General features: G+C 40.8%; 2 protein-coding genes across 3 annotated transcripts in view; one reads left to right on the top strand and one right to left on the bottom strand.

The window, feature by feature from the left end:
* LOC135199319 (microtubule-associated protein futsch-like) overlaps positions 1 to 58,846 on the top strand; it is a 66,976-nt gene extending 8,130 nt beyond the window's left edge. Inside the window, 9 exon segments of the mRNA XM_064227232.1 lie at positions 41,657 to 45,323; positions 45,326 to 48,760; positions 49,023 to 49,259; positions 52,134 to 52,550; positions 54,054 to 54,296; positions 54,878 to 55,047; positions 55,763 to 55,949; positions 56,358 to 56,517; positions 57,131 to 58,846. Of these exon segments, the coding sequence (XP_064083302.1) occupies positions 41,657 to 45,323; positions 45,326 to 48,760; positions 49,023 to 49,259; positions 52,134 to 52,550; positions 54,054 to 54,296; positions 54,878 to 55,047; positions 55,763 to 55,949; positions 56,358 to 56,517; positions 57,131 to 57,378 (8,764 nt within the window). The 3' untranslated portion in view covers positions 57,379 to 58,846.
* Positions 58,847 to 71,075: 12,229 nt separating this feature from the next.
* On the bottom strand, positions 71,076 to 142,094 carry LOC135199318 (N-alpha-acetyltransferase 25, NatB auxiliary subunit-like). 2 transcript variants are annotated; one of them, XM_064227231.1, is made up of 18 exons: positions 141,937 to 142,086; positions 138,466 to 138,623; positions 137,971 to 138,195; positions 122,254 to 122,447; positions 114,919 to 115,056; positions 111,449 to 111,609; positions 110,996 to 111,216; positions 110,571 to 110,740; positions 109,869 to 110,032; positions 89,908 to 90,101; positions 80,628 to 80,797; positions 80,313 to 80,456; positions 79,290 to 79,423; positions 78,771 to 78,923; positions 77,932 to 78,052; positions 77,264 to 77,387; positions 74,461 to 74,732; positions 71,076 to 71,508 (listed from the first exon to the last, which is right to left on the bottom strand). In XM_064227231.1, exons 3-18 carry the CDS (start codon positions 137,978 to 137,980, stop codon positions 71,227 to 71,229), a joined length of 2,652 nt encoding a protein of 883 aa, XP_064083301.1. In that variant the 5' UTR covers positions 137,981 to 138,195; positions 138,466 to 138,623; positions 141,937 to 142,086; the 3' UTR covers positions 71,076 to 71,226. The 2 variants fall into 2 exon arrangements, with proteins under 2 accessions (XP_064083301.1, XP_064083300.1); XM_064227230.1 differs by lacking the exon at positions 138,466 to 138,623 and having other exon boundaries at positions 141,937 to 142,094.
* Positions 142,095 to 144,179: the final 2,085 nt, after the last annotated feature.

Raw genomic sequence — 144,179 nt, 5'->3', positions numbered from 1 at the left:
TCTGGTTGGGGGGGTGGGTGGGTTGAAGGAGTAGCTTTCATGCCAGTCAGTCATGTGGCTGAAATAGGAGCCAGAGCCATGATCTGTCAGTGTCCTTCCAGGGCCTTGCAATACCGTAGTACTGCCTTTTAGGGACTGACACCCTCCCATTCCATGTGAACCAGTCTTATTCCCAGTTTATTCCTCTTACTTGGTGCTGAGGTGCAAACAGTACTAGAGAATGATGTGCAGGAGAGCATGTAAGACCTCTCTGCAGTTTTTACAGTTGGCTATTCCTGGTGGAAAAGGCAAGTGTCTAGGAGACCGGTCATCAGTCTCATTTTCTTTATCAGACTCTCGTCAGGATGGAAACACGAGTTCAGTGTCACCTTCCATCAGAAAAGACAACATATGCTTTTGATTTACTTGAAGGATATGTACTTCCAGATACTCATCTTTCAAGATTCAGGAATATTTCTGGTTCATCTACAACAGAAGATTTTTATTTTAAGTTATAAACTGTGTTTTGGATTGTCTGTTATTCTACAGGTGTTCAAGTGAGTGTTCAGTCTGGTGTCTGCTTGTACCCAGTTGTTTGCAGTCCGTCTGCATCGGTATCTTGATGGTTGATTAATCTTAGTATCCTGCAAAGAGCAAATGTTCCAGGATAGGATGAGTGGAGAGGTTGAAAGGACTCTTGGAAAATAGAAATTGCAAGTCTCAGGATCCTTCAGAATATCATCATCAAACCTTTGTTGAATTGTGATTCCCTTCATTCCAGCAACTTCTGGTTTTATCTTTTCTTTGACTTGGACACACTTACTTTACCATGGATAGAATAGCCAACATTGCTTAATTAATACATGTGGAGTGAAGTCTGAAACTAACATTTGAATGCATTTTAGATAAATATATAAATTTCAGCTAATAGTGAATGTCAAGTTTGGTAAATAAATCTGTGTAGGAGATTTTGACAAAATAAGATTAAATATTTTAAGAGTTGTAATATGTTAGATAAGGTCTAAACTCTTTGTAGGAACACATCTTTTTCTACAACCCTGAGCGACTTTAGGAATTGACTTTGTTGGGTTGGTTAAGCTACTTAGAAAAATAGTCTTGATTTATGAATGTGTCTTGTAGTTGACTAGTAATAATTATCTGTGGCACAGAGTGAACTTCTGTTGTGGATATTTACAAATTCATTTTTTAAAACTTTGGGTTTGGTGATTATATTTTTCTTATGGTTATAGAGTTAAGCAAGATTTCCAAATAAAATCCATCCCCTTTAGAAAATTCTTTCAATTGACTTTGCCCAGTCAGTGTTAATAGACCATCCTTCTGCAAAGGGACATTGTAAAGAATCCGGGAATACCGAAGAGGAAATCATTCGAAAAGTAAACTATACCTGGTTATGAGTATTGATCAGACCTGTTTCCCCTTAGGCTTGTAACATCCAAACAAGGTTGAGCAAGCTGTGGCATATATGAATCGTTCTTTATTCTTAAAGAAGTATACCTCAGAAACAGTTCAAGATAATTCTGGTATACTGTACAGTTTTCTGTTGTACAGATGAAGAAATGGTTTTTGATAGGGTGTGTACATGTAACTAAGCTTATTGTAGTGTATTTTGGTGAGAGCTTGCATGCTTAGCCACTGGAGAAGAGTAAAATCAACTATTGCACCAAACAGATGTCAGATTGCCAACAGACTACTGGTTTCAGTTGTTTGAGCCTCGGTCCTGCTATATGCAGAGTTGATGAAATCCATTTTCTCTAGACGTGTACATTTAACTAATTTTTAACATTTTCTCATTAAATGATATAGCCTTAAAGCACTGGTTGGGAAAAAAACTGGTTTCTTGAAGTAGGGGATTGTATCTTTTGAGATAATTGTTTGCTATTGTTGTTAGAATGGAAGTCCTCTCAACTAAAAGTAGTTAGCATGGTTATGTTAGAATTCTCTTAGGAAAGTATAGAGCCATTACTTTCCTTTTCTGTTGGACATTGACAACCTTTTACAGACATTCCCTTCCTTGAGCATAGTACTGTAGGCATTACTACAGGTTCTGAAGTCCAGTGTTGCATTGCTTATGTCTATTTATCTTTATAGTCTCAATTCTATCTGGTTTCTCTGTCCATTGCTCAGTTTTAAAAATTCCTCAGTGATCACCATATAAGAGTGTAAAATTTCTAGTCAATGGTCTGATTAAATTGTTGAATTCCTGCATATGGAAATTTGTGTGACATACAAACAAGAATTGTCCCTCTAATAATTTATAGGCTTCAGCGTCTTGGGTACTGTATTAATTGTTTTTGTTGGTGACCTCATATGAATTCGAAGAAATTGTTTATTGTGTTATGTCTTTATACAGGTGAGACTGTAGGTAATGTTAAGAGGCCATTCATTGCTTGTATAATAAGCCAGGATGTGAATGATTGTTGTATATATGGATATTCCACCATTCAAAAGTGTTGCTTTTTGTCAGAAAAGGGATGCAGCTTATCAGAGGTAGTTATGCCCTTTCTTGAAATAGATTTGCTAGAGCATGTTGTGAGATTTCTAGGTCGAATTGGGGAAAAGTATTACTGTAATTAATGAACAACACCCAGTGGTATCATTCCACACTTGAATAATTAATCTACCATTGTAGATGGAATGTATCTGATGACATTCACTTAAGAATAATTGAGGAGCTGAAAAAATTTGTTTATAGTTGAATAGTCCATAGTCTGCAATGGGATGGAAACCATGTTAAGTCAGAAACATACAATACAGTAGAGATGAATCATGCTGTGTTGTTTCCCACCAGCAATCATTTTTCAGAATGTGCAAATAAGCTTCCAGAACATCTTGAAAGAGTTCTTACTGAGAATTGAAATGTGAGAAGAATTGAAATGTGAGAGCAAATTGAAAGAATTTTACCGAGAATGGGAATGTGAGAACAAATTGATTGAGGATGACAGAGAGGAAATGTCACTGAAACAAGTACGAAGATGTTTCTATAATTACAGATACTTTTCATTCATTCATATAGGTCCCTCTCACTATACTGTTTACATTTTACTTTCTTGAATGTCATTGTTTCAGTTTTCATCCCTCATTCAAAAAGAAATCTCTTTCAGTTTAAAGAATAGTCCTGAGCTTTTCATGTACTAGACTGCCCCAATACCCCAGACTGTAAATCAGTAGAAGTGATAAAAACAAAGTTAATACTGTATTTCTCTTTAGATTGGTGAATATGGGTTTAAAATTTCTTAGCCTATGATTGTAAAATCAATGAAAGTTTAATACTCTGAATTCAGGTATTGCCTCCTTATCTGGAAAAAATGTTTGACACTTCTGTTTGCAAGTGAATGATCTATTTAGAAAAGATTTTTTTAATATACCATCCAAAATTTCATTGGATGTGTGGCCTATGGGAAAGTCTGCAAGGGTGGTTCTTTTTATACTCATCAGATGGGGTTGGGGGTGAAAAGCAGCTGATGATGGAAGTAGAAAGTTGTAGTATTGTATAGTGTGTGAATAGTTTAATGCATTTTTATACAAGGCTGTGACAATAGGCTGTTATCATAAAGCATTAAAAGAAGCAACAGAAAACTATTCACTGCATTTTACTTACAATGACTGCTATAGAAAACAAATGAGTGTTTTCACATACCTAAAGATAGTGAATTTCTGTGGGAGAAAGTAGACTAGCTTTTGAAACTTTAGACTCCAAATATCAAGGCAGCGAGCAATCGTGAACTGTTATTCCCTATTGGGGGTTCGTTCTGTCAGTGCACTGTATGCAGCGCACTTTAGGGATTACATAGGAATCTTTTCAGCAACCCTTTTCATTCTGTTTACTGTACCTCCATTTATATTCCCTTTCTTCTATCTTAGTTTCCTCCCTGTCTTAAATTATTTTATAGAGCAACTGTGAACTTTTCCTCCTGTTACACTTTGAAAACCCTGTACACTTTGAAAACCCCTGTACACAAAAAGTCCCTTTCGGCAGTGAATGACCGCGAAGGTCCCAGTACTTGTCCCGTGGCCTAAGTTTTAATTTTATGTAACTTACCAAGTAATTACATAGCTATTTGTTTCCAACCACAGGTGCTTAAGAATTTAAAATTCTCGGTAACATGTCAACTGTTCTGTGTAGGTGACGAAGACCCTGCCCACTGTCAGGGAAGAAGAGGAGGATTGGTGTGGCAGAGAGCTCAATTAGTTTTCTGTCGGAGTTCAACTGACCTCGTTCGTTCTTACAACTTTCCCTCGTTTCTATTTTGGATGTTATTCAAGATTTGGTGAAGTATTCAGAACTTGTCGCAGCTTTCATGGTTTATTGTGTTGCTAGTTGTCGGAATTGTCTTAGTTCTTATGATTTGTTGCTTTTTTTAGCTTTGTAGTAAGTTAACTTAATTATTTCAGGTACTAGTTCTTCCAGTGCTTGCTTTTATAGCGAGGGATGTAAAACTAGGTTAGTAAGGGCCCACTTTGAATCTGCTAGGCCAGTAGAGGATAGTACAGTCCCTTCATCACCAGTTCTTGTTTCTCTAATTTCTAGCCCTCTAACTTTACCACATTCTCCTATTCTGGGCTCTTATGCTTCCAAACCCAACCCCATTGCCAGTTTCGAATCAAGGTTCGATCAGAAGTTGGGAGAAAAAATACTGGAGGTCCAAGGGAGTCCATCTGGGTTTGTCCACAGTGTCAACCTTCAACCAGTGGAAAGGTGTCAAAGCGAGTCTGCAATAACTTTCCTCTGGCTCTGAAGCCTCCAGCCCTGATGAGAGGCACATCTGACGCCATCTGCCTCCTCTCTCCCTCTCAAGAGGCACTCCGATAATGCTGACCACTCCCCTTCTCCAGTTGAGATGCAGAGAGATCAGTCACTGCCCCCAACCCTCCTGCAGCTTCGCTGAGCCCCCTGCCTCCTCTCTGGCTCGATCCCGTGGAACACCCTGTCTGTCCCCAAGCAGCAGTTTTCTTCATCTAGACAACTTTTTGCCTCCTGTCTGCAAGCATCAAACACCACCTGAATTGATGGTGCCAGCTCCGTGCACCTGTCACCAGCTTTTAGCTGCCTGGCTCCACCTGTGCCACCTCAAGCTCACTCTTTGACTCAGGAGGACCCTAGGACCCTTCGTTGGAGCCTATCAAGTGCCAGCTAGAGGCTTTAATGGGTTTCATACAGAAAGACCCCTTCGCTCACACAGTCTCTCAGGATCCCATCTTTTTACCCATATCTTTAGATGAAGAGGTGTTTGAACAGGAAATCGCTTCTCAGTCAGCTTATGCTGTTTTGCTTTGTATCTTTAGGCCAGTTTTCCTTACTTCTTCTTTCCTGCCTCTCCAGCTTCTCCAGCCTTCCTTATGAGGAACCAGGCAGATGACTCCGCTTGGCTTCCCAGTGTGGTGCTTTCCTCCTCATCAAGGAAAGCTCTCAAGGAGGTGGATGACTGGTTTGTTTCAAAAAGGGAACAGGTCAAAGGCACTGGGATGGCTTCCTTCCAGATTTATTTGCAGGATATGCCTCCTATTCTACTGGAGAAGCTGCCTCCTCCCAGGGGGACTTCTCTGGCCTTATTAACTTTGCAGCGCTTGACCTTCACTTCAGCGAAGATCATGTTTTTGTCTGTTGAATTCAGGCGCCTTGTTAAAAAAACATTTTTAAGATGTATGAGGTGTTGTGTTTCCTTGACTGGACCATCAAGGCTCTTGCCAGGAAGATAGAGGATTGCCCACACTTGGTGGAAGACCTTGGCCTCTGACTGGCTAGCTGTAATATCATGTGTAGACAAGGCCACCAGAGATGGTTCTTGAGAGCTCACCTCCCTCTCCATGGTCGTGTTGAAGAAAAAGGAATTGTGGTGCTCACTCACCATGAAAAGAGTTACCTTCACTCAGAAGTCTGCTCTCCTTTTCGCCCCTCTAGACCAGCAGTGTTACTTCCAGCAGTCAGCCATTCTGGAGATCTCGTCAGACTTCCAGAAGACTCCTACTCAAGGCCTAAGTGATTCAGTCCACTAAATGTCCAAAGGCATCCTCTTCCTCTGCCAAGTCTGCTTCTCCCCTTAAACATCAGCCTTTTCATGGAGGTAGGCAGAAAGCCCGGTCGATACCACAAACCAAACCATGGGTTTTCGTCAAAAGTCAGTCAAACTGTTGTTCAGATCTTCTGCCAAGAAATGAAAGACCAGTCCTTTGTGCTCCCGTAGGAACCAGACTCCTCCATTTTTGGGAGCAGGTGAGTCGCAGTGGTGTGGAGCCATAGTTCAAGTCCTGAAGGAGGGATACTCCATACCTCCTTCAAGATACTCCATCCCTTCCAAGAAGAGACCTCTGCCAGTCAAGTCTCCCATTGCATTGACTGCTTACTTGAAGGCTCTAAGAGATTTTCGGGTCTTTCGCAGGAAGTCGACTTTCTCCTTGAGGCCTGTGGAGGGAGTTAAGCGTCTCTAGTCAAAGGCCTTTTACAACTGTCTTTTCATGGTCCCCAAATCATTGGGGGCGGGGGGGGTGGTTGGCGCCGGTTGGAGGCACGAACCTAATGTCAGCACTCTGAATCTCTTCATTCTGAAAACAAAGTTCCATATGGAAACAAGCCAGTATGTCATGTCTTCCATTTGTTTGGTTGGTGTCATGATCTCCCCGGACATGCTTGATGCTTGCTTCCATGTCCCCATACATCCAGACTCAAGGAAGTACCTCACTTTCATTTTTCAGAGCAGAGTTTTTCAGTTTAGGGCCTTATGTATCAGCCTCTCAACAACCCCTCTGATATTCACACATGCTCTTGCCACTCAGCAAATGGCTCTAATCTTCAGGATCAACATCTCCCTTTATTTGGACGACTAGCTTCTCTGTCCCGAGTCGAAGGAAAGGTGTACGGAGGACTTGAGACAACTCTTCACCTGACTCAATGGAAAGAAGTCTCAACTGTCTCTGATACAGGAGATTATTTATGTAGGGATGATCTTGAATTCTCATACTTCTCGACTTTTCCATCCCCCAAAAGAGTCTTGCCTTCATACAGTCCACCAGTTTCTCTCTCCAGGTCTGCTCGGCCAAGCCTTCCCACAGTCCTCCAGTTCCTCTCTCCAAGTCTGCTCGACCAACCAGTGCACGAGTCTCCTCGGCACCTTGGCCTCCATTGAGCAGTTCATGAAGTTGGGCCGACTGCATATGAGACTTCTGCAGTTTTTTCTCAAGACCAGCTGGGACAGGAAAAGACAACCGTACTTTTGTTTTTCCCATCTCAGAGGAGATCATGTCAGACCTGCAATGTGGCTGTGCGAAGGAAGACTTCTTCAGGAAAAATCTCCTCTATCTCTGAACCCCGCCCCAGACTTGTATTCAGACGTGTTGGACCTGGGTTTGGGAACCCATCTAGGAGACCAAGAAGTGTCCGGGACATGGTCCACGGTTCAGAGACTCCTCCATATAAATGTCAAGGAGCTGAAGACCATTCATCTGGGGCTCCAGTCCTTTTTCCAGATCTTTGGCAAGATGGTGACCATTCATGCAGACAACACCATCCTAACTTATATCCACAAGCAGGGTAGCACTCACTCCTTTTACATCTACAAGGTCTCGAAAGATCTCGCGGCAGAGTGGAACAACCAAATCACCCTTGTCACCCGTTACATTCAAATGAAACTAAACATCTTAGTGGATGGGTCGAATCATTACAAGCAGGTCCTTCCCACAGAATGGACCTTAGACCCTCTGGTCTGCAACAGTCTGTGGAAGCTTTGGGAAACTCCTTTGATAAGCCTGTTTGCAACATCCAGGAATCATAGTCTTCCCCTCTTCTGCTCTTCAGCTCTGGACCCTCTGGCATGGGTGACAGGTGTCACGCTCCAGGACTATTCGGGACTGGACGTCTAAGCGGTTTCTCCATTTGGCATGGTCATAGATGTGATCAAGAGGTCATCCATCACAACATCTCAATGACTGATTGCTGCTTTCTGTCTGTCAATGAAAGAATGTTTCCCAGACCTGCTTTATCTTCTGGTGGATTTTCTAAGGCTCCTCCATCAAAAACACTCTTCTCAAACAACTCCACTTCCACAGATTCCATCAAGGGTTTTCTGCTCTGGTCCGGACAGGCTTCAGACTGCCCGGAATCTCGTCGGGTTAAAGGGGTATTCAAGAGCAGCTGCAGAGGCTATTGCTAGATGCAGATGCCAGTCATTAGCAATCTCTGTCAGTCCAAGTGGACAGTCTTTGGGAGATGGTGCAGTTGAAATAACGTTTCGTCTTCAGAGAATCTTTAAGCCTGATTGCTGACTTCCTACTCTTCTTGAGGTCTTCCAAGAAATTATTGTCCTCTACCATGAAGAGGTATGTTGTATGTTGAGTTCTGTTTTCAGGCACAGAGGGTTGGCCCTTTCTTCCAACCAAGACCTCAATGACCTCATCAAATCCTTTGATACAACAAGACAAAGGAAATCTGAGGTCTCATGGAATCTTGACGTGGTCTTGAAGTGGCTGTCAGGTCCAGCCTTCGAACACCTCTGCTCTGCCTCTCTAAGGGACCTTACGGGAAAGACAGTTCCTCTTTGCCTTAGCCATACTAAATGTGTCCGCAAGCTTCAAGCCAATGACGAGAATATGTTTCACACAAGGAGCTGCAGTATGCTCATTCTCTCTTGGGTTCCTTGCTAAGAATGAAGACCCTTTCAAGCCCTGGCCCCATTCCTTCTCTATTAAAAGTTTCACTGATATCCTTGGACTGGAGGAAGAAGAAAGGCTTCTTTGTTTGGTAAGTGCTTTGAGATACTATTTTTAAAGGAGCAAGAAGATTAGAGGCCCTTCTAGTCAACTGTGGTGCTCCGTTCGGAACCCTTCTCATCAGTGTCAAAAAATGCTGTGTCCTATTTTTGAGGGACTTGATTTCCGAGGCACATCCTACCTTCAATGAAGGTTGAAGTTCATGAGGATCTGAGCAGTTGCTACTTCTCTTGCTTCATCTTACAATTGACATAGGGAGCCTGCAGGTACATTGTACATACCTGGAGTACACTAATGTACATACCTGGAGTACACTAATGTACATACCTGGAGTACCTACCAGTTCTTTTAGTGGTTTGGATGTTTTTTTTTTTTTTTTTTTTTTTTTTTTTTTTTTTTTTTTTTTTTTTTTTTTTTTTTTTTTAATAGTGTAGGTGACAGCGTTGTATGATTTTCATTCTGATTCTATGCCCAGGTCAAAGACACCTAGTATTAACTTTGCTAGCCATAGGAGGCGATCCTTAGCTGTACCACCACGTCACTGTGGGTCAAGATGAGCATCGACCTGATGTGGTACCCAACTGTCGTGGCTCCTACCAGGTAAGGAAAAGACACGCACTTTACCAGCGATGGCAACTTTTTTGCTGGTATCACACCACCTGTCAATGTGAATTCAGCTTTGTAACTCAAACAAATTGAGCTCTCTGCCACGTCGATCCTCTTCTTCCCTGATAGTGGGTGTGGTCTTGGCATCCACACAGAACAGTTGAATTGTTGCTGCAAATTTTGAATTTTTAGGCTCCCGCGGTTGAAAACGAATAGCTGTGTAATTACTTGGTAAGTTCATATAAAACTATTTTATTTTAGAAATCTCACATTTCATCCCATTCATTAAATTGCTGCTAGGATACTAGGTCAATTACTTCATGAATTAAACAGCAAAAGTTGTATATTTTGGTGGCATTTATTATCTAATAAAAATCTGTAACCAAGCAAATGTTTATGTAGTTCAGAACTTCAGTCACAAGAAAGGTTGTTGTGGACATAACTCACAGGATTGAGCATCCAATTTGGGGAGGTGGTATTTTCATTTTGGAGGACAATAGTGTGGGTCAAGTTCCAAGAATGTTGTTGTTTCATAACACTACTATTTGTGAATAATTGTCCCAAGTTACTGCCTGATTTGTGACTGAACTGCCTAGGATAGCCTGCTCGTCTCACAAACATCCTGCAATTTAGGTAAATGAAATGAAGCAAACTTAGTTGTGTTCTTATATTGTTTATGCCAAGTGATAGCTTGTTTTCATATCGGACTACTGTATTCAATAACAATACTGTCTCCAGCTCTGTCTCATCTAGCTAGGGTAGTGAAGAGCAGTATTTCTCCGCATTGTTCAGTCTTTGTACTTTATGTTGAGTCATCCATACAGTTTGGAGTTTTGTTGTTAAATGCATATATAAGAGGGGGATACTTGTACTTAATGAATAAGATGATTACATACCTGTTTAATTTGCTTGAAAAGCACCCTTTTGATATGACTTCATCCAAGCAGTATGAGAATATGAGGTATGGAAGTGTAGAAATTGGCCTGAAGTACCTGGTGTCACTAGATTTGTTTTTGTGTGTTTGTGTGTGTGTATGGAAGTGAAGGAAATTGTATTCATTAGGTCAGTGTGTTACTATTAAGCTGTCATGTTAGGAAACTTGCCTATTTTTGGCTAAATATCAAATAGCGTAGGAGTCCAATGATAGCCCGTATACAATGTTGTGGATTCTTTCAGATGTCTAATGAATATGACTAGACTTCTGCTGTCAAGTGCAGTCACCATCAAAAGTGGGTGATTAAACGGAGGCCACGTAAGAGGTCCCTTTTGAGACATAATGGAACTCTGCCACCACACACCCCAGATACAGGATATGAGTGGAAAGCTCTACATGTAGAGGATGGGGGAAATAAACCTCAGGTTGTGAGCTTGATGCCGCACGGAAGACAACCCCACGGGCAGGATATTTGCCATAGAATGAGTGTGATCCGTCTCACCTTGTTTGCTCCAGTATGTTACGTATGGCTTCATCAGTATTTCATTCTGGACAAGAGGTCATCTGTGATGATGATATTTTAATGGCTTTCATTTTTGCTTTTTCAGATTTCACTGCCTGTGTGTTTATTGTTTGACATTATATATAGTACATATCTATATTTATATAGCAGCTCTCATACTAATTCAGATGCCTTACTTTCAGGTTTATTTATACAGACATTTCAGCGAGCAATTTCAAATTATGTAGTAACTGATGTTGGGATTCTAGATTTAAAATTCTAGGCTTTTAATACATGATTTTTTCTTTGATCTCACAGATACATATTTATCTTCAATTTCATTTGTTGGGTGTGTTTTCACGCATTGTAGTGATGACCTCATTGTTTTCACAGAGAAGGACATTTTGGAAGAAATGCATTTTCTGTGTTGCCATCTTTGCCTGTTAAGTTTCCATGGTCATTGAATACAGTACTGGCAAGTCTTGTATGATATACTTAGTCTTTCATATGATGTCTGGCAGTTAGGGGGTCAGTTACACGTATTGTATTGATAAGGCAGCCTCTACTTCCCTCAAGATGATTTGGAGAACAAGGAAAACTGTATATTCTTTCTTTGCTTGTGTTCATACAAGTGGAGGATACCAATTTGGATCAGCATCTGATTGCAGACATACGTAGCTATTGTAGATGAGTGAATGTTGATAACTATCATTACTTCTTTTCCCTTCGGTTTCTCCATAACATTTACAATCTGATTCTTTTGAGTATTAATTTAGCTTTGAGAAGATCAGGGTTTTATGGACCATTTGCGAGGTGAACAGTGTCTATAGGTCCACCTCAGACCTTAAGAACTATGAGAGATGCACAGTAGTACCTAATGATCACATTTTAAAATAAATTTAAAGTTATTTTTGGAACATTCTAAACATTCCTTGCAAAAAATTGTCATTCTCATAGAGAGCTGTGTTACCTAGATAAACTGAAGTTTTCTTTTAAAGTTAAGAGTTGTAAACCCTAATGGTTTGTAGATATAATAATGTTATGCATTGTGAGAACATATATTCATCATTGAGAATTTTTCATGTACGTGTATTTTGTTGAAAAATACTCCTCCCTCAGCTTTGTCATAGTTGTAACGAATGTTGGAATTTCATCAAATATCCTTGAGATATTGAGATTATTAGGATAAAGTAAAGAACAGTCATCAGAGACAAAGAAATTTCAGGAGGTTCCTAATCTTATTCTTGAGATTTCAAATGCCAGGAAACTTTGGTGTTTGAGTCTCTGATGACAGTGTTCATGCACTGAACAAATCTCTGTAGTTATTTAGTTTTGTGTAGCTGCTTGCAGTTTGTCTGGGAATGGTGGGTGCCATCTTTCTTGAAAGAAGAGGTTACTATAACATTTCTCCCTGGCCAGTATCCTTTTAAATAGTCCATTGCCATTCAGAAGTTAAAAGGAAGGAAAATTTGGTGTTTCTTTCCATAGTACCCTACAGACAGCTTCAGATTTTGTGGTGCGTCCTTTTTTTTCTGGATACGTTGTTCTTTCCCTTTAAAGTTTACGCCGCTCCCCTTCGTCTCCTGCCACTAAGCAGTCCAGCTTCATAAACTGACCTCTGCCAATGGTCATGTATTGTTTATGGTTAGGGCCTTCGTATTATTTCTGAGGTAATCAAGAATGAAGAGATTACCCCAGCTGAAGTGCATCGAAATAAGAATGCCTACTGGGCAATGTCCCTTGGCAAGCAGTTTTGTGTAGTGTTTGTGTTTACTTGCACTTTTCATTGTGTTTATGCTAATCAACTTGGCTTCTTATCCAGTTTGTTTTATTTTTGTCTTTTATGTTGATAGGAAGGCTAAGTTCTCCGCTATTGTGGTGAACCTGCTTTCACTTTACTCCCTGTGTACAAGGAGTATGCATTTATAACTCTAGAGTGACAGTGAAGAAACCACAAACAAAGTAGTCATTTAATAGCTGTTGAGCAGTAGTTTGCACAGCCATGGCTTTTATTTATGCTGGATCACATGCTTTGCCTCTCAACTCCAGCACTGAACCTGAAGCAACCTTAAAACTTCAGCCAATTGCACGAAATGGCAATGCTTGGTAGCATGACCATAGGCATTCATAGACACAGTGGGTGGGCTAGTGTCTTAAAATAGAAACGTGATTCTTTACCTCCTAGAGGCAGGCCATTAAAACTTAGAATGGCTAAGGTTGCACAGTCAGATAGTATTCTCAAGAGTCACTGTCTGGTGTCACGCCAATAAAATAATGCTGTCTGGTTGTGAACGGCAAATGCTCATTTATCTTTCCAGTATACAGGTGTTTCAGATTAGGATTTCCTCATTACCAAGGTCACAACATGATAAGTACTCTTGAAGCACAGCATGTCAGTTGCTAAGGCTCTTAATGCCAGGTGCCTGAGAAAAGGGTTATTTTGTCCCTGTTAGCTCATTTATACCCAGTATTTTGAGCATGTGAGCTCATTTATTCCATTGTATATAATTCCAGTGGTGGGTAGTGCTGTCAGTGCATCACATTATTCAAGTTCTTTGCAGCATCCCTGTGGTCCCCAGTTGCAACCCCTTTCATTCCTTTTACTGTACCTCCATTTGTGTTGTCTTTCCTCTATCCTACTTTCCACTGTCTCCAAACAGTAGTGTCATAGATTTTCCTCCTGTTACATCTTTTACAAATATTCTATCCTCAGTTTCCCTGTCAGCACTGAATGGCCTTTTAGTGCCCAGTGCTTGGCCTTTGGCCTGAATTATGTATTTCATTCCGTTTATGTTGGATATTTGATAAATGGCTTAGTTCCTTATATGTAGGGGAGATGCAAATGGGGAGTTTTGGACAGATTAGTCTTGTCGGAATCTTCAACATTTATTTTTCATCTAATTTGATTTTAGATAGATTAAAGCTTTGAAGTTACGTATTCAAGTTAGTGGTCTGATGAAATGATCTAATAATAATAATAGTAATAATAATAATTATAATAATAATAATAACCAACTTCTGGATCTCGGTTCATTTTTAGAATGATGTAGGGACAATGCATCAAGGTATGGCTTTCCTTAGAAAAAAAAAAAAAAAAAAGTAGGAATTTGTCCTTCGAATACAAATTTGTTAAGGAATTTCTAGAATGTCATCATGGTTTTAGTATCCCAAGGCTCAAAAGAATTTAAGCGATGTTGAGTAGGCAGTGAGAAGGGAGCCTTCATTGGTGACAGGTGCTGTGGGAAATTTACACTACTTCCTTCAGTCAGGAAGCGTTTATTTCTCTCGGAGACCTGGCTGTTCTGGGAGTTAAATGGGCAAGCGTTTTGTATTTATGAAGCATGATTTTGAAATTTTTTAATTGGTTTGTCACAAACTCATTAATATGTGATATCCATGTCAGGAATTTTACCAGGATCAGCAGTTTTTTTTTTTTTTTTTTTTTTTTTTTTTTTTTTTTTTTTTCTTCCTCCCAAACAGCAAGTACCCCACAAGTGTATCTTGATCAGTAACCTCACTTTTTTTTTTTTTTTTTTTTCTGAACTTGTCTGGTTTGTATCACAGCTCTTCTTGTGCATCCCAGGTCTTGACTTCTGCAACGCTTGCCACACCAGTACTAGTTTCCAATCAGTTTCTCATTCTTTTAAGGAATGATGATGATTTATTTCCTTTCCACCTTCTTTTAAGTGCACTTAGTAAGTGATAAATCAGTGAGTTCAGCATAGCCACTTTCTAGTTTATGGATTTTATTTTGAGCCATTTGCTTTGTTCCAGTTTGATATTGTATGGTTTTTGCATAATTTTATAATTATTTTTGATGGTTATCAAATATTGGGTTTTGTCATTAACTTGCTAATTAGCTAGTTACTTTGCACTCAAAAGTTCTTGCTCACACAAATTGCATTCATTTCCCATTTTGTATTATTTCTGCATTTGACAAAGCGTTAAATTCTGTTTTTAAGGGGGATGTTAATTACCTGCTTCATTTTTCCAGCCTATAAGCTATAGACCTTATTCTTAACTTGGTACACTTCCCCAAATACTCGATTGAATCATAAAGCTTAACTGGGTGAACACCCCTCGATACTCTATTGAATCCTAGAGACCTGCAGAAACACTGGCAGTTGACATCACAGGCTCCCACCACTAGGTATGTGCTTCTGGCATATATGTATGATTTGTTGGGTTGTGATAAAAAAAAAAAAGTTTATTAATTGTATTTGTATAATGAATGTCATCATCCTTCTAAGTTGACGACAAATTTTGTTAATTTACATAAACACAAAAAAAAGTGAGGTTATTCGGTAAGATATGGGTGGTATAATCTTGGAGAGACTACTCCCTTGTCTGACAGACAAAAGACTTGTAAAACTGAACATTTGTCTCTCAAAATGTAGGCATATGTTTTGGATGACTTATGGGTTTGCATGAAAACATCTGTTTTTCCTGTGTTGTAAGAACAACAGTATTTTAAGACAGTCAACATGATGGTTATAGAATTTGTTGTATTTAGAACGAATTTCAATGCTTGTTTAGAATAAAAAAATATTTTGGGAGAAAGGCCTGTAGGATTCATGGTCAGAATTAAGACTTATGAGGCCTGTTATTATATTACTAATAAAAATTAAACTATTGTGTAATATAACCAAATTGATAGGAAACTGGAGATGTTTATGAACTGAAGTGTTTCTGGATTTTTCTCTGTTGACAATTGCACATTGGCATTATTTAAGGATGGTGCTGTCAGCTGTTATTACATTTGATGTTTGCTTAACACACTTAATGCGATATCTTAGCATATAAAGGATTTGTATGAAAGTTTCACCAGAGTTTAATCTGATGGTTCTCTGGCAAACTATTAAAAATATGGTTTGTATTCCCTAAGTCACAAAAGGGAAACTCACAAAGAGTTTGCCAGAAGCAAGATTTTAGGGTGTACTTTTTACAACTTTTTCTTTGACTCATTGCTTTTCTGCCAGATGGCAGCAGTCATCTCCACTTTATTGCTTTGGTCCGTCTACTTTGATTTCATTCTCTTTTGTCTCGTCTCACCTTACTACCTGAATATTCAATAATATCTTGCTTTGATGTTTGTCCATTATTTAAGAACACTTTCTTCAGCCACAGTATATATAGGAGTCTAAAGATGACTCTGTGCCTTGCTATCCCAGCAAATACTTACCCTGAGTAAAATATCTGTATCGACCTTTGTTATCTGTGTAACGTACTCCATTACTATATGTTACTGAAAGATAATGTAGACGTTGTGTACTGATGACAGACATCAACTGAAGTAGATATTAATTGAGCAGGAATGGACATGGACACGTTTTATGGTGGTTTAAGTGTTTTATAATACTGGAAGTCAAGATTTTGGTAAGACAAAAGTGATTGCAAAGGTCCTAATTCATAGCTGTTAAGGAGACATAGTACCCTATCACAGACCCAAACCACCAGCCGGACCACTACTATCTGATCCCTTTCTGTCCTTATTCATCCTTACCCTTTCACATTATAAAACAAAGAATCATCCAGTTGAAGACTAGAGGCTGTAGCACATCATGTCAGGTTTAATTAGACTGGGGACATCATCCTCTTGACAACTCATGCCTCACTCTACTTGCATTTTAAGTATACTAACAATTGTCTCCTTTTTGAAGTTGTTTCAGATCTCTGACTCATTGTTTTGGCCTCTCCAAATTGTTACTATTGGAATTTATTTACTTTGGCTTATGTGAAAGTTTAAACTTTCGCTTACCGATTTCCTTCTTTCCAATACTACCTAAGATTGCTGTAAAGTAGATTTTGAAGTGTGTATACATACCTAAGAGTACTGTAAAGTAAATTCCAAAGTTTGTATACATGATAGTTACATTGAAAGCCTGACACTCTTCTTCCTGGATGCTTGTAGAAAACAATTAGGCTCTTGATGCCTCTCGACATCTAAAAAGCCACATTCAAGACGATACGTTACACTGGATGTGGGTTCCAAGCTTTCTCTTATTTAGCCACATATGTTCTTTTATCCCTAAACTTGGACTTGCAGTCAGTGTCTGTGCGCCAAATATCAGATGTGTAATTTAGCAAATGACTAGCTACAGACTATTTTTCATTTAGTCTAGTAGACCTGCCTTGTCTGGTATTAGTGTTGTGTTTTGCAGCAGCATTTGAATTTTCAGTTGTGACTAGTGACTTGGTAGTTGGTCTGAAGAATGAGATAGCACTGCTTTGTGCAGACCTTCATTATATTTTGAGCAGAGATCTGTAAGGTATGGTGGAGCATATGGAATTGGAAGCTGGACTCTATTGAAATTAGGAATGTTAATTTACTAATGCTGTACGTAGTGACTCGGTACAGACAGTCTCCGAGTTACAGTGAACTCGATTTGCATCGACCCGATCTTATGTGCTAAGAGTTCTTCTTTCTTTGCTCACAGTAGACTGGTGAGTATTACAGTCTCCTTTTTCATCTCCTTTATCTCCTTTTATTTTATTTATTCCCCTGTAGACTGCTACTCTCCTGCTTTCCAGGGAAGTATCTTGATTTGTGCTGAATTATTTGTAAGTCAAGGTAGCCCAACTTTGGGTAAGACCACATCAGGATAGCATTGTTCTTGTCAACATCACCACACAAGTATGTTCTCTACCTCCCTCCCCTCGGATTGTTTGCAGAGGTGTTGTTCCATAGCTTAAGCTTCACAGAGTATTTGTTGGGGATTGGGGAGTGTACTCTTATGAAATCTTCAACTTTATTAGGTTATGAGCCTAATGAATTCTATTTAAGCATACCTCTATAAAGAAGTGGTATGCTTCAGCATATTAGTGGTTTGTATTTACAAAACAAATGTATAGTTGTTCATATATGGAACAAACCTTCGGTCTTAACATTAGCAAAACAAATGTATATTTCATTTGTATATTTAGAAAATTTTAACTATGTATATAATATATTTTTTGCTGTCCTTGGTGTATGTTCAAAATGCCCTTAAGGATTTATTTAAAACTTTCTATGCTGTAGATACTTCCCTCAGTAAAGGGTGGCAGCCTTAGTTTTGCAAGTGTTACCAAAGTCACAGGAATAAGTGTTCCATTCAGGGAAAGTGTATTTCTTTTGCTATCACCTCCCATTCGATGCAGAAAGAGTGATTTAGTGCTGGAAAGCCTTTGGCTTTTTTGTATTCAACTCTTGAGAACATAATACTTTACTACAGAGTATTTACATATTTCCCATATTCTTAGAACTAAGTATAAGTAGTTTAATGTTGTGGTTTTATTTAAGATGGTTGTCATTCAGGTTTGCTAAATATTTTCTTCATTTGTCTGTAATTAGAAAAAAGTAAGGTGAACCTATGCTCTGAAATGGTTTGTGGTATTAGAAGAAATGGATGCAATTGTAGACATATTATTTTTACCTGTTATCATGTGTTTTTGTCATATTAGCACTTTATAGTTCTGATTAGTGTGCAAAAGGAGATGATTACTTTGGTTTTAGCCTGGTATCAGTGGGCTTTGTGTTAAGGTTGAACTTTTTGGGAAACTTTCGTATGGGCTGCTGTATGAGAAGAGCCTGTGCTGGTGGCATAAAGCCAACTTAATCATAAACAATAACAAGCTTTCCCTTAAATGTTTTTATTTTAAGCAATATATATGTATCTTACAGTGTGTTTGGCAGTAAAAACTTTTTTCCAAATTTGTCATATTGGAATGCCTTGTGCATACATCTGCTATTATGTACAAAGCAAATTGCCTGAGTCTTACCTCAGACATTATTTTTTCTACTGCCAAGTAGGTTTAATTTCAGTAAATTTAAGATCATTTATGTGGGAAATGTTAGCTTATCGCTGTTGAAAGCCTTTGCTGTAATATTTTTTAAATTAATTATGTTTTCTATTAGAATATGTTATACCCTTAAGTAATTTTTGTACCTTACAATGTTAGCAATTTCAATTCAAGAGCTCATCATCATCATCGTTATTAACATTGATATGAAAGTGTTTTTTCTTTATGTTTTGTCTGAGTTCTCATTTGTCCAGATTTTATTCTGTTACCTTTTTTTCTTTGTTTTCTGGACCTTCATTCCTTCACATCTCTTGCTTTTCTGGCTAACTGTGTCCTGGTCTTTTGCCCACTTGCTTGAACCATATCAGTATTTAAAAAAATCTTGAAGTAAGAAGTAATTGGTACATGAATGACATTCAAGAGATTCCATGTTAAGGAGATGAAGTTATAGTACAGTAAAAAGTATTGGAAAGATTATGGAGACATGATATTGTTATGAACAACTAATAACCTCCTCACACTCTCCTCAAGCTCCACTATTAGAGTCTGATGTGAATGACTCTTAAGAAGATCCAAAGAACCAACAGGATAAGTGAACAAAGGTACCTGTAGCAAAGGCCTTCCATATCTCCCCTTTATTGGTCTTGATCAGCTGTATTTGGAGTCCCTTTTCAGAGGACATTATGCTTCTTTACTCTATTCGCTCTGGATGGGTTTTTTTTTTTCTGTTGGTATCAGCCACTGTCTTCAAAAGATTATGATGTTGGTACAGCATTTATTTCAACTATTGGACTCAATAGTATTTTGTGAATACTTTACTTAATTCTTGAGAATATTTAATGCAATTCAGTGTTAACATAATTTGGTTTTGTGCTACTGTCCTAATGTCATCCAGTAATTAACAGCAAGTATTTTTTAATTATTTTTTTTATCTAATTCCTCGTAGAAAATTTGTAGATTATTCATCATATTATATCTGTTCCTGTATTTACTTTAAAAAATTTGCAAGGTAGATGATTTAAAAGGACAAGCACTTCAGTACAGTCATGTGAGTTTAGAACTGTAACCCAGTTGGTTGGCTAAATCGTTTTATTTATAGCACTGACCCCCTGTTTTTATGATTTAATGCAGTACATAGCATTAATGATAAACTGGGGATTTGTGTTTTATGTTCATGAGGGTGTGTTTTTCAGTACAGTTGTTCATTGTACTGGATGTTATCATTATTTTAGTAGTACGCAGATATGTTATTCATTAAAAAACCCATGCTTGAGTGACTGTGTTTCTCGTAAACTGGCTTTGCAGTAGTAATTGTGTGCATACAAACAAATTCTAAGATATCTTTATAATTTAAATGATTCTTGTGAAAGTAGAAGATAGCTGCAGTAAGGTTCAAATCAGTGGCAGTTAAACATTCATTGCACTGTTATTGGTCTTGTGATCAGTTACATTAATATGTACTTGTGATCAGTTACATTAATACGTACTTTGTTTAATCAGTTAAGTTGATGTTGTGTTTAGTCACTACTTTAAATTTATGCCTTGCAGTAAAGTGGGTAGCCACCAGCAAATTCCAGTTGCCTTGGGAATATGATATTCCCTGACCATTAATGAGACCCATGTCAGAGATTAGAGTGTTGTGGGAGCAGCATTAGGTAACAGTTAGCCATGAAAAGTGAACAGTTTTGTACTTTCTCATGTTAGCACGTTCACTCAAGGAAGCTTGGTAACACAAGTCAAGTTTTGTTTGAAAAAGAGTGGTCGAACTACCTGTCTCAGAAAGCTTATCTATTGCACGGCTGACCCAATGCCTGGTTTTTTATTGTAATCTTTGTACAAACTCATTCTTAAGGTGCCGTATTCCATGTAAAGCTCTAGTGCAGACACTAACTGGTTGGTTGTCTCCCAATACTTCACTTTCACACTCATTCCATTGTACCTTACTGGTGCTTATGAAAAAATGTATTTTTTAAATATATCTTTTTCATTAGAACCCATTTATCCTAAGATGGTTAGATCTATATTCAGGCAGGAGGGGAGCGAAGCTCTTCCCCAAGGCAAGTCTGTATTCCAAGAGGTGCACAGATTCCAAGTAGGCACAAGACTATTCTGATTTGAAACATCCTCCAAGGAGCGGTGGTTTGTACCCAGCTGAAGGAGGTGATCCATGAGGCTAGATACTTCAGCAGTGAGGTTGATTTGGTTTTCTGGTCTCATGAGGGTGCCACAGAAGCGGGAAAGCTGAGAGGAATGAGTAGTAGTGAGCTCCTTTTATATTCCCACTTGACCCCACCATCAGAAAGGTTGTAAGTTTCATAATGTTTTTGAAACCCCCTTAGGTAGAGGTGGACCTTATAAACCTTTGAATATTCAGACATTATAGGCCTTTAAGGAAACTGCTACAAGAGAGAAGGGTTTTTGTTTATTCCCATGTTCAGAAACAGCCTGTACGTGATAGAGCTTGTCCCACCTGTCTTCACAAGGTGAGCATCATGACTCACTCGGGGCTTTGTTGAGGCTCATTCTCTGATGTCAAAGCTGCTACTGTTATCACGAAGGGGAGAGTTGGGACATCGTTTGGGTGAATAAAGGAAAGGCAGATGAAAGACCAACTTCCTGACAGAGCATGCTGCCATTTAATACTCTTTAATGGGGCCAAGATTATTGATTATTGATAAATGCCCAGCAGTAGGGGTCACAAAGCATCCTGATCAAGCTCCTTATGATGAGGACCAAGTCCCAGCTGAAATGGCAGATCAGGGTTGACAAGTCCCCTTTTGCTCACACATCTATGCCCCAACTTAGTACTGCCCACAAAAGGGCTGACACATATACCATAGGGATTTCAGGAACAACTTTTCACTTGTTCTGAGGAAGATGAAAAAGTCCCATAGCACTGATACAGATTGCTGAAGCATTTATTTTTGCTATATCAAGAGATAAGTCTGGCACGTGTCCACTGTTGAGGCGTTGTTGACCTCTTGTAGTCAGTAGTTGGTTGTGACGTTGCTGCCCCAAAAATTCGTCTCTGAAGGTATGGTGGATAATTTCCGTACTTTAGGTTGGAGGGTGTCTTAACATGTCCTGGAACCTATGAAAGTGAGGTTTCAGCAGCCTCTGCTTGGGAAAGTGATCTTAATTGAATTCCATCCTTAGCCTAGGCCCTTGGTGGGACTGTGGGGAGCAGTATAAAGGCAGTTTGTGGTTATGGGGACACCACAAGCAAGGTTAATGGTGGGGTACCCCACAGTCTTTGTATCTTCTTGCAGATGTCGGGAACTTGGTGAGGTGAGCCAAGTCTGTCACCAATCTCCAACTTCCTTAGGCTTTTGGAACCACAAAGAGTGGCTGGAGAAGCTTAGATTGGACCTAGTTGTGAAGGTTCCTGAATTTCTCCAATTCCGTAGAGTAGGACCGAAACCTATGGCAGCAGAGAGAGGAAGGATTTTTATCCTGAGATCGATTCCAGCAAGCTGTTATCCCTCCCACTTACCCTGATGGTAGTCATTCACCAGGAGGATTGGCAGGAGAGGAGGGTGACCAGCCTAATCTCCCGTTTCCTTCTCCAAGGGATTTTAAATGGTTCTTGCGCCCCTGCTTGTTATAGAAGTATTGCAAAAAGTGCCACCTTGGTTTGGTATGTTAGGAATAGCAATCTTACCCTCACCTGCTAAACAGATTTTGTCTGAAAGGGAAACTCCCTTTGCTCCAGGTTGCCATTTTAATAGTAAGAGGGTCATCTGCCAAAGAGGACTACCCATTTGGTCACATTTGTAAGCTTATCTCTCTCCTCTTGTATTTGCTCTTCAGGGAGGGGATTAGTTGAGAGGGTTCAAAATATTTAGTTTGAAAAGGTTTGCTGGGGAGACCTGGTTAGACTAGACTGGTCCTCTAAATCCAAGTTGTTGTTCATTGTTTTTTCCAGGAGGTAGAGGAATATCATTATAAAATAAAATGAATAGAATCTCTCTATTGAATGGTCACCGGGCATCATGATATCATCTGACAATGAGGAATTGTCTATTAAATCCACTCCAACCAATTCAGGAGAGAAATTGACTACAGAAATATTCAAATTCCTTGGTTGGGATGGGTGACTGCTCTTTGTGAGAAGGTATGTTTACTTATAGTGACATCAAGAGCTTTCTAGATTTGGCTGTGTAATTCTGTATTTTATAAAATCTCAGTCTTTGGGATAATCACATGAATAAGTAATGGTTACCTTTCATAGTTCCCAGGTTCTTTGCAACATGATCTCCGTTGTTGGAGTGATTGAAACTGATTTTGACAAACTTACTTACTTTACTTTATCTTCCCGCCACTGGCCAGTGGCATAAGGCTGATACAGTTCCTCTCCATCTGTCTCTATCCCGAGCCATTTCCCTTGCTTCCTCTAGGTTTTGGATTTCATCCTCAAGATCCCTGACAATTATGTCTTATCCACCTCGTTCTTGGTCTGCCTAGCGGTCTTCTTCCTACTTGTACTGCTCTCAGTGCTCTCCTGGGGTCTCTATTCCCATCCATCCTCTCAACATGTCCAAACCATTTCAGCCTTCCCCTCTTCAACCTGGTACTGACTGGCCTTTGCCTCAATCTCACCCTGATGTCTTCATTTCTAACATAATCATCCCATTTAATGCCAAGTATCCTTCTCAGCAGTTTCATCTCAAAAGCATCCAACCTTTTCTCCTCTGTTCTGGTCAGTGCCCAGGTGGACGAGCCATACATCAGGACTGGTAGTACTACTGCATTGAATATTCTCATCTTAGTTCTCAAGCTGATTTCATGCCTTGACCAAACGTTTTTTCTCAGAACCTCAAAAGCTCTTGCTGCTCCTAGTTTTCTTCTTTGTATATCTTCAATTTGCCTCCCGTCTGCTGTTACCACACTTCCCAAGTAAACAAACTTCTCAACTTGCTTGAGTTCCTGTCCTCTGATTGTCATATCCTCCATGTGCACCCAATCATCATCCTTACTCACAACCATGATCTCGCTCTTCTTTGTGCTGATGTTCAATCCAAAATTCTGTGTCTCTGTCTCCATCCTCATTACCATACCTACCAGCACCAGCCACGTATCAGCAACCAACGCAACATCATCAGCAAAGCCCAAATCCATAAAAACTTCTCCACCAATACTAGCCCCTCTGTTTTCGTTCTCCATCACTCTTCTCATTATATGGTCAATATATACATTAAACAAGGTGGGTGACATAACACATCCCTGTCTTAGCCCACTTCCAACTGGGAACCAGTCACTTTGCTGTCCATCCAGCTGTACAAAGCTGCACACTCCTTCGTACCAGTTCTTTAATATCCTTATCACTTTCAGTGGTATACCATAGTGTTCTGCCACTCTCCACATTCCATCTCTCCATACTGAATCATACGCTTTCTCCAAGTCTATAAAAGCACAGAATATTGGCTTTGCATACTCCCATCTCTTCTCAATTATCTGCCTTAAGGTGAAAATTTGATCCACTGTTGACCTTCCACTTCTAAAACCACACTGCTGTTCTCTAAGTTTCTCTTCTACTATAGGTCTTATTCTGTTAAGTATTACTCTCATGAATATCTTCCCTGGGACTGACAGTAAACTTATGCCCCGATAGTTACCACACTCCCTTTTGCTTCCCTTATTTTTATATATTGGTATCATAATTGCCTTTTTTCAATCACTTGGTACCACCTCTGTTTTCCAAACTATGCTAAAAACAACTCTTAATGCCTCTATCATCCTTCGTCCTCCTGCTTTTAGCATCTCTGCAGTTATCCCGCACACGCCAGCAGTTTTTCCATTTTTTACAGATTTTAAGGCCTCTTTCACCTCTTCTGCACTAATATCTTCTTCTTGTACCTCCAGAGCCTCGTTTAAATCCGCAATGCACTCATCCCTACCGGTAGTATCAACATTTAGGAGTCTTTCAAAATACCTTGCAAACAGATTCCTTTTCTCCATTTCGTCTGTGACCAAGTTTTGACAAAAGCAAATGAAAAACCTATTGATGTAGTTTCATCATGGACACTTCCCTAGATGGTTGGTTGGGCAGTTGAAAATGTAATTGATAGATAATCAAGGGCTTCCCTGAATGGGAAATAACCTGCAGGGCATTCAGATCCTTTGGTGGGTCCTGTCTATCTGGGGAAGAGGGATGATCCTGGAACCCAACAGTGCCATGTTACTCATGAAGGTGCTGTTTGCAGATGAAAATGACTGTAGGGATCTGGAGGGGAGTTTAGAGCAGCAATTAAGGGTTGTGGGGAGAGGCCCTCTCTCAACTGGGTTTGTTACAGGGTGGACCAGTGCTTGGTCTGAATCCCTGAAACAATCTTTGTTGAATCCGTTGCATAAAGACAGTATCCACAGACTGATGAGGAAACAGCATGTATATGTGGTGAGGGAAGGGTGAGTTGAAAGCAGCAAGGTTGCAGGCCTTAAGGCTAAAGCTGGCTTGCTCAGACACGTCAATGAGAAGGGGGTTGGTTCTCAGTCTGGGTTTAGCAATGGAGATGGGGAAGATTGTCCTTTCTGTGTAGTTTTCAAGGAAGGCTCAGTCCCTGGTGAGACCATAACCCTTGAATCATCATCTGATGAAATTTCCCAAATGGCACATTTGCACACCATGTACTCTGCAAAGAGGATGCTGTTTATGATAAAACTGGCATTAATGTTTTGTCCAGGGAGTACACGAAGGACCTACATGCCTCACCTTGCATTGTTCAAGTTCTGTACTAGGGAAGGAATTGATCACACATATCCAGAGAACTTTTGCTAACTTAACAATACTTATGTTGAAATTCAGAATAAAAACTTAATAATGAAGAATTAAAATTGAAATCCAGGACACACAGAAATGGCAAAACTTTGTGGGGCTCACTTTAGGAACCCCCTGCACTTGCACTGGATTCAAAAGTGGTTGATCCAAGTTAACAAGGATCAGAAAATGGTGAGGAAAAAGTTATTAGCTAAACAAACCCTTCCCTAAATAAAACAAAATTGGGCACATAATTGCCAGCCCAAGAAGAGCCGTTGTTAGGCTCAGATGTCTGGATGAACTGATCGTTTATATTAATAACTTAATTGAAATCTGCCAAGGAAGACAGTCAGAAGTCATTTTGTTTTGCACATGCATGGTGTTGAGATAGTTACATTACTGAATTACACAGTAGAATGTTTATACGTAACTGAAGCGGATGTTTTCTTTAGTGGGTAATGGTGTGACTGGTACAGGTTCTACACATCATAAGGTATCTTGTGATTCCTTAGTGCTCAGATGTTTTAATGTTGTTGTATTGCAGTATCTACTGAAAAGGAATGGAGTCAAGGGGTTTCAACTTCCTGTATATTGGAGCTCAAATGCAGCAGCCCAACTAGTACATTTTTAAAATATTTGTTTTGGTGTCTTTGGTTATCATTTGTTTCATCATTCCACAAAACATGTAATGAACCAAAAGTGATTTCACACAATCTCTGTAGGCAATTTTTATCTTTATGTAGTCATTATTTGTTGCAAACATGACTGCTTTAGCACCTACATGACCCTGGGGTCTTAGTATCTTTACCAGCTGTATGTAATTTACCACTCATCATTAAATGAGTTACGTGTAATTTAGCGGAATAGAGCTATTATGCTTTGTTAAGGTTTTGCCAATAACCTAGACTGAGGGTACTGGCCAGAACCCAGTTTACATGAAAGGTCAGAATCATGTATGTTTTAGTTAGCAAGACAGCTTTTGGCTTGCTCTTGTGTAAAAATCTATCAGTAAGGTAAGGTCATGTTTTTCAATGATGGTGACAATCTCCAGTTTTAACTAAGAATGGGTCTCGAAAGTTGTGTTAATACCAGAGTTTCTTGAAGCCCAAATATGACCTTTTCTATTGAGTTCTTTAACATGAGGATGAAATAACTCCAGTCACTAGTAATACTGTACTAGAGTTGCTTTGGAGTATGTTTTATATTCCAGACAATTTTGATTGTTCATTATAAAGTCATAGTTTCTCGTTGGACGAGTGGTTTTCACACTCGGCTGCCAATCCGGTGGTCCGAAGTTTGATTCTCGGCTCGGCCAACGTGGAATCGGAGGAATTTATTTTTGGTGATAGAAATACATTTCTCGATATCGTGGTTCGGATCCCACAATAAGCTGTAGGTCCCGTTGCTAAGTGACCAATTGGTTCTTAGCCACGTAACAACATCTAATCCTTCGGGCCAGCCCTAGGAGAGCCGTTAATCAGCTCAGTGGTCTGGTAAAACTGAGATATACTTAACTTATGGTCATTCATTGAACTACATTTTGAAAAGGCATGCATTGATTTCCACCTCATCATCTCGGAAAGCAGTGTAGGAACTGTCGGTGAAGCGATTGCGAAGAACTTGGAGTAGTGCCAAGATACCCAGCTCTTAAATTGAGGAGGTTGCAGATTTATATTTTGCAGAGGGAACAGCCCATCACGTTTCGATATAGACCTCTCTGAAGACAGAAAAGGCAGCTTGATTTTTCAAGAATACCTGCCACCTTGAATGGAATATATGTGGAGGTGTCGGTGGGTTACAGGCTAGTATAACATCGAGTGGAGTGTGTGGAGATGAGAGTATGGTCGAACCTTATCCTTTTAAGGATCTAGAGGAGGACGGCTGAACCAGTCCTCACCATGAAGGAATATCTGGTTCTTAGCAAGCTGAAATTTTCCTTTGGTTCTTTACAAGTTGAAATTTTCCTTCTGCTAAGGTGAAGAACAATCACAGGTCCTTGATTGGTGGTTGTCAAGATGATCCCAGTCATCACCGCTGACCCTGCAGTGACTGTTTTTCCTGCTTCTGCTTGAAAAGTGGTGATGGTTTTGTTCCCAGTGTCTGTTGTAGTCACTGTTCATTTCCCTGTCATGAGGATATATCATTAAGAAGAGTGAAATTTGTTAGAGGTGGTAATGGTGGAGGCATTTGTGAAGTAATAATAGTTTGTTTATTGTATAAAAATGTTCTTTTGATTTATGCATATAGTAACAGATGCACAATTGTAAGGAATGCTCCTTAGACATACTTGAAAATTCCAAGTCTTAACTACAGAGAAACTACAGAGATTTAGGGAGACCAGCAATAATGAGTTGTTAATGTTTGTAATGTTCCTAAACTTGAAAACTTTTGTGTTTTAGTAACCATTGTTTGTAATCATTATATTCATAAATATGTATTGATTTGCCACCTTATGATTAAATACATTTGGATGTGTACACATTTAATGGTCAATTAGAAGTCATTAATTGTCTTGTCATGTTTGGAAAGAAGTTAAGATGCCTTTCTGCTGTAGTCACCATTTGTTTCCATCTTGAATAGAGGCTGTTTAAATTGAATTAGTTTGCTAGCCATATTTTCAAGAATTCCTTGACTAATGTAATTTGTGTGCTTGACGATGATAGATGTAATATTCTCCTTTTGTACACAGCTGCACTTCCAAATTAGGAAGTACACACTCCAGTGTATGGTATGACTGGAATCACGTGTTATTAAATTGAACAGATTACTTCCATTGTTGAATTGGGGCATTCTTCCAAATAAAATGAGTGCCACGTTGAAGTCATTAATCGCATCTTTGAACTTGTCACCTTTATCTTAACCTTGGATACTGTAAGAATAGTCCAAAAGCCAATTCCTTTATGTAAAAGAATGCATGTCGGCCGTGACAGTTAAAACGTTTCATGGTGATTGTTCAAACTTTGGAAATACTATGTAAATGTTGTCAGTCTCTTGTCATTTACAGCTTAACTGATTATCAGATTTGAAAAGAACTGATAAGCTGTATGTGTTGAGAGCTTAGGCTTTGATCTAGTTGAAATACTTAATAATAATGATCGAGGGGTCAAATCTGTAGCACAGTGTTTTTGTTAAAGGAGCAGTAATCCTGACAGCTTTGCTTTGTACTAATGGACTATGACTACCTACTGTGTTAAGAGACTTTAATGTCATTGAAGGTTTTGAAGTTCAAGGGACATGATTGCATCATTCAAACCAGTGGGGAATCTCTATCTGGTTCTTGCAAGTCATTGAACCTCTTGAGTCTGTTAGTTGCAGCTAATAAAGTTTTACCTCTGGCAGAGATGCATTGGACTTTTCATCATCACTTAATCTATCCTTGAGTCATAATCAGGATTGGGATGTTCTCTGTAGTTTTTTTTTTATTGAGCTTTGACTGCTTAGTGTACCTCACTGAATTTCTACGAGGTCTAAGAGTGATCTTGAATTCTTAAGAGGACAGATTATCAGATTCTTGACCATGAACCTGTCTCCTAATTTGTGATATGGGGTTGATATGTTTGGTAAGTTTTAATGAAGCAAATTTTATTTTTAAAACATAAAACTGGTTTTGTCATACAAACCCATTACTCATATTTCCAGTTCATTTCTCACAGCTTTACTTATAGCCTACCAGAACAATTAGGAGGGTACCCAGTACCTACCATACCTAAGAGTTCATACATATCTATTTACTGGGAGACAAGCGATGGTGTTGCTGAAGATATGTAAATAGTGTAGGGAACATAATAAGATTGTTTGTAAAAAAAAAAAATTTTGTTGTTGGCATTTATAGTAAATAGAAGTTGGTACATATGTTGACTTTCCAGCTTTTTGTAGCCTCTTACTCTTGCTCCTTTCATTTTTCTAAAAATTTTTGTAATCTCCTTTATGACAAGCATGTCATTGTAACATATTTCTTAAGTTTGTAGTTAAATGTTATTGTGGGGAGTTTTCAATAATAATAATGATAATATAATGACAACAACAACAGCAACAATGATGATATTGTGCCTTAAGATTACTTAAGTTTGTCGTGCCAAATTCATATTATAAGAGAAGGAAACTTATTGTACCAGTTTCTGGAAGTTGCTTACAATTGGCTCCTCCTATGTGCTTTGTGTGGCACATTGCAAGTGGAACTTTACTTTTTTTTTATTTACTTTTTTTTTATTTACTTTTCATCTGTTTCATTTGTTCCCTTCCTTATCAACACACTTAACGTTAGTCCATTTTTCACGGCATAAAAGAGCAAGTCCCTCGGACCAGCCCTGCCTTTGGGTCTTGTATGTGACGTTGGCCAGGGTATAGATTTCAAACCTTTGGCTCACATAATAATGACGTTGGCTTTGGTGTGGGTCACGTCCCCAATTGTTGGTAATTATAAAGATATCTTTTTCCCATTATGGAGCACCTGTGAATTTCTCTCTCTAATTTTTTTAAATATATTGTGAGATTGTAAATTAACTCTTCTTCCACACAGTATATGCAAGATGACGAATGTATTGTTCTTATTTTCATACACTCTTTACCGTTGTAGGGTTCTGTCACTCTGAGAACATTCTATGCAGCACTGTAGACAGTACTAAGGTTTTTTTTCCAGGTGCTGTGTATTGTGTTCGTTTTCATCTGCTCATTTTACTCTTCGCACTGACCTGTCCAACTTCTTGACCATTGTATTGTTTCAGTGTTAACCTCTCATTTAAGACTTATACATTGGGAGTCAAGATTTTTTTATTCATTAATGCATTCAAAATGATCCATAGTATTAATAATCAAACATACAAGTAAAGAAAAATTTTAAGTGTCAGTTTTGGCTCTCAATTATTTACACTTTGCTTAAGGTATACAGTCTTCTCAGCCAAGTTTAGAATGACTGTTCACAGTATGTTAAACGTAAGGATTTGATAGTACTTACGTTATCAATCTGGAAAGCTTGGTCACATGTCACAGAAATAAAGAAATATATACATTATGAAGAATTATGTTGCAAGCCAGGTAAAATTGATATATGGATGTATATAGTACATATAAATGTTCACTCTGAGAAACCGTATGAAATGTTGATTTGTGTAGAGAACCACAACATATCACATGAGCATTTGTGATTCACATGTTCCTCATATTTTAAATGTGTCTGCAGCAAGACAAGGGGGTATAAATAAATCCTTAAGAATTTTCATAAACCCTGCTATTAGCATAGAAACAAAGAGTAAAGTTCAGAATGCTATTTGATGGGTTATGGCAAAGATGCAAGAGATGTTTCATTAAGACATATAATATGTAGCTTATAAAATAGCATATGAATAAGGTATTAAACAGACTAAAACTTCATGAGTGCATGTAGACATAGGGACAAGAAAGTAAAAGTTGCTTGTGAATATTAAGAACTTTACTTATTTTATATATATATATATATATATATATATATATATATATATATATATATATATATATATATATATATATAAATGAAATATTCAGTGAATGAGTAATAAATCTGAAATTGTAACTATCTCATTCTGTTATGTATAATGGCTAATTGTTAATACAAATTAGCATTATTAATATGATAATTTTCACCTTTAGATATACTTATTACTTGTCAGTTGTTAGGAAAGTCAATGAATTACTGGACTGTGTGACATTTGCAAAGGTAACTAGGCCAGGAAGTATTTTCCATTGTTTAAGTATGCTTGCATTCAGATGTTCCATTTAATGCTTCAAATAACCTGAAGACATGGTGACGCTTGACAAGCATTTCAGAAGTCAGATGTAACTTACACATATTTACAAGACTTGAAAGAATTTTACCATGTATAGCATTAGATTTTGATAATTTTTCATGGGGTCTTTGTAATGTCTAACCATATACAATCCTATTCAGTTTTGTCTAAGTAAGGAATGTTCTAAATGACTTGAGGAAAACAATAATCTGATCTTTATATGGTTTTATGAGACATAGGGTGGGTGTATTATGTTGGTAGTAGTACATTATACTGTAGTGTGAAGGCACAATTTCACATAATTACTTTATATTTATTGTGTGACATATTGTATTTTAGTAGTATGTATGTGCAATTTGTTTCATTACTCTTTTTCATCTTTCCCATTTTGAATGCATATACGTATATCTGTTATTAGTTAGCACTTGACATTTTATTTGATATGAATGGCACAACGGTACATGTGACGCCTATTTTGCTCCACTATAACAATTTCATTTACTCTTCTACTCAGTATCATTCTGTTTTCTATGTATCCTGGATATTTCAAATATTGATGCGGTGTGCACTTGTGTGAGTACTAGCCAAAACCTTTGCAGAAAAAGTTCACATAAATTAGTCCTTATTGGATTTGCTGTAGGATTCTATGCAAGATCATTTTGTTGTTTGGTTTTTAATTTAGTGTTTACCATCAGTTTTTAGCGATGGTTTTTGCAGACGTGATAAACATTAATTGTTTCCAGGGTTGGTTAGCAGGATTTTCTGTATTTTTCAGGTAGTCCACACTTACAGCTGTAATATTTATATATATATTGATTTATTTTTTTAAAACTACACCTGGCATTGTATTTCAGTGCTGGTGGAAGTGTTTAATAAAAACATTAAAAAGTATTTGGCTTTTTTGCCCTTTTTGATATTAGCAGCACCTGTTGTTTGTATGGCCTAGTTTTTTTGACAACAATCTTTTGGTGAAGTGAAGTCATTCTAACAGTACATTCTGCAGACATGTATACCACTTCTGCTTTCTTTTGAATGAAATGTAAATGGAACTGTGCCCTGGCTTTTGGCAGCAGCATTTTAACCGTGAAACCTAGTGCAGTACTAAAGGAGGTTCTTTGCAGCCTTCTGTTGAAAGCCTTCCCTCCTTGCTTACTGCATTTTACCTCATCCGTTCTCTTTGGTTTCTTTCTCACCTTCCTGTTCAACTTTGCCATGTTTGTTCCAGTTTATACTCTTATTTAAAATAATATACCAGTCAGTATTTTAGACTTAATTTTTACCATATGAAAAGCAGTTACATATATTATCTGTTAAAGTTAGACAATGAGCAAAATTCAACCTTGATGTCTTTCAATACCCATTTTATTAAAGGGAGCTGTTTAGGTTCTTTGATACTGAAAACAAGAATTATTCTTGTCAGATCAAGAAAATAAATTATCAAGATAGCCATCAAAGAAAATTTCCTTTAGAACCTTTGAAATAGTAAATATAGAGACTACATAAATAATGAAATTGTTAGACATTAAAGGCATAAAAAGCTCAACATCCTGAAGTCAATTAAAAGAATTTAAATACTTCCCAATACGAAATGAATATGGTTAGGCTATGACCCTTCAAAGCACCTGCTCTAACATACCTACTGTAAGTAGTCATTAGAGAACTTTCATCTGAGAGGATCCAAACCTGGAACTTGATTTTCAAATTTACATAAATATTGTCTTCATGATAAACATTTAGTTCCTTATTACATACACATGGCTTTTTCATGATAAAAGTTTAGTTCACAATTACAGTAGTATATTGACCCGAGAGATACGGCTACATTATAAACTACCTACCATATATTTTTGTGTATAGAAGAATCGGACTTATAGGTGAGGTTAAAAAGAAAAAAAAGGGGGGGGGGAATTAACATTTCAATGAATTGTTTATCTATCTGTAGCTTATGGAGCGGTGACTACTTAAATTAATAAAAAAATCCATCTGTTGTATTAGCGGTTAGTTTTTTTGGTTGCTTGTATGTACTTGCGTATCGTGCAACTTTTGAAGCTAATTTTAAGGGGGTGGTCAATGACCAACATCTGTCTCTTATACACGATTTTCCAGCTTGGCGCTAGAAGATTATCCTATTGTTAGATGATTATTGACTTATAGGTGAGGTAAAAAAAAAAGGGGGGGGAATTATCATGAATTTATCTATCTGTAGTATGAGGTGACTACTAAATAATAAAACCATCTGTGTATAGGTTAGTTTTTTGGTTGCTGTATGTACTTGCGTATCGTGCAACTTTTGAAGCTAATTTTAAGGGGGTGGTCAATGACCAACATCTGTCTCTTATACACGATTTTCCAGCTTGGCGCTAGAAGATTATCCTATTGTTAAGACCGAAGGTTTGTTAGCTATGAAAAATACAAGTTGATAAAAAATTTCTCGTATTAATATAGTAATATAAAATACAACCTTAGCGAATATGCATCTTTTCCATGGCTCATTTTAAAAATTTATGCTTTACTCCATTGTATCCAATAATATTGTATATACAGTAATCTCTTGTTATTGTTTTATAGAATATAAAATCCAAACATTGCGATCATGTGCCGTTTGCATAATGTGAACGTGGAATTTTTGTTTAGGCATCAATTTCTGTGTAAAGAAAACCAGGGGGAAATTTTGTGTCATCTGCCATACATGTTAAAACAAGAGTTAAATTTATTCTTTCATGTCCATTAGTTCTGATTAAAATATTTTTCTCGGATTTTATTTACAGTCGAGTTTGATGGCGCAACAAAGTTTAGGGTCTAGGGAAGTTTCATCCATGTTACCAAGACAATAATTTATAGTCATTAGAAGCTTGAACATTATTTTGTCAGCTTCAGCTACATTTTGCAGCTTAAATGTTGCATTATATTTCCTTGCTGATCTTTACTTTGTAGTGACTAATGGTATATAGTACCGTAATATAAAAATATATTGGTTCTTTTCTACCTAATGTCATTTATAACAAAACTACAGTAGTTATTTACTATCGTACGATGTTGAAATGCAAGTAAATAGCTGTTTTTATCGATTCGGTTGTTCATAGCAAAACCACTGTTTTTGGTTCAGTTTATGGCTGTAGTATATGCGTTTACACACCGAGTATAGCATTACTGACGATAATTTTATTTTTTAAACTTATTTTACTAGAAGATGGGAGAAAGAGATGAAGGCGAAGAGGTTATTCTAATGTAAAATATCGTACATGATTATCGTTCATGACTGAATTGTTTTAAACAGTTGTATTTAATCCAAAATTATTGTTTTCACCAAAATGATAATGAATTTTTAATGGAAAGCTAGCAGCTGTAACTTGGTTACAATTTCTCAGCTGGGCTCAAACACTTGAAACTCATATCATCAGTTTATATCATAATGTTCATCTTTTCAGAAAATTTGTCATTTTTAAGGTCTTACGCACGGAGATATATGGTAGTCATATATTGTTGGTCCGACATGTCATGAAACCTGTGCTACAGTCCATCCTGCATCAGTCATGTTAAAAAGTTCCAACTTTTATAACTGACAGACACATTAGGCTTTGAACTCATGATGATTATTGCTTGTATAATTATAACCACAATTTATCATTTAATTGTAATCTATTGCACACTAAGAGTAAACATGGTTGCAGGAACCTGAAAACTACCACAGAGAAAGAGAGAGAGAGTACATTTTTATGATGGTGTCCATTGATTGTAAAATTATATTTGTGGTTCTTTCAATCTGAGCCCCACTATACATAACAAAAATTACGTTTAAACTATTGCAGGACGTTTTACTTCCATCATTTGGCATTAGTGACAGTATTTATTAATAAAAATGAATTTAACCAGATTTCTTGCTGGCATTTTTAAACTTGTCGGTGGAAGTCCAAAGGATTATGATTGTTGAATAAAGTTGACACTGTAAGGCAGATTAAAGAAGTTGGACAGTTTTGTGTGACGAGACAAGCATAAATGGATGAAAGTCAAAGGCAGCAAGTAATGGAGGCAAACTATGCTGAAGAAAATCTTTAATATCATTTAGTGTGTGCCATGCAAAGCAAATCTCTTCCATCCTTACACCCCATGAGAGTTTAGTTTCTAGATGATGTGCATGTTGCATATGCTTCATACGCCAGCAGAGAATTTTATACATGCAAAGTACATATCCATAGTGCATAAAAAATATTTTGTGCTGAATGCACATATCATGCAGAAAGAGCCTGAAAGGGGATATAGTAAGATATTAATAATAATAATAATAAATTAAGGTACAATAACCATCCACTGCTTCTAAGTGAACCAGCCATCAGATACTTAGCAGATTGGAAATTTTCCTCATTGCAGAAGGCTCTTTGGATGCAGATGCTTTGCTGTATTATCCTGAAAGGATTAAATATGTATATGGATGAGGGTTAGAATAAACTGAAGAGCTTAGAGTGTTCCTGAGCTTTGCTTTGACAGGTTTTCCGGCCGAATTGTTGGTTGAATGTGATGAACTACCACCCATTGCTGAATAACCATACTGGTTCTATGCAATGTAAAAACTATACAAACAAACAAACAAACAAACAATGAACTACCAAGGTCTATACAGTTACAGATTCCTGAGTGTTGCAGGAATTGTTGCTGATAAAGCAACCAGAGTGCCATCTACTATGATCAAATTACAAGGGTGTTTGTATAGCATCGGAAAGCACGTTTTTCATACTATCCTACTAATTATAGTGTCATTCTGTGCAAATGGCTCTCCAGTCACATCGGTGGGGAAGAGACACCTAAGAATAGGGTAAATCTGCACTCCGGTTTTGCAGTAGATCACATTCTTTCTTGCTATTCTCATCGATGAAGATATTATGGGGACTGGAATAGGAGACAATCTCATGATTAATGGGTTTATATATATAAAAAAATGTCATTGAAAAAGCATTGATTGTTCATTATGAACCCATCATCACAAATAGCATAAATCACTGTTTCACTGTTTAGGAGGAAGTACAGTGACAAGCTTGGAGAGAAGGAAAGTTTGCAAAGGGGAAGTCTATCCATCCTTTTGGACTGAGTCATGGTTACAGGTTTTAGGCAAACAGATGTCCTACCAGAGGCCATTTTAGATTTCTTATAGGACAAAGCTCATGACAGTTAGAGGAGGCATCATCCAGTGGGCCTTTTGGATGTCTAGCGATGTTTTCAATGTCCAAATCCCAACTTGAGATGTTTAACCATAGTCTAAGGGATTGACTGAGCAGTGATGAAACAGGTCTGAATGTCGCAAACATTATCTAAATCATGAGGGAAGCAGACGGCAGACTTGTAGCACATAATGCTAGATAGAGATAGCTTCTTGGTATGGAATACCCTGGTCATTATACCAAGCAGTGAACTTGCCCACTTTCCTAAGTTATAGAACACCTGCAGATGTGTGGCAGTAGCTGTTTAGGCAACCAGTGAAAACCCATTCTAGTCTATCGTAGACGGCTGGATAAACTCATGAAAATGGAGAGAAGATTATGAAGTCACTGAAGCATGACTTGGAAAGGCTCCTCAAAATTGGAAGTATCTTTGAATATTCAACAAAATCCAGCATTCTGGAAATCTTTTGCTGTTGCCTAAAGGACCAGTTACAATCACTGAGGAGTCGGCTATTGCTCGAAACTTTGCTAATGCGCCTGATTTGGAAGGTCAGTGGTATAACTGTGCACCTGAAACATTACACCACTGTCCATACCATTGGTTCTGGCTGCATAGAGAACTGAAGTGGTAGCCTGGGATTTGATGGTGTACAAGCACACTAGTGCAAGGGCAATGTCAAGACTACTCTGACAGAAAAGTCTTGACAAATTTGCTGATAGTGGCTGCCACTGTTGCAAACTTCCTGGATAAATCCTGTTTAACAAAATGCTTCTGAAGTTTAAGGAGCAGGTGCAGAGGAGAATATGAGAAGTCAACTTCTCTAAGGACACCAGATAACCAGTCGGAACCTGCCATGACTTGGCAACTGGCCATAGATGACACGAATTCCTGAATGATGTCTTGGAGATAACAAATCTTGCCCTCTTAAGAGAGAGATGAATTCTGAAAAGATGTTTATCTTCATCATTAGATTCACTGCCTGTGTGGAAGTCACCAGGTGCTACTTCTGTAGGTTGACCTGCACCACAAGGACTGATGCATCACCAGAAGAGTCTTCTGATGTTGCTCAGCTCCTCCCTGGAAGATACTGAACTCGACCAGCCATCCAGATGGTGCCAGAGATAAAAGCCTTGACAGCAAGTTCAAGCAGCCACAGGCACCATAGTCCTGGTGGAGAGTAGGAATTGTACTTATCTGGGTGGCATAAATAGACTAGGGCCATGGTGGAGTGAAAAAGTTTGGATGTTAATGGAAGATAAAATATGGAAAGGAGATTTCAAAGAAGACTAATGAAGAGTGAAGCATCCATACCAAATATAGTAGCCCAAGTAGAAGTACATGTAAACATTCCTCTAACTCAGGGATGAAGTCCTTATCGAATATATCAGGAGCCATAGAATCGGAAATACTAAAAACCAGTGTGTAGAAAGAGACTAGAGCAGTCTTGAAGTGCTGCATTCCTTTTTCTGAACATCACATTCACTAGCAGGCAGTAATTGTACTGAATTTGAAGTAGGGAGTAAGTGTACTGAATGTGAAGAACAAAAGTTCATCTAGAGAGAGGATGAGGTGGTAGGGAGTTAGAACCATAAGGAACTCTGTCCGGCTGACTTGACAGGGTTAAGGTTATCTTGCAAAGGTTTTTCAGGAAGTTCACTTTATGTAGAAGATATCATAGTCCTGGTTGGGGATTTCTGTGAAGAAGTATTGCCCTGGAGTAAGTGTAAATCTTACAATTTCATCATCTTGAGTTTTGCACTAGCATGTTGATGTCATGAGAGGAACTGAATTTAGCCACCTTCTGGGTCCAAGGAATGCCAGGCATGCAAGAAGGTATCCCTAGAGTTCAGAAGCTTTAGTTTGAATGGGTCTGGGAAGAAGCCTCACTCTACTGGATTAACTGTAATTACAGGCTGAACATAAAATCTGTTTAGAGGTCATAGTGGCCACTGTTGAGGGTAGGTGGGCCAAGACTTTAGTTAACAGGATATTAATAAGCTTGCCCACATGAAATAGGTCTCAAACTGATCCTGGAAAATGGAGAACACCTTAAGATTCAACAAAGGAAGGATTCACCTGCTGATTGCATGAATGGCAAATTATTTGGAGTAATGAATCTTATGAACAAAAATAATACCATGTTGAAGTAAACCTGCCCTGTCTGTATTTGTCATGCTCATTTGACTGAAGGACATTGATGAATAAATCCATGTGACTCATGCAGAGGACACAAGTCAACACTAACAATGGAATGCATTTAATGTTGATGGCCAAACTGCAACCAACTGCAGATGTTAGGTTTGGAAACTTCATGAAATATTTGCAAGAATCCGCAGCATTTTCAGCTTTCCCAACTATCAGGTTTTGAAAGAACCTGCACCTTTTTTGATACTGAGAATTTGTCAAACTACCTAAAACCCCAGTTTGACTTTACATTTTTATAATATATACCCTATCCAGTTCACACACAAACATTTGGTTTAACAAGCAGTAATTAGACACTAAAGTACGTTTCACTTCATCTAAACAAATATTTGTGTAAAAATTACTTAACCTAGGGTATGAAAAGAGGTTTCAGGGTTTTTGCCAGTTTGCAAGTTCAGGGTTTTTTTGCAGCTGGTAAGTCCACAATTTTCCTTCGTGTCTGCCGTATAATGCAACTGGTAGGCCTTTGCAGTAAGTTAACAAATACTACTGTGTAAAAAGAAAGCTTGGAATGCATTTCATATTAAATATGGATGTCTGCAGGAAGCATATGTTTCCCTGTGGAATTCAGTTTTTAAAATTGAATTTGTATTGTGTAGTTGGGACATATGTAGTGGAGTATTGGGAGAATATTTCACCACTGAAGAGAGAAACTTTAAAATTAAAATTACAAATCAAAATCATTAGACATGCTTTTATTAGTATTAAAATTTTTTATTAACATCCTAAACTCATTAAACTTTAGCAAGTATTACATATACTGTGCAAACCTGTGACTAACTTTGTCGTAAGTAGTAAGAAATCTCAAATCAGCCTGAGTTCATTCACCTTGAACACAAAATTATTACGTAAACCAGAACTGTTGTACCTTGTAAATAAGTTAAATTGTCCGTGATGGTTGCTTTATTGATGCCAACTGATTTCAAGATAGAAATTTAATGAATAATGATTGGTCTTCCAAATTGTAAAATATTTTCCCACAAGCTCTCTAATTTGTAGTGAACTGTGACAGGTTTGAGACAATCAGTTCATTAAATAGAATTTTCTTGCAGTGTTGATGTATTTACTTGTTAATGGGACTGATTACTGTATATCAATGGTCTTGCTTAGGTAGGCTAGCCTAGCTTCACTGAGTGTGGTTAAGAGAAGATCAGATAAGGATATTGGCATTTTGTGGTTTTTCTTTGCTAGCTAATTTTTTTTTTTTTCCATAGCAGTAACAGTAACATTTTGCATTTTTTTCTTTCCCCATTGCCAACATTCAGTAGTTCTTTGGCTGAGAAAAGTGTGTGGCTAAAATTGAGCAAGAAACTATCTAGATCTGATGGTGAAAGAAAGGTAGATGTAATACTACACACTCATCATTCTTATATGCCAGTTGTAGCCATAACATTGTTATCATGGCAATTGAAACCCAAAACTAAACAAAGGAAAACCTTTACCGTAAGTCCATAAAAAGTTGCAGGCAAATCAAAATGTCCAGCATCTGCATAAAAGCCACTTATGGCTTCGATTACAATATTGTTATTGGAAAGTATTTGAACCAGACCACTAAGCTACTCTACTACGACCATGAAATAGCCTAAAGGTCTTTTCCTTAAAAGGGTGAAAAGTAGAGCAAGAAAGGTTAGTTTGGTTGAATGGTGGAATGAGACCAGGAAAATTGTTTGAAAGTACAACACTTAAATACATGGCTGGTAATTTCAAAACTGCCATTGTTGATAGTCATCCTACAGCAGTCTCTTGCAGAGGCATATAATAAAGGATTGCAGGAGTAAAAACAAAGTGAGAACCGTAACAATTAGTGTGTTAAGTGGAACATCTTAATTGTAGTAAGTCAAGTAGTGATATGTAAAGTCAGGATGTAGCTTTAGACTTTAGAATGAACTTCTTTAACTATTATTGTAGAGATGACAGTAGAACCGTCAGTGCATTGGCAATAAGAGTTGTACGGAAGGATTTCCTTTAATACGGTTAACACACGAAATTATTTTTCTCTCTGCTCTTCCTCATGGCATGGACTTCGGTGCCAGAAGTCTTTTAGTCTAGTCCTGGCTTTCTGCTGTGCCATTTTTCCAACAGGTAGTGTTAAACTTTTGATCTGGTAATACACTGGGATGCACAATGGAACTATGGCAATATATTTTCAGGACGGCATTTTGTATCTCATTGTTCAAGTTGTTGCTTCCTATGTTTACTGTATTTTTCGCAGCACAAAGGTGTGCTTCAAGCGGTCCCAGGGAGTATTAAAAATACAGTAGTACCACATTCCCTCTGTTGTTCAAGCAGTGAATGTGATTTTTGAGTCATTTCAAAGTTGGCCTTACCCCTTTTATTTATGTCATCACCTGGCTACAGTTATTGCTCTTTGTGTGCAAACTCTGTGAAGATGAATACTTAACCCAATGTCTTTAAGCTTAACAAATATTCTCACGATCACTGATGTACAGTAAAGACAAATTGATCGTGTTTATCTGTAAACAGAGGTCATCAGAAACATATGTTGGTAAACAGGAAAATGTCATCAAATAAAATTAAAATGTCATAAAGGTATATTTTTTAGCGCAACTTTCCATACGATAGAATTGTTAATACAATACAGTATTAACAGGATGTTCTGTAGAGTGATGTAAAGACCTTATACGTATATATAGATAGATAGATATATATATATATATATATATATATATATATATATATATATATATATATATATATATATATATACATACATGTGTGTGGTTGTGTGTATAATATATATATATATATATATATATATATATATATAATATATATATATATATATATGTATATATTAATATATATTATATATATATATATATATATATATACCTATATATATATATATATATATATTTTTTTAATTATATATATATATGATATATATATATATATATATATATATATATATATTTATATATATATATATATATTTATTATATATATATATATATAGATATATATATATATATATATATATATATATATATATACTATATATATCATAATATATATTATATACCTATATATATATATTTATATATATATATATATATATATATGGTATATATGATATGTATATGTATATGTAGTGTATTTTTTGTGTGAATGGTTGTTAAATTATCCCACATGAGTATGAACTTATGACTCATGAAATGTACCTACTGTTAATTTTTCAAGTGTAAACATTGGTATGGATATTCCAACAAAACGAATAACTACAGTTTTCTTCTCTGCAGGTATTCTCCAAGCCTCGTCACAGCAGACGACGATGAGAAAGAGCAGCCATCAATATCTTCAATTTTTGCTCAAGAAGAGAATCTTCAGAGTTGTTCCCCTCCACCACCAGTATCTTCACACTCTTCTTCGCACTCTTCTCACTCAAATTCACAGGCTCAGGAGTCTATATCGGCCATCTTCGATTCCTTCCTCGCTCCTCCTCCCCAGACTCCCCCACCAGTTCAGACTCACCATCCCGTCCCACCTCATCCCCACGAACAGCATCCTGGTAATAGATTCCCCCCCATGCCACCACCTTTTCATATGAGCGGTCAGCCTCCTCCGCACGGTCCACACGGGCCACCTGGTATGCCACCCGGTATGCCCCCTGGCCCTCCAGGTACTGGTCCCCCTTGTATGCCACCTGGTATGCCACCTGGTCCTCCAGGTACTGGTCCACCTGGTATGCCACCTGGTCCTCCAGGTACTGGTCCACCTGGCATGCCACATGGTCCGCCTGGTATGCCGCCTGGTATGCCGCCTGGCCCTCCTGGTGGTGGTCCTCCTCTACCTTGTGGTCCGCCAGGACCATATTTTATGCGTCCTCCTCCTTTTCAGAAGTATGGCTCACATCATGGAAATCCTCAGTTTGGTCCTTCTTATCCTCCAGGACCCAGCAACAAAATGCACAGACCATTCAGACCAATGATGCACTCAAATGCCCCATATTACCATAATAAGAATAAGCCTTCAAACATGATGAAATCTTACAATGTACACCAGCCATCCTATTCGCAAGAGAAAGAAGAGACGGTCGTTAGCTCGGAAACTGTTACGACAACGACCGAGATGGCTCCCGGTGAAATACCTTCTGTAGAAGCAGATTCAACGGCAGTTGCACCGGAAGTGTCGTCGTCACTAGAAATGGATACTCCCTTACCGTCAGAATTGCCCAAAGAGGAAGACTCGGACCCAACAGCTTCTCAGGGAGTTGGGGAAGCATCAGAATCCAGCGCACCTCCCGGTACAACAGTAACAACAACAGTACCTTCTGAATCAGAAATTCTACTTTCCAGCATGGCTACACAACTTGCTCAGCCTGAAACTATAGTGAAACCAGCCACAGAGGGCACCACTGAAAGCAATGCAAGTGAAGCAAATGAAAAACCAGTCAAGAAAGTTATGCCCAAAGTACTGGGGAAGCACGGTGCCAAAAAGAGACTTCTTTCATACTCGGGAAAGTTGAATGCATTTTCTCTTGCAAAGACGGCAAAGCAAACCACCGCCACCAACTTGGAAGAGGACGACGAAAGCAATGAGAAGAAGAAAGCTTTAATCCAAGTAAAGAAGAAGAAGAAGGAGGAGAAGATGTCGTCTATTGAACAGATTCGAAATGAAGAGTCTCGCATCAAGGAAGCTTTAGGCCTGAAAAACGTTCTGTTTAGTCCCTATGGGCCTGGGTTAGCACCTCTTGCCAAACTCTTAGATAATCCAGAAGAACTCAGGAAATTCGAAGATCGAGGAAAGCAAGCAAAAATCAAATTAGAAGAATATGAAGTTCGTTCAAGAATGCGTGGGAGGGAAGAGAAAAAGAAGGACAAAGGGGAGAAGGAGAGAGAAAAGAAAACCAAAGAGAAAGAAGACAAAGAACGGGATAAAGATAAGGAAAATTATAAAAGTGAGGGTGAGGGCAAAGCAGCAGACGTTCCAAGTGCTACTGCTGACGAAGAGTCTAAAACTGACGCCACTGCTAAACAGGAACCAGAAGAAGTTAAAAAGAAATCTATAGTGTTACCTAAGACATGGAAAGAGTATAATATTGAAAATTATGACCTTGACAGTTTGAAACAAGCCATAAGAGAAGCACAGAGGAGACGCCGTTCACGAAGCAGGGAAAGACTTCGGACTCATGGCGGTTACAGTCGAGACAAGAAAGACCCCAGAGATGAAGAATTAGACAATTATGGCATGCAGAATGAACCAATATATCCTGTAAAGCTCAAGTCTCTGAATGGGATGAGATTACAGTACCCAGGAAAGATGGTACGGTACACTAAGACACGGCCTTCTGTTTCGTATGGAATTAATTATCACAGATTTAATGCTCATTATTCAAATCGTAATGAAATAAGGATAAAAGAGTCAGGAGAGATATGGGAGATTATGGAGGACTTATGGAGTGCCAAACCTGTTTACCCTCGCCATAAAAAACACAAAGGTAAACTATCTCGGGCCTGGTTTCCTGAAACTTTGGAAGGCAAGTCATCAACTAAGACTAAGACAGTAGTGGAAGAGAAAGAGGAGCAAGCTCCAAAGTCAAAATCAGAAAAGAAATCTAAAAAGTCTCACAGTCGCCACAAGGCAGCAGAAAAGAATGTTGTTGAAGTTTTGCCCGAACCTAAGGTAAAAGAAGGGGAAGAGGAAGAGGTTACCCAGGCTACCACAAAATCTCGATGGGATTCGGATAATGACGAAGGCGAAGGTAAAGTTGTTGAGGGAGGTGGAGAAGATGAAACCATGACCACACTGTCAAAAACCGAAGAGATGGTTGACTTGGAAGAGTGCACTAATCCTGAAGAAAGTGAATTAGTCTCATCAGATAACACAAATAATGCTGAAAATGGAGAAGCTAATGAAACATCAGGTAAAGCCTTCCCTGAGGGACTCAATGAAGAGTACGAAGCATTTTTAGAAATTCTCGGTGGGGCGTCGGATTTGCAAGAGAAGCCAGAGGACAAGGAAGATGAGTCGGGTACACCACAGGAAGATGGGGATCTTCCTGAAGTTGCTGAGAAGGAAGAGGATGAATTGGAAGAGGGAGAGGAGTCATATTCAGAAGAGTCAGGCGAAGAAGAAGAAGAAGAAAAAGAGAATCAGGAGGAAAGTATACAGGAAGTGGATATGGTAGAAGAGGAAGAGGAGAAGGATACTGAGGAGAAATTAGACCAAGAGAAGAAGAAAGAAAAAGCTGAAAAGAAACTGAAAAAGCAAATGAAAAAAGCCAAAAAGAAGCAAAAGAAGGCCAAAAAGAAAGCTAAAAAGAAGGGCAAGAAAGTAGTAAAAAAGAAAAAGACATCCAAGAAAGAGAGCAAGAAAAGCGACAGAAAAGTCGATGTTTCCGATGTGAACAATGAAAGTGATTCTTCGGTCATTGATGCAAAAGAAGGTGACATGGGAGGGCATTCACAGAGGAAAAGAAGGCACTCGGGGGATAGCAGAGATGGCAGTGAAGAGAGGCATAGAGATTATTCTGGTAGACGAGATTCTGAGGATAGGAGTTCACCGGAAAGGGAACACATGGACCGGAGGAGGAGGGACTTTACTCCAGACAGGAGGGGCGATTATGACAGGAGAAACAATTTTGATGATAGGAGAGAATTTAATTATCACAGGGAAGGTCGTGGATATTTCAGGGGAAGGGGAGGTGACTGGAGAAGAGATGACTTTGGAGATCACCGGGGAGATTCAGAGGTCACGGAGGGTATGAGAGACGGGGCCGAGGAAGAGGTTTCATCAGAAACTTCCATTTTCGAGACAGAAGGGATTCCTACAGAGAGAGAAGAATTGATTATGAGGAAAAGAGAAATGATGATAGGATGTATGAAAGGAATGAAGATTACGAAGATTACGAGGTGCACAGAGAATTCATCAGAGAAAAGAGATACGAACGTAAGGAGGCTCTCGAAGAAGGCAGGGATCTTCGGAAGGAGAGACAAGAAAGACGAGGCTATGATAGGAGGAGGAACAAAGACAAGGATATTGAAGAAGTAGAAGACTTTCTTTCCTGTTCTCCCGCTAGAACTATATCTGACGAAAGTGATGATGACATAAAATCAATTGAACATATTCCTGATGAAGAACCAACCATAATTGAGGACACTAAAGAGGACTATCCAAGATCAAGGAGAGAAAAACGATTGCCATCACCAGCACCGTCTCCATCACCTTCGTCGTCTCCCGAAAGAACGAGAAAATCCATTGAAGATGTGTCTGAAGACGAAGAAGAAAGAGTGAAATCTAAGAAGAGAAGTGTCTGGGATATAGAAGAATCCAACACTAGCCAGTCTTGGAAATCAAAAGAATCCTCACCGAGTCACACCATTGAAGATGTAGATGATGATGATGATGATGATGATGTTGATGATGATGATGATGATGATGATGGGAAGACATCCTTGAGCACTAGATATGCAACCAGTAATACTTCTGGGTATTATGATATGAGTCCCACTTCTAGTCCATCATCAGAACCAGATTTAGCAAAACTTGAGGAAACCAAGTCATCAAAGAAAAAGGGGAAAAGCAAGAAAAATGTGGAAATTAAGTTAGATGATATACCTTACCCCCCTGGGGGTCCCCCTGTAGGCAGAGGGAAGGACGCTCCTAAAAAGGCCCACACTGCAAGTGATCGCTACAGTCCTTCCAACATGTCTATGTCTGCCAGTCCAACTTCATCTTCTCCCGACAACTCTCCTCGTTCTCGCTCTCCAGCCTTGGAGATTCCCCTGCCTCTTTCAGTACAAAGTATTCCCGTTCCACCGGCAAAAAGGGCATCCAAGAGAGAACTCGTGGCTGATTTGAAAGGAATTTCTTTGCCCCCGGCCGGGATACCTCTACCGTCGGGTCCTCCTCATAGTAGTGATTTGGAAGTTACTAAATTAACCACGCCCATGCCAGTTCCTGGTGCAATGCCAGTTGCACCTGTCCAACCACCATCCTTTTTAGCAAATAAATTACCAACTCCTACACTAGGTACTACTCCCTCGTTTGCTTCTGCATCAGGAGCGTCTGTTCCTCCTCCTGTGCTCCCAACAGTATCAAGTAGAAAAGACTCATTAACAAGGCCTTATGACATTGAAGACATAGAGATCAGTAAACCAGCAAAGGCTTCTGTATTTCCCTCGGCATCTGAGTCTGAGCCTTCGGAAGTGGAAACAAAAGGTTCTGATTCGGAAAAAGCTGGTGGACTTTCTTTTAAATCAGATATATTGCCAACTAAATGGGTTGAAAAAAGTGCCGACGAGGGGCACGTTGACGAAGTTGCGAGCGAAGAAAAGGTAAAGAGTACCAGATCGATGCCAATTACCTTCCGCTTAGGTGGGTCCAAGCAGACGACTATAAAGAGGCTCCAGAAGGGATCTGTGTTACCTGAATTTGATCATGATGAAGAGGAGGAAGAAAAAATAGCTTTAGATTTGGGTAGAGATGAGGATGATGATAAAGTAGAGTTTGGTAGTGAGGATACTAGGCTTGAAGACAGGAATTCAATCAAAGAAAGTGCTCTGATAGGTCAGCCAATTAAATCTCCTCCAGGGTCTCCAAAAGTAGCAGATTCAAATAATAAAGAAATGCAGATGGATGAAAACAAGGATGTAGACAATTTCAAGCGCTCACGATCACGATCTGTAGAAAAGAAGTCCCCGCAAAGAAGTAAATCCCTCTCCCAGAAGGATTTGTCCCCAGAGAGAAGTCCCTCTCGTGAGAGGAGTAAGTCACCCAAAGCGACCAAGAGTCAGTATAAAGGTAAATCGCCTACAAGAAATAGATCACCCGTAAGAAGCAGGTCGCCCCAGAGGAACCGTTCTCCTAAAAGAACGAGGTCTCCCAGAAGGTCGAGGGATTCGAGGTCACGTAGTTGGTCGCCAAGGAGAATGGGAGGGAGACGGTCTCCTCCCAGAAAGCGAAGGATGTCACCTGAATATAGTAGGAGATTCAGGGGCAGTCCCGAAAGGGGCAGGAGACGAGAGTTTGGGAGCCCCCGTAGGGCAGGCCGTTGGCCTCGTGATGGGAGATCGCCGCCTCCGCGAAACCTTGGGCCCAGAGGTGGCAAAGATAGACGGTCTCCAAAAAGATATAGCCGCAGCCCTACTCCTTTAAAAGGGGACAGGTTTGCTAGTCCAGACTCCAGACACAGTGGAAGTCCAGAGAAAGGACATGCCCCAGTTTCTCAGGGACCAAGAACGCCTGAAGGACCTGAAAAGGATAATTCAGTCAGGTCCCCACCGCCTCGTATAGGATCTCCTCAGAGAGAGCGGGAGTTTAGGGGCAGTTACAGAGAAAAAATAAGTAGTAGGAGTCCTGAAAGGCCACCATCTCCAGAGGCCATTGGCCGAAGACCATATCCTAGTCCACCCGGGAGCCGTAAGATCAGGAAAGAGTATAGGTCAAGTCGTAGCCCAGGGTCTAGGAGTCCGGAAAGATGGGCTTCTCGACGTCACAGTCCAGGAAGGAGAAGTCCAAGCTGGAGCCCAGAAAGGCAAAGGGCAGGTAGCCCAGGCTGGAGAAGTCCATTCAGAAGCCCAGACGGTCGACCCCGGTATTCCCCCGGAAGAGAGAAGGGTAGTCCCGGGCGTCGCTGGAGCCCAGTACGATCTCGATCTCCGAGGAGGTCTCCTTTCCGTAAGTCTCCGTTGCGAAGGCCTCACAGGTCAACCAGCAGATCTCCCGTTCGAAGGTCCCGAAGCAGAAGCCCCATTCGCAGGTCAGGCAGTAGATCCCCTATTCGAAGATCACCATTGAGAAGATCTCCAATGTGGTCGAGATCACCTCCGGGAAGGATGTCACCAGGTAGGAGGTCTCCATTAAGAAGGTCACCATTAAGATCTCCTTTGAGGAGATCACCCATTCGAAGGTCACCGCTTCGTAGATCACCCGGACGTAGATCTCCACTCAGAAAATCTCCACGAAGATCTCCTCGTGGTTCCCGATCTCCAAGCAAAGACTTCGATTATGAACGGCACGAAAGAGGAGGGTGGAACAACTGGAAATGGGAAAAAGAGCAGGGAGAAGATCATAAAGACCCAGAACGATGGCCAGTTCGCCCTCCAAGTCCCAAAGATGCTCCGCCTCACGACAAGTATTACAAAAAGAAAGGGGATCGCAAAGAGGGCACCTTGAAAATTGATGCAGACTCTACTATCAGCGATTCTGAGCTCACAATTAAGAAAGAACCAGTTGACTCTTCCTCACCTTCACCTCACAATTCTCCACGTCGACTCTCTCTAGATGAAAGACTCCAGCAAGAGCATGGAGTCAGCATTGAAGACCACTCAAAGAAAAGACAGCCCCCTTCGCATTCACAGCCTCAGATGTATAACTGGGGTTATCAAGCGCATCCAGTGCAGGTCAGATATATCAAGTATTTTCAGTATTCATTACCATAAAGTAAGATGTTAATTATTATGTAACTAGAACCAACCCTTTTTTTTATTGTAACTAGAAACATCATTACAGTGTGTTACTGATTGTATGTTAAGGAGTTGTTGAACAGATTAGCAATACGTAATACATATACCATAATGTAACAACACAGAGGAAGCATGATTTGAGTACCAAGTTTCATCCTTAACAGTGATTTATTCCTGGTCTACTTTCTCGCATGAATAGGTCCATCAGTTCCAGTATGCTTATGAAGGAAGCAGCGATAGTGTTGCTGGTGAAGGCAGGACCGCGGAAGGCTCATCAAGGGTCATCCAGGTTGGCAACATGTTACAAGTCCTCCCCCAGGATCCAGCGACGACAACTGCACCGCAGTCAATGATTGTTCAGCAAGTCTTGCCTCAGGAGCCCAGCACTGCAACTGCTCCTTCGCCCATGATTGTTCAGACTGGAAATGTTATTCAGGTTGGTAGTATTGGTTTGTTTGTTTGTGTGGAGTTTTTACGTTGCATGGAACCAGTGGTTATTTAGCAACGGGACCGACGGCTTTACGTAACTTCCAAACCACGTCAAGAGTGAACTTCTATCACCAGAAATACACATCTCTGACCCCTCGATGGAATGGTTGAAAATCAAATTCACGGCCACCGAGGTGGCAGGTGAAGACCATACCAACCACGCCACTGAGGCGTTCAGTTGGTATATTGGACATTGAAATATATTTTTAAAGTTACTATTATTAGGCCTTTAAATTTATTGTCTTAATTTTACATTATTTTATCTGTACAGGGTTTGTCAACTGACAATTTCTTTCCAATTTTTTTTTATAGAAGTCCTACCTGGTGTAGTTCTTGATATTTTCACCTTTCATATCATCACCAATATTTTTTACTTGGCTTGCCCCTAGATATACAGAGATTCTCTGTCCCCAAATTTTCATCTGGTCTAGATCTTAACCTGTAACCTGTGATTTTGTGGTACTTCTTATTGATTGTCCTGCCACTTCCTTTTTTATAATCTTTCTTATCACCTGTACCTCATCCCATCTTATTGTATCATCATTTTGATTGTTACTTCCAATGTCTTACATCACCAAGGGATTGTGAAGTTGTTACTAGTCTCGGCTTTCACTTCCACAAGCCACTTCTCTGCCTCCTGTCTCATAGTTCTCATCTTAGTCTCCAATTTGTATGGAACATTTATTTTTATTTTTTAGCTTTTCTTTCAACACCTTCAACAAGAGCACAGCCCTTTTTCCTTTGAAAATTACTGTTGTACACCTGTTCTTCTTTCTGGTCATATCCCTTCCTTTATCAGGTTTGCTTAATATGTTTAGTTCCTGTGATCATTGAGTTGTTTTTCAACTGCTCTCATTTAAACAATTGTTAATCCTGGTAGTAATTGGGTTTTCTTTTCCACCTCATTTTCTTGATGGATCTCCTCTTTCACCTTGTAACAGATTGCCCTACTTGTGTGTAAACTATCCTTAGCCTTTTTCTTGCGTTTGATTACCACATTTGCTTACCCTTCATCATTTGAAGCTGTCTTTGCAATGCATTCCAGCTGCAAGTCAGCATTTTGCATTCAAAGTTATCCCCCAAAATTTGTGAGATTAGGGGTGTCATCCCTGCGAATTTTTAAGTTTGTGGAAAAATCTTGGTTCTCGAGAATGGGTCATTTAACAAGCCTATAAGTTAGGCTGCTATAAACTTGTGGTTTGGGTGATGATGTACCAGTAAAATGAATTCAGAACACCCATATCTGTTTAGTCTTCAGTAACTGCAGATGACACATAATGTTAGCACCTGGTCCTCACCTTATTAGCACTTGACATAATTTCAAGAAAATTTTGCATCAGAGCTCCAACAAAAAAACTGAAATCTGACCCGGTGACCATATTTTTGTAAACAAATGTGTTTCGGTCAGTTGCTGCTAGTTGGCGTTGTTCTTTAAAGCCAGCTCACTCTGCAGCTATTGTTTTGCTTCTTATTTTTAATATTTTAGTAATTTACTGTAATAGGCTTTTTTTTTCAATTTTTCATTATTAGCAACAAGTACATACTATTACGTATACCTAGCCTAACCTATGGCGCTCTGTCAAGCACTGGGAATACCACCGCATTGGATGCAGGCTAATTTCTTTTTATACAGTACATTTAAAAAAAAAAAAAGGACATCTAATACAATATAGTTTTTATTTAATTGTAATTTAAGCTGGTTTGTATAAAAAGCAAGGTTAGGGTAATAACAGGTGGTCAAGAACAGATTAATCCATTTACAGTTATTTCTGATTGAAAGAATTGATTCAGATCTCAACTGAATCACATCTCGATGCTTCTGGAATGGATCAGCGTCAAGGTCGCTGGTGTTCTACCGTACTAAACACAGTTTCGTGTCAAGAGGCATTGCTGTACAAAAGCGTCTCAGGCAACCTTAAACATTTGTCTTAACTTGGTTTTTAATGTTTAAAATATTATGGTTAGCTGTCAAGTTTACACAGTTCAGTAACTTTAAAAACTACTGTATAACTGATTTAGTATACATTCAGTTGACCCCTGCTTATTTGCGGTTAAATTCATGGCTTCACCTGTTCGCAGTGTGTGTGTGTGTGTGTGGAACATATCTCCAAATTATTAACGGAAAATTTGCTTATTCGCAGATTTTATCTTAATGCAAAATTCACTATAGTCTTTCCAACATTCAGATTGCTAGGGTGGGGAAAGGAAAAAATCACACCACTGCTAAATTCATTTCTCTCTTTTAATCTCACCCTCGAGGTTATACCTTTGTTGATGGCTTTACCTGAGAACTATCATTTCCTACAGTATTTTGTTTACAGAACAGGGTTGAGTAAATTTTGGTTGTTCTTAATGAATTTTCTTTGTGTGCTGTATGAAATCATTATAGTAACTAACTTTAAAGAGGCTGGTTTGGCAGGAATACTGGTCAAGCCATTTGATTATTGTCCATGTTCTATTTTTAGCAGTAGCAGTTATTCATTGGTTACAAGGTTAGATTTTTTCAGTGGCTCTGCAGGTTAAACTATATTCATCATTTAGGAGTGCTAGAAAGACTATAATCACTGTATTTTCATATTTTCATGACTAAATGTTTTAAGATGATGGCAAGCAGTTACAAGCATTTTTAGAGGGGATCTCCAAGTATTCATGGATTTTCAGTAGTATTTGCGGGTGGTTGTGGTTCCTATCCCCCGTGATTACTGGGGGCCGACTAAAGAATGAAATGTAGAAAATTTATGCATGGCATAATGTGTTGAATGCAGCCATCCTTGATTATGTGCTTCAGTGTAAGGTAATGCTACTAATGTATCCTTTTCAGGTGGTACCAGCAGAGAACATGCAGATGTTGGGAACCGACGTCCTATCGGGGATCCCAGTGTCCAGTGGTGGTGTAATGGGGGTGGGAGGGGTAGTGCAGGTTGTGACAGGAGGTATGGTGGGCATGTCTGGGTCGTCGCCCACCCCTGTCCCTGCCCCGGTGACGTCGACGGCCACCGCCTCGAGCAAATCGGCAGCCGAGGATACTGCGGCTGCCGTGTCCTCAGTCTTATCTAGTCTGTCGTCAATTCAGCTGCCGGGCGCTTCGGTCTTGACGTCGTCGTCGGTCAGCCAGCTGCCCTCCCACTCTTCGGTGACGACTCAGGCGAATTCCCTCTCTACTAGTACGGTTACTCCCACCGCATCTACTCATGCTGCTGGACTGCCAGTGGCACATTTGATCTCTCTTTTACAGCAGGTAAGTTTGTTAAATGAGGGCTTACGTATTATTACATTAGAGAACCATACTTGAAGCTTTGAAAATATTCATCTGAAGGCCTGCAGTTAAACTGTGAAACAGGGCTGCCATAAATAGGATTTTTACAATATCTATTTACTCGACTGCACTTTAAAGTTGATGTCCGCCGTAAGTTGGAGTTTTGCACTGTAACTTGATGCAACGTCAAGTTACAGCACTGTAAAATTCCATTAATGGCACTGGAAAAGCACCGTAAGATCAAATCACTGTAAGTTGGTGGTGCCATAAGTCAAGGATGCACTGTATTCTGTATCACAATTTCAGTAACTTAGGAAATGTATGTGAGTTTTTAGGAATGTATTCATTATCATCTAAATTTTAAATGTGAAAAGGAGAAGAAAAATAGGGTTAAATGAGCTACTACATAGCACAACTTAGTATGAATAACTATGCAGCAAGAAAGAGCAAAAATAACAAAATGTAATAGAACAGAACTTGTTGCATTATTTCAAAATAGGCAAAATATCACAAAACCAAAAACTATATAAAAACAAAATTAAGAATTAAGTCACATGGCAAGCCGCAGAAGGTATGTCTGTCTCAGACGCAGCCAAAAGGAAAAGTGAATGTGTACCAACTGGATGGCGGGGATTCGTCCCCTATCATTGGTAGCCAACTACCAGTATCCACCTTGATTTTAGGTAAACGGCAGAATCCAACTTGTGCTGAAAGTAAATTTCTCTATGTAAAGACCTCGGATGTGTAGGTTAGGAAAAACACAAATTACGTAAAAATTTGTCATATTGTACAAGTAGTCTGTAACCACAATTGTCAGCTTGGGTTCATTTTTGGCTCAAAAACACTTCTTGGCAGACTGCCACAAGAGAAAAATGAAATTCATAAAAGTCATACTGTAAATGAAATACATAACTGAATCTTAATTAAGGATTTGTATACCGTTAGTGTTTTCACTTTCAAGTGAAGATGATGAAATCTTGCCATTAAGGTAAGGTATTGATTACAGTATCTTATCAGATGTTTGATAGTATTTATTAATTCCCAAAACTGGTTTACAAAAAATAGCAAATAGTGTTGCTGATGCAACCTAAAGAAAAGCATTTTTTCTTTTATTTTAGAAACGACAGCAAAATCTGTAAAAATTGTCAAGCCAAATCTCTACAGTTAGTACTATTCAAAACATAAAACTTTGCAGTTCAGTTCCCTGAATTATTGTTATTATTATTCGTAAGATGAAACCTATTCATGTGGAAGAAGCCCACCCAAGGGGCCACTGACTTGAAATTCGGGCTTCCAAAGAATTTGTTGTTCATTACGAAGAAGTAAGAGAAGGTAAAGGGAAATCCATAAAGAGGTGATCCACTTATTGTTAAGTAAGTGTTTTCACTGAAAACACTAAATCTTACCCACATTTTATATGTTACTGGTTAACATAACTGCCAATGTCCTACCAAGAAATATTACTTACTGATACCCTTTTAATAGCAACAGATGGCAAGCATTAACGAGTCCTCGGTGGATCAGGAAACAAAAGCTGCAGCGAAAGAAAAGGCACGAGAAGAACGTAGAGAAAGGAAGGAAAAGCGGAGAGTGGAGAGAGAAGCGAGGCGCGAAGCTCGGCAAAAGGAGAAGAAAGCGCAGCAACTCAAGCAAGGAAAAGGAAAGGGTGGCTCAGAGAGAGAACAAGACAATCAAAATTCAGACACTGAAGATGAAGTGTTGATTAGGGTAAGGTTCATTTCTCAGATTTTTTAACTTGCCATTTTGCAGTTTGGATCCTCTTTTGTTTGGAATTAAGTAAGGTTTGTTCAAAATTACTTTCTATCACTAAAATTTTAAGACAAAATTTTACTCTGTCAGAGAATAACTTTTATCAGTAATAAAATTTTACTTTGACAGAGAGTAACTTTCATCACAGTAATAAAATTTTACTTTGACAGAAAGTAGCTTTTATCACAGTAAACTCTTGGAGATTCTTCGGTGAGTCTAAAACTTGTTATTGATAAAACACTCCATTCAAGATTTCCAAGTAATGATTGCTTGCTGTAAAATATGAGCTCAAAATATGCATTAGTCACTCAAGAAATTTGTTTTGAGCTGCCACATGTCATAGAGATGAAGCTGAACTTCCCAACAACCTCTGGGTGTCATCCTAATGCTGTTTTTATGTTTTTTATGTACAGAAGTATAATTGACATCAATGCCAAGGTGTATGGCAGAAGACCGAGGTCTTACACCAACACCGTCGGTTAGAGTTAAGGAAACGATGTTGTACAATAACTAAAACCTCTCTTGGTGTCTGTTGTCAGGAGGCCATTTATGAGGTGCCAAATATAGGCTCGCCAGTTCCAGAGTATGAAATAATCCAAGAGGAAGATGAAGAGGATGATGAGGAAGAAGCTCTGTTAAAGAAGAAGCGTCGCCTACCTGTACCTTTACCCCCTGCAGAAAAGGGTATTTTAATGAGCCCAAGCTATAGGTATGTGGAAACTAATTAAGTAGATGTTAGTACAGTTGTGTTCCAAATATCTGGGTGGATGGTTTTGAGCTTGGAACACTTGAATACTGAAGGGCTTCTCTGCAGAATCTGGGACGATGTGCAAAGCACATGCAGTTATGTAATTTTGGAGAAATGAAAACTGTTTTGAAATGCATTTTGATAAGTTTCAACTTTAATTTATCAAAATATTATAATAGTTTGGTACCCATATAGTAGGTAAATGTTTTGCATTCCATCCAAAGACTATTCCACAAGTTTGTCATAGAGATACTCTGCATTGTGAACACTTCAATAAGGTTTTCAGTCTATAATGAAAATTCTTTCATGTTTTATCTTTCTCTTGATGATGTAACAAATTGTTTAAAGAATGCTGCTAGAACTTTGTCCTTAATTATATTTTTCAGTTTGCCAATTTGAAGAATCCTATTGTTACCTGCAAATTTCCTTTTTAATGCTCTGCCTATTAAGTGGATGATTTTAAAATGATTGAAAACTTTATTCTATAGACATTATATATGCACACAGTTTTTGATATATACAAAGTATGTCTTGCAGAATTTCTCAAACATTAGTCCAGTATTGGTGTTTATATAGAAATCCTGCACACACAAGCATTTTATTTCCTCTTTACATATATTCATTATTTTCCTTTAGTCTGCTTTTCTGAAATCATGCTTTTACTTTGTTATTGCAGATACCGAGAAGAATACCATCCAAAAGCCGTGAAATTTGCAGATGGTATTTTGCCAGGCGAAGGGACATCACCGTCTGGTGGCGAAGAAATACATTCGCCACCTCCACCTGGTGGAGACCAAGTGACAAAACCTAAGGAAAAGAAACTGCGCAAGAAGCGAAAAGTTAAAGTTAAAATTATCAAAGAGGTGGGTGTCACATCAGTGAATTTAGTTAATGATATTTGTAATTGCACAAAAACTTTGGTTTTTTTGTGGAACCTGATTACTTGAGAGCTCCCATCTTTAAGCCCCCAATTGACATGAATGAGATTGGAAATGTCCCTTTTATTTCTTTTGAAGAACTGGAGCTGTGGAGGTGATTCTGTGACATTCAAAGGGCTTATTACAAATAATGGTTTCTATGAAAAAATTAATGTAATTTTTAAAAAAATCTTTTCCTTAATTCCAATAATGATCAATTTGTTTCACTGCCAAGTATTTAGTACCAAATATTAAATATTCAAATGCTGTTTGTTGACAAAAGGAACTGGTTCCAGTGTTGAACTTGTGTGTCTGGACGTGTGATTCCATCTTAATGAATGTATTTATTTGCAGTACAAGGTTAATGATGGGGATGACGACTCTCCTCCTCCGCCACCTCCTGGCTCCCCTCCCCCATTAGCAGCCCTTAAACTGTACCCTGGGTATACACATTACAGTTACACTGCTCCAGGAACAGTTGTAATATATGCCCAACAGCCACAGCAGACATATGGTAAGTGACTATATGGACAAAGTTTATCGGATATATTTGTACTATTATTGGATCTTGAGTACAAGGTGGATTATTTCTGCCTACAGCCTTACAAAGTGGAACCTGAGTTTGATGTACACTGTTATAGATATCAACTTACCTGTGTGTTAATCTGATCAGATTATAACCAAGTGGAGATGACTGTTGTCCTTTGTTGCTGATGCAAATATTTTCTTTGTATGAAACAAAATTGTAAAAGCAAATGCAGTTTAACAATAAATATGTCTATACTACTGTGCTTGTACGTCAATGCTGTATACCTAAATTTTCTGTCTGATATGCCACCAGTCAACTTTAAGTGTCCCTGCAAACCACTTGTTTTACCCATGACATACTGTAGGCAGTGGTGCAGTACGTATAGCATGGGTAAAATGTGAGGTTTGTATTTCAGGATCATAAAGATTTATAAATTTGGTGTCCTTTACTGAAAGGAAAGTACTTTTAAAAGTGAAACTCTCATCTTCTGGTACGAAAGTAAGATAAAAATCCATGAAGAATACTGTTCCATTCAAATATTTATGTGAAAACTTATCATGATATTCCATCTGTATAGTATATCCCAATGATTTTTCAGCCTATGCCTCTGGACAGACACAAGGGACAATGACCGTTCCAGGTGGAATGGTGATCCAGCAAGGAACAAACACTCAACAACAGGCAGCTTTAGGAAGCTTGAGTGGCGTAACGCCAGGAGTGTTCCGTTACCCTGGCTATGTGTATACCACAGTTTATTCAGCTGGTCAACAGCTACAGTATGTCCTACCAAGTTCCTTGACATCTCAGCCCACTACCTCGTCACCCCAAAAAATGGGCAAGAAGTAGAAGTGCAGGTTGATTGTAGATTTCTCTATTTACAAAAAGAAAGAAAGAAAAAAAAAAACACCTTTACAGAGGGACTTTTCTAGATGGTGTGTAATATTCACCTCTGTAGGTTAGCAGTGATAACCAACTTATATTTTTTATCTGGAAGTTCAGGATGTAAAATATATGAAATTTCAGTGGGTCAGAAGGAAATTTGTACATACTACTACTGTTGATACAAACATTACTTTGGATATCTTTTCTCATGATGGTAAGACTCAAGTTTTTTGAAAAGTCCTTGGTTTATTGGTTTGACATTGGTGAATATACCAGAATTTTGCCCAATCTCAGAATGTAAAGTACGTACTACAGTATGAGATGATGTGAGCCACAGCAGTATGGAAATAATGATCTTGAATACATGTGAATTGTTCATTGGTTATTAATATTGGCTGTGCTTTGTCTGTGAAGGAGGCTTCTGGAGGTTCACAATCCATTTGTTTAAATATGTTAAGAGGGAAACGACCTATTTTATAATTTCTGATGATATGGAAAAAGGAAACATTTGCCTTAACCTTTTAGCTTGTCACTTGTGCTGAAAATCTCACTTGTTTATAATTAAGCATAATAAATTTGGAGGTTCAGTGGACACAGGTTTAATAGCATTGATTTAATATTGGTTTGTTATACTGTACACATTATCAAAAACCCTTCCATTAATTGGATGTGTGTGTGTGTGCCTGGAGAAAAGTGTAATCACTTTCAACCCAGACTGATAAATGTACAAAAAATTTGTACCATTAGTTCATAATTTTTAGACTACCACATTTCTGTGATAAAAAAAAAAAATAGTACATAGAAAGAATATTACATTTGCTTCCACGTAAAACCTTTATCATGATGGTATGTTGTCCACGGTCTAATATTATTGCGTATCCTCACATACAAACCAGTAAAAGGTCTGAACGTCACATTGCAGCCATCTGAATTCCTTCTTATTATATAATAAGACAAACTGAAAAGGAAGACAGCCATTAAAAAGCAATTTGCCACAATAAAGCAATTTGCAATATTGTGGCAATACACATTTTGGGCTGTACATTCCTTGAGCAAGCCAAGATCGAATTTGCACAACACTTGTAACACTTGAAAGGGCATTCATTCTTTGACACCAAAAGCAATAGTACTAATAAAGTTTTTGACAAGTAATTGCACGTTGCTAGGAAAGGAAGTAACTGGAGTGAGCTTGAAAATGTAAATATGTTCTTTTACTTTATTAATGTATATTTTGTTTATTTTGTAACTTTTAAGAGTTCAGTTTGTATTTGTATAGATGTACATGAGGTATTTCATATAATTTTTTATGCAATGTTTTGAGTATTTGAACTTCAGTTCGTAGCTATTCTGAATGATAATTTATAGTGTAACACATGATGTGTTATTTCTGATGATTAAATATATGATTTATGATTAAAGGAAATTTTTTTAATTGCTTTCATTTTCATTTTCTTTCTTTTAAGCTTCCTAATGATTTTAAGACCACTGTGTGTACCTTATATATTCCACCATACAGCACAAAGACTATACGTTATCATTTTACACAAGGTTGGCCCACCATATCCCAGGGATTAGTTCCAGCAATCTCTGTGTATCACAAAGTTTGTGTATATTCAGATCCCTCAGGTATGAAATGACACACACCATGTATGATATCTGCACTGTGTGCATAACCTACCCACGAGCAACCCGTTCTATACAGCCCAAACTAATTGTCTAGATTGTGTACAAATCTACGTACAGGCAGTCCCCGGGTTACGACGGGGGTTCCGTTTCTTGAGATGCGGCGTAAGCCGAAAATCGTCGTAAGCCGGAACGACGCTTGGAAATATGTCTTAAACTAATAAAAAGTTATTATAAAAACCTTACTTGTAATCCTTTGGTTACACTACATGTTGTTTCCTGTAGTTTTATGTACAACCTGGAGTTATTTGTTTTCATAAAAGAATGCTGGTTCTTGAAGGTAAAAACTATTGTAATCCTCTGGTGACACTACATTCGAAGTTTTATGTACAACCTGGAGTGATTTTGCAAAATCTTGAGGGCTACAAGAACAGCTGATTACTATTTACGTATCATATAGACTAATTAAAGTAAATGTATCTTTAAATAGGCTTATATATTAGTATCAACAAAACATTTCCTGCCATGAGTCAGAGGCCGTTTAATGAAACGAAACACTTCTCTGTCCTATCTGTTCAGAAAAATCATCGAACTTACGTCAATCCCCGAGACCATTGTTGCCAAAGCGTCTCTCTCTCTCTCTCTCTCTCTCTGATCAAATTACATTGGAAACTTGACATACGATTGCCCTATATACGAATGTTTTGAGATATAACAGAAAATTTGCGAAAATACAAGCTTTGATATACAACGAAATATTTGAGATACGATTTTGCGATGAGTGTTAGTTGTATAGGCGACCGATAAATGGCGTTCAGTCTGTTTGTTTGTTGGTGCTGCATGTTAACACGTCGTTGTTTAGTTCGTTGTATTTGCGCCTATTTTTCGTGTTATTTTGTCTATTTTAATTATTAACCATGGGTCTCAAAGCTAAAGACAAAGCAGGTGATAAGAAAAAAACCCAAGAAAATGATTTCGATGGAAGCAAAACATGAAATTATAGCAAAGCATGAACGTGGCGTTCGTATCGTCGATTTGGCAAACGAGTATGGTCGAAATCCTTCTACAATATCCACGATCATCAAGCAGAAGGAAGCTATAAAAACCCCCGAGACCATTGTTGCCAAAGCGTCTCTCTCTCTCTCTCTCTCTCTCTCTCTCTCTCTCTCATCTCTCTCTCTCTCTCTCTCTCTCTCTCTCTCTCTCTCTCTGATCAAATTACGTACTGGATATGTCTCTCTTTGGATACTTCGATTTTGCCAAATATTGAGGGCTACAAGAACAGTTGATTACTATTTACGTATCATATAGACTAATTAAAGTAAACGTATCTTTAAATAGGCTTATATTATTAGTATCAACAAACATTTACTGGCATGAGTCAGAGGCCGTTTAACGAAACGAACACTTCTTCTGTCCTTAACTCGGAGCGTCGGGAAGACGCCTACGCTCCTCTCTCTCTCTCTCTCTCTCTCTCTTCCTCATCTCTCTCTCTCTCTCCTCTCTCTCTCTCTCTCTCTCTCTCTCTCTCTGATCAAATTACTGGATAATGTCTCTCTTTGGATACTTGGAATTTGCGTTGTAATCTAACCAGAAACTTCGTTTTGTTATTATTACTGGAAACAAGCAATGATTTTTTCATTATTTGCGCTTTTGGACTGTTATATGTAAACTAGTATGTATTCATTCGCTCGGAAACTAGTTCCGCATATGAGGCGTCACTAAAAAACATAGAAAAATACAACATAAAAAGTGTCGAAAATCATCATAATCTCAAACCGTTTAACGAAACGAACACTTCTCTGTCCTTAACTCGGAGCGTCGGAAGACACCTCTCTCTCTCTCTCTCTCTCTCTGATCAAATTACTGGATAATGTCTCTCTTTGGATACTTTGGAATTTGCGTTGTAATCTAAGCAGCAGAAACTTCGTTTTTGTTTATTATTACTGGAAACAAGCAATGATTTTTTCATTATTTGCGCTTTTGGACTGGTTATATGTAAACTAGTATGTATTCATTCGCTCGGTAAACTAGTTCCGCATATGAGGCGTCACTAAAAAAAAAAAAACATAGAAAAATACAACATAAAAAGTGTCGAAAATCATCATAATCTCAAACCGTTTAACGAAACGAACACTTCTCTGTCCTTAACTCGGAGCGTCGGAAGAGCTCTCTCTCTCTCTCTCTTCTCTCTCTCTCTCTCTCTCTATCCTCTCTCTCTCTCTCTGATCAAATTACTGGATAATGTCTCTCTTTGGATACTTGGAATTTGCGTTGTAATCTAAGCAGAAACTTCGTTTTGTTATTATTACTGGAAACAAGCAATGATTTTTTCATTATTTGCGCTTTTGGACTGTTTATATGTAAACTAGTATGTATTCTTCGCTCGGAAACTAGTTCGCATATGAGGCGTCACTAAAAAAACATAGAAAAATACAACAAAAAAGTGTCGAAAATCATCATCATCTCAAAAATTTTTGTTGTAATCTAACCAGAAACTTATTTTTATTAATATACTGTGCTAAACTATAAAGGATTTTTATCATAGTATGCGTTTTTTAAAAGCGTCGTTAACTCGGAGCGTCGGAAGCGTCAGCGTCGTAACCTCGAACAAGCGTCGTTACCCAGGACGGATTTTTCCATTGAATATTTAAGAAAAAGCGTCGTAACTCGGAACGTCGTAAGCCGGAACCGTCGTAACCCGGGGACCGCCTGTTATACATGTTCAGTGCTGTCACAACAAAGCTAATACCAACAAAATGAACACCACCAGTCGGGAGAAACGATGTATAACTTAACCTATATGAGCAACTGCAAAGAAAAGACAAATAATTAAGAGGAAACACAAATTCATTCCCTCACTAAAGTTTGTGCTCTATAATGGTAAATTTAACTAAGCAAAGCTGGGATTTGCTTTTACCAAATTGTAACTACTGTATATATTTGGTAAGGAATTAGTTATCAGTACTTTATCATTAAATAGCATTAGATAGTACACACAAATCCCAATTTTTTTTTTTTTTAGTATGCTAACAGCAATTTTATGTTCAATTACTTTTCTTTAAAATTAAAAAAGTAAAAAACTGAGAGAATATATTCTCTTTTAGTGGAGCTTCAGTAAGGAGCCAGCTATGCCATAGCTTCAGTTAGAATGTTCTTTATATTCTTGGAATTATGGCACTCTGGCAAGTTGAATATTTTGTTAAGGAACTTATGGAATTTTTTGAATTCTCACACTTGTCTGCAAATTTGCAAAAGCTGAGGGCTGGCTGTAAATGGATAATATTCAGTATAGATGAATGCTATTTCTGATCCAAAAGATTAGTCCTCTGAACAGGGAGGAACACTGGGGCAAAATGCCTCAGTGGCCCGGTTGGTATATCTTCATCTGCCACCTCGGTGGCCACGAGTTTGATTCTCGACCATTCCATTGAGTGGTCAGAGATGTGTATTTCTGGTGATAACAGTTCACTCTCAACGTGGTTTGGAAGTCACATAGAGCTGTTGGTCCCGTTGCTGAAGAACCACCGGTTCCATGCAACGTAAAAACACCTTACATACAAACAAACAAACAAACACTGGGGCAAAACAAGTTTGACGCCAAGTGAAAGGTAACCTGAGAAAAATGAAATGTGAAAAATTACAATGTCCATTTGGCCTTCAGCTACATTGTTGTCTAGAAATTTCACTACTGAAGGTATTTTGAAGCCTAAATAATTTTCTGTTTACCGCTTGATGTCACCGTGAAGATTGCGAAAATTTAATCCGATAGGATAATGTAAAACCTGTCTTGGGTGTGTGCCACTGTGGTGGAAGCTAGTCTGTCTTCTTTGTATGCTGTCAAGACAACTCCTGAACAAATAGAGATTTATAAAATTCCTGATACTGGAAACCACTAGGCTTTCAGATTTACCTGTGAATTGGAACAGAACATGGTGTAATCAGCCATTCATGTTTGCTATGCTGCTGGTTTTGCATCAAAACTAAGCAACAATGGGTTGGACAAATGCTAGATACCTTATGCAGGACTACCAAAACTGGAAATCAGGAGGAAGAAACATCTGGTCAAAGTGGGACAGAAAAGCTGTCAAAACTGGGGCACAATGGGCTAATCTTCAGCGAGATACAATAATCACGAAGCCCTACATCAAAGTGCTTGGCAGGATCAGCCACACCCATTCCAATGTGTGCCGAACCAGTTGTCACGTTTGCTACACTACTAATCTTTCCACCTGTGAACTGAAGGTAGGTATAGTCAGTGCTTCGACGTCTGATCACAACGAGGTCAGACACTGATTTAGCTCTTGTGATGTTTTAAGAAACTTGTAAACAGACCTTGAGATTACGGTCGTATTTATTTAAAGTTGGAAAATGAAATTACTATAAATTTTATGCAAACCTAAAGGCTTTCACCTTGGAAACCATCACTGGTAATCATTTTCACAGAAAACAATACTCCTACTAAAAATCGAAATATTTTACAGTACATACCTTTGCCTGTCTTTCATTAAACTCCAAAGACAATCATACATTGTTGTTAGAACTTCCTCGAACCATTGTTGAGAGGATCTTCGTTTATCCTTTTACTGTACATTTATCCCAAAGTAAACATACACTGTAAATATATTGAGTACATTAATGAAGAGTCAGTATGAAGGAAATACCTGACCAAAATACCAAAATTTGTAACTAATTTGTATTTTTCATAACTAACAAACCCTGAGGGTCTTAACATTAGGATTTACTAGCGCCAAGCTGGAAACCGGTAGAATTAAAATTACACTTGTGAGATCCAGGGACTAATGGCATCTATACCAGGTCACGGGGCATGTATACCCAGAATGCCCACGGCTACCTGTGACCCATCAGTTATATTTCTAACCCAGTTTAGACTGCTAGAGGGTGGGTGGTTCGAGGTGGGCCTTTAACCTGTTAAGACCTCAGGTTTGTTAGTTATGAAAAATACAAATTAGTTACAAATTTGGTATTTGCCATACACGAAAAACAAACCTTCGGTCTTAACATTAGGATAGACTTACTATTGGAGGGAGGTAAGTCTCTACAACTGACTGGAAGTTTGCCACCTTATCCATTTCCGAATATATAGGGAAATTCTAGAGAATGGACAATGAACCTAGGACCAAAGATATAAGCGGATCTATTGGTTTCCTCCCACTGGGTGTAGATACCATTCTACTGTTTACTCTTGTCCCTTGCGACTGGATCCACCTTCACCCCTCTTTCCTTATTATCCAGAGGGGTGTGTTGCTACTGAAAGTATATCATCAGCTAAGATCTAGCTTCACAGTATGGCTTGACCATCTCACCTGCATCTAGTCCGTTCCAGCACATGACGGTACTCTCCTTCATATTGCCCGTAGTTAAAGGAGTAGGAAGAAAGTAGTAAAGAAAAAAGACCAGTCATCCCATTCATTCTACTTTCATACCTTCATCTTAGACTAGACGCAAACTGACCCGCCAGGGGCACTGGATGAACTATATCACTTGTTGGGCCGCCACCACTGGACCCAAGGAAAAGGTGTCCAAGGATCTATGGGCAACATCTTTCAAATAAAATGAGGTGAAAGTTGTTTGGCGCTTCCACACGCCAGCTTTCAGAATTTTATCCACAGACATGTTCTTCTTAAATGCTAGGGAAGCACTCACACCCCTGATGTCATGAGCTCTAGCTCCCACCTGGCTATCTGACCCTCTGTCTTCTGCAGTATAAGCATTTCTGATTGTCTCCCTTAGCCAAAATGATATTGTATTCTTGGACACTTCCTTCTTGTTCCGTCCTGTACTTACGAACAACCTCTGGCACCCCGGCCTGAGGTGCCTTGTTCTCTTTAAGTACTCCCTTAGTGCCTGACGGGCACAGGAGCATTTCAGCTTTGTCGTTGTCTACAAAGTCTGCCAAGGAAGGTATGGTAAAGGAGTCGAATCTGCCGTCTACTATTGTTGGATTTTGGGTCTTTGCCACGAATTCTGGACAAACTCACACACCATTGATCTCCAACCTCTCGAGTGCTTTATGAGATATGATAGGCCATGTAGCTCCCCCACCCTTTGGTTGAAGCCAGGGCCAAAAAGAAGACTGTCTTCAGGGTCAGGCTCCTATCCGTGGACTGCCTTAGTGGTTCGTAAGGGGGTTTTGTCAGACTACTCAGTACCTTGGTCAGATCCCAATCTGGGTTTTTAGCTCCTTTGGTGGGCATGACTGTTCAAAGCTCCTCATCAGCCATGGCAACTCCCATGAAGACGATATGTCCACTCCTTTCATTCGTAAGACTGAGGCTAGAGCAGCCCTGTACCCCTTCACGCAGATACAGACATATCTTTTTCTGTTCTGAGATATATCAGAAAGTCTGCTAACTGCTGAATAGTGGTACCGAGTGGAGACACGTTCCCCCTCTACGACACCAATCACAGTATGCTGACCACTTCCTTGGTATACTGTCGCAGATGATTTTCTGATATTACCTGCCATCTGAGTTGCTGCTTTCTGCGAAAACCCTCGCTCTCGGTGGAGATACTTGACAGTCTCCACCCGTGCAGCGATAGGGACTTACACCGACTGGTGGTACCTCTCCACGTGAGGCTGACACAGAAGGTTGCTCCATGGAGGTAACTCTCTTGGCACATCACTAGGAGTTCCAGTAGGTCTGGAAACCACTCTGCTTTCGGCCATAACGGGGCTACCAGGGTCATCTTGAGGTTCTGAGACCGCATTACCCTGTTCAGAACCTGACGGATTAGACAAAATGGAGAAAATGCGTACACGTCCAGATTGTCCCAGGGGTGTTGTAGCGCATCTTCTGCTGCTGCCTCTGCTGTGCCGCCGGGACTACTGAACAATACACTTCCAACTTTTTGTGTACCTGGTTGCGAATAGGTCTATGATCGGTCCTTCCCACAACATGAGCATCCTGTCCACTACCTGTTGGTGTAGGACCAACTCCGTTCCCAGAATCTGATCCCTGCGGCTCAACTTGTCGGCCACTATGTTTCTTTTTCCCGGAATATACCTGGCCTTGATGTCTACCAGGTTCTCTATAGCCCACTGGTGAAGTTGAACTGTCATCACATGTAACTGCCGAGAAACTAGGCCTCCTTGCTTGTTTATATAAGCTACTACTGTGGTGTTGTCTGACATCAATACCACCGAGTGTCCCTTTACTCTCTCCCTGAATTCTTGTAGAGCCAGGAAAGCTGCTTTCAACTCCAGCACGTTTATATGGAGTTCTCTGTCCTTGCAACTCCATTTTGCTGACACCATCAACTCCTCCATATGGGCTCCCCAGCCTTCTAGTGATGCATCCGAGAACAGCAAGAGGTCTGGGGAGGATTGTTGAAGGGGGACACCCCCACCTGTCAGATTGTCGTCGTCCCACCCCCACCACCACAGCAAGTCTTTCCTCACTTCTGCCGACAAGGGAATTTGCTCGTACGGGTGATCTACTGTTGGTGACCCAAAACTCCTTCATCCTCCATTGTAGGGCCCGAAGGTGTAGCCTTCCTTGTGGTACTAGCTTCTCCAGGGAGGTTAGGATTCCAGCACCACCTGCCACTGTCTTGCTGGCGGTGTGTCTGCTTTCCCAGAAAGGCATTCACCACTTGTTTGCATTTCTGTACTCTTTGGTCTGTCGGGAATGACTTTGGCTTGTGTTGTGTCTATCACCATTCCCAGATATTCCAAACGTTGACTTGGATCCAGCTGCGACTTCTGCTGATTCACCACAATACCTAGGCTGTGACAAAGCTGCAGGAGGGCCCGCCCTGTCCCTGAGTAATTTCTCCCTGGACTTTGCTATCACCAGCCAATCGTCCAGATATCTTATCAGCCTGATCCCCTGAGCGTGCGCACCCCATGCCGACACGAGGGTGAACACTCTTGTAAATTAAAAACTTGAGAGACGTTGCAATCGAAGCACAGGACCTTGAACTCGAAAGCTTTCCCTGCAAGACTGAAGCGGAGAAATTTCCTTGAAGACTGATGGACTGGTATCTGAAAGTATGCGTCCTTTAGATCGACTGTCAGCATAAAGTCTCCGATTCTGACTGCTTGTAGAACCGTTTTCGGAGTTTCCCATCTTGAAACTGGTTTTCCTTATAAACAGATTCAGCGTTGACAGGTCATTACTGTCCTCCATCCCCGTTGGCTTGGGGGTACCAGAAAATCCTGCGTAGAAGCCTTTTGTCGGACTGCATACTTGTTGCACAGCTCCTTTTTCCATCATCTTCTTCACTTCGTCCTGCAGAATAGTGGCCTTCTGAGATTTGTGGGCATAAGTGACGTGGGGTAATGGTTGATCTGTCAGGGGCGGGGTTACCTCGAACGGAATCAAATACCCGATCCTGAGAACATCCACCACCCACTGCTCTGCCCCTAGTTCCTGCCACACCTTCCAGTGATTTGCAGGCAAACCCACCCCCCACTGGTGTGGCGATTGATGGGAGGCGCCCCATCCTATCTTCTTGAGCCTCCCCCCTCCCCTATTGCAACCCCTTTCCTCTGTTGTTTCTATTGAAAGGGACGAGTGTATCCTCTTTGGGGAGAGGGTCTTGTGACTCTATTAGGGATGCTATGTCTCACTGGTTTCTTTCGAGACTCTGCTGTTGTCTTCCCTCCAAAGGAATAGTTTTGACTGTTAGAGGTTTCAATAACTGCCTGTTTGCACCAACCTATCGTTAGTGTCCCCATCCTTCTTCTATCTATCGCTTCTTCCAGTATGACCTCTGGCAACAGTAGTAGCGATTCCAAGATAATCCCCATTCCACATTGCTAACAGGGAGGATCCAAATCCACATTGCGGCTTAGGTCTAGCCAATGCTGCATCTCTCCTCATTAGCAGGATATTTGCCCAAACATTTGAACTTACGTTTGTCAAGTACGCAATCGCCTTGGACCCTGACTGTAGTAATCTAATGAACAATGGTTCATCTACTACTTTCCTGTTGCTTCCGAGGATGCAATTTTCGCCACTGCTGTTGACCAAAGGTCTAACCAGGACGCAGCCTGAAAGACAGAAGAAGCTGTTGCTTCTAACGTGGCAGCCTCTTGGTACGTCATCGAAGGGCACTCCATTTTACCTGATCCAAGGTTAATCCAGGCCTTAACCTTACAACATTAGGGTTCATTTGTCTAGACAGCAAAGGGACCTTCGGTGTCGTATAATATTTCCTTTGCTTTATCATTGGAGGGGGAATAAATTTAAATGATCTATTAGATCTTAAGGAATTATCCCTCCCTGCAATCTTTGCGTTTACGTGTTGCAAGACCGATTCCGCATGACTCGAACAAGGCAATTCATACGACACCTTGTATCCCTCTTTAGTCCAAACGCCATGTCAATTCCAGGAGGAAGCTACTGGCCGGTGTTTCTGTCTTCTCCGAAAGGCTATTGAATTGACGAACTCAAATCAATAACCTCTGCATACGAGGCCAGAAACTCTTGGTTTTCTCCTTCCTCCGGCTCTTAGTGTACCACTCTCCGTCACGAGAGATGTTGTCTCGCCTCTATCTTCTGACAGACTGGCCCGGAATTCCACGGCCGCCTGCCCCTACGGCCGCGGCCTCTTTGATCTTTGCTGGCCGCTGTTGGCTCGATCCCAGATAGTCAGCAGGGGGAACAGAGAACGTCTCACTCTTTCTCTGCTCACGGATCTAGAGCGAGAATCTCGTCTAGATCTCCAAGATGAAGGCTCCCTTAAGACAGAGGTAAGTTCGTCTTTATTAGCATTGGCATCGTTTTCGAGCGTCGGCGAGCCCGGCCTCGGCCACCTTCCACTATCCAGACGGACACTGCCTTCCACGAACGTATCCGCCGAGGTTGCCAACTCTCTATTTTTTGTACTTTTAATAGGAGCCTTATCGTCCTTCGTACGTATTTTGAACGGCCTTACGGGCGAAACTGGGATCTGCATTCCATCCTCTGCTGCACTTTCGCCGCCAACGTCGATTTTACCAGAGGTATCGCGTTTTTGCGATCCGAACTGGCAACTCCGCCTCGGCCGCTAGCTCGCCGGCCGGCCGTCACTCTCTCGCTTGTTCGGACTCTTGCGAACGGCTTCGTCTGGCAACCTTGTGCTTAATAGCCACTGATTTTCCGACCTTCTTGCTGACTTGGAAATGACAGTCTTCGTCCGAAGGAGAGGAAGAATTGATTCTTCTCCTCTTGGCTCGAGGATCCGCTAGGAACTCCCGAATCCTCCTCCAACGCTTTGACTGGCGCTCGCCGTGACGTTATCGGACTTAGCGATGACGCCGAACTAGAGGAAGAAGACGAAGAAGGCGAATCACACTTTTCTTTTTTGTCTCTCTTATTCATTCTCTCCTCTATATCCTGTAACTTCTGCATTACAGTTTGCATTGACGGATCAGAAGGCGTATTAGCGTCTGGGTGCAGCGAAAAAAAAAAAAGGAGAGAATCGGTCTTGTGTGACGTCATCACGCCTGCCATCTCAGAGTGTGACGTATGTTGTGACGTCATCGCTCTCGTAGGGAGAGACTGAGAGGTTCTGCTGGTAACCGCACGTTTGCTGCCAAAATTACCTCCCACGTTCTGCATCGCTGTAAATACTGAGTGGGATGGAGAAGCAGCGGCATTAATTCCATAAATTGCAAGCCCGGGGGATGAGGAACATTCAGCGCTGCCGGACCCTGCTGGAACCGTGACGTCATATAATGCGCAAGCAGACCATCCAAGGTTTTTGGTACGCCTGGTCAGGCCTAGCGCCTACCACGTACCATCTAACCTATGCGCTTGCGTAGCAGGAGCCTGGAACAAAGATGGCGGATCTCCCCCTCTACTTGCTGGGAACAAAGGAGAGTGCAAATTATTCATAAAATTACCCAAGGCCCCCCCCTCCTGACGTTTCCGATACAGAACCGCTAGGAGAAACCGAAGGGGTATGAGACAATTCAAAAGCAGGTGGAGAAACATATGGAGCAGCCTGGTTTATTACCGATACAAAAGAAGCCGGTAAGGTTTGGTCATCCAAAGATGGCGTACACCCCCCTTTCTTTTGTATTGGCTTTTCCCATAGAACTTCTTCCACTGTTCCACCGACCAACCGCGACAAACAGAACACGGATTAGTAACCGTACATACGTTTTCCCTGCACCTACTACACGTTGGATGAGGATCCGTCGACACCGAGGTTAGGAACCTAGAACAAGGGAAGCCACTGACCTCCTGGGCATTTCCTTTGCCTCCTCTTCGAAGCGGTAGACGATCCCGATGTTGAGGCAAAATTCTCCATCATCCACGTATAACACTCTTACCACACACTGATCACACTTGGAGAAAGAAAAGGAATGAAAAATAAAAAATGAAATGGATAAAGAACGGGCAAACTGAAAAAAACCGGCTTTAAATGAGATAGACAGTAACACGTCTTATCTTAAAGGCGGTAGGAAAATAACTGATGGGTCACAGGTAGCCGTGGGCATTCTGGGTATACATGCCCCGTGACCTGGTATAGATGCCATTAGTCCCTGGATCCTCACAAGTGTAATTTAATATTCTACCGGTTTTTCCAGCTTGGCGCTAGTAAATCCTAATGTTAAGACCGAAGGTTTGTTTCGTGTATGAACAATGACATTTTTAGCTACGATGCTAATCTTTTAATAAGTGAAGAAGTCAAGTTATACAATACTGGGTTTGTCACTTAATTGGGAGGTTGACCTTCAGTGATTATCAAACAATCTTGGGGCTTGTGACTGACTATCCATAGCAACTTGTACTATACAGAGGCCAGACGATTTAAGCAACAGATCCCAGGAGTGGCCAAAAAGCCACTTTGAATGCCAATCTGCAATTGTCCTGAAAGGTCTTATAAATCTGAAATGCTGCACCTGCCACAATTAAGAGATCTATTAAACTTAAATTGGAATAAATGTTGAAATCAATCACACTGAAAAGGTAAAGCATAGAAAGATTTACAACCAAATTATATTAGTAAGAAACAAAATCATTTTCTACAAAATGCATATAGTATCTTTCACACACTCAAAAGGAAACAAAGACACAATCTAAATCATATATTTTCATTATAAACAAGTGTAATAATGATTACTTACGGTCTGAAAACGAGACCAATAATGTAATTTTTTAAAATGACCAGCCGAGCGTCACCAAAGAAAGCTCGGCTGGACATCTTTTGGAGATAAAAAAATATTCAACATTAGAGTTTAAGAGATGACACATACTTAACTTTATTGCTTATAGAAAATGAAAGATTTCCTAAGCTTTTAATAAAACTTTGCTCTATTTTTTCGCACACTTGTTTGGCATCTTCGTGACTCGTTAGAGGAGACGATATTTCCACAGAGGAGTAACCCTTTTGGCTGTTCTCCTCCGCACACGATTTGACCTCCTTGCACTTGTCACTGATGGCCTTCTCAAATTTCTGAAGATCGCCAGACAGGGATGTGATGTAGTTCATGAATTGAGGAACCACCTCCGGCTGTTGCAATGGAAAGGAAAGCTCATTATTACCCAACCCCGACTTGCAGTCAACTCTTACGGCTGGCCCCCAAAAGTATTATGTATTCACATCTTTAGCTACACATGTGTACTACTATAATAAAATAGAAATAAAACTAAATAGCAACCCATAATGCAGTAAACTGAAATACTTTCTTCTTTCTTTAAATCCTCAGCTGAAAACCTTAATGAAATAAAGTTAAAAACTCTAATGCCACAAGAAGGCTCCAAAGGAAAATCAGCCTGCAGAGGGCCACAAGTTATAGCAAAAGGTGGCATATAGATAAAGATGAGGGCATAGAAAATAAAATGTATACAACTGAAATGCAATCTTGGAGTGTTCTCTTGCAATATTAATAAACTGTTTGGTATACATTCCAAAACTGTAAACATGCTGAGTGTGATTAAAAACCAAATGAAATCTTAACTAGTAGAAAATAAATTTCCAAATTCCTTTTACCATCTGTATTTTCTCCATTATTCATCCAGCCTCTTTTCAAGAGGTATGATTTATTATAAGGCTCAAGTCCAACAATATTTTCTCTGGCCTACCAAAAAGATTTGGGATTTAACCCTAAGAATAATCATTATTTACAGGTAAGGTAACAATATCACAATAAAAACTGTCTGATAACAATAAAAAGTCTGTAATATTTCATGAGTGTGAGAGGCAAATATGACAAAAAAAAAAAAAAAAAAAAAAAAAAAAAAAAAAAAAAATTATACAGTAGACAGTACAATATGTTCTTGAACATCAGGGGTTTATGTCTTTCCAGCTGTAACCCGTAACATTAGTTGAGTAAAATTTGTTCTCTTCTGATAACAGATCTCTTCTTTCTGTATTTCCTATTAAATTCTGTACCTTCCTTTAAATGAACACCGTAATATTCTTTGGAAGCTTGAATTTCAAGCCGATGGCCCCTCTAGTGGGTTTGTTCCTTATGAGTAGGTTCCATCTTTTGAATATAATAATATGATTTAGTGCTCATTACTATTACAATAATAATATCTATATCTGAAGACATACAAAGCTAACAAATGTTTGTGCATATACACACTTTCAGTGTGTGTATATATATAAAAAAAATTCTTACACAGGCAAACTAAGTTAAAAAGAAAAAAAATTGTCCCGCATGAATTTCGTGAAAATATTGAGTCAAGAGAAAAAAACATTCTGGAAGTTTATGAACCATCCCTGAATAATGTACTTAGGATGGTAAAAATATAGTATATCTGCCAGAACAATATATGAGAGCAATACTACTCCTGAATGTTTTAAAAATGGTGTATAAATACAAAAAATAGTAAGGAGAACTAAAGTAATTTGGAATTAGTTCTGTTCACAAAGTCAGCAAAGTGTAATTCCCAATGAAATATAAATGCCACAGCAAGTAAAGAGAAGAGTACTAAAGAAAAAAACCCTGACAGGACACTTGGCAAAATTCTATCACCTTTATTACTAAAAATAAAATTTTAGTATCGAGTGAAATGCAATGATTATAATGCACGAATGGTACTCTTTTATATATATATATATATAATATATATATATATATATATATATATATATATATATATATATATATATATATATATATAAAGATTAACCTATTCAAACCAATGAACCACATTTCTGTTCCTATGGGAATGGAATATAAAATTTAGGACAGGGTAAGTGTGGGGACCTATGACGTCATTCAGCTCTGAAAGAGAAATTTAATGAGTAAAGGAGGCTTTATAAGTGTAAAAGGAAGAATACTTTGCAGTTGCACATTGAAGCTGTATTGTTAGGAGAGGTCCAGGATGAAGGAGTTGCAACTAGAGGCCAAAGGAATATTGCTCTGAACCTTGACCCTTAATGGAGGGCCATCATCATATGAGAATCTATAAGAGGTTTTGTGTGATGGATGGGCTAACTCATAAAAATATTAATATTATGTGCCATACGATTTGAATGAATTTAGCAGGTTAAGATGTTCACATCACCACAATGATCCATAAATGACTAATGGCAACTGTAGTTGCTCGGCACAGGACAGAGGGCGACCAGTATGCCTTGCAACTTGATTGAGGAAATGTATTGCCCCTCTCCATCTCATGATGTCTTTTTATATTTATTTGCTCATAAACATACATACGCAGGGCAATCTTAATTTAGCAAAAAAAAAAAAAAAAAAAAAAAAAAGGTGCGAAGAAATATTAGAAAAAACAAGTATATCTCAAAAAAGTTATTGCATCTCCCCATCTCAGTAAATCTTGTAAATATTTTACTATAAATATAGAACTCAGTTTGTTACTCATTTTAGTTTTCATCTGTTTTGATACTGTGTGAGGTGTAATTATAATGTTACAAAATAAAATTAATTGGTAGAATAAACACATGTAACTTAGTAAAATTTATGAGTATCTTCAAACGAGGCCCAGCACAGGGTTGTAAATAGTCATTTTCAACTTTCCGTGGACAGTACACACAAATTTTTATAATTTCTTTTCTTACACCGTGTGCATTTGCATACCCTCCTCTTTCCATTGATGTGTTTTCTTAAATTGGCCAACTTTAAACTTTGTCTGGTCTGTGGGTGAGCTTAATATATATTTAGCCTGTCCCTTAAGGGTTAAGTAATGCATAAGTGCACCATGTGAGATGCGCAGATAGCACTACCACCGATGAGGATGTTCGTGTTCGGCCAGCCTAAGGATTAATTTCATTACATCAGCGATGGAAATTGGAAGAGGACAAAGTAGGGCAACTAGGTAGGAAGGGCTTTAAAGGAATAAATTATAAGACATTTAATGCAGCTAATATGGAATATAATACTTATACTTGACATTCAAACCATAGCCATCTATACAAGGCTTCCCTGCAAACAAAAATGATTAATATTCAGCAAACTTCCTACCCGCTAAAAATTGAAAATACTCTGAAACTTACCATAGTAACAGATTCTTTACTCTTTTTATTCTTCTTGGAAACGGCAGCTTTGATAGGTTTTAAGATAACGAAACAGCATCCTAGGAGCACGGCAACGAGGCCTATAGTTTGAGAGAGGTGGTGGAGGTGTGCTAGGGCTGGGGGATTCACACCTGGACAGACTCTGGGGGTGCTCGTCTCTAAGGACTCTAGGTCCTGCAAGTGTAACGCTATCAAATCTTCAATCTCTTCCCTGGCTTGTTTTATGCTTTCTCCTGAACAGTTCTCGATCCCTGTGGATGGTTAATAAAGCTTCTGAGACAAGATTTTTTACAATAAAAACACTTTTATACAAACCCAACAATCATAAATACAGTCAACCCTTGGTTTTTGCAGGGAATAGAGACCACAAACACCTGCGAACAGCTAAAATCGGCAAATACTTGACAACCCTCCCCTCTCAAAATGCTTAACCCTGAATAGGTGCGACGGGTCGAGCAAGACCCGAGGAGTGTTTAAAAAAAAAATGTTTTTTTACCCATAAATCATCGTCTATCTCGAATCTTGGTGTGATCGATCTGCAAGAGGCTAGAGGAACACACACTACAATCATGCCAAAACCTGCGTTTGCCTTGCCTTTGTCCTTTCCCCTTTTCTGAGTAATAGTTTGTTTTGAACATGTGTGGGATACAAAGGCAAAGTTATCAAGTAGTAATTTCCTGTCTAACACTGTTGACTCTGGGATAGTTTTATATTGTTGGAAACTGTAGACAGATGGTGTGTGTATATTATGCATGCCATTGGTTGTGGCTGAGATGCCTTATATTGCCATTTGGTCCAATTTCCTTCAAATGCCAATTTCTCAGCTTTTGCATTTTTTTTTTTTTTTTTTTTTTAGCTTTTTTCATCAACAATGGCTATTATTATTAATGGCCAGCATATTCTCTGGGCATAGATGTCATCAACTTACTTCTAATGGAATTATAAAGTGATGTTGATGATAATTTAAAGGTTGCTGACACCTCTATGGCAAAAACATCAAGTTTGTGTAACAAAGGGTTGGAGGCCAGTGATGACCTTGAAATTATTACAACACAAGAAGGGGAGGAAGAGAGAGGGTGGGAAGTAGTGGGTCTGTGCCTTTTCTGGTGACAGATTACATGAGCTTATGTCAATAAATCATGACACACTGGAGAGAGAGAGAGAGAGAGAGAGAGAGAGAGAGAGAGAATAACATTTCTGATATGACAGTAAATTACATCTTAGTGCAGATCTTTTTACATAATTCTGTTCTAGGATAATATGAGTTTATTCTATTAAAATATTAGCACTTCCTATTTCATTTAGGTACCAATTTTTTTTTGAAATTTTGACAATTTTTTTGGCCAAAAAACAAACTTTTTTTTTTTTCTTTTTTGATTTTGACCTCTATGGGTCCGAAACCTTTTCTGGCAGTCACTTATTGTTAATAGTAGTTTTAGGAAGGATTCTCTCAATTTTTGTGTGTATATAGCGTATTTTGTATTTTTTTAAAAATATTTTCATAAATTATTGTTTGAGAGAGAGAGAGAGAGAGAGAGAGAGAGAGAGAGAGAAGAGAGAGAGAGAGACCGAGATGAGAGAGAGAGAGAGGGGGGGGGGGGGGAGAGAATAAAATTTCTGATATAACAGTAAATTACATCTTAGTGCAGATCTTTTTACATAATTCCATTCTATGATAATATGAGTTTACTCTATAAAAAAAAATAGCCACTTCCCATTTCATTTAGGTACCAAAAAAATTTGTGAATTTTTTTATTTTTTTTTTGCCAAAAAACCTACCCTTTTTTTCTCTTTTCAGATTCTGACCTCTATGGGTCAGACACCTTTTCTTGCAGTCACATATTGTAAATAGTAGTTTTAGGGAAGATTGCCTCAATTTCTGTGTGTATATAGCATATTTTGCATTTTTGGTAAATATATTCATAAATTATTTTTTTGTAGTATACTTAAATATTTGTAATAAATATTTAATTTGTAGATGGGCATGATTTATCTTCTCAGTAATGTTCAGCAATGGTGAAATTGATTTTAGAAATTAAAATGTACAGCATAGCTACAGTTCTTGAATTTTCACAAATTTTTCTGGGCGCTCGGGTCGAGCTCGACCCCACACACCTATAAAGGGGTACCAAAATAGCGAAACCTATTTAAAACTGGATTATTTGAATAGTTCAAAAACTAGACCCCCACTAAAAACATTTATAACTGCTTATTCTAATACTTCAAACACCAAATGAATAGTACCTTAAACTATCACCCTACACAGAATATCCCTTAAACCATCATCGAAAACACTTTGACCCTCAGTGGACAGAGATGCTCACAAGTAGCAATAACAGGTTTTGGGTTGTGGACAGTCACTCATGATGAGTAACAATATTACGCGCCATCAATTTGGGGGAATCAGGCAGGAAAGAGGTACCATTACTTTTATAGCCCACAAATTCACTGATGGCAACTTCTATACTGACTAAAATCAACTGAAATCCAAAATAGTTATTGCTTCTTCATTCTTGGTAAATTTACATAAATATTTTATTATAATATATGACTAATTGGTCCATAATAATTCATGATATCTATACAGAAACAGAGGAATGGGGGAATGGAGGCTAAGGACATTAACATGGGATTACCTCAAACAAGTCTTCAACAATTAAATAATGAAAAACAATTATGTACGTAAGGTTTAACCTTTAGGCAGACTCCAATGAAAAGCAAAATAAACTGCCTTCTGCAAGACCTTAACTGTAACGGAACAGTCACAGGCACACATACATACCAACTGAACTCTGGGTGCAGGAGTGGACTTGTTGTAAAATATGTGAATGTCTGACTAGGACTGGAATATAATTTCTGGATGTGTAGAGGTATATTCTGGACGGATCTGGACCTTGCAGTGGTAGCTGAAACAAAGGGTAAGAAACCTTATTGAAAATTCATTCCTACGAGGCAAGAAAGTTTTCCCTGTCACTGCAATTCCTTGTGCATGTGATGATAATTTGTTTGAAGTTCAATACGATAACCGTGTTTTAGCAGATAACTTAAAAATTCCGCAAGACAGTATAATCTGACTTAATATTTACACCTACAGTTCGATTAAAAGTTAAGATACATACCAAACTGCATAATTAAAAGACCAAATTAAAAGCATTAAGTACAAAGGTAATACGTACTGAACTAATACCTTTCTATAACTTAATTTAAGTGAAAAAATTATGGAACTAAGAATCAATATAGCATTACCAGTCAATAAATCCCACATTAAATTTAGATATTTATGTAAATATAATATTCTCAATCCTGAATTTCAGAAACATGCTCTAGTAATAAATTCAATGTGAATAACAATCTTTTAATCTTATAAAGTAATTTGTTAATGGACTTCAAATGAGAAAATTTTATGCAAGACAATAGTGTTGCAGCGAATCAAAAGTTGAAAAGTCCCACCTCAGGAGGTTTATTGTTGCTGTATTTGCTACATTCTTCATATTCTTCTTCAAGGCGCTTTGTAAGTTCTACTAGAAGCTGTGCATCACTAGACTGATTAGCTTCACCGTTCATGATTCCACTGTTAATGAGAAAAACTTCACAATCACAAATAAAAAATTATAAGTATTTGCAGGCAAAGCCTATTTAAATCTATTACAGGGTGTTAAATAATTTGTCTGTTTAATCTTTCCAATAATTTGTCTGTTTAATCTTTCCAAGTTATCAAAATGAGTTTATAGCTACAACCATACTGTAGCTGCAGTGAAAAAACCATAGTAATGCTGTTAAATAAGAGTACCCCACCAGTAACAAGAATAAAAGTTTATGATACGATACATTAGACCAGCCATCTATGTAGTGTAGAATTGGACATTTATCAGCCACCTATGTTCTGAAGAATTGGACATTTATCAGTCACCTATGTACTGTAGAATTGGACATTAATCAAGAAAAGAGAAATTTTGAAAAACCCTGACTATTATAAGACTATGAGGAGGAGGAGGAGGAGGAGGAGACAAATATACTGGTCACAGAGAAAGGGTACAAACGAGGACTCAGATCAGGTTGACAATTGAGCAGAAAGTGTAGGAGCTAAACGAGAGCAGAGGCCACTTATCTAACATTAACTTCCAATACAGGGAAACCTAAGGTACAAACACTAGTGCCAAATGACAATTACACTACTGACAATGACAATGATAATGACGATGACATACTGTACACAAGTTTCTGCCTAAAAGGAAGTCTCAAAAAGGTGGATCTATCACTGATGAAAAGTATTAATCAACTGACCATACCTGTTTTCCTTATTGGCTGAAGCTTGGGCATTATTCACCTTTGAATGACCTAGTCTGGACGCTGCACCCACCATTCGTAAAGTGACATTGCGGAGTTTCAACAAAGCAATGTCTGCTTCTGCACTGGCTTTGATGTCATTTTCTTGCAAACACCTGAGGAGATGCAATCTTCCATCATTCTTTTCTTGTGGATGAATATCAGGCTTTCAACCCAGTGCTAAACTACTCTATTTACGTTTTACTTTTTTAAGAAGGTTTTTAGTTATGAAATAGTTTAACTTAAGTGTCAAATCTTGTAGGGTTGATAAGGAGGACTTGTGCCGACATGAGGGACAAAACTTTGAGTAAGACAAAATGAAAAAAGCTGAACAGTTGTGACAAAATCAAGGAGAGACATATGACGAATAAAATTGAAAAAGCATTTAAACTTGTTCCAAAGAGAAGCAGCAAAGAACCCCCATGAACATCAGCGAGTGTGCCATGTAAATTCACTCAACTACCTATAAATATCGATCTCACCTGTGCAGTGGTTCCCAGGTGTTCATAACCCGTAAGTCTCGATTGTCACAGAGTTCTTCCCACTTTGTTTTGTCTGTGGTGGGATCTATATCCATCTGTTGTACAGCTTCTAAAAATTGGCTGTGAGAGCTCACCTGTTGGGACAACATCCAACTGAATACCTGGTCTTACATTGGGTCACATCCAACCTAAGATTATTAATAAACAAATTTCTGAAAGTAAATACAGTGAAGCCCCCGTATTCGTGGACTCACATATTCGAGAATTCCTCTTCAGGCGTTATTCACGGGAAATTAGCAGTATTTTTATATGAAAAATATCCAGAAATTACTGTATTTTCTTATCAACTTCATCATAAAATGCACTTTTTTGATAGTTATTAAAAAAACCAGGAATAAAAATTTTTAGTGGTTTTCTGGAGTTTTAACTTACAAAATACGAGGCAGTTTTAAGCATTTTTAAATGGGTTCCAACAATTTGCGGGGGGTCTGATACACATACCCTCATAGGGGGGTCCACTGTATGCAGTAGTTCATAACAAGTTATACATATTTCTGTGCACTAGGAATCAAGCTAAAGAATTATACCCAAGCCACATTCTAAAATGACAAAATCTTTGTAATTTCAGGTACCAGGTATTTTTGTAGTTAATAGATTGCTGAGGCTTCAATCTCATTCTGTAAACTTAAGAATAAAAGGTCCTTCAGATTAACACAATAATGACAAAATTTATCAAAGAGTATTATCTTTTGAATTACAACCTAAACTTTCATTTACATCATGACTTCAAAATTTAATGCTCTCTGCAACATCAGACAACAGTTTTTTTTTCTTTTTTTTTTGTCAAAGTGGAAATTCTTTTTTTGTTTGGTATCTGTCATTTATTCATTCATTTTCTCCCTTTCAAACAGGGACATTCTATTAAGTGAAAGCTTGCTTTGCAAGACACTGTAAAGGCCTTTCACTTATTCAACCAAGTGTCTGCACATTTTGATAATGACAAAAAGAATAGTAATTACTCACTTCCATAGTTAAATCCAACAACATCTGTTCTGCTGTCAGTATGGCAAAATGGAGGGAATTATTCAATCTTTCACGGAAATCCACAAATTCTGGAATTCTCGTTAAAGATCCATATTTGTATGAAGATATTAATGGATCAGAAGTCTGCAAATAAAGAAATCAACATACTTGGTACAATAAAGACAAATAATATAAAGCACAAATGGGTCTAGACTTATGACATGAACAGATAGCAAAAATACGATAATAATTGGGCAAAAACTGAATCTACAAATAGTATACAAATCAGTAGAGCTAAAACTTGTAAGTCCTTACATCTTTGTAATTGGCCATGAAAAATTTGAGCGTTAATGAGATTATGTCAGTGGTGACAGAGTAATTCGCCGAGTCGACAGACTGCAAAGCCAAAACATGACCTAACGTATCTAGCTGAATGTGTTTTAGATCACACTTTTCATACACAGTCTGCGAGGCATTTGTGGCACCTGTGGAAGAGAAAGTACTAAGCATGAGTCATAGACAATAAAGAGTACAATTACACTGTCATCAGATTTATTCTTTAGTAAACACTTGATGTCACTTACAAGACTACATCAAGGAAAGTAAATACAATACCACCTCAAACCTATGCAAGGTTAGGTTCCAGAACTGCTTGCACAAGGTGAAGTTTCATGTAGGTTTGGTGCAGTCACTTTGTCTGCTAACAAATGCTTATTTCTAGAGTTTTAAACACTAAATATGACCCTAATCATGCTCCCAAAGTATTAAACTAACTTGTAAATTAAATTATTACTGCAATTTCATCTAAAAGTTAATTTAATACATTACCCTTAAAAGAGAAATAAATGGTTGATGTATAAATAGTTACAGTAACAACTACATATGTATGTACATATACAGTTTCATACGTTACTCCTAATTCATGGGATACCATTTTCTTTCTCCCTTCACAAAGTAAAAGACATTTTCTTTGCGTAACTAGGTAAACTTCATACATCAGTTATAATGAAGGTACACAATTCAATAAAATAAAGAAAACGTACGTATGTATGTATGTATGTATGTATGTAATCTTTGCAGAGGGTGAAGGTAAAATTCAATCAATTTAAAATAAAGTAGCGTAAGGGCTAACAACAAACCGAGAGAAAGAGCGAAATACGTACATACATACTTTATGCCCATTTCTCAGAAGTTAAGAAAGTAACTTTCACAAACTCAACCAGAATGAACAATCTCATTTCGTGATCATGGGAGGTCCTGGTGACAAAACACTTTGTGAATTACATACTGCTTTTGTATCATATTTAAAAATTTACATGTATACAAAATTTCTATTCTGATTTTACATTTAAAAGCATGAAAACTAATACTAATTGTAGTACTCCTACTTCAGATATTAAACAGTTTCTGAAGGGATAAGTTTGTGAATGGGTATCACATCTTGTAAAAGTACGTCCAGTAACTGTAGGTGCTGTAATTTCCTTTGTGTTATATTTATGCATGTACAAAAATAAAATAATTGAATTTTTAATACAGATTTTACACATAAAAGGTCTAAAACCTATAAATTTACATAAAAATTAAACATAAATACTTTTGTGAGGTCTTGCAGTTTTCTTGAGGATTCGCAAATGTTTGCGTGTCTGTACATACTCGCTTATGATAAATTAGATAGGTTCCAATGAAAATTTGCACTACTGTAAATTTGCACAACCTAAATAAATAGCTTGAGACACTTGTTACTATAATTGCGAACACTGAATATATAGATGCAGACTAACACTTAAGACAAGGTTGTGAATGAACTGTTTTATGTTCATGAGCACAATAAGACTTGTCACGTTCATCTGACCAAGAACTATTCACTTGGAGTAGGGCTAATTATGTTCAATGAGTTCATAAAAATCAACACATATAGTAACCTGCTTCCTGAGCTCTGAATCGCAGAATAGTGCACTACATTATCTGCAAACTACATAATACTTCCCTATTTCTAAACATTGCTATAATTTAATTATTTACTTACACTTTTGTCTATTTACTAATTAATTTAATTAATTTCTTCTCTTTTAACCCGGGAAATGCGTCAATATCATTTTACAACAGTCCGGTGTTGCGGCTATCTTAACAAAAATGCTCCTCTTCAGAATCTAATACATAATCCTACCAACGGCTTTGTAATTACTTCGTGCATGTGTCAACAAAATATTTTTCCCTCTCTCTCTCTTTGTTATTTTTTTTATAAACCATCAAAGTTACTTTTATTGCGCAGCATGGCATTTTGACCGATGAATAAGTGGTGCGGTAGTACCACAGGTATCGGGTCGGTCAGTTGTCATTCATGGGTGGGGAGGGAGCTGGGTATCACCACGGTCTAGCCTAGACCGTGGGTATCACGGGCTTTGCTGGGCCCATTAGAGAGGATAGCATATTTTTACTCCTTGTTACATTATGATGTTTTATCCTATTTTTTGACAAGTAACCATTACAACTTATTGTACTGTATATCAGAGAGTGTAACAATAATGAAAATTACTTTATATTTTAAAATCCTGAGTATAGAATTTTTTTCTGTTCTCGAGAAATGAATGCTCTTTCTAGTTGCTATAGCAGCATTTACTGTTTACAAATAGTTTATATGCTTCGTAGTTATTTTTTTTATTTATCTATTCATACGGTAACTATTATTACCATTGCTATTATTGTAAAGTATGTTAAAATTTATATCCTATTTAGTGAGAATATTCTATCTTTATTACTTACAAGTTCAATAATAAAAATTACCTATCATATTTGAAGGAACAAAATGAGTAAAAATGATGCAATCTCCTAGTCTTTTGCATATAAAAGGTGTAACAAATAAAATACTTTGCTATTTAATTTACATAAATCAATTATCGTAATTGTAAAAAAAAAAAAAGTTAATTCTGATTACTGAAGTGTTTTGTATTATTATTATTATTAATAGGGGTTAGTTTTTCCAGACGAAGTGTTTTGTAGATAAACGTAGTAAATAATTTGAATAACTTTACATATATTTATGACCTAGGGGTCATTTGAAATCAGTCGAGTAAATACAATGGGTTTTTACTTTATCTTATTCTTGCTTTTGTTTTATTTATAATACGCACTATACCAAAACCACAACCACCACCACTACCACCACCTATTGTAGGAATGTGCAAAAAATATAGAAAATTCTTATCATGGAAATACGTAATGAATAGACATTTCATAAAATATTTCAAAAAAGGTTATTCTCTGACAAACAAATAATACGTAAGTCGCTTTCATTGTTATCAAAGTAGAGCTTTACACATACCCAATACAAAATAAACAATTACTATCATGGTAACTCAAACTGCTTGTTATGTTTACTAGTACATTTTATTTTAAACAACCTCTCAAAAGAAAAAAAAAAAAAAACATTCGGGAGTGTTGCCATAATTTACACTAGGCAACCGCGTGCTGCCGTGGGTTTTGGGAGTTGCCCCGCCTTTTATTTCCCTTGGTGACCGAGCAGGATATTATGTTGTGATATTATGTATGTGTGTGTGTGTGTTTTTTTTTTATGGCACATGTTTATAATGTATTAACATATAACAAGTCTTCACTGAAAAAAATGATATTGTCATGTTACAATAAAGTTTTATACATACTTACCTGACAGATATATACTTAGCTATAGACTCCGTCGTCTCCGACAGAATTTCAAATTTCGCGGCACACGCTACAGGTAGGTCAGGTGATCTACCGCCATGCCCATGGGTGGCAGGACTAGGAACCATCCCCAAGTTTTCTAATCAGAATTCTTCTCTCCACCTGTCTCCTGCGGGGAGGCTGGGTGGGCTATTAATCGTATATATCTGTCAGGTAAGTATGTATAAAACTTTATTGTAACATGACAATATCAGTTTTTATACATTCAACTTCCCTGCCAGATATATACTTAGCTGATTAGCAACCCATTGGTGGTGGGTAAGAGACAGCTAACTACTGAAATAGACAGGTAAACAACATATGTAGGTATTTATAAACCTTGGTTCCTACCTTATTAGGCTGAAGACTTCGCGGCTACTGCCTTGTAGTCTGCTTAGCCTCAAGAGCCCTCAGCGAGATAATGATCTATGGCTAAGAGTTCTTGTGGGTCTGCCAATGGGGCGGGGTCTTATCCACTTACTCGGCAGAGCCTAAAGGCCTTTGTCATTGGGTGCTATTCCACTTACATGACAATACACCTTGTTCAAGGAGCACAAAACCGATCCCGATCACCTGATCCTAACATCCATGTTAGTTTCTAAGATTGTAAGGAGTCATCCCCGAACTCCTCACAAACAACAAAAAACTCGAAACATAATTACACTTCATTACAAAATATACAAAAAAAAAATTTTGTACTCCCCTAACTAGTCATACATACCCTTGATCGCCTACCAGCAATGACACTCTGCTCCCGTGCGACAGTAGTGAGCTTGCTACTAGAAAAACCAAGCACATATCTGACAAGAGGGTTATGTACGATAAAAAAACACAAAATTAAGGATCAGTCTTTGCTCCAAGACCCAGTACTGTATCTGCTGATACAAAAGGACCTAGCGAGAAGCACTTCTCATAGGTCACTCTCACGTCCTTCAGATAATGAGATGCAAACACTGAATTGCACCTCCAATATGTAGTCTCGATGATATTCTTCAGAGACATATTCTTTTGGAACGCCAAAGACGTTGCTAACTGCTCTTACTTCATGCGTCTTGACTTTTAGAAGACCGAAGGATTCCTCCGAGCAGTTCTTGTGAGCGTCCGTAATAACGCTTCTCACAAAGAAAGCCAAGGCGTTTTTGGACATGAGTCGTTTGGGGTTCTTCACTGCACACCAAAGACCTTGTTGACAAGCTCCCATCTGTCTCTCCTCTAAATAGAATTTAAGAGCTCTCACTGGACAGAGAGACTCTCTATCTCTCTGCCTACCAGGTTAGATAGGCCTTTTACCTCAAAACTTCTGGGCCAAGGTTTTGATGGGTTTCGTTCTTTGCCAGAAACATTGTCTGGAAAGAACAGATGGCAGCATCTCCTTTGAACCCCACCGTGGAATCCAGAGCGTGTAATTCGCTCGTCCTCTTGGGCTGTAGCGAGAGCCACTAGGAACAAGCATTTCCTAGTGACGTCGCGGAAGGGACGCCAGATGTAAAGGTTCGAATTTGTCCGATGAAAGGAATTTCAGGACCACGTCTAGATTCCAACTAGGTGTTCTAGGAGTAGCTGCTTTCGACGTCTCAAAAGATCTAATTAGATCGTGTAGATCTTTGTCGTTAGCAATGTCTAGGCCTCGATTCCTGAAAACCGAAGACAGCATGCTTCGGTATCCTTTTATTGTCGAGACAGATAGGTGTGACTCCTTTCTCAGAAAGAGGAGGAAATCGGCAATATTCACTATAGAGGTACTGGAGGAGGACAGCTTCTGAACCTTACACCACCTTCCTAAAGACTTCCCACTTCGACTGGTATACTCTTCTCGTCGAAGCTCTGCGGGCTCTAGCGATAGAGCCCGCAGCCTCGCGAGAAAAGCCTCTCGCTCTGACAAGTCTTTCGATAGTCGAAAGGCAGTCAGAGCGAGACCTGGGAGGTTGTGATGAAACCTCTCGAAGTGGGGTTGTCTGAGTAGATCGTGTCTGTTTGGAAGCGATCTGGGGAAGTCCACTATCCACTCCAGTACCTCCGTGAACCATTCCTGTGCTGGCCAAAATGGGGCTATGAGTATCAACTTCGTGCTCTTCGAAGCTACCAAACTTCCTGAGCCACTTCCCCCAGGATTTTGAACGGGGGAACGGGAAAGGCGTAAGCGTCCACACCCGACCAATCCATGAGAAACGCGTCTATTGTGAAGGCTCTCGGATCCTCTACTAGAGAGCAAAAGGTCTCTATTCTTTTGGAGAGGAACGTCGCAAACAGGTCTATGTGAGGTCTCCCCCACAGGGACCAAAGACTTCGCACACTTCTTCGTGAAGAGTCCATTCTGTGGGAAGGACCTGGTTTCTCCTGCTCAGTCTGTCCGCTCTCACATTTTTGATCCCTTGAACAACCTTGTGAGAGAGTTATGCCTCTTTCTTCCGTCCAGGTTAACAGGTGTTTTGTCAACTGATAGAGGGAGAACGAGTGAGTGCCTCCTTGCTTTCTTATGTAAGCCAGAGCCGTGGTGTTGTCTGAGTTGATCTGTATTACCCCGTCTCTGACTATCTTTTCGAAGGACTTTAAGGCTAGGTGTATGGCCACAAGTTCCTTGCAATTGATGTGCCAGGACACCTGTTCCTTTTGTCCAGGTGCCTGACACCTCCCTTGCTCCCAGCGTCGCTCCCCATCCCGACTCCGAAGCGTCGGTAAACAACACTTGGTCTGGTTCTGCAGAGCAAGCGATAAGCCTTCGTTCTTTTGAAGCTGAGGGATCCACCACCTCAGATGATCTTTTACTTCTTGTGAAAGTTGGAGATGTCCGAGGAGTTGACCCGTCTTCCAGTTCCACACCTCTTTGAGGAAAAACTGAAGAGGGCGAAGGTGAAGTCTCCCCTAGCGAGAAGAACTTTTCCAATGAGGACAGGGTCCCTAATAGGCTCAGGTAATCCCTCGCTGAGCTGTCCTTTCTCTCTAAGAAGCTTGAGATTCTCGACAAACCTCGAGTAATTCTTTCTTGCGAAGGATATACCCGAAAACCCCGAGAATCCATCTGAATCCCCAGATAGACCAAGTTCTGGCTGGGGATCAGTTGTGACTTCTCGAGGTTGACGAGCAACCCTAGCGAATCTATCATGTTCCTTGTTACTTCCAAGTCCTCCAAGCACTGACTCTTCGACTTGGCCCTGATCAGCCAGTCGTCCAAGTAGAGGGAGATGTTTATCCCTTCTAGGTGAAAGCCATCTTGCTACATTCGCCATCAGGTTGGTGAATACTTGTGGGGCTGTAGACAGACCGAAGCACAGAGCCCTGAATTGAAAGATCTTGTCTCCTATCACAAAGCGAAGATATTTCTTTGACTGATGGTGAATGGGAACGTGAAATAGGCGTCTTGCAGGTCCAGAGAGACCATCCAATCTCCTGGGCGAAGCGCCGACATGACAGAGGCGGACGTTTCCATACGAAACTTCTTTTTCTGTACGAAGCGATTCAGAGCGCTTACGTCCAGAACTGGCCTCCACCCCCCCGATGCCTTTGGTACTAGAAAAAGGCGATTGTAAAATCCCGGGGAGTTGTGGATCTTGTACCAGTTCGATGGCCTCTTTTTCCCACATTTGCTCCACCATCTGAAGGAGAGTCTTTCGCATTAACGGGTCTCTGTACCTCGCTGACAGTTCCCGAGGCGTAGATGTTAGGGGCGGTTTGTCGTCGAAGGGGATTACATATCCCTTCTTCAGGACCGACACTGACCAAGGGTCGGCTCCCCTTAGTTCCCATACTCCTGCAAAGTTCAGGAGTCTGGCGCCCACTGGTGCTTGGAGGAGCAACAAGTCACTTAGATCTCTTGAATGGTCTAAATGAAGACCTTCCTCTCTTTCAGAGCTCTTCTTTCTGGCAGGTGGACGAGCCGTTGCACCTCCACGAAAGGGCTGCTGAGTAGGACGAGGTTCCTTCTTAACCGTCGTCGCTACCCGGTCGTCCTTTCTTGGACGTTTGAGTCAGTAGGTCTTGTGTCGCCTTCTCAGTTAGTGAGCGAGATATCCTTGACTAACTGAGAAAGGAAACAGATGATCTGATAGCGGGGCGAACAGTAAGGCAGTCCTCTGGCTCGGGAGAAACCCCTTTCGATAAAAGGGAACCATTCTTTACAAGTATTAGTAAAAGAACATTCATACTCCCTGCACCTCTTGCATACCGTGTGAGGGTCTACCGAAGCTTTCGGCAACCTCACCTTACAGCCTACATTCACACAACGTCTCACAACCATACCAGAGTCAGACATATTAAAGAAAATCCAAAATCAAGTCCACAAAACAGTCCACAAAAGCGTATGCCAATCCAACAATCCAGATACGTCACCAAAAGTCGGGTCAAGAAGATCAATTGCCGGTGAAAAAAGAAAACCAATCGAGAGGAACCAACAACAATGTTGATGGTCCGGCGACAGAAAAGAATTCTGATTAGAAAACGGGGATGGTTCCTAGTCCTGCCACCCAGGGGCAGGGCGGTAGATCACCTGACCTACCTGTAGGCGTGTGCCGCGAAATTTGAAATTCTGTCGGAGACGACGGAGTCTATAGCTAAGTATATATCTGGCAGGGAAGTTGAATGTATAAAAACAACATTTCAGGATTTTCCCTTGCGTAAAAGTTAAATTTGTTCTATGGGGAATTTATTATACATAAATAGATATGGGAATTTATTATACATAAATATATATGAGTAAAATAAAGTTTTAAACATTAAAACTTTTACTAGAGAATTTGTGTGAAGAGATTGAAATGGCGCTCTGAAGAGGCTTATAGCAGTTCCCCATACAGCCGCTCAAGAGGCTTGTAGCAGTTCCCCATACAGCCGCTCAAGAGGCTTGTAGCAGGTTGTTCCCCATACAGCCGCTCAGAGGCTTGTAGCAGTTCCCCATACAAGCCGCTCAAGAGGCTTGTAGCAGTTCCCCATACAGCCGCTCAAGAGGCTTATAGCAGTTCCCCATACAGCCGCTCAAGAGGCTTATAGCAGTTCCCCATACAGCCGCTCAAGAGGCTTGTAGCAGTTCCCCATACAGCCGCTCAAGAGGCTTGTAGCAGTTCCCCATACAGCCGCTCAAGAGGCTTGTAGCAGTTCCCCATAACAGCCGCTCAAGAGGCTTGTAGCAGTTCCCCATACAGCCCGCTCAAGAGGCTTATAGCAAATTCCCCATACAGCCGCTCAGAGGCTTATAGCAGTTCCCCATACAGCCGCTCAAGAGGCTTATAGCAGTTCCCCATACAGCCGCTCAAGAGGCTTATAGCAGTTCCCCATACAGCCGCTCAAGAGGCTTGTAGCAGTTCCCCATACAGCCGCTCAAGAGGCTTGTAGCAGTTCCCCATACAGCCGCTCAAGAGGCTTGTTAGCAGTTCCCCATACAGCGCTCAAGAGGCTTGTAGCAGTTCCCCATAACAGCCGCTCAAGAGGCTTGTAGCAGTTCCCCATACAGCCGCTCAAGAGGCTTATAGCAATTCCCCATACAGCCGCTCAAAGAGGCTTATAGCAGTTCCCCATCAGCCGCTCAAGAGGCTTATAGCAGTTCCCCATACAAGCCGCTCAAGAGGCTTATAGCAGTTCCCCATACAGTCCGCTCAGAGGCTTGTAGCAGTTCCCCATACAGCCGCTCAAGAGGCTTGTAGCAGTTCCCCATACAGCCGCTCAAGAGGCTTGTAGCAGTTCCCCATACAGCCGCTCAAGAGGCTTGTAGCAGCACTCGGGTTAATAACTGATCTCTTCTTTCTGTACTTCCTATTACCTTCTGTTACCTCTCTCAAATGAACACCTTCATATTCTTCGGAAGCTTGAATTTAGTCACTGGCCCCTAGGGTGGACTTGATCCATACAAATCGGGTTCATTGCCTAAATAATAATAATAATTACATTACAGAAGTGATCAACAACTTACCAATCATGTTGTATATCTTTATGAGTAACAGCTTCAACTGGAAGTTAGCTTTGGAGATTTCAATGCCTTGTTCTAAAATAGTTGCAACCTTGAGTATTAAGTGGCGTGGGTCAACATCATTCGTGGTGACACCACATTTGAGTATGGCTGTCAGGTAACTGTGAGCTGCTAAAATTAAATATGCATCCCCCGGCCTGGGTGAACAAACAAAGGAATTAGACACAGAAAGGAAGTAGTACTCTGTATACTTTCAAAATTATGCATACCTAATATCAACAATAGTAATATTTGAGGCATTATTCTAGTAAATACAATCGACCTCCCGGGATTAGTGGGGGATATGGGGCCACAACCCACCCAAGAACAGCTAGTAAAATCCACGAATACAGGCAGTCCCCGGTTATCGGCGATCTAGTTCTACAGAACTTGTCTAGTAATGAAAATAAGCGATTTTCAGAGCCAGCTTGTCGATTTCTGCTTATCAGTGCCAATAATCGGGAAGTGTACTGGTGCTGATACATACTCAACTGAGGGGCTGATAACTGAAAAGTGGCAATTTTTAGCACAACAAGCACTGAAAATCACCAATTTTCAGTTATCATCACCCTGTCAGAATGGAACCCCAACCAATAACCATGGACCGCCTGTATGTACTTGACAACTTTAATAAAAATGGTTGTAACTGCCTATTTTGATAGTTCAAACACCAAATACCCCCTAAATTTGCTTATACCTGCCAATTTTATAATGAAAAATTAAATTTTTATAATAGAAAAAGGTTTCATATAGTATATACTTACCAAGTACTAATTACATAGCTATAGTTTCTACTTATACAGCAGCTCAAATTCAAAATTTCGCGGATAGCGCTTCATATAGTTTGTGTAGGTAACAGCCCGTCTCACATACGGAATATTGGAATGACCCAGCGGAAATCCTCATTCATTTTATGCCTTATGTTCATCAGAGGGGAGGAGGGTGGGCTTCAATTCTGTAATTACTTAGTAAGTAAATCACCTCTCAATTAACATGTGTAATCAACACCGAAGCATTTTCAAATCACCCGCACATCAGTTCTGCAGACGACGGCCGTCGACATAAACAAAGACATACCACAGTTCACTGTATGTATTTATTTATTTATCAATAAAGCGAAAGACTTTGTGTAATGTATTTATTAATAAAGCAAAACACTTTATTTATTAATAGTGCAAAAGATTTTGCTCTGTTTTTCTTTTTTGTCTGATCTACATAGTACAGGTATTCTCCTGGCCTAGCATATACTATGGTATATCGTATACATAAGAATACAGTAGCCTAGCCTACAGCATACTCTATACAACATGTATACGGTACAGTAATTAATTAAGCCAATTCTGGAGGTTCAATACATTCTGACTGTGACAATTCAGTAAAAAAAAAATTAATAAATAAATAAAAAATAAATAAATAAATAAGTGGACACGAAACATGAATCAGCTTCGTTCCAACATAGGCATAATTGAGCAATGTCTGGCTGCTAATGGCTACATATAATTACAAATGTAATGAATATGCATCATTTCCACGTAACTTTTAAAAAGTTATACATTATTTCACTGTATGCAATAATATTGTATGTACTATTCTCACATTATTGTATTTATAAAATAATAACACAGCCATCAATGTTTTGGTTTGGAAATCAGCTGATGGCGAATACGAGTTTATTTCGCAGTATTTACCTCAATTTTGTGCGAATTTCCTTGCTTCTAGTTAGCATAATCGAATATCTAGATACTTTATTTATATTAGATAAGGTCATTTTTCGTTATACGACAAATTTTTTATCGAAATATGACTTGAATAAGTCTCATTGTGAACTAAATGATTTTTTTCGCTAACAGATTGCTTTGGGAGCATGATTCCGTTCGCTATTTTCAATTGCTTTCATTGTAATACAAGCTTACATCATAATATGTCAGTTGTATACTACACAGCGTCATTTATAACATAACTATGGTTATTGTTTACTATAGTACGATGGTTGAAATACAAGCAGATAGATGTTGCTGTTATCCAATTCGGTTGTACTTAGCAAATAAGTACAGAGTTCCCAAAGTCCAAGAACGTAACCCCCATTATTACTGTTATTTCATATGGGAAAAATATGTTTAAATAACGGGTTTTTAATTAACGTGAGCTCTCCAGGAACGTAACCCTTGCGTTAATTGAGAGGCGACTGTATTTAATATAAAAAGTATATACATATATAAAACCTTATTTTATTATAAAAAATGTCTTTTTTATATAAGTAACTGATCAAGTAATTACATAGCTGAATCCCACATTGACAGGAGCAGGGATACATGGACTTAGCATTCTACTCCAAAATACCAAATTTGTAACTAATTTGTATTTTTCATAACTAACAAACCTGAGGTCTTAACATTAGGATTTACTAGCGCCAAGCTGGAAACCGGTAGAATTAAAATTACACTTGTGAGATCCAGGGACTAATGGCATCTATACCAGGTCACGGGGCATGTATACCCAGAATGCCCACGGCTACCTGTGACCCATCAGTTATATTTCTAACCCAGTTTTGACTGCTAGAGGGGTGGTTCGAGGTGGGCCTTTAACTGTTAAGACCTCAGGTTTGTTAGTTATGAAAAATACAAATTAGTTACAAATTTGGTATTTGTTCATACACGAAACAAACCTTCGGTCTTAACATTAGGATAGACTTACTATTGGAGGGAGGTAAGTCTCTACAACTGACTGGGAGTTTGCCACCTTATCCATTTCCGAATATATAGGGAAATTCTAAGAGAATGGACAATGAACCTAGGACCAAAGATATAAGCGGATCTATTGGTTTCCTCCCACTGGGTGTAGATACCATTCTACTGTTTACTCGTCCCTTGCGACTGGATCCACCTTCACCTCTTTTCCTTATTATCCAGAGGGGTGTGTTGCTACTGAAAAGTTATACATCAGCTAAGATAGCTTCACAGTATGGCTGACCATCTCACCTGCATCTAGTCCGTTCCAGCACATGACGGTACTCTCCTTCATATTGCCCGTAGTTAAAGGAGTAGAAAGAAAGTAGTAAAGAAAAAGACCAGTCATCCCATTCATTCTACTTTCATACCTTCATCTTAGACTAGACGCAAACTGACACGCCAGGGGCACTGGATGAACTATATCACTTGTTGTTGGGCCGCCACCACTGGACCCAAGGAAAAGGTGTCCAAGGATCTATGGGCAACATCTTTCAAATAAAATGAGGTGAAAGTTGTTTGGCGCTTCCACACGCCAGCTTTCAGAATTTATCCACAGACATGTTCTTCTTAAATGCCAGGGAAGCAACTCACACCCCTGATGTCATGAGCTCTAGCTCCCACCTGCTATCTGACCCTCTGTCTTCTGCAGTATAAGCATCTCTGATCGTCTCCCTTAGCCAAAATGATATTGTATTCTTGGATACTTCCTTCTTGTTCCGTCCTGTACTTACGAACAACCTCTGGCACCCGGCCTGAGGTGCCTTGTTCTCTTTAAGTACTCCCTTAGTGCCCTGACGGGACACAGGAGCATTTCAGCTTTGTCGTTGTCTACAAAGTCTGCCAAGGAAGGTATGGTAAGGAGTCGAATCTGCCGTCTACTATAGTTGGATTTTGGGTCTTTGCACGAATTCTGGGACAAACTCACACACCATTGATCTCCAACCTCTCGAGTGCTTTATGAGATATGATGAGGCCATGTAGCTCCCCCACCCTTTTTGGTTGAAGCCAGGGCCAATAAGAAGACTGTCTTCAGGGTCAGGCTCCTATCCGTGACTGCCTTAGTGGTTCGTAGGGGGGTTTTGTCAGACTACTCAGTACCTTGGTCAGATCCAATATGGGGCTTTAGCTCCTTTGGTGGGCATGACTGTTCAAAGCTCCTCATCAGCATGGCCAACTCCCATGAAGACGATATGTCCACTCCTTTCATTCGTAAGACTGAGGCTAGAGCAGCCCTGTACCCCTTCACTGCAGATACAGACATATGTTTTTCTGTTCTGAGATATATCAGAAAGTCTGCTAACTGCTGAATAGTGGTACCGAGTGGAGACACGTTCCCTCTACGACACCAATCACAGTATGCTGACCACTTTCCTTGTATACTGTCGCAGATGATTTTCTGATATTACCATGCCATCTGAGTTGCTGCTTTCTGCGAAAACCCTCGCCCTCTCTCGAGGAGATACTTGACAGTCTCCACCCGTGAAGCGATAGGACTTCACGACTGGTGGTACCTCTCCACGTGAGGCTGACACAGAAGGTTGCTCCATGGAGGTAACTCTCTTGGCAACATCTACTAGGAGTTCCAGTAGGTCTGGAAACCACTCTGCTTTCGGCCATAACGGGGCTACCAGGGTCATCTTGAGGTTCTGAGACCGCATTACCCTGTTCAGAACCTGACGGATTAGACAAAATGGAGGAAAATGCGTACACATCCAGATTGTCCCAGGGGTGTTGTAGCGCATCTTCTGCTACTGCCTCTGCGTCCGGACTACTGAACAATACACTTCCAACTTTTTGTTGTACCTGGTTGCGAATAGGTCTATGATCGGTCCTTCCCACAACATGAGCATCCTGTCCACTACCTGTTGGTGTAGGGACCACTCCGTTCCCAGAATCTGATCCCTGCGGCTCAACTTGTCGGCCACTATGTTTCTTTTTCCCGGAATATACCTGGCCTTGATGTCTACCAGGTTCTCTATAGCCCACTGGTGAAGTTGAACTGTATCACATGTAACTGCCGAGAAACTAGGCCTCCTTGCTTGTTTATATAAGCTACTACTGTGGTGTTGTCTGACATCAATACCACTGAGTGTCCCTTTACTCTCTCCCTGAATTCTTGTAGAGCCAGGAAAGGTGCTTTCAACTCCAGCACGTTTATATGGAGTTCTCTGTCCTTGCAACTCCATTTTGCTGACACCATCAACTCCTCCATGTGGGCTCCCCAGCCTTCTAGTGACGCATCCGAGAACAGCAAGAGGTCTGGGGAGGATTGTTGAAGGGGGACACCCACTGTCAGATTGTCGTCGTCCACCCACCACATGCAAGTCTTATCCTTTCACCTGGTATTCTGTATGGGGGGTTTCTGGTTCTGCCGACAATGGAATTTGCTCGTACGGGTGATCTACTGTTGGTGACCAAAACTCCTTCATCCTCCATTGTAGGGACCGAAGGTGTAGCCTTCCTTGTGGTACAGCTTCTCCAGGGAGGTTAGGATTCCCAGCACCACCTGCCACTGTCTTGCTGGCTGTGTCTGCTTTCCCAGAAAGGCATTCACCACTTGTTTGCATTTCTCTACTCTTTGGTCTGTCGGGAATACTTTGGCTTGTGTTGTGTCTATCACCATTCCCAGATATTCCAAACGTTGACTTGGATCCAGCTGCGACTTCTGCTGATTCACCACAATACCTAGCTTTTGTGACAAAGCTGCAGGAGGGCCGCCCTGTCCCTAGTAATTTCTCCCTGGACTTTGCTATCACCAGCCAATCGTCCAGATATATTATTAGCCTGATCCCCTGAGCATGCGCCCACGCCGACACGAGGCGGTGAACACTCTTGTAAAAACTTGAGGAGACGTTGTCAATCCGAAGCACAGGACCTTGAATTCGAAAGCTTTCCCTGCAAGACTGAAGCGGAGAAATTTCCTTGAAGACTGATGGACTGGTATCTGAAAGTATGCGTCCTTTAGATCGACTGTCAGCATAAAGTCTCCGATTCTGACTGCTTGTAGAACCGTTTTTCGGAGTTTCCATCTTGAAACTGGTTTCCCTTATAAACAGATTCAGCGTTTGACAGGTCTATTACTGTCCTCCACTCCCCGTTGGCTTTGGGTACCAGGAAAAATCCTGCTGTAGAAGCCTTTTGTCGGACTGCATACTTGTTGCACAGCTCTTTTTCCATCATCTTCTTCACTTCGTCCTGCAAATAGTGGCCTTCTGAGATTTGTGGGCATAAGTGACGTGGGGTAATGGTTGATCTGTCAGGGGCGGGGTTACCTCGAACGGAATCAAATACCCGATCCTGAGAACATCCACCACCCACTGCTCTCCCCCTAGTTCCTGCCACACCTTCCAGTGATTGCCAAGGCACCCCCCACTGGTGTGGCCGAGTGATGGGAGGCGCCCATCCTATCTTCTTGAGCCTCTCCCTCTTCCCCTATTGCCCCTTCCTCTGTTGTTTCTATTGTGAAAGGGCCGATGAGTTATCCTCTTTGGGGAAGAGGGTCTTGTGACTCTATTAGGGATGCTATGTCTCAGTCTTCTTTCGAGACATCTGCTGTTGTCTTCCCTCCAAAGGAGTAGTTTGACTGTTAGCCGTTTCCTAACTGCCTGTTGCACCAACCTATCGTTAGTGTCCATCCTTCTTCTATCTATCGCCTATTCCAGTATGACCTCTGGCAACAGTAGTTGCGATTCCAAGATATCCCCGTTCCTCATTGCTAACAGGGAATCCAAATCCACATTGCGGCTTAGTCTAGCCAATGCTGCATCTCTCCTCATTAGCAGGATATTTGCCCAAACATTGGCACTTACGTTTGTCAGGTACGCAATCGCCTTGGACCCTGACTGTAGTAATCTAATGAACAATGGTTCATCCACTACTTTCCTTGTTGCTTCCGAGGATGCAATTTTCGCCACTGCTGTTGATCAAAGGTCGAGGCCAGAAACTCTTGGTTTTCTCCTTCCTCCGGCTCTAGTGTACCACTCTCCGTCACGAGGGATGTTGTCTTGCCTCTATCTTCTGACAGACGGCCCGGAATTCCACGGCCGCCTGCCCCTACGGCCGCGGTCTCTTTGATCTTTGCTGGCCGCTGTTGGCTCGATCCCAGATAGTCAGCAGGGGAACGAGAAGTCTCACTCTTTCTCTGCTCACGGATCTAGAGCGAGAATCTCGTCTAGATCTCCAGATGACGGCTTCCCTTAAGACAGAGGTAAGTTCGTCTCTATTAGCATTGGCATCGTTTTCGAGCGTCGGCGAGCCCGGCCTCGGCCTTCTATCCAGACGGACACTGCCTTCCACGAACGTATCCGCCGAGGTTGCCAACTCTCTATTTTTCGTACTTTTAATAGGAGCCTTATCGTCCTTCGTACGTATTTTGAACGGCCTTACGGGCGAAACTGGGACCTGCATTCCATCCTCTGCTGCACCTTTCGCTGCCAACGTCGATTTTACCAGAGGTATCGCAGTTTTGCGATCCGAACTGGCAACTCCGCCTCGGCCGCTAGCTCGCCGGCCGTCACCTCTCTCGCTTGTTCGGACTCTTGCGAACGGCCTCATTCGTTCTGCCAACCTTGTGCTTAATAGCCACTGATTTTCCGACCTTCTTGCTGACTTGGAAATGACCGTCTTGGTCCGAAGAAGAGGAAGAATTGATTCTTCTCCTCTTGGCCCGAGGATCCGCTAGGAACTCCCGAATCAATCCTCCAACGCTTGACTGGCGCTCGCCGTGACGTTATCGGACTTAGCGATGACGCCGAACTAGAGGAAGAAGACGAAGAAGGCGAATCACACTTTTTCTTTTTGTCTCTCTTATTCATTCTCTCCTCTATATCCTGTAATTTCTGCATTACAGTTTGCATTGACGGGTCAGAGAAGCGTATTAGCGTCTGGGTGTGCAGCGGGGAAGCAAAAAGGCCGAGAATCGGTCTGTGACGTCATCACGCCTGCCATCTCAGAGTGTGACGTATGTTTGTGACGTCATCCCTCTCGTAGGGAGAGACTGAGAGGTTTCTGCTGGCAACCGCACGTTTGCTGCCAAACTACCTCCCACGTTCTGCATCGCTGTAAATACTGAGTGGGATGGTGAAGCCGCGGCATTAATTCCCATAAATTGCAAGCCCGGGGGATGAGGAACATTCAGCGCTGCCGGACCCTGCTGGGACCGTGACGTCATATAATGCGCAAGCAGACATCCAAGGTTGGTACGCCTGATAGGCCTAGCGCTGACACGTACCATCTAACCTATGCGCTTGAGTAGCAGGAGCCTGGAACAAGATGGCGGATCTCCCCCTCTACTTGCTGGGAACAAAGGAGAGTGCAAATTATTCATAAAATTACCCAAGGCCCCTCCTGACGTTTCCGATACAGAACCGCTAGGAGAAACCGAAGGGTATGAGACAATTCAAAAGCAGGTGGAGAAAACATATGGAGCAGCCTGGTTTATTACCGATACAAAAGAAGCCGGTAAGGTTTGGTCATCCAAAGATGGCGTCACCCCCTTTCTTTGTATTGGCTTTTCCCATAGAACTTCTTCCACTGTTTCCACCGACCAACCGCGACAAACAGAACACGGATTAGTAACCGTACATACGTTTTCCCTGCACCTACTACACGTTGGATGAGGATCCGTCGACACCGAAGTTAGGAACCTAGAACATGGAAAGCCACTGACTCCTGGGCATTTCCTTTGTCTCCTCTTCGAAGCGGTAGACGATCCCGATGTTGAGGCAAAATTCTCCATCATACCACGTATACACTCTTACCACACACTGATCACACTTGGAGAAGAAAAGGAATGAAAAATAAAAAATGAAATGGATGAAAGAACGGCAAACTGAAAAACCGGCTTTAAATGAGATAGACAGTAACACGTCTTATCTTAAAGGCGGTAGGAAAATAACTGATGGGTCACAGGTAGCCGTGGGCATTCTGGGTATACATGCCCCATGACCTGGTATAGATGCCATTAGTCCCTGGATCTCACAAGTGTAATTTTAATTCTACCGGTTTCCAGCTTGGCGCTAGTAAATCCTAATGTTAAGACCGAAGGTTTGTTTCGTGTATGAACAAAAATTAAGTCATGAAATGAATTTGAAACAAAAGTCGCAAGCATTGAGTACAGTGCTTGTCATTCCTTGTGAGTTACAAGAGCCTGCAGTATAAAACTGTAACTGGCTGTCACTCAACTTAACCTGTCATGGCATGATGGTGAAGCCAAGGGTCACCTCTACTTGAGTGGGAGCTTTGTGGTGATGGAGTACTATGATGGCTATCAAAGCATCACTGGCGCCAGGCTGTAACTGGTGTTGGGCGAGCTGGACACCAGACCAGTTAGGAATTCGGAGCTGGATGGAGTTTCTTTAAGCCAAGTGTGTCTGTTAATCTCCAAGGGAGAAAGAAAGGATCCAGGTCTTGGATGGATCCTCATTCTTGGCTAAAACAAAGGTTATTGCCCAATAATTCTAAAGACAAAAACCTCTTTCGCACTCACACGCAGACGAGATAGAAACCAGCTTTTCGAAAACAGTCACTAAGTCTGGTAGAAGGTGGAAGAGGGTGACTTCTGAATCTTGTAAAAGCCTCTGCAGTGCAATATGCATTGACGATTTTTTGAAAGACAATTCTCCGGACAGTCGGGCACCTGTCTAGATAAGATCAGACCACCCTTCATAGTATCTCTGAAGCTAGGTTAACTAAGACGATACAGCTTGGAGAACAGATCATGGAAAGTCCAGCAACAACTGTAGCACGTTCTGGAGCTATTACATGTGTCAGAACGGACTAAGAGAGTAACTCAAAATTAAGCCTGAGACTGTTTAGCACCTCCTCGATCATGTAGAAGGGCGCAAGTTGCCTATGCCATGACTGGAGTAAGGCAAAGGTTCCTTGAAGAGGCCCACAGGTCAAAGGTTGATCTGCTTCATACAATAATCAAATCCTGATGGGAAGGACATGCTCCTGATGGCACCGTACGCTCTACAAAACTTGTCTGAAAAAATTGAGTGACTAAAAGATTTGGTCTGTCAATTGAGGAAAACTCTGCTGTTTGGTCTTCAAGGAATGCTGAATCTAGCTTCCTGTTTAAGCACAGATCTTAGAACTGAGACCTTATCTAAACAGACTACCAAAATCCAGATGTGAGGCAGGTTAAGCACTACTAGAGCCAGAAGAGAAAGGCTTTTCGCTCTCCAAAGTATAAATGAAGATTCCACTTTCTTGGGACCGAGTCCCAGACATCTTCCCCGTTCCTCAAGTGGGCTCCTTGGCCTACATTTGAGGTGTTACAACAAAAACTAGAACTAGGCTCAGCAGAAGTAGTCAGTCAACATGTCTAAACTGAAGTTATGCCTAGACAAATGGGTAAGACAATGCAGGAGAGCTAGGAATCGGAAGAGGGCCTGTAGTGTTACAGAGGCCAAAACACAGACTCCCAATCAGAGAGCTCTTTCCCTAAAGACAGAACTACAAAAACTCTCTGGAATTAGGATGGATCTGAAAGAGAACCCCTTACATATTCAAGCTCGTATCCAATTGTCTTGGCAAATGGGTGAAAAAGCCGTCTGGATCGTCTCCCTCTTGGCCTTCATCTTCTGTCAGAGAGAGAGAAATAGGGTTTCCAAATATCTCGACCAGAAGGCCTAGAACTGTCTAGACACTAGACGGAGGAAAGACAAAAGACACTTATCTTGCTCCTTTTAACTAATGCCTAATTCCAATCATGAAAAAAAATTCTTATGTGACTAGAGAAGAAACAAAAGAAGTAATTTTTCTCAAAAGTTCAACAACTTGGACACAGATGTCCTTGTCTGGGGTCATCTTGGTCCTTGTTCAATCGAACTGGTCCACAAGGTAGACAGGAGCCCGGTCAAAAAGGAACAGGCGCCAGAAGCCTAAACACTGGCGCCACAGACAGGTGGATGCACTGTTCACTTGTTTGGTTTCATACTAGTGTAAGGGCCAAGCTGATCTTCCAATTTTAGTATATGTACTGCCCAAGCAAGTACTGTACATCCCTCCACAGGGATTATTCCTTCTCTGTCGAGGCCTTGTATATTTTCAAAATAAGGTGCTTCCATTTTCCTCTTATAATGATCCTCACTTCAAGTGGTAATTTGTAGTCTTGGTGCAGAATGTCCAAATGCTCTCTCACCTGACTTACAATTTGTTTTAGTTCAAATAGCCTATAAGCTTCACCTGCATAACTGAATACAGTAGACTCCTCATATTTAAGGGGGATGGGTACCACATCCCTCCCGCCCCTGGCATGCCTTGCTAAAGTCCGCTAATACTTTACATGCTTCTAAAAATTATTAGAACTACCTATTTTGATAATTAAAACACAAAAATAACCCATGAAAAATGCTTATACTTGAGTATTTTAATAGTTTTATCACAAAAATGAAGTTTTTATGATAAAACAAAGTTTAATGTATACTTACCTGGCAGGTATATATATAGCTATATTCTCTGTTCCACCTGGCAGAAATTTTCAAAACTCGCGGCAATCGCTAGTAACCTATTAGTAGTTCAGGCAACCACCACCCCGTTACCGTGGCGCTAGCGCTAGGAACCGTTCCCAATTGGGCCAGATTTTCTCTGAACCCTGTCCCCTGAGGGGAGGCGGGTGGGAATTAAATTATATATACCTGCCAGGTAAGTATACATTAAACTTTGTTTATCATAAAAACTTCAGTTTTAATGTATGACACTTACCTGGCAGGTATATATATAGCTGATTGACACATTTGGAGGTGGGTCAAGGACAGCAACATTCTTAGAGTATAAAAAATATTATTAAAATATTATTAAAACTCCAGGTTCCTTACCTGCTAAGGTAGCTGACTTCATAGGTCCTGCCTCTAAGCCTGCTTAAACCTTAGTAGCTCAACAAGGAAGTGTCCTGTATGTTGAAGAAGCTAAGACTGGAACTGACAACTGGACGTGACCAATGTGTTGACAGATCCTTACAGCCCTCTTATGCCACGGCATTCAAGCTAGTAACAAATCATTTACCTGAACTACACACACACCATCACCAGATAATACTAACACGACTGAGAAAAGTACCGCACCCTTTTTCTCAGACGACCAAAAAAAACACAAACACCATCACCTAATAAAAACAACTAGCTTACAAGAAGGTTATGGGGTAGTAACTCCTTTGCCCAATACTGTACCCGAGGACACGTATGGACCTAGCGTCTGACAATTATCGAAGGTTGTCTGAAGTCCTAGATAATGAGACGCAAATATTGAATTAGTTCTCCAATATGTTGATTCAATAATTTCCTTGAGGGCTCTAAATAAAAGTTCTTTTTTAAACGCTTAATGAACGTCCTGCCACTGCCCTGACTTCATGAGCCTTCACCTTTAAAATACCAAAGCTCTGCTCTTCACACAACATATGAGCCTCTTTAATTAAACTCTCTCATGAAGAAGGGCTAGAGCGTTCTTCGTCATGGGTCTAGTGGGGTCTTTAACTGAACACCACAGAGCGATCAGACCTCCCTCTGATTAACTCTTGTTCTTTGTATATAACATCTCAACGCTCTCACTGGGCAGAGAACTCTTTCTTGCTCGTTACCGACCAATTCAGCTAGACCCAAAACTTCAAAGGATCTTGGCCAGGATAGCTGGATCCTCATTCTTGGCCAAGAAACCTTCTTGGAATGCACACACTGCATTGCCGTCTCCATCCCACCTTCTTCGATATGGCCTGAAGCTCACTAACTCTTTTAGCAGTGCTAATGCTACTAAAAAGATAGTCTTCTTAGCAAGATCTCTCAGAGAGGATTCCTCTAACGGTTCGAATTTGCTAGAAGTTAAATACTTCAAGACCACATCCAGGTTCCACGCAGGTGGCCTGCCTTCTGATTGTTTCTTCGTCCCAAACGACCTAATCAGATCTCTCAGATCTAAGTTATTCGAGATGTCTAGATCCCTTGTGTCTAAACACTGAGGTTTTAGCATACTCTTATAACCTTTAATTGTTCGAAACTGACAATGTAAATCCTTCCTCAAGTAAAGAAGGAAATCTGCGATTTGGGTCACAGAGGTACTGATGAAGACACTTTCCTGTTTTTACACCACTTCCGGAAATTGTCCCACTTCGACTGATACACCGTGATTGTGGAGGTTCTTCTGGCTCTAGCCACTGCACTGGCCACCTCTCTAGAATATCCCCTCGCTCTGACCAGAGTTCGATATGTCTGAACGCAGTCAGACCCAGAGCGAGGGTATTCTTTGTGAAACCTGTCGAAGTGGGGTTGTTTGAGTAAATCTACTCTTAGAGGAAGCGTCCTTGGCGTATCTACCGTCCACATTCCATACCTCTGTGAACCAACTTTGGGCCGGCCAAAACGGGGCTATTAATGGTCATCCTCGTTCCTTTGCTCTCCTGAACTTCTTCATCACTTTTCCCAGCACCTTGAACGGGAGGATTGCGTACAGATCTAAGTTTGACCAATCCATCAGGAATGCATCTACAGCCACTGCTTCCTGGTCTGGAATCGGAGAGCAATATGTTGGTAATCTCTTTGTTCTGGCTGTCGCAAACAGATCCACTACCGGACGGCCCCACAACTTCCACAGGCTCTGGCAAACCTCCATGTGCAACGTCCACTTCCGTCGAGAGAAGTTGCTCTCTCCTGCTCAACAGGTCCGCACCCCCACGTTCTTTTCTCCTTGTATAAACCTGGTGAGTATCACGACCTTTTCCTCTTCTGCCCAAAGCAGAATTTCTTTTGCCAGATTGTAAAGGGGAAAAGAATGAGTTCCCCCTTGCTTCCGAATATATGCCAGAGCCGTGGTGTTGTCCGAGTTGACCTGCACTGTCTTGTTTCGAATCAACTCTCTGAAGTGCTTCAAAGCCAAGAAAATTGCCAACAGTTCCTTCCTGTTTATGTGCCACTTTGTTTGTTTCGTCCTTGTTCCAAAGTCCCGACACCTCTTGAGGCCTAATGTTCGTCCACCCCAAACCCGCGTCAGACGCGTCGGAAAAACAAGACGAGGTCTGGGTTTCTTCTGCTGAAGCGACATCCCTCTTGCTAACCTGCCTGGAGTTAGCCACCACTTTAATTCCTCCTTTTACTTCGGTCGGAATTAGAAACTGGAAGGAATCCGGTTGCGATTTTTTGCTTGGCCATGAATCCTTCAGGAAAAAACACTGAAGAGGTCTTCATGTGCAGTCTATTTTCCATAAAGAAACGAATCCTGACCTCGAGGTGAAAAAAGAGAGTGTGCCCAGTAGACTCATCCACTCTCTTGCAGAGCATCGGTCTTTCTTTAGAAAATCCTGCACCTTCTGACTGCATTGGGCTTGCCTTTCGGGGACGGAAAAGCCCGAAAAGTCACTGCCGATATCTGAATCCCCAAATAAACTATCTGTTGTTGGGGCTCCAAATGGGACTTTTCCCATATTTCACTACCAGACCTAGGTCTTTTGCTAAGTCCAATGTTTGACTTACATTCCTCCAGACATTGAATTCTCGACTGGGATCTTATCAACCAGTCGTCCAGATACAAAGATACTCTGATCCCTCTTAAATGTAGCCATCTCGCCACATTGGACATCATCCTCGTGAATACTTGAGGGGTGTGCAAAGGCCGAAGCATAGGGCCTTGAACTGAAAGACCCTGTCCTGAATCACAAACCTTAGATACTTCCTGCTTCCTGGATGAATCGGAATATGAAAGTATGCGTCTTGTAAGTCCAGAGTCGCCATCCAGTCCCTGGACGTAACCGACTGCCAGTAAACTGAATCGTTCGTCCTCCATTAGTGAACTTGGTCTTTTCTACGAAAAGATTCAGTTGACTTACGTCCAGCACTGGCCTCCAACCTCCCGAGGACTTTGCAACCAGGAACAGACGGTTGTAAAATCCCGGAGATTCGTGATCCAGAACAGGTTCTATTGCTCCTTTCTCTAGCATGGAAGCTACTTGCTCCCACAGAGCCGCTTTCTTCTCTAAATCGTTGTAATTTGCCCCGAGGCTCTCGGAGATGTTGCGAGAGGGGGTCTTTTCACGAAAGGAATCTTGTATCCTTCCCGAGCTACGTTGACAGCCCAGGGATCTGCCTTCATTTGTTGCCAGACTTCCCAAAAACCTTGAAGTCTGGCTCCCACTGTCGTCTGGAGGACCGAATTCTCATTCTTTTAGAGGGTTCTTGGCTTGGCCTCTTTTCGCTGGTACTCTCTTACCCCTAAAGGCGGGGTCGAGCGAATGTTTCTTCCTCGAAAGGGCTGTTGCGACGTCTAGTCTCCTTTGGCGTCTTCTTCACCAACTTGGTTGGTAAGAAACTTCTTAACCGAAGAAGAAAGAAGATCTTGAGTAGCTTCTGCGAAAGGGATAGAGCTATATCCCTAATCACCTCTGAAGGAAACAGCTGTTTCGGAAAGGGGAGAGAACAGTAACTCCGATTTCTGAGAGTTAGAAACTCCTGAGGCGAAACGAACACAAGAGCGATCTCTTCTTAAGCACTCCTGCCCGTGAATAACGAAGCCAGCTCATTCGTTCCGTCTCTAAGAGCCTTATCCATGCAGGACATAATGCCTCTTAGCTGTTTCTAAGTCCTGCGAATCCTCTTCTCCTATGGAATTCGCTAGCGCTCCCAAAGACCAATCCAAGAAATTAAAGACTTTGAAAGTCCTAAAAATCCCTTTAAATAGATGGTCAAATTCCGAGGACGTCCACCAGACCTTGGCCGACTGTAACGCCTGTCTGCGTGAGCTGTCCACTATACTGGAGAAGTCCCCTGGGAGGAGGCAGGTACTCCCAGGCCTAGACTTTCTCCTAGTAGCGTACCATACTCCCGATTTAGAAGCTAACTTAGCTGGAGGAAAAACAAAAGAGTATTTTCCCGCTTCTTTCTTGTCCTTCATCCAGTCATTCACCCGTTGAAGGGCCTTCTTTGCCGAAATTGACATCGTCATTTTCAGGAAGGAGGACTTCTTAGGAGTCCTAGTCTTGGAAACTGTGATAAGGGGGATAACGGAGCTGTCGGTTTAAATTCACCCCCTCAAAAACAGCAATAAGACGTGAAGTCAGAACCTTATAATCTGAAGAAGGTTTCTGTATTCTTTCTTCAATTACTTCCAACTCTTCTTCTGCTGAAGACATAAATCTTGCAAGTCGTCGTCGTATTGACGCTTCGTTGACGGACTAGTGTCCTGCCGCCTGCGTCCTGCGGCTAGCAAGGCATCGGCGTCCTGCCGCCTCTCGATGTCTTGCCGCCTGCGTCCTGCGGCTACCGATGCGTCTGCGTCCTGCCGCCTGCGTCCTGCGTCCATCGTAGACACGCCTGCTTCCTGCCGCCTGCGTCCTGCGTCCACCATTGGTTCCGCGTCCTGACGTTTGCGTCCCTGCTTCTTCCGACACTATTTTCCTCCTAGCGCCAGTGCGCCCTGCGTCCTCGGCGAACGCGTCCTTGTCTTCCCTTTTCGAAGACTTAATGGAAGGAAAATCGTCCTTACGCCTCGAAGATGCTTGTTCAGGAGCATCCCAAGACTTCAACACTGCCAACTTGGACTGCATTTCCCGTAAGAAATGCTTCGTACCATCCTCCTGAATGGTAGACGACGAAGGATGAGGATTACGAGCTGGACTGCGACCTAAAGGAGAGCGATCTTGTACTCTACCCGACGGAGAAATACGAGGGGAGGATCCATAAGAAGATGGAGGCGATTCTCCCAAGGCAATACCATGCCGAGACGGACGTATATCGCCAGTGCGATTTGCGTCCCTCTCTAGTACGAAAAATCCTTTTCCTCTTGATCGGTACTGCTCCCCCGTCTTCCGAGGATGACAACACCTCAGGACTACTCCAAGCCTCACTATCTTGCACCTGTTTTCTCGAGAGCAGATGATGTCCTGAACGTCCTCTTGAGTGGGCGAGACACCACTGCATACCGACGTTCTCGCTCGGAAGTCGAACCTTCCGAGGACGCACACTTCCCAGTTACGCCTTTTCTGCGGCGAACTGCAACAGCCTGGGAACTTGCAACAGGACTGTTCGAAGGGACGCCTGACCGTGTCAAAACCTCTCTCGCCTCCCTTCGACTGTCGACATGCCTTCTCCCTGGGTCTGGGAGCTTGACAGAGGTCTAGGTCTAGGAGCACGAGAGAGACGATCAGACGCCCCCCCCCTCACATTACACTTTCACTGACATCGAAAGCACTAACTTTGTCTGTAAGTCGCTGTATCTGGTCGCCCATGGACGCAAGGGCAGCGAACACTTTCACAATATTTGTATCGTTCGTCTCCTCCGATACAGCAGCGGTGCGCAGGATTATACCCTGGGGAGAAGGAAACTATCAATTCTACATTAGAAGGAGCTGGAGAGGAAATACAATCACTCCTTTTACTCGAAGAATTTGACTTCTCACTACGAGAAGCAGATCTCCTTACACGATCTTTCTCCAGTCTCTCAACGTATTTCATAAAGACCTTCCATTCCTTCTCTGATAAATTCTCACATTCAATGCATCTATTCTCCCAAGTACACACAGATCCTACATTTCTTACAAACGGTATGAGGGTCGACCGAAGCTTCGGCAGTCTTACCTTACACCCCTCTTTTACACACACTCTAAACATACTTCCAGAGTCAGACATCTTAAAGAACAATCCAAAGCGAATGCCAAGCTAACGTTTCCAAGTACAATACCAAAATCCAAGATCAGTCAGCAACGAGAATGAAAATTCTAGCAGGGAACCACCAACAATGTTGCCGGTTCGGCTGGCAGAGAAAATCTGGCCCAATTGGGAACGGTTCCTAGCGCTAGCGCCACGGTAACGGGGTGGTGGTTGCCTGAACTACTAATAGGTTACTAGAGATTGCCGCGAGTTTTTGAAAATTTCTGCCAGGTGGAACAGAGAATATAGCTATATATATACCTGCCAGGTAAGTGTCATACATTAAAAGTGCATTTAGTTAAGAAAATTATATTAAAATATACAGTAATTTGTGAATATTTCTCAGTGAAAACTACTGCAAACTATCCATGAATAATGGGTATGTATGGTCCGTAGAATAATCTGCGAATAGGTGAGTCCGAAAATTGTGAGTCTGCGAAGAGTGGAGGTTGACTGTACAATGTTAATTTCAGGTTTACAGAAACAAAGACACAGGAAGACCCCTGGCCCATTACACAATTTGGTGCTTGGAAGCTGTCTGCTCGGAGTCCTCTGACTCTGCTGGGAGCTCAGACAGGGAGAGCCCTTTGGTGCCAAATACTGGCACTAGACAACTGGAAGATCTGCCTTTTCAATGCTGAAATACGTCCAAAAAGTGCCATCAAACTACTTCTCTATACTGAGATCCGCAAATGAACTATTCACACTGGGATTCATATTGCTATTAGAGGACAAAAAATCACACCCTTAAGGACGCCTCCCAATGGCTGTCCATCGAGAACTGCAGATCACAGGCTCGACTGGGGAGTAACTTCCCGGGGGAAAATCCCTTCAGACTCCAAGGAACTTCAGTATCCCTCCTCCCTGGTGCATGGGAGTCTGACAGGGACTGGGTATAGGAGTCTGAGAAGCTGAATAGTCATCTCCATCACTACATGTCTCTAAGATGCTTTTCCAGTGTTTGTCTGTAGACACCTGGGACCGAACACAGGCTCGACTCAGGGGATGACTAGCCGTGGGTAACCCACTGACCTCCCAGGTGCATGGGAGTCTGACAGGGACCTTTGTCTAGGAGTATTGAGGGACGAGTGGCCACCTCCTCCACTGCACTACACTTCACTATTACAAAGTTAACATCTGTTAACCAAAATACACGACTGGCAAACTTAGGGGAAAAAAAAGCAAGTGAGTTTTGTAACACTCGAGTATTACTTTTATAAAACAAAACTATTATCAGTGGCTCGCTTATACTGGAGTGTCGTAACACTTGAGAAATACTTTTAAAAACAAAACTATTATCAGTGGCTTGCCAAGAGATTGCAGCCATGAAACAGTTCATAGATTGCCAAAGTTATGGCTTAATGAAAATGCATAACATACAACCATTTGCTTCATAATGTAATGTTGTAAAAACTGAGAATTACTTTCAAGGCAAAAATGACAAATTTTTAATCAATTTGTATATTTCATAACTAACAAACCTGAGGTCTTGACATTAGGATAATCTGCCAGGAGCCTCACCAATAAACAAACCATAAATGCAAATGGCATCATTTACTTTGCTTCGTTGATAAGGGACACACTCATCCTGAAAGATTTCAGCTTGAAGGCTACAATATATGAATTCCGATGGTTAATTTAAAGAAGCCTCTATCGGAATCCGGTATAATAACCAGAAAATAATGAATAAATCTACGGCCAGACCAGGTGTTGCCACAACAGATGGCAGGAAATGAATAAGGACTGTCTGCTAGGTCGTTCCAATATTCTGTTAGTGGGATAGGCTGTTACCTTCACAAGCTACAGTCAGGCTCCCTTTACTTGCGTTCTCGAGATTCATGGACTCACATGAATTTTTTTTGGGACCATATTTACACAAGGAAGTTCATCTCTCTCTCTCTCTCTCTCTCTCTCTCTCTCTCTCAAATAATTCATAATTTCACTCTTGATGGTCAGATATATATGATATTGCCAATTCAATACTCTCTCTCTTGCTGTACATATATTTTTAATGGTAAAACTATTTAAGATGACTGAAATTATTTTAAAAAATATAATCTCAAAGATTAATACAGTAACAGGATAGTAATTTAAGGTACATTTGAAGTAGGATGTTATTTAAGGTATACATCTGGTATTTGAACTTTCAAGATCGGCAGTTATATGTGTATTTAGAGGGGGTTCTAAGTATTTGTAGGTGTTAACTATTTGTTGGGGGGGGGGGGGGGGGGGGGGGGGGTCTGTTACGTATCACCCCCACGAATATGGGGGGTCTGAATTTGAGCTGCCATACGAGTGGAAACTATAGCTATGTAATTACTTGGTAAGTTACTTATACAAAAATGTATTTATAGTCACAAAAATATGAAAATGCATTAGTTAGTGAATACTTCTCTATGAAAAATCCTGTGAATAATGTGGATATGTATTCCCAGAAAAATTCGTGAATAGGTGAAGCCAGAAACCTACAACCACAAATAGGCAGAGGTCGACTGTATTATAGTTTCCAAAACCAGGCAGTCAGATGAAACCATAGTCAACTTCCAGAAAACTAGTTGGGCCATACCTAATGTCTGTATCTGCCATGTGCGAAGACAAGTGTAGGGTCTGTTTATACAACTTCACTAAAGTGTCGGCAAACTGGACATGCTCCGACACACTCAGGCTTTCCTGCTGTCCTAAGGCTCTTGTAAGTTGCAACCAGCATAAATTACGATACACAGCCTCTACCTGTTGAGTGGAACAAAATGACTCCATGAGACTAAAAAGAACTTCCTGCATACGTATCTCAACTATACGTACATATAATAGTTCTCCAGACAAGTTTCTAGACTCTCAGGGATGACTTAGAGGGATTTGCTGATGTTGTAAATGCAACATAACATTTGGAGTGAGGCAACTTTAAGATAGACAACTAAGTTGGAAAAGACAAAACACTGCAGACAATTATTAACAATCATAATGATCATGCAGTTAAAAAACAATAAAAAAAACATTCAGTAAGTTTACACAAAGTGTGAAAAATGGAAAGAACAAGGAGGGAGTGGAAAGAATTACAGGGAAAAGAAGAATCCATCACTTTCAATAAGCACAAACATTCGTAATTACTAGCCACGTATGACAACTGTATGACTATTTTGAAATTTCGTGTACATACAGAAAAAAGACCAAGGGTGTCATCAAATTACATCATCAATGAAGTTTATTTACAAAAAACAAAACCACCCCCAAAAAAACAGTTAAATTCCCATAATTTCCAACAACTCACATCTACAGGAATCCCTTCTTCATTAAACCGGACGAGCACTCGGACAAATTCCAGGAAAATTGAAATTTGATCTTTTGGCACAAGTGGTAAAAAGTTAACAATATCACCGTAACAACACATTTTGTCCCCATAGTCGCGAATATACTCCTGGAGTATCTCCACAAAGTCTCCTGTTGAAAAAAAAAAAAATTAGAGTAGAAAACATTTACATTAATATAACAAATTTAGGGAACCAGTAAAATATTTTCACAGAAGTCCCATATTCTGAAGGCTTATTCCCAGTGAATAGGGTTTATCTTCTGAATAATAATTATAATAATAAAATGCCAAGTCTTCACAAATTACAAGAATATACCACAGTTTTTTAATCCAGAGTACAAAACTAAAAAATGAGGACCATAACAGACATGACTATTAAATCTTACCACATAATTCTTCTACACGTTCTGCCATCCCTTTCTCTTGAAGCACTAGGGCTAACTGCAAAAGTCCCAATAAAGGCCCTCTGCTGTGGGTTGACTCTTGTCGTTTCACCTCTGCTAAAAAGGCAGCCGCCTCAACAAGTGGGTCATTGGTTGAATTCCCAGTTAACTTGAGCTCCATCATAACCCGAATGTACTCGACATAATGTTGCCAATTATCTGGCCTTTGAGAGGGAGAAAAAATAAAGTGACTTCAATTAGTAACAGGAAAAAATGAAGCCATTATTCATTCAATGGTTTATGAGAACTTGGACCAGACTGATATTATGGCAAAACTGAAAAACCTGACTGACTAAGAAACATGCATGAGGAGGAGATTGTGATTATGGCATTACAACTAATCGAGGTTCTTTTAATACCAAATACTTTCGTGTGCAAGATACGCTATAAACTTACTCTTTCATAATTAAATCCTTACATACAGAGGAGGCCAATTCCCACTGGTTTAAGCGGGCATGGTAGGTCGCCCTTTTCAAGGCTAAAAAATTCTGTGGTTGATGGATGACCTTCTCAGACAAGGGTCCATCTAAGACCGCTAGGCCTTCAGCATACTTATTCTGAAAATGGAAGAAAAGGTAAAATGAAAACACTGGGAAACTTCATTTGTTCCATTATTCATTTACACCCAAGTTATTTTTTCTAAGTTCTTGATGGGGCAACCCCAAAGATGTTTATTCTTAACCCCTTGTGGACGGACGGGTAACAATAGTATACGTTTAAATGTAGCTTTGTGGTGGAGTCTGGGTAACATACATATACATATGTTCAAGATTTTGTGCCATAAAGTTTGAAGGTATTTTGCAGGAAAAATGTTCCATGTGCCATAAATTGCTATTGGCAACTCTTTAGATAAAAAGTACTAGTCTGAGTGGGCTGGGAGAGATTTAGTCTTGCTTGAGGTGGTAAAGGGGAATGTTGTCCCAACTTCCCCTCCAAAGATGAGTTGTAAATATTTCACAATAGTATATATATATAGTCAGTCAGATTTTGTTACTGATTTTAGTTCTTATCTGTTATGATATTGTGTGAGCTATAATTATAATTTGACAAAATAAAATGAAAAAAAAATATTTGAAAAAAACACTTACAACTTGGTACAATTAGTTTATTTTTACGACCATTGGAAATGAGGACCTGCACAGGGTTGGAAATATTCACTTTCAACTTATCGTGGAAGGTACAGAAAATTCTTTAGAATTTCTTTCCTTATACCATGTGAATATGCATATCTTCCTCCTTCCACTGATGCTTTTTTTTTTTTTTTTTAATCAGCCATCCTTAAACTTAACCTGGTCAAGGGGTGTGCTTAAAATATATATTTAGCCTAGACTATGAAAGTTCAATGAGATGTGAAGACTGTTACAAAATGAAGTGAAAGGCATTGGACAGCTGGCTGGGGAGACCAATGGAAATGGATGGAAAACAAATAGAAAAGCAACATAACTGGGGTTACTTAACTGCTTTAGATTGAGCTGGCTTGTCTAGCATAGGCCCTTCAAAAGGTAGCCTGTGAAAGTGGTTAATATACTGTTAGGGATAAGAGGCCTGATGTGTATCTTGGAACTCGACACACTAACAGTGCTTATGAAATGTGTAAACAGGAAGTTACCTCAAAGAATATCTACTAAACTGGAGTGCAACTTAATACCCAATTTATATAACAGTGAGGTTTTAAGTGTGGTCGCAGCCTACAAAGTACGGTACTAAAATTTCAATTCTTTTTGGCCCTAGTCACACTCAGTTTCCACCAGGAATTATAAACTAAAGACCACAAGGACTTGAAATGATGAATTTCTTTTCAAGCCTCCCAGTGACTAGGATATGTTCTGAGTTTGCCAAGGATGCATGCTCCATAATTCTCTTCTACGCACACTGATGTTTGATACAATTCGTGGTTAGATTACATTTTCCATAGATAATTCAAGTTAATAGCTGTAGTTTTTTAATATACAACATAAAGCATATGGGTAGTTTTAGGTTTTTATTGAGATATTTGAATTTCTTAAACAATGACATGAGCTCAAAAACATTATCTTTTTATTTTAGTGACCAAAGGAGAAACTTATGGAGTCATTCCTTACTGAGGTTCAATTCATCATTTATACTCACCGAGGCAAAACATCATCCTTCACATTAAAATATTTACTATCAAATTTGTCAGATTTAAACAACTGCAAAAAAAAATATTAATAATAATAAAATAAAAAATGCAAAAAAAAAAAATTAAGAAAGATAGCTATCAAACACTTAATGCTGATTGGAATAAACTGCATTGTTTCTCTATTCTGCATCCCAACGTATTTTCCATCATAATTATGCTGTTTGAATAACTTACAAACCTTATTTCTTTTAAAACATCAATTTGGGACCCTCTAAACTGGAGTTGGAATACAGGTAGTTTCGTGTGTAACAGCTGACCGGAGTCATTTGGGTGTGTGCTGCTACTCAAATTATTTTTCTTGCTAAATCCCAATACTGACCTTAGAAAATCCCAAGATTAACAAAAACATCCGAAGATGATAACTCTGTGTGTGTGTGTGTGTGTGTGTGTGTGTGTGTGTGTGTGTGTGTGAAGTTTAAAAAATATGTTGTACAGGTAATATACACATATTTGAGAAAGAAACAAAGAAAAAAAAAGTTACTGTCAGACATGTGGACTATAAAGGTTGTAACAAGCAGGTATACAGAAATGGATTAACATTCCTTAAGAGATTAAAGAATTTAATCTGCTTTGAAGCTATGTCAACACAGCATTAGTAAATAGCTTCTGAAAAAAAAATTACTTTTGTTGTCGAAGAATCTCTGAGCCAACATTTTTGCACTCAAAGTAATGAGAACGAATCCATTCTATTCTTCATGTAACCAGTAAAATACATACACTACTGAAAACTACCTAATGTAATCCAAACAGTCAGCGTGATGCTCTTTAATGTCACTATGTCTTCATCAGTTGTAGTCATACATTTGATTATTACGACAGTGTGTGCGATTTTTCATACCACTATAAACATTAGTTAAAATCATTGTTAAATTCTTGATTCAAGAAGAAATAATTATATAAAACAAATTATTGAGTAATTTTTGCCTTCAACAGTCAAATAATCATGATCATGGTAACATTCAAATATATATATATATATAATATATATATATATATATATATATATATATATATATATATATATATATATATATATATATATATATATATATATATATATATATATATATATATTATATATATATATATATATATATATATATATATTATATATTTGCATTTTACCAAATGTTTTTGTTGAAAATGTGTTAGTGAACATGTGGTCTTAATTTTCCCATATTTTATTTTATTTATTTTATTATAGACAATGTTAATCAACTCGCATTCATTTAACACTGTATTTCAACATAAATAATAACCTATAATGAATATATAACTATAATAAAAAAAACCTGAAAAAAAGGTAAAAAAATGCTTTTGCTGCAGTAGTGATGCTTGATTTAAGCTCCTGACCCCAAAGTTCTGAAATCCAAAAAATCCCAAAAACCAAAACATATCTGGCCCCATGGATTTCAGATAAAGAATTGTGTACCTGTATACAATTTTGGCTACAGGGCAAGCACTGTGACCTAAGAGGTCCTTCAGTGCAAAAAATAATGTTGAAACAATTGTTTGGAGTGTGTGGAAAGTCAGACGGAAGACAGAGAATAAAAACGAAGGCAAAGTACAAGGAATGAAAGGGGCTGCAGCCAGGAACCAAAGAGATGATGCAAGGAACCTTAGGTAATGCCTACAGTGGCGTGTGTAAGGTACACTCACAGCGCTAACCCCCTACGGGAGACACTACAAGAATTTTATAACTCACCTGAGTTTCTAAAATATGGAGATAAGTTAACACCTCAGCTTCCGCATCAATTTTCCCATCTTTGACAAACATGTCTATCATTCTTTCCGCAAGAAGAAGGCTGATTCTCTTCCCCTTTGGGTCAACAGATTTGTGAGCCTTTAGGAGAAATATCAAGAGATCACATTATGTACGTACATCTCTTCCAGGAGGTCAGATCAAAACTAACTCCTTTCAGATGATGACCTTTTACTACTGAAGAGTTTTAAGAAACTTGATGATTTCAGATCTATATTAATATATCCACACTAGTTGTACAAACCAATATGGTAATGCTACTTCTCTATACAAATTTCATATACAGGTAATACCTATACACTAACACCTCAATTTAATGGACCTCTGTACTTATAAGACACATTATTGGCTTTACCTTTGGCTTCAATACCACTTTAGATGACGCCATTTTTAAAATGATATTGTTATGTTACAATAAAGTTTCATACATACTTACCTGGCAGATATATACATAGCTAAGACTCCGTCGTCCCCGACAGAAATTCAAATTTCGCGCCACTCGCTAACAAGGTAGGTCAGGTGATCTACGGGCCTGCCCTGGGTGGCAGGACTAGGAACCATCCCCGTTTTCTATCATATTTTCTCTCTTCCACCTGTCTCCTGCGGGGAGGCTGGGTGGGCCTTTAATTGTATATATCTGCCAGGTAAGTATGTATGAAACTTTATTGTAACATAACAATATCATTTTCATACAATCAACTTACCTGTCAGATATATACATAGCTGATTGGCACCCTTCGGTGGAGGGTAAGAGACAGCTTCTATATGGAATAGACAGGTAAACAACATATGTTGTAGGTATAAATAAAACCTTGGTTCCTACCTGATAGGTGGTAGACTTCGTGGGTGTTTGCCCAGTAGTCTGCATCACCTCAAGAAACTTTAGCGAGATATATGATCTATGGCCAAGAGTTCTTGTGGGTCTGCCGATGGGTCTTACCCCACTTACTCGGCAGAGCCTAAAAGGACTTTGTCAATGGGTGCTGATCCACTTATATGACAATACACCTTATGAAGGAGCACACAACCAATCCCGACCACCTGATCCTAACCATATGTTAGAACTACAGATTGTTAAGAGTTATCCCCGAACTCGTCACAACAATCGTAACTCAAAACCACTACGCACACATACATAATTTTCAAAAAAAAAATTATACTCAACTAATTGGATTGGACAAGAATTCTCTTACTGAACAACATAGACGGCCGCCCGTGCTAGCCTAAGTCCTCTATTGTTAGAAGAGACTCGACCATATCCAAAAAGAAGAAAAGTATATACATTTTAAGGATTGGTGTCGGCTCCCGTACCCAGAATCGTATCCGCCGATACGAAAGGACCTAGAGAAAAACACTTCTCATATGTCACACGCACGTCTTTCAAGTAATGCGATGCAAATACTGAGTTGCATCTCCAAAATGTCGTATCTATTATGTTTTTAACGACATATTCTTATGAAACGAGAGAGACGTCGCTATAGCTCTCACTTCATGAGCTTTTTTATTTTTATTTTCAACAGTTTTGTAACTGTTCGTCAGGACAGGCCTTATGAGTGTCTGTAATGACGTTTCTTACACGAATGCCAGCGCATTCTTGGACATCAGTCTTGTGGGGTCTTTTACCGCGCACCAAAGACCTTGTCTAGAGCCTCCCATTTGATGCTTTCTCTGAAGGTAGAACTTCAGAGCTCTAACAGGGCAGAGAGACCTCTCTGTTTCTCTGCCTACGAGACTCGACATGCCTTTGACTTCGAATGACTTAGGCCAGGGATTCGTAGGATTCTCGTTTTCCGCTAAAAACAGGGTCTTAAAACGAGCAAATCGCTGAGTCTCCTTTGAATGCTACTTCATCCTGCAGAGCATGCAATTCACTAATTCTCTTTGCCGTAGCTAAAGATAATAGGAATATGCATTTTCGGGTAATGTCTCTAAACGATGTCCGATGAGGAGGTTCGAATCTTTCCGATGACAGATACTTTAGAACTACGTCTAGGTTCCAGTTCGGAGGTACTGGTTCCTTAGACTTTGAAGTCTCAAAAGACCTTATGAGATCGTGGAGATCTTCATTATCTGCCCGATCTAATCCTCTGTTCCTGAATACAGCCGGGAGCATACTTCTATATCCCTCTATTGTGGATACGGCTAGATGAGATTTTTCTCTCAGGAATAGCAGGAAATCCGCAAATTTCCGCTATAGAGGTAGTGGAGGAGGACAACTTCTTGGATCTACACCTCCTTCTAAATGCCTTCCACTTCGACTGGTATACTTTCGTAGTGGAGGTTCTGCGTTCTCTCGCGATCGCGCTTGCTACTTTGCGAGAAAAGCCTCTCGCTCTGACAAGTCTTTCGATAGTCGAAAGGCAGTCAGAGCGAGAGCGGAGAGGTTTGATGGTTGTATGAGAAGATCCGTCCTTCCGGGTAGGGATCTTGGAAAGTCTACGATTCACTCTACCACCTCCGTGAACCATTCCTGGGCCGGCCAAAAGGGGGCTATTAACTTCATCCTCGTCTCCTTTGACGCCACAAACTTTTTCATTACTAACCCCAGGATTTTGAATGGGGGTAAAGCATAAACGTCTCTCGAGACCAATTTAGCAGGAAGGCATCTACCATAAGTGCTCTGGGATCTTCCACGACCGAGCAAAACACTGGGAGCCTTATTTGAAATGAATGTTGCTAAGAACTCCACATGAGGAGTTCCCCACAGAGACCAGAGATCGAGACACACTTCCTCGTGTAGAGTCCATTCTGTAAGAAGGACCTGGTTCCTCCTGCTGAGCCTGTCCGCCCTCACATTCCTTTCTCCCTGTACGAACCTTGTCATCAGGGAGATGTTACTGTGATACGTCCAAAGTAATAGGTCTCTCGTGAGCTCGTAAAGGAACGAGGAGTGCGTCCCTCCCTGTTTCCGAATGTAGGCAAGTGGGGTGGTGTTGAGCGTCAACTCGTCCCCGTACTCCTCAAGAAGAAGGGTAGTCAACACCTTCTAGTTAGACAGACCTTCTCTCCACTATTATTCGTCATCCGAGTTTTCCTCTAACTCGGGATCTAAAAGCGTCTCCGCTCTCCTTTCCGAACATTTTCTTCTTGCGGAACACAAACTCCTAAACAGGGAGGGCTAAGGGAATGATAATCCTTCCTCTTTCCCGCTCTAATAGTCTTGGAAGGCGTCATAAGCTTCGGCTTCTCTAGAATTTTAGAAGACTCTTCATGCTTACATGAAGCTTCCCATTTGCCAAGCGTCATGGATGACGTCTTTTGCTGACGTCTCGATGACGCTTCGCGCTTGGAAGACGCTCCGCTCTCCAAAGGCGTCCTCCTTGGCGTCATAATATTGGACGGAGCGTCATGTCTATGCTCCGTTTCCAATGACGCTTCGCGTCTAAAAGACGTCTTACCTCTCTCTGGCGTTACGAAACTCTCGTAAGCACTTGTTCTCACTCTCGCACTAAACGCTTCTGTAAGACGTTTAGCCGTTTCCCGTCTTATGACGCTTGTCGTTGAACAGGTAAGAGAGGACGAGACTTCTTAATTGGAAGCGTCACGTCCTTCCGACGTTGCGTTCGAGATGACAGTTGCTCTTGAACTGCTAGAATGATTTTTCTTGACGCTTCTCCCACGTCCAGTGCACGACGTCTTTCGTCATCACTCGGTGGGGAAAAAGGAAAGGGTACTTCCGCTTACACTTCAGGTGACGCTGACGCCCCCTTCGCTTTCTTGCTAGAAGACGGAGAGTCATCTGAGAAACGCTCCGGACTAGAATCCCTGTCAGGCGTCCTATGACGCTTCAGCGGTTTCGACAAGTTCGATTCCCTCCACCCTCGTTTAGGTGAGGGAGAGGGAGAGGACGAGAAACACTCGCGAAGGACGCTTTTCTATAGTGCCCTTGAGCCGCCTGCAACGAAGCAGAGCTAGCTGAAGGGACGTCTGACTGTTGGGGATTCCCCACAACCTCCTTAAGGCTTTCGACTTTCCTTCTCCTCTGGGCTCGTGAGCTTGGAAGAGGTCTAGGCCTGGGAGCGTCGCAGGAGCTTGGCACCTACTGGTGCTTGGAGGAGAAATGTTTCATTTTCCCTTTTTAAAGGGACGAAAGGCGGACCTACCTCTCTTCTCTGGAGCCTTCCTTCTTGCGGGAGGTCTGGAGATCGGACCACCTCGAAAGGGCTGCATAGAAGTGCTAGGTTCTTTCTTGTCAGAAACAAAAGCAGGTTTCTTCTTTCTAGCTGACTGCCTCAGAAGATCTTGAGTCGCCTTCTCAGTTAAAGAGTGAGCCACGTCCTTCACTAACTGAGAAGGGAACAAATAGTCAGACAGAGGTGCATACAGTAGAGCTGCCCTCTGAGCATGTGAGACTGCCTTTGTTAAGAAGGCGCCATACACCGTCCTTTTCTTCAAAAGACCTGCTCCAAATAATGAAGAGACTTAAAAAGATCCATCCTGTACCGCTTTGTCGATGCAAGACAAAATGCATACAGGGCTTCAGGTTCGATTCCCTGTGAATCGTAAGCTTTCTTGGACATCACCCCAAGGGACCAATCTAAGAAGTTGAAGACTTCCAATACATGGAAAAGTCCCTTGAGGAGATGATCCAGTTCTGAAATACTCCATGTAATACGAGCAGAATTAAGACTTGGACGCCTTGAAGCGTCAACTAACGTCGAAAAATCTGCCTCTGTTGTAGAAGGGAGAGCGATACCCATATCCTCCCCCGTCTTGTACCATATGCCTCTTTTCCCAGCTAACCTTGCTGGAGGCATGCAAAATACTGTCCTGACTAAGTCTTTCTTCGACTTCATCCAGGAGTCTAAGGCGTGTAAAGCCCGCTTCATCGAGATGGTGGGCTTCATCTTCAGAAAAGACGAAGGCTTCTTCGCCTTCGCACTCGAAAAGAGCGAGCGCGGAGAAGGAGGAGCAGCCGGAGTCAACTCGTCTCCGTATTCCTCCAGAAGTAGGGTAGTCAACACTTTATAGTTGGACAAGCCCTCTCTTCCATGATCATCATCATCCGAGTTTTCCTCAAACTCGTGATAAATCTGAGTTTCCGTTCTCCTTTCAGAACTTTCTGGAGGAGACAAACTCCTGATCGGAGAGGGGCTAAGGGAATGAAAGTCTTTCCTTTTCCCCGTTTTGATCGACTTGGAAGGCGTCACAACCTGCGGCTTCTCTTGCGCTTTAGAAGACGTCTTGTATGACGCTTCCCGCTCTCCGAGCGTCATGTATGACGTCTCTTGTTGACGTCTTGATGACGCTTCGCGTCTGGAAGACGCTTCGCTCTCTAAGGGCTTCCTACTTGGCGTCACAATCTTGGACGGAGCGTCACGTCTAAGATCCGCTTGAAATGACGCTTCACTTCTAAAAGACGTCTTTCGTTTCTCTTGTCTTATAACACTCTCGTCAGCCTCCGCTCCTCGAGCAGGTGCGAGAGGACGAGACTTCTTAATTGGAAGAGTCACGTCCTTCCGACGGGGCGCTAAAACTCCCACAAGAGATGACAGTTGTTCCTGAACCGCCATAATTCTCTTCTTTACGCTTCTCCCACGTCTAATGCATGACGCCTCTCGTCATCACTCGGGGAAGAAGCATGATGGGGTACTTCCTCATAAGCGTCAGGTGACGCTGACGCCACCTTCGCCTTCTTAATAGCAGACGGGGCGTCATCCGAGAAGCGCTTTGGGCTCGAATCAATGTCTTGCTTCATATGACGCTTCAGCGGTCTCGATAAGTTCGACTCCTTCCACCCTCGTTTAGGTGAGGGAGAGGGAGAGGACGAGAAACACTCGCGAAGGACGCTTTTCCTATAGCGCCCTTGAGCTGGCTGCCATGAAGCAGAGCTAGCTGAAGGGACGTCTGACCGTTGGGGATTCCCCACGACCTCCTTAAGGCTTTCGACTTTCCTTCTCCTCTGGGCATGGGAGCTTGGAAGAGGTCTAGGCCTGGGAGCGCCGCAGGGACGATCAAACGCCCCCTCCACAACACTGATAGGACTCACTTCACTAAAATGTTCACTATCACTAGCCTTACCTTTCGAGTCAGCCATCTTGGACTTCAAGTCTTTTGCTGACGTCTCTAATAGTTCGAAAGGCAGTCAGTGCTTTCAGATTGGCGATTTCCGATGCCGAATCCGAAAAGACACTCTGAGAATGAGATCTATAGGGAGAATCTACAGTAGTAGGGTTAGAATTATCCGTGAAAGGCTCAATAGGCCTTGAACTCACACCTTTCAGTCGTCTAACTCTATCCCTCTCTAACTTCTTCAAATAAGAAGTCAAAGTCTTCCACTCTTCTGCATTCAAACCCTCGCATTCCTTACAAGTGTTAATAGCAGAACACTGAACCCCCCTACATTTACGGCATACAATGTGAGGATCAACCGAAGCTTTCGGTATCCTCACCCTGCAGCCTACATTCACACTATTCTCACACTCACATTAGAATCAGACATACTGAGAAAAATCCAAAAGAGTTATTCCAAACACAGTCCACAGTAGCGAATGCCAAAACACGATCCAAATACGTCACCAAAAAGCCGAAAAACGTTGATCAAATGTTGAAAAATGAATCTAAGTCAGGAGGTAATAACAACAATGTTGATACCACCGGCGACAGAGAAAATATGATAGAAAACGGGGATGGTTCCTAGTCCTGCCACCCAGGGCAGGCCGGTAGATCACCTGACCTACCTGTAGCGAGTGGCGCGAAATTTGAATTTCTGTCGGGGACGACGGAGTCTTAGCTATGTATATATCTGACAGGTAAGTTGATTGTATGAAAATAACTCTCTCCAATTGAATGTCAAGTGTAAAGTTAAGGTTAGTTTAGGTTAGGAATTACGGTCAGCCGCAAGATGTCCGAAAAGCATTCAAACACAGGCTTTCATGTTGGGTCTTCATTACTTAACGTTACTTAAACTCTGTTACTTGTCTGAAATTCAAAATGGCAAAGTGTCTGTAAGTGGAGGTGCCACGAGTGAGGTTTCAAAAGCTAAACAACTTGGGTTTTCATGAGAGAGGAAAATTCTGCAAAGGAAACTTCCTTTCTGCCTCCTAAAAAGATATTATGTGTTACTCTAACCTTGACACTAACTTGGAACATACCAAGGATATCTGAATTTAGACAGAGAAAATGACCTCAGGGAACAAACCCACACGCCTTCAAGACCCTTTTCCTCTTTCAACACGACGTAATAACAAAATCGGTATAAGTAAACTCTTGACCATACAAAGAGAAACCCACCCCAAACATGAAAACCTGTTTCGCCATACGTATAACACCGCATACCTGCATTACGTGACTCATAACGGCCCAGAAATAATAGGGATTTTTTGGTTTGAGCTTATAAAGCTTCATGGCGGTCTGCTGCTGATTCTTGTAGTCGCCGATTCTCACGTAAGCCATGAAGAGGTGAGAGAGAAGTTCCTCGTTGCTGGGTTCTGACTTGACAGCCATTTCATAAACGGTGCAAATACGGTCAGCTGCAACAGAAAATGGTTATATAGATACAGTACACATAGAAATGGAATTAAGTACCGCTCACTTCAGGCCCATTTAGGTATTCAGCATTGTCATAATCAAAATTATTGACAACACAGGCAGCTAAACAGCAGGTTAAATAGAAACTACAAAGTATGAACCAGCGACCAACTCCACTCTTTTTGGGGTTAGCCATAAAATTAGTTCTCACTCCTCATCTGCCTCGTGATTTTCCTACAGAATTCCAGTGTGGCTGAGGTTTTCTATTAAGCCCTTTTTCCATAATGTCCTGGGATATCCTCCCCTGCTATTTCCATGCCTTCAACTTTTCTGACACATGTAATGCCCCTCCTCACCTCTCAATAAGTAATCAAACCAGCTCATTCATAGATATCTCAAGCCTATTTTCCAGCTGCTCTACAACTTCATTTGCAATATGATCTTTCCACTGCACCCTGGCCACGTGTCTCAGCATTCTACAGTCAATCGTTTACAAAATCAAATCCATCTTCTTCGTTAGTGGCCTTTAGTCTATTTGGCGAAATACATCGGTGAACGAACTCATCTGCATTGGCAGTAGGAGGTTAACTGCTTGCCTTAGCAATAAGCCAAATGCCTCCTGAGGATCCATAATCTATCACCCATTTTATCTATCAAGTTTGTAGAAGTCTTGCCTTCCTATCCCTTGTCTTATCAGGTTTTCAACTACAGTCAGTCAGTTCACTCTTCATTCTCGAGAGCCTCTCCAGCTTCTTTTATTAACTGCTTGTTACTCAAAGATGACACTGGGGGCTTTACCTTCCATCTTCCCAAGGCCAGTTAAATCTTTTCAGATGTTATATATTTAAGTAATCCCTCAATTATTTGCAGCTTCCTTACCAGCTCTGCTCCTCTAATCACACCTTTCACAGAGCAATTGCGTACATGTAACACATCACCGAACAGCAAAAATTTGAATAAATTGCTCAGGTGAAAACGAATGTGTGGAGCAGAGACTGAACTATATACCACGAGCTATGTAAACACACACAGATATCCAATTTGGTAAATATGATATTGTTAAACTACAATAAAGTTTTGTACATACTTACCTGGCAGATATATACTTAGCTATAGTCTCCGACGTTCCCGACAGAATTTCAAATCTCGCGGCACACGCGACAGGTAGGTCAGGTGGTCTACCTTACCCGCCGCTGGGTGGCGGATGTACGAACCACTCCCGTAAGCTTGTCAGATTTTTCTCTTCCACCTGTCTCCCTGAGGGGAGGCTGGGTGGGCCATAATCGTATATATCTGCCAGGTAAGTATGTACAAAACTTTATTGTAGTTTAACAATATCATTTTTGTACATGAACTTCCCTGACAGATATATACTTAGCTGATTGGCACCCTTGGTGGAGGGTAAGAGACAGCTCAATAATACAGGTAAGACGGGAAACAACTAATGTTGTAGGATATAAAAACCTTGGTTCTCACCTTTTCAGGATGAAGACTCATAGATACTATCTCTGAGTCTGCATTGCCTGAGAGCTACAGCTAGGACGTGACCTGATGCTGAAAGACTCTCGGATCTACCACTGGGATATGTGATCCCCTATTGTGGTAGAATCCAAGTCGGATGCTGTTAGAGGGACCTTGTCCGCTTACCTAACAGATCCTTACCACTACCTCTGCAAGGAGCCAAAACCCACCAGACCACCTAACCAAAATACAAAGGGTTAATATTACGACAAAAAGAGGTGCCTCCTGCAACCTCTTTCAGACAACCAAAAAACAACAATATAAAATATAGGGTAACATATAAAAAAATTTACACAGGATAAGTTTCAGCTCCCTGCCCCAGCACCGAATCCGCCGATACGAAAGGACCCAAGGCGAAGCATTTATCATATGTGATTTTTACATCACGTAGGTAGTGGTTTGCGAAAACCGATTGGCATCTCCAAAAAGTCGCCTCCATCAAGTTCCGCACAGACATATTTTTTCTGAATGCAAGCGAAGTTGCGATGGCTCTCACCTCGTGAGCTTTCACTTTCAGTAGTCTAAACTGATCTTCCTTACAGGCAACATGTGCCTCTGTAATAAGGCTTCTCAGAAAAAAGGAAAGAGCATTCTTCGACATGGGCCGAGTGGGGTCCTTTACGGAGCACCAAAGTACATCTTGATTAGCCTTAAGTTGTTCCTTCCTCTTAAGGAAATACTTCATAATTCTCATAGGGCAAAGAGTTCTTTCAGGCTCTTCCCCTACTAGAAAAGATAAACTACGAACTTCAAAGCTCCTGGGCCAAGGGCGTGATGGGTTTTCATTCTTTGCAAGGAAACTTGGAAGAAACGAACATACCATAGAATCTTCCTTAAACCCTACATTGCCCTCAATAGCTTGGAGCTCACTCACTCTTTTAGCTGTAGCTAGGGCCAAAAGGAAGATAGCCTTCTTCGTCAAGTCCTTGAAAGAGGCTAAGCCAGGAGGTTCGAATCTAGACGATCCAAGGAATTGTAGGACTACGTCTAGATTCCAGTTCGGTACTACATGAGGACGCTTAATGGTTTCAAATGATCTAATAAGATCATGCAGGTCCTTATCATCGGATATATTTAAGCCTCTATGCCGAAATACCGCCAGCCAACTACTGCGGTATCCCTTAATAGTTGACACAACCAGATGACATTCTTCTTTGAGGAAAATAAGGAAATCCGCAATTTGGGTCACAGAGGTACTGGAAGAGGAAATGTTCTTCCTCTTGCACCAACGTCTGAAAGACATCCCACTTTGAACTGGTATACACGCAAGGTGAAGGTCTCCTCGCTCTTGCGATTGCTTTAGCAGCTGCTGCTGAAAGCTTTCGCTCTGACCAAACTTTTGGACAGTCTGAAACCAGTCAGACTGAGAGCGAGGAGATTTTTGTGGTACCTGTCGAAGTGGGGTTGTCTGAGAAGATCGCTCCTTAGCGGGAGCGATCTTGGAAGGTCCACCAACCATTCCAGTACCTCTGTGAACCATTCTTGGGCCGGCCAAAAGGGAGCGATTAAGGTCATTCTCGTTGAATCGGACTCTACGAACTTCTTGATAGTTAGCCCCAGGATCTTGAAGGGGGGAAACGCGTAGACGTCGAGTCCGTTCCAGTCTAGAAGAAGAGCATCTATTGCTACTGCCTCTGGATCCGATATCGGAGAGCAGTAAGGATCCAGCCTCTTGTTCTTTGACGTGGCAAAGAGGTCCTATGTGTGCCTGCCCCATAACTTCCACAGGCTCTGGCATACATCCAGATGAAGGGTCCACTCTGTGGGAAGGACCTGATCTTTCCTGCTGAGGAGATCTGCTCTTACATTCCTTTCTCCCTGCACGAACCTGGTGAGAAGCTTGATTCCTCTTTCTTCTGCCCACAGAAGAAGGTCTCTTGCTGTCTCGTACAGGGAGAAGGAATGCGTCCCCCCTGTTTCCTGATGTATGCCAGAGCTGTAGTGTTGTCCGCGTTGACCTGCACTACCGATCTTCTGACTTTGGGCTCGAAAGCCTTCAGAGCCAACCACACAGCCATCAACTCCTTTCTGTTGATGTGCCAGGCTACCTGGTCCCCCACCCAGGTACCTGACACTTCGTTGGTTCCCAGAGTTGCACCCCACCCCATGTCCGACGCGTCGGAGAACAACACCAGGTTGGGGGTCTGTGATTGAAGAGACAGTCCCTTCGCAAAGAGGTTGGGATCTGTCCCACCATAAGAGATGTTTCTTGATGTCCTGGGATAACGACAGGGAGAACGTCAAATCCTGAGAACGACGACTCCAATTCCGATGAAGAAAGAATTGGAGCGGTCTCAGGTGCAACCTTCCTAGGGAAACGAATTGCTCCAGAGAGGAGAGTGGTCCCCAGCAAGACTCTCCACCACCTCCCCACTGTGCATACTTCTTTCCCTAAGAAGGTTGTTACTCTCAAGGTGGCTCTCGAATCCTCGGGCTATCCTTTCTGCGAGGGAAAAGCCCGAAAACTCAGAGAGTTCATCTGTATCCCGAGATACACACACTCTTGCTCGGGAATTAGTGATGACTTCTTGAAATTGACGAGAAGTCCCAAAGCCTTCGTCAATTCTAAAGTTACTTGTAAGTCCTTCAAACAACGATCTTCTGAATTGGCCCTTATTAGCCAATCGTCGAGGTACATGGATATCCCTCACCCCTTCAAATGAAGCCATTGAGCCACATTCCTCAAAATCCCGTCGAACACTTGAGGGGCCGTCGAGAGGCCGAAACACAGAGCCCTGAACTGAAAAATTTTCCTCCCCCCCATCATGAATCTGAGAAACTTCCTCGAGGAAGGATGGATCGGTACGTGGAAGTAAGCGTCCTGAAAATCCAAGGAAACCATCCAGTCCCCTGGACGAAGCGCTGCCAGCACTGATGAAGGCGTTTCCATCGTGAACTTCTTCTTTTCTACGAAGAAGTTCAGGGCGCTTACATCCAACACCGGTCTCCATCCCCCTGAGGACTTCGGAACTAGGAAAAGGCGGTTGTAGAAGCCCGATGAATGATGGTCTGTCACTAGTTCGATAGCCCCCTTCTCCAGCATCTGATCTACTGCTAGATGGAGAGCTTGATTCATGATGGGGTCTCTGTACCTGGCCGTCAGTTCCCTTGGGATGGTCGTCAAGGGAGGTCTTTCGACGAAAGGGATGAGGTAACCTCTCCTCAAAATAGAAAGGGTCCAAGGATCCGCCCCTTTTTGGGGCCCAGACTTCTGCAAACTCTAAGAGTCTGGCGCCCACCGTTGTTTGAAGGACTTGCAAGTTATTTGGGGGCTTTAACAGACTTGGCGAAAGTCTTACACCCCTTCTTGAAGGTCTACGACCTCTAAACGTAGAGGTCTTGATGAAGATGCCCCTCGAAAGGGTTCTCGAACACTTGCCTTTTCCTTCTTAGCCTTGGTAGGGAAGGAAGGGCGAGGTTTTCTTGCCGACTGTGCCAAACCAAAAAGGTCCTGGTGGCTTTTGGCCGAAAGTGACCTCGAAATGTCCTGCACTCGATGTTTCGGGAACAACTGAGTAGCAGAGGAGGCAAACAGCAAAGAAGACCTCTGAGCATGGGAGACCGACTTCGTTAAGAAGGAACAGTAAACTGACCTCTTCTTCACGATGCCGGCCCCATAAAGGGAGGATTCACTCGCTCCGTCTCTTACTGACTTGTCCATACAAGACAAAACACATATAAGATCATCTGGTGAAATTGACTCTGGCACTTCAATTTTCTTGGCTAGGACTCCCAAACGACCAATCAAGGAAGTTAAATACTTCTAGCACTCTAAACAAAAATACCTTTGAGCAAATGATCCAATTCGTTCATTGCCCAAGTCGTCTTAGCAGAGTTAAGGGCAGTTCTCCTTGTCGAATCTACCAGTGCCAAAAAATCCGAATCAGCCGAAGACGGTAGACCCAATCCTAAGGGCTCTCCTGTTTCGTACCAGAAACCAGCGCGCCTGATAACTTCGAAGGAGGAAAAGCGAACATCGTTTTCCCCGCTTCTTCTTTGGAAGCCATCCAGGAACCAAAACTCCTCAGTGCCTTCTTCATAGAAAGAGTTGGCTTCATCCTCACACAAGAAGAACTCTTCGCTGTCTTCGCCGTTGAAAAAAGTGAGTGAGGAGAAGAGGAGCCGTAGGCGTAAGGGAATCCCCAAAAACTTGTAAAAGTAGCTCTGTAAGCTTCTTGTAAGAAGAGACAGCAGCAGAAGTGTTCGGTTCCTCATCCGAACCTTCTAGGACGTCTGTCGAGGCGAGCGCGGAAGATCCTTAGGTGACGAAGGGATCCTAGCAGGAGTAGAGCGAGAGGTTGGAGAAACGCCTCTCTTAGAAGAGTTCACATCCACTGGAGAACGATGAGAAGATCTGGGAAGTATACGATGAGACTCCCTCTTCGAGGTATACGGAATCTCAGCCGAAGGAGAGGTAGGGGCTCCTACTCCGAGAATTCTCGGAAACATCCGCAGGGCGCTTACGAGGAGGCGAGCGCCTTACTATACTCTATGCACCTATCCTGGGGCGAGCGGCTGCCAGGAGAAGAGCGCCTATCGAGAGCAGAGCGCTTGCGCGGCTCTCCATACCTGTCCAGTTGCGTACGATCAACGGAAGTTCGACTGGAAGGCGAAATGCGCCTACTAGGAGAAGGCTGCTTGCGAGACTCTTGACGTCTAACAAGAGGGTAACATTCAGGAGAAGGGCGCTCAAAACTAACGAGCGCCTACTTGGAGAAGGGCGCTTCCGGGATCCTGGTGCCTACCAAGAGACAAACGGTCAGGAGAAGTGCGCCTAGAAGCGGTTGGGACGAGAGCCTACACGGAGAAGGGCGCTTGAAAGACTCTTGTTGTCTGCCCTTAGGAGAATAATAAGGCAGGAGTATGACGCCTTAAAAGAGACGAGCGCCTACTAGGAGAGCTATGTGCAGTAGGCTCTTGGCGCCTACCTTGCGGGGAGCGGCTAACAGTAGGCCGTCTATCATGCACACGACTCCTACCAGACTCTAGATGCCTGTCAGGAGAGAAGTCACGATCCGATACTCGAGGAGAGTGACATCTGGAAGAAGAACGCCTACTTGTATAAGGGCGCCTTCTATAATCTTGAGCTGCTGAGGAGAAGTCTCACGCGAGGGAGTTGAAGAAATCGCGTGATGAGCAGGTGCAGTGCGCTTACCGGAAGCGGGAATCCAATCCTGGAGAAAAAACTTTTTCTTCCATAGAGCGTCCTACCGATGTTTGGCGCCTTGAAATTGAAAGAGAGCCAGGCGAGCGAGGGCGCTCACGCGAGTGAGGGCGCTCCCGCGAGCGAGGGCGCTCACGCGAGCCCCCACCTTCATACGAAACCTCCCCATATGAAGGAGAACGATCCTCTGAAGAGCGGCGCCTAGATCTCTTGATCGGAAGAGAAACGTCCTTCTTCCTACGTGATCTAACTGCTAGAGAGTCTGCTAGCGCCGTGATCTGAGCTTGAAGTCCCGCGAGTACTCTCGTAGGAGAATCTTCTAATTCTTCCTCGGAAGCAGGCGCCGAGCGCGGAGCGCGAGAAGAAGAACGATCACAGGATTTCTTGTGTTTCTTCGCCTCCACCGACGATTCTTCCGGGAAAACCTCCGGACTAGAAGCCAAAGGACTGCAGAGAGCCTTCCAAGCCCTCTTCAACGGGCGCGACGCATCCGGGGAGTTCCAACCTCTCTTCGGAGAGGGAGACGACGAAGAGGAGAAGCATTGGCGTAGGAGCTCCTTCTTGTAGCGATCCGAGGCAGCCTGGGAGCGTACTTCAGGATCTGCCGAGGGGACGCCTGACCGGTGGGGGCTCTCCCTAGCCCTCCTGCGGCTTTCGACTTTCCATACTCCACTGGAACTGGGGAGGGGTCTGGAAGAGGTCTAGGCCTAGAGGCACTAAGGAGCCGGTCAGACGCACCCTCCACAACACTGGGGACACTGCACTGATCACTAACACTCTCCTTACCTTCCAACTGACGATCTTCTGATCCACAGAACGATTCTTGGCTTTCAGAGCTGCCGCCTCCGAAGGCGAATCTCCGGCTTCGGTGCGGGGAGCCGGGGCTGCAACTTGGGAAGAAGGTTCTAATTCTACGTTAGTACTATTAGGATCCACATTCAACTCACTCATTCTAGATCTGCTAGAACTTCTAGAGGAAGCCTTACGCACTCTATCACGTTTCCAACTTCCTAACATAAGAAGAGAGAGCCTTATATTCTTCTCATTCATCCCTTACATTCACTACAAGGGTTAGCAAACGCACAATCATTCCCCCTGCATTTCATGCAAACCGTGTGGGGGTCTACCGTAGCTTTCGGCAACCTCACCTTACATCCTTCATTCACGCAAACCCTAACAACACCGAAGTTTTAACTACCGATTCTAGATCAGACATCGTTAAAGAAATCAAACTCAAAATCAAACCGGTCCACAATCAGCGTATGCCAAGCCAAACAAAGCGAATACGTCACCAAAAGAAGTCCAAATTAACTCCAGGCAAGCGAGAATCGAAAAACTATCGAGAGGAACCGACAACAGGTTGTTATCGTTCCCGCGACAGAGAAAAATCTGACAAGCTTACGGGAGTGGTTCGTACATCCGCCACCCAGCGGCGGGTAAGGTAGACCACCTGACCTACCTGTCGCGTGTGCCGCGAGATTTGAAATTCTGTCGGGAACGTCGGAGACTATAGCTAAGTATATATCTGTCAGGGAAGTTCATGTACAAAAATTAAAATTTCTTCCTTATGTCATACACCTGGAATTCAATAAATGTCCACTTTACAAAAGTCATCCTCACCATTTCACAAGACTTTTCTTAGCATTCATCCAAAATTCATAAAGCTCATTGTTAATAAAAATGACTTTATTTCTATTCCCCACAAGGAATCTTTACATGTAACTGCGGCAAGTAGCTTTACTAAGGGTCACATATTTTGGGTCTGCCACCTTTTTCAAAAGTTACGTTTACCCTTAGTACTGACGAATCAACCCCCACAATTTGTCTGAGCTTGGAACAAGCTCTTGACAAGTCATTAATGTGTGAGTACTGAATACTATAATTCAGAGGTTGGGAATTTTAATTAGCCTGAAGATAGGGGATATATTCAGATGTTAAATGTGTAAGGAAAGGACGGAATGTGCGGAATACGTATATGGCAGACTACTCAGTGAATAGACAAAGGTACACATAACATCTAGAGAAAATTTTTCAAATTCATACTGAATGGTTCTAAGAAAATATTAAATGCATTACAAATAAAATCAACTTACTAGTAAATATGCAAGTACATATAATATGATATTGTTATGATACAATAAAGTTTGTTCATACTTACCTGGCAGATATATATATAGCTGTATTTTCTGAAGTCCGACAGAAATTCAAAAACTTCCGGCACACACAGTGGTCGGCCAGGTGGTTAGTACCCATTCCCGCCGCTGGGAGGGCGGGTATCAGGAACCAGTCCCATTTTCTATTCATAATTTTATTTCCACTGTCCCCTGAGGGGAGGTGGGTGGGTACTTAATTTATATATCTGCCAGGTAAGTATGAACAAACTTTATTGTATCATAACAATATCATTTTGTTCATGAAACTTACCTGTCAGATATATATATAGCTGAATCCCACCGTTGGAGGTGGGAAGGGACAGAATAGAAGGATTTTGGGAAACAAATGCATGCAGATGATTTACATCTTGGTTCCACCTGTTAGCATTGCTGGCTTCGTGGTTATTGCCACGTAAGTCTGCTTGTGCTACTAGAGTTGCCAGCGAGGTAGAGACCTATATAGCTGGTGCACTCCAGATGATCTGTCAACAGGGGCGAGACCACGACGTGACTAGACCATATTGACCATACCATGAGGGCTAAGAAGTAAAATAAATATATATATAAAAAATATATATCACCACCTGACCAACCTAGCCAAAGTTAAGGTGTGTTAACTAAGGCTTAAGAGTTAAGAAGTCACCGTTGTCGGCGACTCAACTACTAAATTAAGAGCTCTTCCTAACCATTTTCTACAGGATAGGATGAGTGGTAACTACTTGCCCCCAAGATTGTGTCTGCAGACACGTATGCCCTAGCGAGCAGCAGATCTCATATGTCATCTTCACATCTCGCAGGGAGTGTGAATTGAACACAGAGTTGCTTCGCTAAAACATGGTACTCAGGATGTTGCTGAGTGCCATGCTCTGTTGAAATGCTTCCGAGGCCGCGCTCACCTCGTGAGCATTCAAATCAAAAGATTTCAAATCTTTGTGCCAACTCAATGAAGGAGCTTTTTTTTTTTGAAAGAACTCCTTAACAATAAAGCCAGGGTGTTCTTCGATATGGGCAAGTCTGGTCTTTTCGGAACACTGCAGATTGTCCGTACGACTTCGACTTTCTTGAGTTTTATGTAGATAAAACTTGAGAGACCTGACAGGGCACAGGACTCTCTCTGGCTCCTGCCCAATAACTTGTGCCATCCTTGATTCCAAGCTCCTGGCCCAAGAACAAGACGGGTTTCCATTCTTAGGCCACAACGGAAGGCTTAGAGAACGCACCCCTTGTGTTCTCTAATGCCAAAACTTCTGACGATGGCTGAAAACCTCACTAACCCTCTTTGTCGTATCTAGGGTGGTTAGAAAAGGGCCTTCCTGATCACGTGCAAGAAGTTAACAGGTAGGAGATGTTCGAATGCTTTGACATCAAGAACTTCAGACTATGTCTAAATTCCATATTGAAAGCTTCGATCTGGACATGCACAGTCAGTCAGTCTGTACTAAAGTCAGGTGACCGACCAGTTGACCAGTCAGACGCATCAAGGGCAGCAAGGCTGTACCCTGAAGACCATAAGGCACCTATTCTTCGCTGAAGGATGAGTGTCTGGGACTGCCTGGGCGATTCAAGCTAAGCAAACCTTGTGGTATGAACGCAACCCCAACGTCGTTAGTGAATCAACTCCTGAGCCACTCCTGACTCGAGCTTCTGGTGCCAGGAGAAAGGAGCGAGGAGCAAAAAGGCGATTCAGTCCCGAAGGACGAATGCCTGACAGTCCAACCTGGTCTCATGTTAAACGATCATCGGGGGTGTGTAAACGCAACCGACTTCGTCAACAAGAAACTCAGGGCTACTATGTGTCTCCTGATCTCGCACGAGTGTCTGACTCCGAGAAAAAACAGGTGAGACAAAAAGTAGATGGTGAGCGAGTTTCGAGATTCCACAGAACTCAAAGATCGTGAAGGGCTTTGTTGTTTGACAGAAGCAAATCTCTGAGCCCAAAGGCCGTCAACAACATATTTTTGCGTATTCTTTAATAGTTGTGACTGCCAGCTTATCCCATTCTTCAAATGGAAAGGGAAGACGGCAATCTTATGCTGTCAACATCTCGATAGTCTGAACGTAGTCAGACTCAGAGCGGAGAGGTTATAGGTACCTTTCGTGTTAAAGTAGACCGACTCTCTCGGAAAAGGTCCTTGGAAGGACGTGACCTCTGTGAATCTAGGATCTTGAAGGCCAACATGGGGCGATTAGCGTCATTGTCGCTCCTGTGATGGTATAAATCACTCTTATTACATTTCCTAAGCGTTTGAAAAAGGGGGAAAAAGACTAAACATCCATCCCTGTTCAATATCATAGCGAAGAGATGTATGAAAGGACGTCCCTAAGTCTTCCATAACTCTCAACATACTTCTAAAGAAAGATTCCACTCGGAAGTCAGTAGTTGCTGCCGTCGATCGAGACGATTGTACGGACTTTTGCAATCCTGTAACGAACCTCTAGAGGATCGTTACATTCTACGTCTGTTGTTATAATAGGCTCTTTCTGTCCTCGTAAACCCGCACAGGGACCGAGAGAAGATACTTCCTAAGATATGAGAGAGCTGTGGAAGATCAGAGTTGATATGGACCACTGGTTCCAAAAACTCGTTTCCAGGACTGGAGGGACGACAGAATTGCTTCCACTTCTTTCAGATTATGATCCAGGACATCTGAAACCCTCTCCAGATGTCCGGCACCTTCTTTCTATCACCTCAAGTGATACTTAACGCACCGAAGAGATGTTCAGAATCATTCCTAGATCTGTATAAAATTTCAGTTTCCCGGTAGGAAAAAACTGTAGAGGTCTGAATTGCAGTCTATTCAGGGAACAAAAACAAACTTCTTTTAGAAGGAAATGGTCCCCAGGCAAGCTCATCCATTCCCTCACACAGTATGTTTACTTCCCTAAAAAGGCTGCGCTTTGCCTAAGCAGGGAGAGCCATATAATAGTGAAATGTTGCGGTAGACCTCGTAGTCCTATACCGTGCGGTAAACGAGCACCGAAAGGAGTAAGCGATATCTCTGAGAACATAGTAAGGCAAAACGAATGCAATGTTTTATTCATTCATGTAAGAAATCCCCTCAATCTTAGGCTAAAGTCCGTGATTGTAGGGCAGAGTACAGTTAGTCAGTCAATCCCGCAGGAGAGAGAGAGACGTAACTGCCAGCCAGCAACAGAGATACGGTTAAGTCAGGTCAATCCCGCAGGTAGAGTAAGAGACCGTTAACCTACAGCGCATGACAGCGCAAACGAAGCTTGGTACTGCCTCGTTTGGACTGTGGCGGGAGAAGGACAGAGTGACAGCAGCAGCTTACGATCGTCCGTCTCTTAAACTTTATGCCTGGGTTGCCAGCTACCCTATTCTACGAAGAAATAGGTCCGTAATTTTTAGCATAAAGAGACTCTCAAGCTGGTATATTTAAGCGAAACAGAAAAACGCTAAATATATAGATGCGTTTTGTGTCGTCATAACACTACCATACAACGGTAAAAGATAAATCGGAAAAACTCCTGGAAGGCTGCAGGGAGTAACGATTAAATGTCCTTAAATTAATAGACAATAGACCTCTCGGTTGCCATCCGAAGAGGTAACTACAGCAAGCGTATATGACTTGAGCCCAACAGTAGTAAAATAACGCAAGGCAAAATATGATATTATATTGCAATAAAGTTTTTTCATACTTACTTGGCAGATATATATACTATAGCTGAATTCGGAAATACAGCTACATACTATCTGACAGGCAAGTTTCATAAACAAAACTCAAGAGAATTGAAGCGGACAGCTCAAGCTTCTTATGTTATTGGACATAAGCGTTCATTGACGTAGTCTACAAGTCTATTTCTTGTACGAGTCTGCGAATGATGAATGAGAGCTCTTCCGAATCTTGTCAATAAGAGCTTATCCGCTTACAGCAATATAAAGTTAATGAGAAGTTTGTCAATGAGAACTAACCCATTTACGGACAAAGAGATAATTTGTCAATGAGGGGATACCCACTTACTTGACAAAACGATAGTATATTGTCAATGGGGGAAATTCACTGAATTGACAAAACGTAATCCAGGAAGTCGAGCATTTTATTTCCGATTCCCGTCTCAAACGAGGAAGGGGCAAGAATCCATGTTAAGAGACGGATTACGGAACATGGTTAGAACGACGATGTTCAATTCGGCAGAGTAAAGTCCCGACTAGGAACTAACAAAAATCTATCATCTGAAAAAAAGCACCTTTCAGATGGGCAAAACGCTTGGGCAAAATTATCCTGGGAAGAGGAAGAAACTCTCCAACCAGCTCTCCCGTATCAAAATTTATTGGCAGTATGGCAAAGGAAGTCCTGTCTTGCGCTTTCCTCCTTTTGATGAGTGCCTTTGCAAGAATCCTACAGAACGTTGCCGAGAGTCCTGACGCGCAGGACGTCGAGCTTTTACATAACCCATAGCTGCCTTACCGCAAAGTCTTGACTGCGGTAGAGCAAAAAGAGATCTTTCCTTGAGCTTTCCATAACTCCATCCAATCTGGACTTTACGAAAAGCAATATTACTGACAAAGACCTCTATAATTCACGAAACCCGTGGTCTTGCTGGGTTTCGAAAACGAAGTTGCCTTTTCACTTTAAGCTTCCTCCGAAGCACTGCTTACTTCACATTCTTCGCAGGCGATGTAGAAGGGATCACCGAAGTTAGGTATAAAAAATCTTTAGGCCCAAATCAGCTTGAAGACTTCAACAGAAACGTTCAGCCAGGCGACACCTGGCGTGCGCGCTCGGCGTCCACTGACTAGCAGCGAGGCACGCTCGGCGGGTCCATTTGGCGAGCAGCGAGCACTCTGGCAGGCTGGGCTCCCCGCTCGTCCACTGGCGAGCAGCGAGCACTCTCGGCGCGCCGCTCGCGCTCGGTATCCACTGGCGTGCGCTCGGCTCGGCGTCTACTGGTGCGCGCTTGGCGTGCACCCGCGCGCGCGCGCCTGGCGTCCATCCGAACGTCACGTCCAAGCCGAGCGTCAAAAAAAAAAGCGTGCAGAAAAGCGTCACGCTCCTGACAGGCGTCAATGCAAGCGAAACTGCCTTCAGGGAAGAGCATTAGACATCTCGGAGAGGAAAAACGACTGCACGAAGCAGTCTCAGGTGAAGGGTTGATCGTGTGAGAATACGCGGGGCGAGGGAACGCCTTCTTATTCTCACAGCAACAAAGCTAGGACGTCCGCGCTCAAAGCGTCCTGCTAATATGACTTGCTTTCTCGGTGGAAAGACGTACACGAGTTCAGGCGACGTTTCGCCTTATTACTTCTCACTGCAACGCATGACGAGAGAGAGAGAGAGGACGTGAAACGTCCTCTTCTATAAAGCTTCTATTTAGAGGGCGCGAGTCCTTCCGAAAGCTCCAAACCCTGCGCAGGGAGGACGCTTCGGAGGACGAGAAGCAATCCTTCAGGATTCGTGCACGCACTTTGGCAGCCTGGGAGTAACTTCAGGTCTGCCGAAGGCACGTCAGATCGGTGGGAGTTCCTCGTAACCCTCCTTCGGCTTTCGACATGCTCTCTCCCTGTTCCTGGGAGTCAAGCAGAGGTCCCGGCCTAGAGGCGAAATAAGGCCGATCTGACGCACCCTCCACTACACAAGGGGCACTGTCACTGCACTTAGCACTTCACTTTGCTCTCCAAAGCCAGCACTTTCGATTCTAAGTTACGAATCGATAGAGTATCAGAGAAAGGTCAATACCCTCTACAGAAACTGTTTAGGGCCCGAAGGCAACATTACAGGGTTAGGAGTAACACTACAGAAGTAGCACTTTTCACCACAATGATAGGAGAGCGAGCACCTTAGATTCCAAGATACAGATGGAATCTATAACGTAAAGGGCATTAACCTCACGAGACATATTTATAGCCCGTAGGCCATACTACAGGGTTAGGCAAAATAGTCTACAGGTAGGTTAGCCTACCCTGACTTTGTTTACTGATTAATTGCGTACATATGAATCATAATGTCTTCCTTATGGAATTAGACAAAGTCTCACACTCCTTACATGACAAATCTCAACAAAGAAGCAAGGGACACATAGCCCTCGTGCATATCGAGTTGCGGAACTACCGAAGCTTTCGGTAGCCACACCCTATCTTAGCAGACAACACCCTCTGAAACTAGCCTAACTAGATCAGATATACAAAATGAATCATATTCAAAACAATTTAAGATAGCGTATGCCTAGCACAAATCCAAGTCAATAAATCAAAAGACAATTAGGATATTTAGCGGCCATGAAGTTTCCAAAATCCTAAGACGGAGGTACTGAAAACAGGTGTTTCCAGCACCGGCGACAGAAAAATTATGAATAGAAAATGGGGACTGGTTCCTGATACCCGCCTCCCAGCGGCGGGAATGGGTACTAACCACCTGGCCGACCACTGTGTGTGCCGGAAGTTTTTGAATTTCTGTCGGACTTCAGAAAATACAGCTATATATATATCTGACAGGTAAGTTTCATGAACAAACTATAAATAAATGTGGACTAGTAACTGATACTCAAGAGTATAGGCCCAAAGGTTATACATAATTACACAAACAGTTGCCAGCTTAGCTGGCATGAGGGCATTAACACACCATAGAATACATGAGGGGTGTCTATGTTTAAAAACTTAAAACAGACCCAAAGCCTGTTGCGAACAAAACCCAAGAGGCCAAGAGAGTAAAGTGGCTAAGTACTTACGTTGGTGCATCTCCCGAAAACATATTGTGAGAGCCTGTAAGGTGGCTTCATCTGTTGGGCCTTCTTGAATGACGGCTGAAATAAGATTTTCGCATTCCTCCCGCCGATTAAGACGGAGCAGTGCGAGGCCTTTGAGAACTCTGGCACAGTGAAGGCTGGCCTGTTTGCGTAAAACTTTATCTGCCTCCTGTACGGCCTTCTTGTTATTGCCGGTGTCCAACCATTCTGAAAGAATAATGCAATATGGCAATATGATAGAACTTGTAGACAATGTTACATGTGGAGTGCATTTATACAAAAAAAAACCACAAACTTGTACTATTCTTTTAACTCTTTTAAGAATAATGAAATCAAATAGCAAGAGAGAGATCGGGGTATAGATGCAAGTCTGAACAGGATCAGGTTAGTGTGAGCCGACCGCTTTAAACAAAACTGAAATACTATTACAAGAAACATGACATTTTTATAACAAAATAAGATTTTACGTATACTTACCAAGTAGTTATATAGCTATAGTTTCTATCTGTCGACAGCTAGAATTTTGCAATTTGTGGTAGCGCTCTATTGTTTTGGCTAAGCGATAACCCCCACCCACTACCGGGGGAGAGCAGAACCAACTCAGCACTGAAAATCAGTTGTTTATGTCCTCCTATCTATGCGAGGGGAGGAGGAAGGAGGGCTCTGATCATATAACTACTTGGTAACATAAAATCTTATTTTATTAAAAAAATGTCATTTTTATGTATGCAAATTACCAAGTAGTTACACAGGTGAATCCCACATTGTAAGAGGTGGGATCCATGGATAGTAGATTACAATTCATATAAAAACAACGAAAAGAGCAAGTGCAGAGTAGGCACTTCAGTGGGAATATGGCATAACCAGACTTACCTTTACCTAATCTAACCTTGGATGCTTTCCCTAACCTGTCCAAGGGAGATTGGCCCAATGGGACCACCCGGCCCCCACACAAGGAATTCATGACTCCTTACCCTGCATTCAACCCGAAGGACCTGGTACCCAAGTTTATTAACAAATTCTGATGGGTAAATCTTAATAATAGCTCCGTCTCAGTTTCAGTAAAAATTTTATTTATATACGTATTGAAGAAATATGCTCAGGATATTCTAAAGAAGGAAATAAGTGGCAGTGAGACTTGTGGGTCTAGTAAACATTACTTGAATATTTGTACCTACATAAAAAATTAAGTAAAAACTAAGATCTCCATATTTTTGTCTGTCATATCAGCTATTTTACCGAGCTCTTGTTCGTTGACTTGTGTGATGCGCAGTCTCAAATTGTCATTGGAAAACCACATTACAGAATATCCAATATAAAATAAACACATTTAAATTTTCTCTTAAAGAGAAGTACAGTTTTTTTATAACCAATGACAAATATTTAATGTTAGCAAGTCCTTTTTTTATTTTTGCCAAATACTACACCTAATTTCTCCAACCTAAGTGTTAGTTGAACCGGCACGATGAGTGAATTACCAGGACCATCCTCATATTCTGATTTTGGTGACAAGGAAAGTTCCCTGTTAGTGTGTGAAAACTGTTATGTGAATTACAGAGATTTCACTCATTATCACGGCCATGTAGAAAGACTAGTCACTTTTGCCCAAAATCAGGGTTTTTAATTGATTATGCAAAAATTAACATTAATGTTGGTAGCAATAAGTAATTAAACCCTATTCCCCACCTAACAATCCTGGGAGTCATGGTGGGGAACCTAGGATTTTGGGGATGGTGGCTAAAAAACGAGCAATACTTATCTGAAATTTTGGTCACCTTATTTTGATTATTGTGTGAAATATGCTATCATTTGCAACTTGTAATGCACAGCTTGTAAGTCATCAAGTTCCCAAGTCGCTGGAGTACAGCAGAACCCCAGTATTTGTATTCTCGAGATTTGCGGACTCAAGTACGTATTTACGGATTTCTCTATGGACCATATCTACCCATTATTTGTGGGAAATTCACACATTTGCAGTATTTTTCTATGAGAAATATCCTCAAATTACTGTATTTTCATTTCAATTACATGATCAAATGCACTTTTTGTCATAATACTATTGAAAGAACCAGGGATAGGCATTTTAGTGGGATTTTTTTGAGTTTAAACTAACAAAATAGGCAGTTCTTAGCATTTTTATAGGGTTTCTAAGTATATTTGCAGATTCTAACTATTTGAGAGGGGGGGGGGTTTGGGTTTTTTGGAACGCATACCTCGCAAACACAGGAGTCCACTGTATCGTCTCTCAGTTACACAATTAATTTTTCATTCACCCTTAGGACTGGGGGGGGTGCCCCCCCCCCATCACCCCCCCCCCCCCCCCCCCAAATGATGGTTGCTTACCCCTAAGTTAGGGAAGTTAGTGCCCTAAAAATTAAGTTGGAAATCACATATACTTTGTAACACTGCACTCTCCTAAAATACTGTCTTATCTTTGGTGACACTGATGTTTAGTTGATATTTATTAATTTTTATTACCTAGTTGATAATATGAATTGGATAATAGAATATAGGTTAGGTTACTAGCAAATTAAGAAAGTATGGATGTTTTTTGCATGTTTTGCTCATTGTTTTTTTCAGGAAATGGTGTTTTTTACTCAAATCAAAGTTGATTATGATTGACCTGTTAGTTCTTACTGGCGGTGCAACGACGAGGTTACTGATGCCGTCTAATCAAAAGGTATGAAACATGCAAAGGGCATCAAAGCAAGCAGGAAAAATAAGATATTGCGTGTCGCCTGAGAGGCAGTCCGGGTTCGAAGTATATATCTAAATTTACTGGTTTTTTCTGCAGACAAGACGCAGAGCTCATCTTTAGATTCACCCATGGTACTCAAAAGGTCAGGTTGGGGTGAGAGGGGGCAGTATGGCAATCTCCCTGGTCAGGTAAGTACCCAGTACCCTAGGGTGGAGTAGAACATACCTCTATATGTACCTGATGACTATGAAAAAGTATCAAAGGATGATAGGTGCTACTTGCTGTAGCTATTACTACCTACGAAGATAAATAAATAAAATGGATATACCTAGTGCGCGGTTCTTTAATTTGACTGCTCGCAGGCATCCCCACTGAAAGTTTTATTATGGTTAGCCTATTTGATTAGTTTTAGGTCACAAGCATAGGGTAAAATACCAAATGGCCACCTAGCCAGATGGATTTGGGTGTCATGTGGCCTGGGGAAACTGGCCCGCAAAACTGTAAACTACCCAGGAGGAACAAAGTGACGTTGAGATTAAAGTATAGGCTAGGTAGTAGAGGTTTCGAGGCTGGCTAGCTCTTGATTCATGTCTATCCTGGGTTACAGGACACGTTGTTTGCGAAGGTGGTCGCACTAGGGTAGAGGCCAGGTGGCAATTCGGTATTTAAACCCTATTTAATTAATTTTACAGCTCACAGGCATAATGAAAAGATTTATTAGGTAGGTAGTAGGTTTATTTAAATTATTTTAATGCTAGCAATCATACTTGGGTTTATTTTTCAATAATTAAAAGCGTAAATAAAGAGGGCTGCCACTTCGTCCTCTGAAGTGTCGTAATATTATTAATTGATTATTTATTATAATACCCTAGCTACCAATACCCAGTGCCCACCGTACCGCAGTCTACCCTTCGCCAGCACCCAACTGGATTGATTCTCCCCCCCAGAAGCTATCCTACGGCGTCTTCCCTACCCTTTGGGAAGTCCATCCCCGACGCCCATCCGTCCCAGACCCTCCTAATGGGCTGTCACGAACCCCCGACGAATATCTGGGGGCCTTTCGAGCCATTGCCCCGACGGAGTCCAAGGAGCCACAGGACGAGACTCGTCGCCCCCAACAAAAACCACTTTTGTCCCCCGCCGTATTCGAAGGATAGGCGGCCCCCAGGCGGGATTTCGCCCTCAGGCCGAAGGAGTTGCCCTAACCTAACATTGCACCGAGTGGGAAAGGAAAAGGAGCGCGGCCTCACCATAAATGGGACGTAACCTTCTCTCAATCACGGAATCGTCTACATGCGCCCGTGCAGCCATTTTTGCACCCAATGTTATGGTTCGGTCATTCCGGACGCCAGTCATTTCTCGGCTTCCATTTCGCTCTTAAACTGGTTTTTATTGAATTTCGGTGCTTTCAACGTTCGTTCATATGTAATTTACGGCGTCGTTTGGCCGCATGCATTAACATAATTATTGCGGTTAAAGGACATCATCTGTTTTCAGCACGATTTTCTGCGAACATTTCGCCAAACAAAAAACAATCGTCAAATTGGCGATTTTACTTTTTGAAAAATCAAATTCTAAATAAAATGATCGTATTGACTTATCATAAATCAAATTAACCAACACTTACATAATGATAATTTTTAATTTTCGTTGATTTTTTGTGTGGAGATGCTCCGGTGTTCTTACGAACGGAACCATAGTGACTTTAGCTTAGCGTACCTCAAACAGCTACAAATTGCACCGCCTATTCTGAATACCACAAAACTTATCATCCTAAAATCCTATAGAATAATTTAAATCAATGCTGTGCTATGGCAAATTTCGTTTAATTGCTAATTCCCAATGCAATTTCAGAATGTGATTAAAAGAGCTTTGCTTGGCTTCCCTAGATCAAAGCTTATCGTACCGCGTCCCAAACTTATCCCACAAAGTCAAATAGTCGTATAAAGATTTGTTTTATTTTTGAATTGTTTATGGCATTTCATACCAATTACACATGCAAGTCCTCTCTCCTAAGAGGAATTTATTGCTCCCAGAACTAAATTAACTGCGATTAAACCGAAGAATATATTTAGAAACGCCATTTCTTTATTGGAATGTCTATGTTACTAAACATATTTGGGATCGAATGATGACATACATTTTGCCGAGGAATTTCATAGCAATGTCGTAACATATGTCTTTATCCGTTTTCCTCTTCATTGTTTTATTAATCAGATTTCGTGCTTTTATTATTATTATTTATTTTTATTATTATTATTTTTTGCTCTATCACAGTCCTCTAATTCGACTGGGTGGTTTTTATAGTGTGGGGTTCCTGGTTGCATCCTGCCTCCTTAGGAGTCCATCACTTTTCTTAGTATGTGGGCCGTTTCTAGGATCACACTCTTCTGCATGAGTCCTGGAGCTACTTCAGCCTCTAGTTTTTCCAGATTCCTTTTCAGGGATCTTGGGATCGTGCCTAGTGTTCCAATGATTATGGGTACAATTTCCACTGGCATATCCCATATCCTTCTTATTTCAATTTTCAGGTCTTGATACTTATCCATTTTTTCCCTTTATTTCTCTTCAACTCTGGTGTCCCATGGTATTGCGACATCAATGAGTGATACTTTCTTCTTGATTTTGTCAATCAACGTCACGTCTGGTCTATTTGCACGTATCACCCTATCTGTTCTGATACCATAGTCCCAGAGGATCTTTGCCTGAACGTTTTCTATCACTCCTTCAGGTTGGTGTTCGTACCACTTATTACTGCAAGGTAGCTGGTGTTTCTTGCACAGGCTCCAGTGGAGGGCTTTTGCTACTGAATCATGCCTCTTTTTGTACTGGTTCTGTGCAATTGTCGGACATTCGCTTGCTATGTGGTTTATGGTTTCATTTTTCGTATTGCACTTCCTACATATGGGAGAGATGTTATTTCCATCTATCGTTCTTTGGACATATCTGGTTCGTAGGGCCTGATCTTGTGCCGCTGTTACCATTCCTTCAGTTTCCTTCTTGAGCTCTCCCCTCAGTAGCCATTATTATTATTATTATTATTATTATTATTATTATTATTATTATTATTATTTCACTCACTCTGTGACAAATTACAGTTTATTCTGTGGTTATGGTTATTTATATTGTTAAAAACAGCGGAGCTCTGGTGTTTATACGTAAATGAAACGTTTATGTTCTATTAATCTCTGTGGAAGTGATTTTCATGTAACGTCGATATAAGATTGGTCACAGTCCAGGCACGGGATTTCATACATTCCTGTCATTGGAGATTGGCTTTTGCTGGACCTTATCAGGGATTTGGCTAAGGTATTTGGCCAGGTGAAGGTTAGATTTTCTGATGGTCTGGGTCACCGTCTTAATCCTTAATATTTTATTGTTGTGTGTCTCTCTGGTCTTGTCTTGAGGGGGTCGGTAGAAAATTACGTTTGCTTTATGAATCGCTGTCTCAGTTATATGGTCAGGATACCTTAAGGACGAAAGCTGCGTACGA

The sequence above is a fragment of the Macrobrachium nipponense genome, chromosome 25, assembly GCF_015104395.2.
Source record: "Macrobrachium nipponense isolate FS-2020 chromosome 25, ASM1510439v2, whole genome shotgun sequence".
Classification (NCBI taxonomy): domain Eukaryota; kingdom Metazoa; phylum Arthropoda; class Malacostraca; order Decapoda; family Palaemonidae; genus Macrobrachium; species Macrobrachium nipponense.
Note: the sequence above shows the minus strand (reverse complement) of the source record. Positions and strands in the feature narration are given on the sequence as shown.

Coding starts and splice junctions, on each gene's coding strand:
- LOC135199318 (XM_064227230.1), bottom strand. CDS start 142,042: ATGACTGGCGTCCGGAATGACCGAACCATAACATTGGGTGCAAAAATG. Junction 80,798..89,907: donor AAAGATATACAACATGATTG/GTAAGTTGTTGA, acceptor TCTCTTCCACAG/GTGCCACAAATGCCTCGCAG. Junction 80,457..80,627: donor TCATGGCCAATTACAAAGAT/GTAAGGACTTAC, acceptor CTTTATTTGCAG/ACTTCTGATCCATTAATATC.